Here is a 110,818-nt window from a genome sequence, read left to right as displayed (position 1 = left end):
CATATACCACTAGATATCAGAACAGATACTACACTTTGATCTGTGGGAAATCCCCCACACTGGTTTGCTCTTGGCAGAATGAAAGAAAGACAACAAAAATCACAACAGGCTCACTTTTAAATTTCAACAAAAATTTTATTCAATTAAGATGATCTCACATTGCAAAAAAATGTGCCATCTTTAGCTATCCGCTCGATAGAGCAAGTAACGGTTCATAGATTTCTTCGGTGGTTGCAGGATTTGGATCTCTATATGGTTCAAAGAATTGTTGCAGCTGGTGTTGGAATTTTTTTTTTTGTACCAATAATGGTGCATCCCCCTCGTTTACATTTTATTTTTTATCTGGTTCTTGTATTCGATTTTTTGTATTTCGTATCTTTTTGATTCTTAGTTTCGTACATTTTGAGTTTGTGCGAAACTCCCTTCGAATTTGAAGAAAAGGGAAATGCTAGCTCCGTGATGACGTCAGGAGCCCAGCGCAAGATTCGCCCTCTTTTTTGGTTCCCGCGACGTGGAGATTGGACGTGTTCATTGCCCGCCGCTGACAAGGAATTTTGGCACCTCCTACTAAGAAGAAAACCCGGCAAGAATACCCCGGACATGCGATGCGGCATGCTTCTGAAATCCATCTGTGTGTCTACAGTTTCCACGCAAACATGGAGGGAGAGAAAATTCTAAAAAGGCTTTAAACGAAAAAAAAAGAAAAAGGCACGTGCCTGACTGGCTTTCAATTTGTGAGTACGCTGCTCCTAAAATTTATTTCATAAGCGAGTGTGATTAGGAGATACTATTTTGAATCTTATTATTGTATTCGTTCATGGATACAACATCTTCATTATGAGAACCAGTGTTATTTTTTTCATTATATGTTACTTTGGCATTTTTTAAATTTAATGCCCGCAAAGGGAAAAATTTGCAACTAATTTTATTGTGAATAAAATCTCTTCTTCATTTCAAAGCAAGACCTTTATATTTTATTCTTTCCCCCCCCCCCATTTTATTTCATGCCGTTATTTATTTTTATTTTTTTTCAGGTTAGTTACTTTAGCATCGAATTTATCTGGAAGCAAGATAAATTTCTGACACTGGTCGATGGTTTTGAAGTGATGCCTTCCAAGATGAATTAAGGCAGCCGTCTCTGGCGTTCACAGTAAATTTGCATCCGGACGGTTGACAAGTGGGGAGTAAAACTGTAGACTTCGATAATCGTCTCAGAGAGATGTTAATCTATATATATATAAAGAAAATAATATATAAAAAGGAAATAATAAAGAAAATTCCGTCCAAATGTGCTAATGATGATATATTTCGCCATAAGTGTTTTCAAATGAAGGTAACATTTCACCCCACATCAGGTTAATTAATTATGTTTCAGGCAGACAAAAGGACATGAGGTTCCATGCCTCAAAAATAAGAAGAATGAGTTTCACGTTTCATCCGACCACCGTCTTTCTGAAACTGTAAAAAGGCGCCGACGAACATCGATGGTTAATAACAAGGACAAATCTGATTGGTCCAAACAAAACCATGGCCGGTCAAACAGACCAATGAGATGCCTGCTTATTTCTGCAGAATTTCTAACAGATCTTGCTCCAAATTCACGTCTGACATTTTTTTATTAACATTTCTTGTGTTATTACAATAAAATATTTTATAAAAAGTTCCGTCACCAGCATTGGGTAAGGTTGCAGATGGCCAATGCCCAAATTAGTATGCAGAATGACCTCCCTCAATTGCCTCTCACATAATCCCAGCAGCATAGACAGCTTTAGGTCACAGTCAAGGCTGAGGGATTCCAAGTATTGCATGGGTTTACCCAGAAATATGTAAATCCACTCCCAGTATTCAGCAGACAATTAGCAGAAATGTTTTTACTGTTTCTATCAAAGGCTACGTAACCTGCTGACGCCGCAGAATGAAGTAAAATGGTCACGGTTAGCACACGTATACTACTAGGTAATGCCAAACTCAATTTATCTCCTTTTGAGATGATGACATGGCATCCTGATCTGCCTTTTAAAAAAGGATGCACAGACTCACTCACTCTCTCTCTCTCTCTCTCTCTCTTTCCTATATCCTGCTACAGATAAAACAACCAGGCTCTCTCTCTCTCTCTATTAAGAGTGACGGCTGCTATCACTCTGTGCTCACACACACACACACACAATGACATATATGACTGATATGTAAAAAACGTATGTGGAACAGCATGGTTTGAAAGAACCATAGCCAACTTACCTGTGTAGTGACCAGTTAAATCAAGTCGCTCATCACATAATCAGACGAATCTATTTTTTTTTTTTTTTTTTCTTACACGGTGGTCACCACGTATCAAGGCCCGGAAGCCACTCAGGGATAAGGATTATTGCAAGTACAGTACGTTAGTGTGGAGATTTGATGAAGTGTTTACTTAAGGGGGCGGTTCATTAGGAATTTGTTAACGTTGGACTTGAAGACATCCAAGTTGTAGTCAGGTGGGAAGCAGGCAGATGGAACAGAGTTCCACAGGCGTGCAGTTCTAAGAAAGAAGCTTTGTTCATGGAATCCACGTTTTGATTTAGGCACAGATAAAGAGTGGGGGAAATTTTTCACAGTGGATTCAGCTAGGCAGGTGTTTTTCGTGAAAGATTGGTGAAGGGGGACAAGAGATTAGAGTTCAGACGAGCACCTGCCATGGAAATAACGATAAAACAAGGATAGGCTCGCAATGTCTCTTCTGTGGGAGAGAGGTTGCAGGGTAGAGAAAAGGGCATCTCCCACTAAGCCACGAAGTCTATTTTGTACTCTATCAAGGCAGGATAGGCTGTTTTTAGCAGCTCCTGCCCAGATATGGCAGCAGAATTCCATCCTTGGACGTACTTGGCTTTTATATAGATAGAGAATTGCATCAGTAGTGAGATATCTTCTGGAGCGGTAGAAGGATCCCACCATCTTCCCAGCGACCCTGGCAACAGACTTGATGTACGTGTTCCATTTCAGATCAGGAGTAAAGGTTAAACCCAGAAGCTTGTCAAAACACGGGACCTCTCCCAGATGAGAGCCATCCATCCCAATTGATGCCAGATGGGGATCAGAGCGTTGATGATGTAAGGATAGGAGTTTGGTTTTAGATGCATTAAAGGTAACCAGCCACGTCTTCTCCCACTGAACCACGCGCTCGAGATCAGAGGAGAGAGAATCAGAGAGAACTTTGTCATTTACAGCCTTTGATGTGTTGCCATAGATAGTCGTGTCATCAGCATAGATGTCAACGAATGATTTAAGTATTTGTTTAGGGAGGTCATTGATGTAGATCAGGAAGAGAGTTGGGCCCAGGATTGACCCTTGAGGGACTCCAGCATTAATACTGTAGGCCTCTGATTTTTGTCCATCGACCACTACTCTTATGAGCCTATCGGAGAGAAATGATTTAATGATTGAGAAAACATTTCCAGTTATACCGTAGCTGGAAATCTTGTGAAGTAGACTCTTATGCCATACCTTGTCGAAGGCCTTTGATATGTCAAGAGCAATTGCCCTAGAAAGGAAGCCTTTGTCAAGAGATTCATTAATCCTGTGAGATATAACCGTTAGCACATCTGCGGTAGATCCTGCAGAACGGAAACCATATTGTGTGTCACAGTTTCTGCTGAGGTGGTTGACTATTTCTCTATTTAATATGGATTCCAGCAACTTACTCATAACACACAGGAGACTTATTGGTCTGTACTGAGAGGGAGATGACTTATCACCTGAATTCTTAAATACAGGGCAAACTGATGAGGTTTTCCAGGGAGTCAGAAAGCACTTCTCCCCAAGGCAGCGCTTAAACAGTTTCGTAAGTATGGGAGCAAGTTCTGGTTGAAGCTTTTTTAACACTATAATTGGGATGCCGTCAGGGCCAGTTGCTTTACTGGAATCAAGGTTCTTGATTAGCTTGGAGACCTTATGCATGGATATTTGTATGTTACCTAGCGTGTTCTGTGTTATAGGAGGAAATATGGGGAGTTGAGGTGATGGCCTTCGTCGCATAGGGTAGAATCGGCCAGAATTTATTCATTTCAGAAACAATTTGATTTTGTCATTGTTCACTCACGCAGTTTTGTCAGCGCGTATAATCGTGGTTGTAATGTATTACTCACAAATCTATGGGATTATATTTTTGGCTATTTGCATATGTAGACAGTGAATGGGTTGGAACATTTTAGAAAGCCAAGATAAAAGGGCCGACATGCCAAAAACCAATGTCCAAGATGGGTATATTTGCTGATGATACAATGCTCTATAACATACATGAGGGAAGAACAGATGTACATAAATCTAAAACAATGGCTGAATCGTTAGAAAATGACCACCAGACCGTAGTGGAATGAGGACGAAAATAGAACGTAACATTTAATGCTAGTAAGACTAAGCCGCACTCCTTTAAAAATTACAAGAAGCCTCTCGACATCCATGACTAATAACTTCCTACCTGAAAATTCTTCCTTCAAACTCCTCGACTTAATACTCGCAGGAAATATGAACTGGAACAAATACATTGATGACATTGTGAAGGCTGCTGCAAGGAAAGTGGGCTCCCTTTATCATGCTAGAAAACTACTCACACCTGAGAGTATCATATACCTCTACAAGGCCACTATTCGCGCATGCATGGAGTATTGTTACCACATCTGGGTTGGTGCATCTACCACTAGTCTCTCCCTCTTGAATAGAGTCCAAAAAAATGGTCTTCAATCTAATATATCCCACTTTGTCAACTAGGCTCTAACCCCTGTCCCATCGCCACAATGTTGCATTCCTGTGCCTGTTTTACAATTATTTTAATGGAATGTGCTCTGATGAACTCATTGCCCCCTCGTGGTACATATCCCCAAGAAACCTATTTAGCAACAAAATCACACCCCTTCACTGTTGAGGTGCTTAAATGTCAGAAAGTTTTCTACTCTAATAGCTTCTTCCCTTCCTGCTACCTGCTTCCCAAACTGTACTGATATGCAGAAGTTGAAATGCAACGTAAACTAACATCTTAATCTTTCTTAGGCATGGTCCCGATTAGTAGCTTCTTCCGTCCAAGTGGTAATATGCCTTGTTTGGGGGTGAAAGTGTGTAAAAAAAAACAAAAAAAACAAAGCTATCCAGATAATGTTTCCGCAATTTCCAGACAGCTTTTCGCAGACTTCTTCTCCACGGCTTGAAATTATCACACTGCATCACAGGACATAAAAACTGCATCACTAAGAATGTCAAGTTCAAACTGCAAATGGATAAATTACTCAATCCCTGTACTAAAGAAGCTCATGCAAACAACAAAGAATTAATATTTTTTGCTCACAAAACTTTTACCCTCCTGATATGTGTACCGTAACGAATTCCTCAGTCGAGAAGGATTTCCTCAGTCACAAAAGATTTCCAACCGTACTCTTATAATTACACAAATACTCTTTTTTCACTTGGATAATGATTCTGAACTTTCATCTTATAAAAATTCACATTTCAGTGCATTATTAATGAACTTTAATCTTTTTAATTTTGTGCTCAAACATTCAAGAATGACTCCAACTTGCACATCTCCCATACACAAAAATAAACTATTCCTGGTTAAATAAAATTTATTATTTTAAGTTTTTGAATTTGTTCCTGGGTTGTTGCTATTTAATGATGCTTTTTTTATTTATTTTTCTTTCTTGTTAGGGAAAGGAGTTTCAACCTATGCTCCCATCACTGTTATGAATTCGGAGGCCGGTCAATGCCCCTTCTCCCTCCATCTGCATGCCAGGGCAGTTATACATAATACTTATTGTCTCTCAGAATAATGATCTTCTGGAAGTGATTTATTTCCTCCTGGTCATAATCAGAAATTACCTCTTGTTCGAAAAGTCCTCAAGATTCTATGCTGAATCTCACTTCAAGACTCGATTGGATTTGACTGTTGGGACAGAAGTGAGTAAGAGGGTCCATGTATGCGTTGTCACATTTCAAAATGAAACATAATTTAAAACAATTTAACTGGACCAAAATATTGTATGAAAAGGAAGATAATCACCATCAGCAGGCAATGACTAATCAGCGAAAAGATTCTACCTCACAAAAGGAGACCATTCTTGTCAGGAACAAAAAGGTCTACCCCTGTAGACAGGGTGCTAACTGCAAGGCACCCAACCATCTGATGAGATCAAGTCCAATTGTATCTTTGATCAAAACATTACTGGAACTAAAGTCAAACTTCCAGATACAGAGTAGTTAATCTCCTGAAATTCATATGAAAGAAAATCCAACTGGGGTATGAACATTGACAGATTTAACATTTCTGTCACCAGGATTGGGAAAGGTCGCAGATGGCAAATGCCCGAATCTGTATGCAGAATCACCTCCCTTAATCACCTCTCACATAATCCCAGCAGCATAGACAGCTTTAGGTCACAGTCTAGGCTGAAGGATTCCAAGTATTCCATAGGTTTGCCTAATGAATATGTAAATCCACTCCCAGTATTCAACAGACAATTAACAGAAATGGTTTTGCTGTTTCTACCAGAGGTCACACATACTATGGATGGTCTTATGTGAGACCACAAGGTCAGAAACTACCTAACAGGAAATGTCCTTGTGAACATAAGTGTTTCTAGATCTTGGGGAGTAGATGAGGAGGGGGTCCTAGAAAAACTTTGATCTGGAGCACTTCATATTCTGTCATAAGTGTGTGAAAAAAAATTGTTAGAATTTCTTCTCGCCAACTCTTCTTAAATTCAACTGTAATTTTCAACATCCGTTCTCTCTCTCTCTCTCTACTATCAAAATCTCAATGGCTGTGTTTTCTAATTCGTCCTTTTTATAGTCGCCAGTCCCCCCCCATATGCAAATTAATGCCATATGTATATTAATGAGCTGTCTAAAAAACAAAAGTTTTACTTTTCTCTTTCCTTCCTTAATCCCGTCACCTGATAGGATAGAGAGAGGTGCTGTCACTTGTGTAGGTCACGTTCTATATCACCATCATCATATTCCCACCTGATGTCATCATCACAAATAGGCAGCTCGGTGCAGGCCTCTTTGTTCAGGTGCTCCTGCAAAGAGCAGCAATTTCTTCCAGGGAAAATTATGCCCTAAGACTGTGTCAGGCAGTCTATCATCATCGTTATCATTGGTAGCTTCCAAGGTACTAGTGTCAGAAGCATCATATATTATTATTAACCTTGGCTTTTGACAAGCCACTCATCATATTCGAGCTCCAAGACAAGGATACAAATTTTTTTTTACACAATGATGGATTCCACCAACCATTGGTACATTGGATGGGCTCCACTTTGATTGTTACTTTGCTGAGTTACCGCTGTGGTACTCTTGTCAGTTAATTGACTTTGTTGTTGTTTGACTTAACTAGTATCACATCTACTATTAGCCAATATTCTTTAATCACGTCTATGAACGTGCTGAGTCATCTTCAGAGCAGCATTTTGCTGCCTTGGTGGTTAGTCATGACTTCCCTATCAGGGCACCTGTTATTCATCAGTAAACGCAGGCTGAATCTGTCTTGATATGTAGTACCTTCACCTGCCACTGGAGTGTCAGGTTAACTTCTTTTAACATTGTGTCTAGTTGTGTCAGGTTAATGTGTTGCATATTATTGACTAGGTGCAACCAGCTCGCATCCTCGATGATTGATTCATCGGCCTCTACCACAACTCCAATAGCAAGTGAGCTTGTGTCTACCTAACCTGTAAATTCACTTCACACACCAATCACCTTGTACAGAATCGTCCTGATGAATCCTGTTCAGAATTTCTATCAGGGTACTCCTGAGAGAAGAGTTGTTTGTTTCATCATCTCAGCCAGTTGTAACTTTGTTGGTGTGAAATTGCATACATATTCTGGAGTTCCACAAGATACACTTAAAGAAGGTTTGAAGTTACACTGCTGCATTCAATGTATGTGAATAACACAAGATGAGAAAAGTTGTCTAAATAATCCAAGAGAAGAATCACTTTTCAAGCTGGGGGTGGAGCATCCTATCAGATGCGAGACATGCATCTGTTATCTTATACATTCCAACCTTTTTAAGATTTTAAACATCCCTTTAAGTACAATTTTTTTAATCTCTCTTGCACTTGATTCACCAGGTATATTTGCCAGGTAGTTTTTGAAATTCTTTTTCATCAGTCAAGTTGCTCCTATAATTACTGGAATGATGGAGATCTTCCTAAGATTCCAGTTTCTTTTCATTTCATACATAAGAACTTTGTATTTTGTTATCTTTTCTCTCTCATCTCTGTTTAATCTAGCATCATTTGGTACACTAACTTCTACTAAGGTTGCTTCTTTCTCCTACTAGCCATAGGAATTGCATAGTCATAATGGATGGTGTTTGATTTATTTCTGACTTCTTTCTAGTATGTGTTCCTAGGTTTGCTGCTGCATTCAATATTCAACTTAGTGTTGAATTATGTTAACAAGAAATATATATTTTTATATACTGTTGAGTCAGTTTATATCATTCAATGAATGACCAAAAGCCAACAACTTTCTCTGTCAAGATTGAGCCTCTACCACTAAGATAACTCCAACACAAGATGAAAGTCTCAACTAGCAAAGTTCTATCAGATAAAACAAGCTTGCTATAACACACACACACACACACACACACACACACACACACACACACACATTATCATGTTGAAAATTGAACAGGAAATTGTTTTCTTTTTTAAGTTCTAGTATTTCTGTACAAGAGAAACTATCTGTGTGTTGTTTTACAAATATGCATGAATAAAAAATCATGGTCTTTCCTTGAACAATTATAAGAAACCTTTCCAACCACTGATTGCTATGACTGATAACAACTTTCCTGTAAGTCCAAAATTCTAACTCATTTTACTAACATTCTCAGACAACATAAACTGAAATAAGTATAATATACTGCCAAATCTGCTGCAAAGAATGTTGGTTCCTTCTGCCGGTTTAGAAAACCCATCACACCTGTAAGTATCCTATATCATGATGAAGCTACCATTCATTCATGCCACATCTAGGCTGGGGCACCAACCATTAATTAATCCCTCTTAGACTAAAAGGAATTTCTAACCAAATTGGTTTTGCACTGTTTTCTAAACTTTAGTTCTTATCACAAGTGTTGCATCCCTGTGCTTGTTTTAGAAATTTTCTTGAACTTACTGCACTTGTTCTCTCTCAACAACCTTTGACCCACCCGACTAACAGCAAAATCCCCCCACCCTTTAACATAAAGTTCCCTAGATGTCGAAATATTTTCTATTCTAATAGCTTCTTTTCTTGAAATACTTGTCTTTGAAATTCCTTCCCTGCTCTGTTTCCCTGACTATACCAATGCACAAAAGTTTAAATGTAATGTAAACAAAATCTTGCTGCCCACCTCCTCACTCACTTGTTCATATTATATCATAGTAGCCTCTTCTGCTTTAGTGGCAATATGGCATGCTTGGAGTGAACAAAAGTAAAAAAGAATTTTTTTTACTTCTCTTCATGCTAAACTGTTTGATACTATATTGCTTTTGATAAAGCATACCTAGTTATCTCCCTTCCTCACTAGGTGGCGGAGTGCAAGGCCACCATATTTAATTTATTAATTATCTGTGCTTTTATTTGGAAAGGAAGCTTTTAATAAAACTTTCCTTATGATTTATCAGTTTCTCAGTTTTTATCTTTTATATAACACACATTTTAACAAAAATTTGAATAAAATAAGAAAAATATGACTTGTATTTTATGCATTTTTGGAAGGATTACAATAGTTCATATTTCATTATTATGTTTTCTTTGTAAACAAAAGAAGTAACAAGGTTTATTGTTAATTCACACCTCCTCCATCCAATATGCAAAACAAATGATTTTAAAGATGAGGTTATCCTTTTTAAATGTTCTCTTCAATAGTTGAATCAGTTTCAATGGTTATCTGTTCAGAAACATCCCTGGGTGCTGCCCATCTGTTTGATGGATCCGGATCCTCATCATAAGCATTAGATTCAGACTCATCTACATCTAAAGTTGATTCTTCAGAAACTGTCTGAAAGTTGCCACTTGTCTCTTGAAGCAATATTTCTTCAATTAATGGTTTCTGTGTTGGATTCTTCATTGGGTCATCTTGAATGTCATCAACAACTTTTAATTCCTTACGAAGAAGACTTTTGTTTCGGTGAGAATGTGCAGAATAGCTAGCCATATCAGGTAACTCATCAAGTAGACGTTGAAACTTTTCCCTGGTAGATATCTGTAGGTAACAAAAAAGAAAATATTAGTAAGTCAGTTTTTACAAAGAAAAAATATATTTGCACATAATTTCCATAAGATCATTTACCAACAAGTGAGACAGATTTGTTCAAATTGCCATGCAGGGAGACCCACACAAACAAGAGACACTATGATGAATTAATGAGTGTCCGATATGCGTAAATTTTTTTGATAATAAAGAATCAGTGAAACTAATCAATCGATCTTCATTGATTGATGTTTTATTGCTAACCATTTGTTTTATAAGTTCAGTTTATTGTTATTTAATTAATTGGTGAGACTCATCAACTAGTTTCTGTTTAGAATGTCAAAGTGCAAACAAGATGTGATAAATATATTGTAATAAAACTTGTATGTTTTCAATTTTTAGCATACCATTGTCTCAAGTTCTTTATTAATTTTGACTGGGAGTTATAGACAGTCCAACGCATAAAGTATCAATCTTCAACTTTTGTAGCGTTTAACAATTTTCTAAGTGGACCTAACATTTCTAGTGCTGACTCTGTCTATCAAGATTGAGATATATTGCTGCTCTGTTTCTAGGATGCTACAATGCTGCAGTGATCAAATTTGATTCGCCTAAAATTGGTAATGGACTCATCATAATCATGATATTAATTTCTTTACAAGATATATTTAAAATAAACAGAAATAGTATGAAAAATGTATTATCAAGAATTTGAAATATTTTGTCACAAAAATTAAAAGTACTATTGATGATTTGACAGATAATGAATCGGGATGAAAAGCAAAAAAAAAAAAAAAAAAAAATTGTTGTTCAAGTTAGCAGCAGCAGCAATGGATATTGTAATTATGTGGTTGATGGGCAGAAATCAGAGGCTCACAGTATTAATGCTGGAGTCCCTCTACATCAATGATCTCCCTAAACACATACTTAAATCATTCGTTGACATCTATGCTGATGACACGACCATCTCTGGCAACACATCAAAGGCTGTAAATGACAAGGTTCTCTCTAATTCTCTCTCTTCTGATCTTGAGCGCATGGTACAGTGGGGGAAGAGGTGGCGGGTTACTTTTAATGAATCCAAAACCAAGCTTCTATCTTTACATCGTCAATGCTCTGATCTCCATCTGGCATCAATTGAAATGGATGGCTCTCGTCTTGGGGAGACTCCATGTTTTGACAAGCTTCTGGGTTTGACCTTTACTCCTGATCTGAAATGGAACACGTACATCAGGTCTGTTGTCAAGGACGCTGGGAAAATGGTGGGATCTTTCTACTGCTCCAGAAGATATCTCACTACTGATGCAATTCTCTATCTGTATAAAAGCCAAGTACGTCCAAGGATGGAGTACTGCTGCCACATCTGGGCAGGAGCTGCTAAAAACAGCCTATCCTGCCCTGACAGAGTACAAAATAGACTTCATAGCTTAGTGGGGGATGCCCTTTTCTCTTCCCTGCAGTCTCTCTCCCACAGAAGAGATGTTGTGAGCTTGTCTTTGTTTTATCATTATTTTCATGGCAAGCGTTCGTCTGAGCTCCAATCTCTTGTCCCCCATCGCCAATCTTTCACGAGAGACACCCGTCTGGCTGAAACTACTGTCAATGATTTTCCACACTCTTTATCTGTGCCTAAATCCAAACGTAGATTCCATGAGCAGAACTTCTTTCTCGGAAGTGCACGACTGTGGAATTCTCTTCCATTTGCCTGTTTCCCACCTGACTACAACTTGGATGTCTTCAAGTCCAACATAAACAAATTCCTGACAAACCGCCCTCTTAAGTAAGACACTCTATCAAATCTCCAACACTAATGATTACTACAATACTATCTCATTGATCATTGTACACGCAATAACCCTTATCCCTGAGTGGCCTCTGGGCCTGGATAAGTGGTGACCTCCATGTAAAAAACAAAATGTACTGACTCTTGATTGGATAAATGATAAAATCAGCAGTTTCTTTCAACCAATCCAAATGTAAGAGATATTTACTTCTCAATTTAGCATATAAAAACTCAGATATAGAATTTTTTTCTTTCTTATTCCCAGGACAATAAATGTGTACACAACATTATCCTGCTAAGTTCTATTTGGGGTGAAGGGTCCCTTGACAAACATCAAAAACATGAAAGATTTTTACAAACTACTAAACATCATAATTACAAATACACATATTGCTTACTGAAAGAACATATACAGTTCATACATACACTTTCTCACTGGTAAAACAAGCATGCTAATATACACACACATCACAATACTGTGACAATAAAGAGGAACGCTTACTGGCTAAGAAGGTAATGCAATGCTTCAGAACTGCTTGTCGGAACTGTCCATCCTCTTGAGTAGGAGGGAGCTTCATTGATGAGTTAAAAAAATATTATGTATTTCGTATGGATTAACTTTGTCATTCTTTCTGATATTCCCTTTCTCTCTACAACCTTTATTGAAATTCTTGTTCTGTAATTGGCATTAGCTGCTAACAATGACTTTTATGTGTCAACTAATTTTCCACATGGTCCGAAAATCATAAAAAATGCAAACCTTAACAATTTTGTTTTTCTATAATTTTTTCTACCAAAATGGTCATGCTTAATATTCTATCTTTTACTCTTATTACCATGACAATTTTACTCTTCTATTATTAATTTGTAGTTTGATTAGTTTGGTATGTATTAATTTGCATATCAATGGATTAGCTGTTATAAAAAGGCTGAAGATGAGAAGACAAGAATTGAGTGGTTGGTAGTGAAGAGAACAAGATGAATGTAAAAAGTCGTGTGCATTCTAGCAAGTATTATTTTCTTTTTGATTAGATTGCATAATCATAAGTTGATTCTGCAAAAATTGGAGATCCTTAACAAGAAATAAATGGCATGAGAATTGTTGCAAACAATTGTTAAGAACAGAGTGGTTTCCAGGGGAGATAATCAACTGTGATATTGCTGTAATCACATTATTTGACTCCCCTATGCTTCATATCATCATAAATTCAAAACAAGACTAATTTTTACCAACATCCTCATCATCTTCATCATTTCTTTAACATCTGTTTGACATACTGACATGTTTTAGGCAGCTTTTAAAAATTAACTTCCAAACCAACCTATCTCTGGCTAGGTCTTTATTTATCCCTATTTCTCTAAAGTCCATCTTAATCATTTTCTCCCGTATTTCCCTTGATCTTACCTGTGAACTAAACTTATTTCCTCAACTCTGCTAACCCAAGAATGCTCATTGATTCTTTCAATATGGGCATACCATCAGTGTCTCTTGTTCTAGACACACTCCTTATACTGTACAGATTTAGTCTCCCTCAGAGACTAAGTTCATCTTTAAGATTCACATCGCATAGCCATCATCATTTTCATATCATTTCTCTCCATGCTATACATGTCCTCAACCCTTAATGACCAGGTTTCACTTTCATGCATCATCACACTGTAAATAGATGCCTAATAGACTTTTCCTTTGATTGACCGCAATAATGCTCTGCTGGTTAGTAAGTTGCCTGAACTTACTCCATCTGCTCTAAACTCTTACATGACATTAAGGTAACAAAACTTCTGAACAACTTCAATAGTTTTACCCTCCAAATATACTTTCTCCACATCTAAGTTATCATTCCATTATCTTACACTTCTTGCACAACAATTGATTCTCTTAATAAACATGGTTTTCAAGCTAAACCAACATCCTCTCTGAAACTCTGCTTTTTTTAGCACAAGTTCAAATGCAAAACAAACTTTATTCATAAAATTTCTTACTATCAAATCACATTTGACATTTATGTTAACACGTTTGCATTTGCACATTTTCTTTTGTTTCTGTAACAATTTATGCATTAATATTGTAAGAAGACATAAACAGTTCTTATGATTCATTTTCTTTTCTTTGTTCATATTTGCATGTATTTTCATACCATCTTTAAGTAATGCCTTTTATGTCCTGTTGGTGTTATATTTGTAATAGCAGCTTTTATCCAAAAATGGTAATTGTTATTAACACATGTTTTAATGCATAATTGTCCTTAATTTTCCGACCATGTATGTTATATCTTTGAGGTGATAAAACATGTTAATATTGTTGCCATGTATGTAGAGAATAAAATACTGCTGGCTATATGTGCAACTATTTATAAATGTAGTGTTATATCATAAAAAAAGGGAAGATAGATTAACATGACTGGATTCTAAAGGTTATTTGTTGACATTTCTTTTGATCATAGATTCTATTGTTGTTGTTGCTGTTGTTATGATGATGATGATGGTAACCCTGTTGCTACTGTTACAGCTTCCAGGTGAAAGTTAACAGCAAAACACAACAAATTCTATTAAACATCTAAGATTTATTTTGGTTTAAATTCCATAATTCTAAAGTTATTTCTATCAAGATTTTGTTTTTAAATACTCAATAGTTTTAACTTTCTATTTTTCATCATCATGATTGCATTTGAAATTACTTGTCCTGCATCTTATAATGTTACATATATTAAATATCAAACATGTACTACTTTTACAATTTTTACAAACACAACCAGAAACAATCATTTTCTAACCTTTTGACATGTATTGATTGTAGATGAACAAAGATTATTTGGCTCCATATCATCTTCATCCTACAATACAAAAAACATTCAGTTAAAACACCTTAAATTTACATTTTATAACAAAAACACCAATATAATACATTATTACTGAACAGTTATTGGAATATTAAGAATAGTGGACAGTCAGAGGTAGTTTAATAGAAAATCTTAAGGTTGGCTAAAACATGCAGATATTTAAACGATCTGTGTAGATTATGTTTGAATGAAAAACTAGAAATTTGTACATTCAAAGATGTAAAAAATACTTAACCATAGAAGTGAAATAGTAAACAACTGTAAACACAGAATAACCTTTACTTTGGGATAACTCATAACAAAAAACTAACGCATTTAAATTTAAAAAATTAAAATGAAAAATAAAAAAGCGAATCAATAATCCTAATAAAATCAGCTTACTAAAATTAATTTAAATAAAAATTTCTACAATGCTAATAATTGAAATCAGAAATTTTATATAGTAATGTGTAAAGTAAATAGAAATTACAGTCAGTAAATAAGCTGTAGATCTCTCAAAGGACTGGAAATCATATATTGTTTGTCACAAAATTCTCTATTTAACATGGAGCTTGCTCATGACACATAAAAGACTAATTGGTCTGTACTGAGATGCAGAAGGTTTTCCAAGGTGTTGGGAAGCATTTCTCCATTAGGCATGGATTGAACAGCTTTGTAAGAATGAGTGTTAGTTTTGGTTGCAGGTTTTTGAGTATGATGACTGGAATATTGTCAAGTCTAGTTGCTTTGCTGGCATCAAGGTTCTTGATAAGTTTGGGAACATCACAGGCAGATATGTGGATATTACTCCGATTATTTTTTAGCCTTCAGATGAAATTCAGACGGTAGGTGGCCCTGATTACATAGGGATGAATTTGATGCAAAATTATTGGCAAACAGTTTGGCTTTGTCAAATGTTGATAAAATCACCTCAGTCTTGCTAATGATGGTCGGGACAAAGAATGAAAATCTGTTCTGGACCTTGTTTGTTATTCATCAAAATTTATGGGAACCAAGCCTGTGTTCTTCTACTTTGGACTTGAGAAATTAAGCATATGACTCTCCCACATTTTCCATAATCTTTTTGCAGAGATTGTTCACAGTCCTAAATGCAACTTTAGTTTTAAGACATCTCTTGCATTTAAAACAATTGAAGGTTTTTATGAGCAATAGCACCAGTACATTCAGAGGTGTACCAAGGCTGACTGTTCGGTTTCTGTTGCAATTTCTTGGGGAGTATGTAGCTGTTCATGTCAATGGTTAACGAATCAGTTAAGTCAGATGCTATAGAAAATGCATTCTTTTTAAACATGGATTGTCGGGTAGATTTGATATCCCAGTCAGTCATTGAGTATCAATATATTGTTTGATGGAGAGGGTTATTTGGGGTTTTGTTATACTTTGTTTTTATCTTTATTCAGACAACCGAGTGATCAGAAGATCCTAGCAGAGACTGAACTGAGGATGAGCACAGTTTAGGATATATTGTTTGAAAAAGATCTAAAAGAATTGTCAATCTGTATTATGTTTCAAAAGTAGAAATTACTTTTAAATACTCACATCATCAACTTCATTAAGGTTTTCTGATTGATTATCCTCAACTGAAAAATACAAGAAATCAAGAAAACTTGTAGGCATTAAAAAACTTAGAAATTAGTTCTTAACAATTGTGATCATCAATTTCTGTAATTAATTTCATTAATGTTGTGATCATCATTTTCTGTAATTAATTTCATTAATGTTGCCTAAATGTCTGTTTTAAAAAATTACGAAACATGTTTTGATATTTGCTTTTATAGTAAAGCATTATATGCTACTTATATTAAGTTTAAAATTATATGCTACTTATATTAAGTTTAAAATCAACATAAAATAATGTCAGAAGTTTAGCAAAGATGCTCTTGCACTCTGAGCATCAACCAGCAATTATGGCTGCTGCTGCTGCTTTCAAACGAACATATACAAATTTTTATGAAACTCTTGAGATTTCATATGTTCTGAGGCCAGGCGCAAACGCAGACCCCACAATTTTATTATACCATCCCTATTTAAGTTAAAACATACTTATCAAAGTATTCTTATGTACATCTATATCAGAAACACTTGTAAACTTTTTTTTTTAATTTTTTAATTTTTTATTTCCATACTTTGTGGACCAGGCGTGAACGCAGACCCCACAATTTTAATGAACCACTGTTCTGCTAGATCAAACACTACCCATTCCTGTGTTTCGATACATCTTCTATCATTATATGTAATCAGTTTTTTAAAATAGTCAACCATATAGGAGCCTATTCGTGACCAGACACATACACACACAGACATTCAGCTTTATATATGTAGAGGACAGATGAGGGCAGCCATTTGCTTTGTATATAGATCTTAGCAACGAGCTGTAGGGGACACATTTTCCTACTTTACATTTGCAACATTTTTTTTTTTTAACAAAAATACTTTTTACACTCCGAAGTTCCTCTTTTTGGAAAACTGGATTTTCCCGACATTAAAAATCGATCTTGTATCTAACTCTGGCTTCGTGTTAAGGCAAGTAAAAAGAGACATCCTCTCTGCAATGTTTTTTTTTTATATTTGTTTATTTCCTTTGTTTATTATAAAAAGTGTGTAAATAATACTATGTATTTAATAAAATTTCTTTTATTATACTTGTAAATAAATCTGCACAACAGCTACTTATTTCAATGTTTTGATTAAAATTTGCTTTGTTTGTTCATACATTTTGTTTAATAAAAAAATTTTTTTTATAAAAAAGCTTTTTAATTAAAATTTTTATTTTTATAAATCTCTAAAGTTTACAAAAAGAAATGTTTTGTAAACAAAATCTGTGAACACAAGTGTGTTGTTTATAACTCAACTGGATGCAAAAGAAAAATAAACTGGTGTCAAGCAAAATTTTTCCTTTTGGTAATTTCTAATTCTGGGGTGCCTCAAGTATAATAAACTTTGTTTTGTTGTTGGGATTGGGCTCAAATGAATTTTTCCAACGCGAAGCAAAAAAGTTATTCCTACCTTCTACATTTTGTATTCTCAGCAAAGAACTTTTAAAAGTGTCACATTCTAAGAGGTTTTGAGAAATCCCTGAAATAAGTAAAGTAATAAATTAAATACAAATATGTCTTCATTATAGAGCAAAGAGACATTTTTCTTTTGATTGTTTATGAAGAAAACTTATTTACATCAAATCTCAAGCAGAAAACTAATATATAAAAGTTTGTCTGTCTGTCTGTGTCCATATTTCCCAAAGCGGCACTAGGCATCTCAAATGATTTGATTTTTTATTGACTGTTCTTTTATGAGTCTTTAGCCAGATAAAATAGTTTATGGGTCTTTAGCCGGTTAAAATAGGGGTCAAAAAAGGGGTTACAATTTGAAAAATCGTTATACATTTTGTATGTTTTGATGTTCATCTAACCGTACTTTCAATGGACAACATGTTTCACCTTTGTATATTTTTCCACATTTACATGGGATTTCATATCCACAGTTCTTAGTCATGAGTTTTTTCTGTAGGGGATTGACTCTCACAAGCTGTTTCCTTAGAGTTGAATCACTCCTGAATACTGTCCTGATGTCATATGGATTACATATTCGTTGAAGTTTTTCAGACAAGCCCTTCATATATGGTATACAAACTGTGGTGAGAAACATTTAAAAATATTGGGAAAGAGGTTACTGAATCGGTAGCACCTGGCTAAATCAAGTTGCTCGTCATGTAATCAAAGGAATCTATTCAGCCGGAATTTATTCATTTGAGGAATAATTTGATTTTGTCACTGGTTGCCCACACAATTCTGTCAGTGTGTAGAGATGCAGCTGTAATGTGTCCCTTTTACACACAAATCCATGGGACTATATTTTTACCTTTTCATGTATGTAGACAGTGAATGGGTTGGAACATTCAAAAAATCCCATATATAAGCACTAACATGCCAAAAAACAAACTAGTCTAGACAGTGTTTCCGCAAGTCACCATTGTTGCCACCCATAATTGTCACTCACATTAGACTCCATCTGACGACGTTAAAACCTCAACAAATCTCAGCAACGATTCTATGAATTCTAGACTACTTTTTGCAGGTTCAATCGCCACTGCTCAAAATTATCATGCATGTGGGACTCCATCATACAACATAAAAATCTGCACTAGTAAAAGTGTCATGTTCAAACTGCAAATCGACAAATTACTGAATCCCTGTACTAATGAAGCTCACACAAACAACAAAGAATGAATATTTTTTTTGCTCACAAACTTTTATCCTCCTGGTATTTTTCATTCACAGAGTTTTCTTTATAAAATATGCTGACATTAATAATTTCACCAGTCACTAAAACCTTCTAGCAATACCTTTACAATTATGCGAATAGTTTTTTTTTCCACTTGAATGATGATCCTGAACTTTTGTCTTATTAAAATGCACATTTCTTTGCATTATTAATAGATCTCAATCTTTTTAAATTTCATTCTCATGGGGAGATATTGAACATTCAAGAAGGATTGTGACTTACACATACCTCACACACAAAATAAAACCCTATCTGGTTAAATAACAATTATTATTTTAAATGATTGTATATGTTCCTGAGCCATTACTATTTACCGATTTTTTTTTTGTTTTGTTTTTGTTTTTTTCTTGTTAGAGAAAAGAGTTTTGACCTCTATTCCCGTCACCATCATGAATTTAGAGACTGGTCGATACCTCTCTCTCTTCAAATCTGTTCTGGCTTTCTGCCATATTTTTCCCTGGACAACACTGGAGCACGAGTCCTGTTAGTTCTTTGTAAAATTTAAAATATACATTTCTTATATGAATTATATATTAAACATAATGAAGACAAAACTGATTTCGATAAATAAAGATTTTATTCTATACAACAAATTTTTAGTCAAATTATTTTCAGAAAATAAGTAAATTTTATTTAAAAGAACAATTATTTAGGTAAAATTAATGCAAAACAATTTTTATGTAAGACACTAAAAAGATGGCGTTTTCCTTTTCTGACTTACCTGGATTAAAGATGCTTTGATCATTTGCAGAAGATTCCAAGTTGCTCTTGCTACGTAAATCAATCACATCCATGTCAGAAGCCTCACTCTGATATAAAATAATATTATACACAATTCAATAATACACACGTTACAAGTATTATAAATAAATTAGCAGAAGTTCATACAAACTCCATAGTGCTTTCTACATTAATCTGTATGATTAACTGTTAATAATAATATATCTTTTGAAATTATAAATGTTCTTTATGGTCACTACTGTTAAGAAAAATATGTTTCTTCTACCATAAAAATAAATTGTCATTGTCGGCTAAATATTTTTTTCACATAAAGAAAACAAATGTTTTTTCTATGTTTATTTATTTGAAATTGTTGCAATTTAATACTTTTTAAAACATTAAATAAATATTCTGTCTTATTACGCTACAAGTAATTGTCATCTAAATAATTCTTTTTGCTGTGATTGCATTTTCTCAACATGTGGGGTACCAGCTCATGTGACGATGGGGTGCTCATTCATTGGTTGATTGAGCCCATGCGCAGTTGTATATCAAGATGCATACGAGTATATTGAGAATACTGGTTTATGGGTGAGGAGACCAGCTGCATGTTGTAGAAAATTGATCTGGAGAAAATAAGAGCAGTAGACAATGGATGTCAGATGTTTTCACCTCAACAATAAGACTAAAAAGGGAGAAAAAAGGAAATGGAATTTTGAGACAAGGCTTTTATATGGATGCTCATGTAGTTGATCATTTGATTGTCGTGTGATCTGAAACTTCACAGATTAGGAAAAAATGATTTCCACAGGACAAACGAGGCTGATAAAACTTGAAAATATTTCTTAAGGCTCATTATCCTTCAACAATAGTCATCATGTGAAATACAACAAAATGAATCAACAGTTTTTTAAGTGAACCCATATTCCTAATAATAAAAATAAGTGGCACTAGTGCACTAACCGGAAGTACTTTTTAGTTTTTATTTTCAGAAGAGTTTGAGTAGGGAAAAGGGCCGATAATCCAAATTTTAGAGATATTTTTTTATTGAATAAGTTATCCAAAATTGGACGTAAACGCAATTTACTAGCCATTTTTTATTTTTCTTGAGACCAAAGAAAAATTATTGATTTTTTACAGAGGCACTGATTACTGTATCTTTTAAAAGGTAAAAGTACAGAGTAGTTACAAAACTCTCTCTCCTGCCCGTGTTAAGAATGGGTTTCTAAAAAATAACATTATTTTAGCATGATCGTATTCTGCATAAATACCAAAATATTTAATTTGAAATTTTGTTGCTCAAGCAGTAAATTTTCAAAAATTTAAATTAATTCAATAAATGTTTCAGTAATGTTTTCTGTTATAGTGTTTCCTTACTTCACTGAACTTGTGTTGAATTACCAGAAAAGTTTGGTTTGACAAATGATTAAAATTTGGATTGTCTCCCCCTTTTTTCTCTACTAGGACTCTTCCAAAAATGAAAAAATACTACCGGTTAGTTAAAGTGCACTAATGTCAAATAAATTAATATCATTTTGTATATAATCCTGTTTTAGAACGAATAAAAAATATGGTTGATTAATTCAACAAGGATAAGTTTTAAAATATGAAAAATCTCATTCACAGATTTTCATTATTAGCTTCGTATAGTTTGTAAATGTTAAGGAATAAAACTTTGTGAAATACATTCTCTCACACACACTTACATCTACTTACTTTCTTATGAATAAATATCTTTGGTACTAAAAATTAATATCACTAATTATACTAATTCTTAAAGCAGAACAAGGTCTCAGGTCAACTGGCAAGAAAAGGTCCCAAACAACACTAATTTGGAAAGAGTTGGAAGCACCAGCATGTACATGGAAACAGAAATGCATTCAATAGCTCTGTCATATTGTGCATGTGGTCAATGAGCGATTCTCTAAAAACCTCATCTAGAGAGAATCTGTGCAGGAAAAGTATCTGACTGCCTGACCACAGGTAAAATTCAAGGACATGTGCAAGCAAGTTTGACCATGCAACAACCCTTGAATGGTCAGCGTGAAATCAATTTGGGCAGAAACGTCTCCAAGTTCAAAGACACATTTGGCCTTTTGACGGAGCAAGATGTGCTTTCTGTTTTAATGCTGCACTTCATCTTTTCTATCCTCCGTCAGTGAAGGGGAAGCCTTTGAGATGTCCCAATCCAAAATACCCCTCTTGGGGGAGAGCTGGATTTTCCCCACATTAAAAACCGACTTTGTGTGTAACTCTGTGTTTGTGACAATGAAAATAAATAGAGATACTTGCTCAACAATAAAAGAAAAAAGAAAAAAAAAAAAGGTTACAGGCCAGACAGACTGACCAGCATCAGACTTCATCTGTGCTCTCTGACATAAGTAGAGTAGAACCCCGGGATACAGCATTAAAAATTATTAACAAAATACAGTACAGTATATAATACACATGCATTTAATCAAATAACATTACAAATAACACCATAAGGTAGGGCAAATACCATAACCAGGGACCGGAAAAACATCGTATTCCACATTGTAACCTGAAAAAAACGCATCTCGGGGTTCTACTGTATTATTATTCTCATGTTGGACTGGCCAGCCATGTTCCAAACTGTACCAGAACAAACAATTAGAGTGCAACTCCATAATTGTGCAACTGAAAGACACCTACTTAACTAATTCTCCTGCAATCATCCTGATATATTTTTTAATTACCTTTTTTATTGGCTGCTGTTGTTGAGATTTTATTTCATCCGTTTTTTGTGAAGTTTCAGTTGCAGTAGAACCTTCTTCAGAAATTTTCAGTTCACCTTTTTCTTCTATTTCTTTACCTTCTTCTTCTTCTTCATCATCATTCTCTCCTTTTTCGTCTTCTTTTTCTTTGGTATCCTCTTCTTCTGTTTCTTTAGTATCCTCTTCTTCTTCACCTGTTTCTTCATTATCCTCTTTTTCTTCATCAGCTTCTTTCAGAGTAACAAACTTTTCTCTATCTCTCTTTGTCTCTTTACTTACCCACTCCGTCTTATATGTCTCATACAACCAATCAATACTTTCTTCAATTACAACCTCAACTTTGTCTTCTTCATTTGTTTCGCCTTCATTTTTTGCATCAAGTTCTTTTTGGATTCGTTGTGCTATAGATTTTCTTCTGATTTTGTCAAGAGCTGAAATAACAAGAAGTTTTACTTAATAAGAAAGAGAGAAAATATATATGCATATTTTTCTATTAGTGGAATATTTATTAAAATAAAAAAATGCAATGATATAAAATAAAACGCAATTTTAAAAGTCCTATTAAAAGTATAATTTAATTACAAAATTAAATGAACCATAATGCATTTTTATTTCTTCATAAACAATTCATCTATTTTAATCTTTTTTAAATAGTTGAGAAAAAAATTAATCACTTTGTTAAGTTTCAAAATTTGAAAGGGATTTTTAAAGTATTTAAACTACCAGATCATCTCTGACCTGAAATTCATTTACAAATTTTCATATATTAAAAGACTAAAAGTTTTAGAAGATATTTACATGTTTTTGTTCTTTTTGTTTTTTACGCTAATGAGTTTCCATTAGTCAAGACCAAAAGCCACTGAAGAATAAAGGTTAATGAGATAGATGGATTGTCAGTTGTATGAAAATAACTGGAAATGTTGAATGGAATAACCAACATTTTATTAATTATAATAACCATTTATGACAAATATTTATTAATATTGGATGTTGTAGTCCACAGAGAAGCAGTCACATGGTAATATTTTCCACAGACAGGAAAACTTTAGAAAGAAATTTTTCGAAATTTTGCTCAACTTTAGGCATTTGAAGAAAGAAAAGAACTTTTTTTTCTTTCTTATTGTGGTAGAAAACGAGTTCTTGCTGCAAATGTTTTACAAGAGTTCAGTCGAGCACCTTCGATGGAAATAATAAAGTAGAGAAAGACTATCAATGTTCCTTCTATGAGAAAAGGATCTGTAAAGAGCAGAAGAGATCATCCCTTATGAGATTTCTAAGTAGATTTTTTACTCTGTAGAATAAAAAATGATGCTCTGAGTGGCACTTCTTCAGATATGGCAGCATTAACTCAATTTCAGAACGTATTTGTCTCTTATATAGGAAAAGAATTGAATTAGAAATTAGATATTTTCTCGATGATCCAACCATTTTTCAGTAATCTCAGCAACAGACCTCGTTTTCCATGTCATATCTGGAGTGAAAGTTTGTACTAAGAGTTGATAAAAATATGGGCTTCTTTAATGAGAGGGAGCCATGCATTTGAACTGGGATGAAACAAGGATCTGAGCATTGGTGATGAAATGAGAAATGCTTTATTTTAGAAGTGTTAAAAGTAATAAGTAACTTCTTTCCCCATTGCACCATCTGCTCCAGATGAAAGGACTAAAATTAACAAAAATTTCATTCCCAATGCTGCTTGAAGTCCTGCCATACACAGCTGTGTTGTCTGCATAGATGTCAACTAATGGTCTAAAAATATAACTTGGAAAATCATCAATCACAATTAAGATTCAGAATAGACTCTTGACTTGAACAACTATTTTTTTAGACCAATCAGAGAGAAATGATTTGATGGCTGAAAGGACATTTTCAGATATTCTACAACTATCATGTGTATAAAAGAAATAATTTAAAAAAAAAAATAGAAATTGAAACAATATTATAACAAAATTAGTTGTAGTTATATAACAATTTGGGTTAGTCAATAATAATAAAAAAAAAAACAAAAAAAAACAAGCAAAAATGTTAAGTAAAAAAAAGCTCCCGGATACAGCTGATCTTTTTATAAATTTGATAAAAATGTTCTTTAGAAAAACAGATAATCATTGCACAAAACAATTTGGTTGCAATGGTTAAATTTACCACATACAGATATTTGGTAAATTTAATCATTGCAAACAAATTGTTTTAAGCATACTAAGTTGACCAGGCTCAGCCAGGCGAGTCCATTACAAATATCTCTAGATATATTTAGGAAAATATTGATAACAGTTTTTACTTTACTGTATAATAACTCACTTCTTCAAGTGATTATTTAACTTTTGCGATATTCAACAACTTTCTTCATCCTGTTTTGGTAACAATAATTAATAGGTAGGTGTTTATATCTCCTGTGTTATGTGACAGAGATTTATTAACAAATAAATCCTGACATGCAATTTTATCATTTTTTTTACTTGTTTTTTTTTTTTTTTTACATGAATTTCAAGCTTATGCATCATTGTGATATTTTTTATACGAGAAAATACTGATTACCAACCATCCACACTGGCTTGAATCTTTCTCCGCTCTTTGTCAATCCAAACTTTGCGTTCTGCTGCCTCGGCTTCAATCCCACCAATTGCCCTATAAAATGATAACAATTCATTACACATTTTATAAGAAAATAATATTGTCCGACCAAAGTTATCTCCTATGGATATATATATATTTTCAGTAACAACACAAGAGAGCATGTTTGGTGTGAAAGTTCGAAATTTTATTCTATTCATGTAATGGAAAATTCAAAAGGAAACTCTTCTGTTATTGAACATCTCTGACAGGCTCAAATTACATACATGTCATTACATTTTGTTTTTATCTTAATTGAAATAACAAAGTGATTGGAATATCCCAGTGGAGACAGAACAAAGGATGAGCATAGTTCCAGATAAGTCATAAGAAAAAAGTCTAGGAAACTTGTATATTGTCCGTTAGAGTTCAGCACATGGATGAATTCATGAGCAATCTGTAATAGGTCATAAGCTCCAGAAAAATCATGACAGGACCTCCTCTCATCATCCGTCTTGTTTGAGTGTGCTAGCCATTCAATATTGTGAACATTGAAGTCTCCATAGACGTGAATGTTACCCAGGGATGAACAGACAGAATGTGGTCAGTTTTCTCAGAGATACTCTCACTGATAGTAACTCTGCTGTTGTGGGGTGATAAAAGGCAAATATGAATGCAGTTCTGTGAGTAAGTACTACTCATAAGCACATATATGGCAATTTATGATCTTCTCTGGAGATATCCCTACCACATGGAAGGCCATCCCTAATGTACGCACATATTCCATGCCTATGACGGTCTTAGATGTCAAGTTAAAGTATCCTTTAATCATGAACTCATTTAGGGAAACAATCAGTTCAATGCCAGTTTCACACAGGAACAATAGGTCAAGTTTGGTATCCTGTGATTGGATTTCAACCTCTAGAAGGTTGGTACATAGACCCCATATGTTGGAGAAGGAGATCTGATAGTAGGAGTTTATGTTGGAAGTTGGAATTCTAGGTTTACAATGAGTGATGTTTCTAATAAAGAGAGAAGAAAAAGCTACATACTAGGTTGGCATACTATTGTATTGTTCATTGAAAATTTCATGTTGGAATATGGGGATATGTGTAAGAGGTTGGTAGAGTTGGCTAGAGCAGAGCAGAAAAGGAAAGAAAAGGAGAAAAAGAAATGGGAAATGATTTCTGCTGACCATGAAGAGAAAAGCCATAACAGTTCCCACTAATATGGCACCAAGAGGCCCCACCAGAAGCCACTGCATAGTCCAGAATTCATTCACCAAATGGCAATGCAGCAAGCCAAATACTTTGCACCTGCTGATAGGATGGCTTCCTTGGGGGTTAATCCAAGATTCGGGCCTCTTACTATCAAATGGATAACATCAGCTCAGGTAAAACGTTTACCTCCATCACCCTTATTAGTGACATGGCTATAAGGATAGGAATAGAAAGAGAAAAATAAAGACATTTCAAGTGACTGCTCAGGAAAAAGACTGCTGACCTATTATACATTTTTCCCCTTTGTCAGAAACATCACTTATTTTAAACAAGGACTGAGAGACAAAATAGGAGAAGTGAGAGTTAGGTGCTGCCAAAACATGTCCACAAGTTTTAAATTACGGGCAAAATTAAAATCTATAGATCATAATAACATGAAAATATAATGTAAATTTAGTTGAGTTTTTAATTAAAAAAAAATGAAATGTGGGCTTTTGTTGCGTCTTTCAGTATTGGTAAACCGAACAAAAGGTGACCAAAATGTGTGAAAAACAAAAATTTTCAAAGATTTGGTTGAATTGGATACAAATGAGTGGATTTAAATATGTCCAGAGGTTTACATGAGACCATACTTGGCTGTAAGTTCTTTGATTTTGAATTGTTCCCTGTAGAAACAATTTCTAAATATATAAAAGATGGGTGAGTGTGGAGAAAGAAAGCAATAAAATCAAAGACAAGAAATAAAAATGATTCTTGGTTATTAATACTTTTGAAACCGTTTTGTTCGTTCAATTCATTTTCCTTCCACTGACAAGACACTAATACACAGACTATGCAAAAGTGAAAATTTGCCTGCCAACATAAAAATATAAGTGTATATTTAAAAAATCGATTTGAAAGAAATTTAAAATATTTTTTATGAATCAAAAATTAATCAGTAATATGTTTTATACATTTTGTTTCATATTTCAATTTATTTTAATTTAGTATGTAAGTAGATCTTTTTAGTATATAAAAACTGAATAAAGTATTACTTTTATCTATATATTAATATGATAGCGTGTTATTTTGTGTGTTATGCTTACATTTTTTTCTTCCAAGTGACTGTTGTTTGTTATGATCTTCTATTTTTTGTAATAAATAATTTTACAAGGATTCTTCATAAGTTTTGGTTTTGGTTTTGATTATGACTGATGGCACTCAAGTCATCTACTTTTTTTAAAATAATTTTACTAAGAATTCTTCATAAGTTTTGGTTTCGGTTTTGATTATAGCTGATGCACCCAAGTCATATGGATATATTTTTTTTATTTTTGAAATCACAACTTTATAATATAATATATAAGAATCGATAGAAAATTGACTCTATAATAATATATACGAAATCTGCATAAATTAAAATCTCATATTTAAGCATATTTTAGGACCGGGCTATGCTGGGCATCCCTGCTAGTTTAGATAAATATTTTTGCAGTTTTAACAAAAGAGCTACAATAATATCAGGGTGTCTCCATTTACATTGAACATCTACAAAATGCCAACATTGATATATTACATGCGAAAGAGTCCACTGTGAAATTTCGACAGGTCCCGCTAGTTATTATTGTTGTTGTTGTTGTTGTTGTTGTTGTTGTTGATGATGATGAAAATTGTCATCTACTTCCGCAAACACAAATGAGCTTCTACTTTTGTAAGATGATTACATTTGTACAATCTGAAAACCCCGGCAGGAAGAAAAAAAAATCAATTCTTTTAGAACTTAGAATGGTGCATCAGTTTCACATGTAAATTTAAAGTAAAATGAATGCTCGTTTCTCAGCCATTCTAACGTTTTAGGGCAATTAATAAAATGCATTTGCTATGGGAGAAAAATTTTGAGCATTTTTTTTAGGGAGTGGAGGTAACAACTTTTAAGCGATTTTAAGTTATATGACCTTTCCAGTCGGACTTAGGGTTAGTGGTAAAAAAATTTAAAAAATGAACAGCGTTAAAAATTTAGAATGACTCGGAAATGAGGATCATTTTTCATTGATTTTATGTATGAAACTGATTTACCACTCTAAATTCTAAATTAATTTTTTTGTTTTTTTCTTCTTCCTTCTGAATGTTCACTTTGGAAGGGAGTGATTTAGTTAAGGATGTTGTTTATTAAATGTCATCCTATTTACTTGTCTTCCCATAGAGGCAGTCAAACACAAGGTCTGTTTTTTAATGAGGGCATCCACCTCTCTAAGAATGGACACTCTAGTTTGGAAGAAAAAGAAAAATTACCTCCTTCACTGAATGAGGACAGAAAAGATAAAGTGTAGTATTAAAAAAATTTATTTATATATAATATTATTAATTAATTATTTTTAATTCAGAAAAAATATTTTTTATAAGATGATCAAAAAATTGTTTGTCAATAATAAATTTATTCCATGTAAGATATCCAATCAATATCTATCCTAAAAGTTCATACAAAAAAAACCTCAGTGTCAAAAAAAGATATACATCAAGCAGATCGCATTCTTTGGTGTACAATTGTTTAGAGTCGAATTCTCTGATGACAGATTTGTTGGAATTACCTTTATAGCATCGTTATAAATATAGAAAATTAATTTAGTTACAAGTTTCTTAATGTGTATTGTTTTTTTTGAAAACTTATTAAGAAGATACAGAAAAATTGAACATATACGTTTTTTATGAATTTTGTTCTGGTGCAAAATTATATATATAAAAATCAGATGTAAACAAACTGTTAGGCAACATTTTTAGCATGACTTTGGCACATTTACATTTTAACCTTATTCTTCTTTTTAGGAAGAAATTTGTAGTAAGAAGAGCTCCAAATATCAGAACATTTCTATATAAACAAACTTAAGTCGACACGGTTTGCTAAACTCTTTTGATAGGTGTCTATTATTTTTATGCTGTGGCTGTGTTCTTTCGGGCATCTTTCTTATTGGAATTGGAATCGGAATCAGAAATTATTAGAATCGGAAATTTAGAACAGAATCAGTAATTGTTTTGGAATCATGGCATCACAAGTTCTAATACATAAATAAAAGAGAATAATTGAGATCTTGTTTTAAAGCATGTCAAAAAACTGGTTTGGATGGATACAAGTAATGGACAAATGATGTTATCACTTTGGTCATCAAACTGAAAACGGGAAACGTGAAAGTGGATTTTCGAGTCACACCTTTTATATTTGTAACCACGATGGCTAAATTAACCAATAGGTGACAACCCCATCATTATGTAATCTGGGATGCCACATATTAAGAAAAAGCCGACTCAATAGAATGAATAATTGATTTTCAGGCAAAACAATTATACTTCTTTTTAAGAATGTTGACCAATTAAAAATAATCGAATGCTATGAATCAAGAGTTTTAAAAGAAATAATACTCACCATGCTTCTGCCATGGCCCGGTCTTTAGGGAATACTGGCCTATCATCCAAATACTTTAATGTTGGCTAAAATAAAATTTTATAGTTTTTCAATTTTACAGAATGTTCAGCCTGTTTATTGATTATAATAAACTGGTTTATTCTTTCAAATCATTTTCCAAAGAAAATTATGTTCTCATATTTTATTGTTTTGGTGGGTAAATATTTAATTCGATCTATATTTTTTCAACTTGTTTTATCTGTAGAGTAATCTTTGTATATATTGAAGTGGAACAAGGAAAAAGAAAGGTTTAATTACTAAATTAAAAACATTCCATTTTTCCTCACAAAGTCATGTGTAGATGGGGTAGATTCAAGGAACTTTTGCCATTACTAACCAGCAGTATTATTGTTGACCAAAGTAAGAGTCTATCTGTCATAATGTATGGAAGTGAAACTTGGCCAATGTAGGTTGAAGATTTGCATGCAAAGAAATGATATGAGAATGGTAATGTGAGTGTTAAAGATGGGTTTAGATTAAATCTAGACAGTATAAAGAGATGTGTGTAGCACAGAAACTATTGCTGGCATGTCCATGTTGAAAAACTGTGTGAGAGTTCTTGTGTAGTAGATGTAGTACAATCGAAGTAGCAAAGTAAATTAGAAGGGAAGACCAAGGAAAATATGGGAGGGAGTGATGAGGATGGACTTCAGAGAAGTAAATAAAAACTTGGCTAGAAATAGGTTGGTTTGGAAGTCAATTTCCAGAAGCTTTCAATACAAGCTAGCATGTAAAATGGATGATGATGATGATGATTCAACTTGTTGGAAGCAAAAAGGAAAATTAATAAAAAAGAATACATCTGTTTTTAATTTATTAAAAACAAAACATAGATTTATTAAGTCAATTTGTGTTAAACAGAGTTATTTCCCTTTGTGTGAGATTTTTGGTCTCTTGCGTTATTATTTACTTGATTTCCCACCAGAGCAAAGACACAAGATTGCTTTTTAATGTGGCGAAAACCCAGCTTCCCCAAAAGTGGCACTCTAGATTGGGAACAAAAACAGCTGAATAGCCCTGTCAACATTCATGAAAAAACAGGTGTGCCTCATATAACAGGCAATAAACATATTCTTCACCTTGAAAAGGAGGAGGAGGTAATGCCTAGGAGAATGGTCTCACATACATACATACATACATGATGATTGCAACGTCTTGTCAGACGAGAGCCACTCCCTCAGTCACTAAAAGTCCATGTGCCCGAAGATGACTTTTTAGCCCTGCCAACGACTTGCACACCCTCAAGCAGACATGACACTGAAAACGTTCACTGATTTGTATGAAATTAACAGCAGCAGAACATGTATTATCGTGGGCTTTCATGTGATTTACAAAACCGGCCTTAGACAACAGAGCCCGATCACACACCTTACAGATCCAGAGATCTCCATGGTTGGGCGACAAGGTTTGGCGTTTCCTACATGCTCTCTTAAGCTTCGCTCGGTCTATTTTGGCTGCTTCAAAGTGTTCTGCACCCTATATATCAGTGTCCTCCACTGCTTGCGATCATACGCTAGGGACTCCCAACTGTCAACAGTAATATGAAAGCTCACCAGACTCTCCTTGTGCTGGGGTCTTTTTCCAAGAAAGAGCTCACCATAGAACAACTGTTTTGGGAGTTGATAGTCTTCAAGCCGGATGAGATGACCCGCCCAACGCATCTGGTTCTTAATAACAATGGTAGCAATACTGGTTGTTTTAGCCTTTTTTAAGATATATGTATCAGGGACAAAGCTATACCACTTTAAACCAAGAATGTGTCTAAGGCAGTGCTGATGGAACCTCTCGAGCAATTCTATATGTGACTGGTACAAGGTCCAAGTTTCAGATGCGTCGAGTAGGAATGGTACTACACATGCTTTATATACTGAAATTTTAGTTGTCAAAGTTAGATCACCATCAGACCAGACTCTATCTTGTAACCTTCCAAAAGCATCAGATGCCTTGCTGATTCTCTGTCTTATTTACACATTAAGAGTGCCATCATGTGATAACGCACTTCCAAGGTAGACAAAATTTTTTATGACTTCAAAGTGCTTTCCACAGACAAAGATATCAGGCTCCACATACAGATCATTGGGAGCGGGAGTGTAAATGACTTTAGTTTTCTTAATGCTAACTGTCAGTCCGAAGCAGGTACAAGCATTTGTAAAGAGATCCATCACTAGTTTCATATCTACTGGGGAGTGTGTTACCAGGTCAGCATCAGCATACAACAGTTCCCTAACAAGTCAATCACTAACAAGTGTTTTGGCTTGGAATCTTCTGAGGTTGAACACTTTTCCAGTCATTCGGAATCTAATATAAACACCCATATCACAATCGTGGAAACCATACCAGAGCACAGCAGTCAGATAGAGCGAAAACAATGTTGGTGCAGCTATATCACCCTGCTTCACACCATTATCAATGGGGAATTCTTCCGAAAGCCGACCATTGAAGTTGACGTGACCTTTCATACTACGATGAAGTTGCTTGAATTTGTCTGTAAAAGCAGGTGTACAGCCAAATTTTTCCAGCACTTACCAGAGAGCCTCACGGTTAAGTCCACAAACACCTGGCAAAAAGGCATACTCTGTTCAATACATTTTTCCAAGAGCTGTCTAGCAGAAAACACCATATCCACAGTTCCTTGCCCACCTCTAAAACCAGACTGGGATTCCGGAAGGATATTAGGACATACATACTTTTCCAATTGGTTTAGCAAGAGCTGTGCAAATACCTTTCTAACCACACTCAGCAGCGAGATACCTCGATAATTTCCACAATCAGACCTTGTGCCCTTTCCTTTGTACAACATAACCAAGATGGCATCTACCCAATCTTGGGCAACCGGGTCACCCTACCATACTGACAGTATCAAAGAGTGGACCACACAATGTACATTGACACCACCATGTATCAGCAGCTCAACAGGGATGCCATCCAGCCCAGGGGCTTTGTTCGAGTTTATCCATTTTATGCAGTCAGCTGTTTCCACAAGAGTCGGTTCAACATCAAGTTCCGGACAAAAGGAACATTGAGGGATACTTTCTATTGCAGCAACATCAACATTGGATGGGTTATGAAAAAGATCATGAAATTGTTCATGCCATCGATGCATGATTTCATCTGAGGTTTTCAGCAAGGTTTTCCCGTCCTTCGCCAGGAGTGGTGTAGTTGAAGAGGATTTCGGACCATAAGCCTGATGAAGCAGAGTGTAGAATGTCTTGACATCTCTATGATCGTAGGCAGTCTGTATCTCCCTGGAGAGGTCAGACCACCATTTTTTTTTTTTTTTTTTTGCCGCACACAACACTGAACCTCACTCCACACAGAAGAAAAGTGGGCAGCGAGCACTGACTTGTTCAGAGGTGAAGAGTTGAGGAGTTTCAAATAAGCTTTCCGCTTTCTATCAATTTGAGGCTTAATTTGATTGAAATTATCAGCAAACCAATCTTGATGTCTGGGAACCTTCAATCCAAGAACTTCAACTCCTTTTTGGTATATTGTATCTCTTACTGTCTCCCAATCACAATCTGAGAAATCCAACTGGTTGAAAGCAGATTTCAAGGAACTTCGTATGACTGGATCCTTCAATTTGTAAACATCAATACGTTTAGGCACTTTGACATCATTGAAACGGCTTTTTTTTGTGAACTGTAATTCTCAATTTAGCTCTGACCATTAAATGATCAGTACCACAGTCAGCACCATGCAAAAGTTTCCAAGATCACCACATCTACACAGTATGTAATCAAGCAAATGGCCATGTTTAGATTGGGGATGGAACCAGGTCTCCTTGTTTTTCTGGTGGGAAAAAGTGTTGGTGATAACAAGATTTAGTTCACTGCAGAGATGGAGAAACAGCATACCATTTGAATTGACTCTACCTATGCCATATGAACCCAACGGAGACCAAGTCTCATTATCTGATCCAACCCGTGCATTGAAATCACCAAGAACCACCAAACTCTCAGCAGTTGGCAAACCGGTGATAACAGATCTAAGCATATGATAAAAGGAAGTAATATCGTCTTCAGACGAAGTAAGAGTCGGTGCATAGACAGAAAGAACATTCATGTAACGACCAGCAGCAAGGGGCATTCTCAATGTCACTGCATGGCCATTTATGCCTACTGGCTGTTCGATCTTGTCATTTAAGGAGTTCTTAACTGCAAAACCAACACCAGCCTCACGCCTCTCCTTTCCAGCTCTATGAGACCAGAAGATCATGTAGCCCAACTCATGCTCAACCAGTTGATCCTCACCTGTGAAACGTGTCTCAGAGAGTGCAGCAATGTCTATATTGTATCTTTGCAATTCCTTAGTCAAAATTGCAGTCTTCCATTCTAGTCTTTTACCATTGTCAATAAGTGTTCTCACATTCCAGCAACAGAGCTGGAGTGGGTGTCGTTTAGCATAATATCTTCTGTTCCTGTTAATATGGACAGCCATCACCAATAGGACTTTTTTTTTTTTTTGACAAATGTCTGAGGAAGTATCTGTACAAAAATGTTATTACAGAGATTTAGCTTTGTACGACAGCTAGTCTCTCTCTCGGTTCCAAATGTTGATATCCAGCAACAAGCAAGAGCAAGATAGCCAGCAACAAATCAAACTGCAGACTAGCTTAATGTGGGTACTGGTCTTCCGCTTTATGTTTTTTTAAATCAGAGATTTACTTCTCCTAGAGAGGCTGCCTTCACCATGGCTTTCTGGAGCCGTCTCCACCCCTCATAAAACAAATCCATCGCATGCAACATGTAAAACAAAGCAGTCATGAATCTTGGTGTTTTTTTTTAAATTGAGAGAAGCGTTTAAAAACGGTATGATTCCTCAATGATCATGACGACAGTGATGATATTTACAGTTCAATGAATACACACGATAATAAAAATAAAAACAAATCCAACACATGCAATATGTAAAACAAAGCAGTCATGAATCTCGGTGTTTTTGTTTTGTTTTTGTTTTTTTTAAATTGAGAAAAGTGTTTAGAAACGGTATAATTCCTCAATGATCATGACGACAGTGATGATGTTTACAATTCAATGAATACATACATACATACATACATACATACATGTGTGACGTAATCAATCATTGGGGAGCTTTAGATTCCCCCCCCCACCAGAGGCCCGAGGAGGGCCGAATAACTATGCTAGATAGCTAATCATTCCCGGGTGACGACAGATAACCCGAGGATTTAAAATAGAGAATGCAAATATATATATTTTATTTCATGTCAGAATAGATATTGTTTGAAACCAAAGAAATATATTTTGCAGTTAAAATTGATGACAGGAAACTTGGAGCATAATATTGTCTGGCCTTCGTGAACTCAAAGTCAGATGTCAGTGCTGACATGATGACCTTAAAGTCATGGGAATTAGTATGTCTGTAGATCTCAGATCCCAGATTCGGGAATTGCACACATGCAAAATTCTGGAATTTTCCGATTTCATGGCGAAATCTGATTGGCTATGAAAATTTCCACCCCATCCACATACCTCACTATATATACTACTGTCGCGCAAAAATTAGTCAGTTTCAGAGAGTTTCGAGTTGAGTTTTGAAGCAGTTTCCAAAAGAGTTGTGCGCGAAACTCAAGACTCCTCTTCCTCCTTATCCACCCGTCTGACACTGTCTGTGAAGAGATTTGAGACTTTGGAAAAAACTTACTAAGGACTGTATGATATTTGTAAAATTATTTGTACATAAGTTTGTGAAATTAATTCTGTAGAATAGAATTTCACGAGTCTGTTTTTCTTTCTGCCTGCAGCTTTGATATTCACTTTCAACATACAGGATTCAATGTAACAACCCTCAGAGAAGGACCAGACGATACGAGCCAAGAGTTTCCAGACAAGAAGGGGTCCTAGCCGAGCTTCATCAGTGTGGGGTTACACATATTTATTATATATAATTCTTTCAAAAGATTGTTAAAGTGCTGGTCTTATAACATGTTAAATTTCTTGAGTTACCAGGCTCAGCATTAAAATTACTCACAGGAAGATCAAAATATAAAAGATACATTGGCGTTAGAATCTATTTCTGAAACTAAACAAAGAAAGAAATTACATTTCACACGAAAAAATACTGGTAATATTATAGCAACAAACTTAATTTCATCTACAAACACATGAAATAAGCAATATATGTTAATCCTTGTATCTTGAAGCTTACACAGATACTGTTGCTTCATGCAATGTTTTACTTGTAGCAGTCATCATGCAAGTTCATAAAAAAGGGAGTAACGGTTGTGCTGTGTGTTGTCTATTGGATTGAATGCAGAGCAACCTACTTATGAGAGAATATCTTGCAGTTTCATTTCTTTTGCTGCACGACAAGAATTCGCTTATGCAATTCATTATTTAGCATAAGCGAAGTTTCAGTTTTACAAAAAGAGAAAGAAATTTCCTTTTAAGTGACCCTGCAAACTTGACATGATGATATTGGACCATATCAAGTATTTGGAGAGAGAGAGAGAGAGAGAGAGAGAGAGAGAGAGAGAGAGAGAGAGTGAGGGAGAGAGAGAAAGACATCCTAAATACAAAAGTTCATCATTACAGCTTACTCCTCCATATACATGCACACGAAATAAACACATTAATTTATCATTAATATCATACACATTTTCTGTTGATACTTTGACATTAGCGATGCTGTTTACTACATCTTATAACTCTCTCACACACACACATCTACACACACATTAAATAAACAGATTAATTTATAAGTAATGTCACATAGATATCAGCATTGCTGCTGTTGCTTCCTTCTAAGAATGTACAGAACATCAAACTACATACATAGAACGTACGTATGTAGAATGCAACTGAAATTCATGATACAAATAGAAAAATTATGCTTTAAAAATCAATGGAATGATATTTATTCAAACTAACAGGATCTGTGAAAATTTCACACTTGTATCCTATGTTTGTTGTATATTGCTGTTATGTTTGAAATATTTCCATTCTATAGACATCCAGCACAAAAGCAGACCCTGCAATATTATTGTACCAGTTTTGCTTAAACTGAAGCATAATTACTCTTATTAATATAGTTTAGATTATGGGAGTCTATCTCGAAAACCCTTGTAGGAGTTTGTGACATATTTTTATTTTATGGACATCTAAGCACAAAAACAAATGCCACAATATTATTATGCCATCTTTAAACAATACAGGTACTATAGTTCAAAATATTTATTTGCACAAAATATAAAATAAAATTATATTTTCATATTTGAACAAATTAGGCACAAGGCCAGTCAAAAGTGTGGGGAAAATAAGTTTTGTTAATCAACCTTTTTCATCATGACTAGAAAATGTTTATTCTACTCTTAACTAGAATCATCAATCACCATAATACCACATTTACTCCAAAGGTCATTCTCCTTAAAATTTCTTAATTCATTAAAAAATTTCATTAAGATTAAGAAAGAGTGTTTTAGTTTGAGTTTCACGTTTACACTACAACAACATTGTATGAGATTTCAAAAATTCCTTTTTTTCATTTTTATTGATTGGATAATTCCATCTTTTAAAAAAGTGATGAAAGGTAATAACGTATGTACAAACATGAAATTGCCTTAGCATATTATTATGTACATGTTTTGTTACAGTGCTTAATATTATAAATTTAAAAAAATAAATAACAGAGATGATGCAGTTTTTTAAATTAAGACTCACCTTACAATTCCACAATTTATGCATACGAGAAACACTCGTCAGATGTTCTGTGTGTCGTAATTCAATGCATATTTGAATAAGCATAAAACTAGTAACATTCTTAAGTGCAAAATATGTACCAATTCCATGAATTAATTTGACTTGTCAAGAGCTTGTTTTAAAAATGACATTAGCTAAGAATGCTAATATATATCTGAGAATGGAAAATTGTTTCTGTGGTGTCAGTTTACAAGAATTCTGGTGAAATTTTTTTTCTCAATCAACCTACTCTCTTTTTTTGCCACATATTTTGAGTTCTTAATTCATCATGCACTAGTCCATCACCTCATAGATACTAAACTTCTTTTGGACTCATAGTATGGATTTAGGCAAGCCTGTTCTATTGCAAATATCCTAATTGTAATCTCTGAACATATACAACACGCACTGGATAAGGCAGGAGAAACTTTGGCAGTAGTTCTAGATATAGCAAAGACCTTTGACAAGATATGATGATCTTCTAATGAAAATTAAATCATATGATATTACTAGATGAATACTTGACATAATTAAATCTTTCTTATATAAGAGAAAAAAAAACAGGAAAACAACATGGTATAAATGTGGGTGTGCCTCAGGGGTCGATCCTTGGACCGTTATTATTACTGATAAATGATAAATAAAATATAAATGATAAATGACCTCCCTGATAATATTCTCTCTGAGATGGGTATATTTGCTGATGACAACACACTCTATAACAGATACAAGGGGAAAATGAATGAACACATATCTAAGAAAATGGCTGAAACTTTAGAGGAAGACTTCCAGTCTGTAGTGGCATGGGGACATAAATGGATGGTAACATTCAATGCTGCAAAGACTAAGTTTATTTCCTTTAATAATTGCAAAAAAACATTCTCAACGACTGATAGCCATGGATAATGATACACTACTTGAAAGCTCTTCTGTTAAGCTCTTTAGCTTAACATTCAAAGGGAGCATAAATAAATCAAAAGCATTACCAATGCTGCTGTGAAGAAGGTGGGCTCCCTCTATCATGCTAGAAAATTACTCACGCCTGAGAGTATCCTGTACCTCTACAAGGTCGTCATTCGCTCATGCATGGAGTATTGTTACCACATCTGAACAGGTGCATCTATTACTAGTCTCTCCTGGACAGGGTTCAACCAAGAGTCGTCAACCTAATAGGTCCTGCACTGTAAACTAAACTCCAACCTCTGTCCCATCAATGCAATGTTGCATCCCTGTGTCTATTTTATAAGTATTTTAATGGAAAATGCTAAATGCTCCAACAAATTGCAAGCACTTGTACCTCTTTGATGTAAATACCCCAACTAAACCTGTTTAGTGGCAAAATCCCACTCCTATACTGAGATCCACAGATGCTGGAAAGCCTTTCACTCAAATAGTTTCTTATCTCAAAATGCTAGACTTTGGAATTACCAACCGGCTCCCTGCTTCCCTGACTGAACTGACATACAGAAGTTCAAGTGTTATGTGAATAGAAGTCTTGTTGTTCAACTTCTTGCATAAAATCCTTGCAAATTTGGTCCAAAATAGTAGCTTCTTATATCAAGGTGGCACTGTTCCTTACTTGGGGTGAAAAAGCAGTAAAACAAAAATGATACGATGCAGATGTAAATATCTATCATGTCATTCTCAGATAATTTCTCTCCATGAAATTATATTCAGCTTAATGTCTGTTTTACATGTTGCCATTTAATTGGATAATGGTGGTAGATTAGAAATTCATGTGCGAGATGAACAAGCACAGGAAAGTTTGAACTCTGTTCCGTCTGCCTGCTTCCCTCCGGACTACAACTTGGTTGTCTTCAAGTCCAATGTTAACAAATTCCTAATGAACCGCCCCCTTAAGTAAACATATCAGCAAATCTCCTCACTAACGTAATGTACTTGCAATAACCCTTATCCCTGAGTGGCTTCCGGGCCTTGATAAGTGGTGATCACTGTGTAAAAAAAAAAAAAAAAAAAAAAGTTACCAAACTGATGCATGCTATTTCGTTTCTTTGCTCTTCTTTTTTTTTTTACTTCTTTTACAGCAATCTGGTATCAAACTTTTACATTGAGATGTGATTCGAACGAATGCTAAAAATCAAATGCCTTTAACTGTTACCCTTTTTCTTTCTCTGCTTTGTTGAGATTCGCTCTCTTCGTCACTTCAAAAGCAAGTCGTTTTTTTACAGGAACATGCGAGATGAAAATATTTTCAACCAACAAAAATCATTTCAAACTCCAAAAGTAAGAATCCTGCGTCAGATTAACTTTGAAACTCCTATAAAACAATGGCTTGGTGAACAAGTGAAACTTGCAACGCACCTTAACCCTTTATATCAACAATGTCCATCCTAGAAGAATAGTAACCCCGATGTTCATAGATATGCCATGGAATGGTAACCCTGACATCTAACTTTGAAGACACACCACTATATTGGTAACTCCTCTATGTTCAGTAGTCACACTACATAAATAGTGACCCTGATGTGATATGAACATGCAATCTTCTGATTTGGAGTCAGGAGGTTGCGTAAAATTAATAATCAGTTAATAGATGTGTACCTGTGTTTTTAGTTATTAGATGTGTGTTTTTAGTTGTTAGGTGTTGTAGAATAATGATGCTTTGTTTTTATGTAATGTGAAAAAGACATGTTATATGTTATATAACTACTGTTTATTTATACACATATATATATATATATATATATATATATATATATATATATATATATGAGGGTAGAAGTGTACATATTAATCAACCCATGTCCAAGCATGAAGTGAGTTATATTGTCTATATTCATACGCCAAGTGGTTAAAGATATTGCGCATATGAAAGTAGTTCCACGATATCGCCACAGGTGTGTGCGTGTGTGTTTTTAGTTATTAGGTGTGTTTAGATAAAACGTATAAACAATCATATAAATATCATTTAGGACGACATAGACACAAAATGAACATGATATTTAATCAAACTTATTTGTAATTTTCCAACAAAAAATATAAATAATTTATGAACTTAGAACAAAAATGATTTACTTACAATTGAAACAATTAAATGTTTACGATAGTTTTTAATTTTCTTAATAACAGGATTTCCACCTAAGTACAAAACTCCCTGTGAAATAATAAAACAAACTTAAAAGTCATTAATAAAAAGACATATTTCAATATACAAACGTTAATAAAAAACATATTTCAATATACAAACATTAATAAAAAACATATTTCAATATACAAACATTAATAAAAACACATATTTCAATATACAAACATTAATAAAAAACATATTTCAATATACAAACATTAATAAAAAACATATTTCAATATACAAACATTAATAAAAAACATATTTCAATATAAAAACATTAATAAAAAAACATATTTCAATATACAAACATTAATAAAAAGACATATTTCAATATACAAACATTAATAAAAAGACATATTTCAATATACAAACATTAATAAAAAGACATATTTCAATATACAAACATTAATAAAAAACATATTTCAATATACAAACTTTAATAAAAAACATATTTCAATATACAAACATTAATAAAAAACATATTTCAATATACAAACATTAATAAAAAGACATATTTCAATATACAAACATTAATAAAAAGACATATTTCAATATACAAACATTAATAAAAAAACATATTTCAATATACAAACATTAATAAAAAACATATTTCAATATACAAACATTAATAAAAACACATATTTCAATATACAAACATTAATAAAAAGACATATTTCAATGTACAAACATTAATAAAAAACATATTTCAATATGCAAACATTAATAAAAAAACATATTTCAATATACAAACTTTAATAAAAAACATATTTCAATATACAAACATTAATAAAAAACATATTTCAATATACAAACATTAATAAAAAACATATTTCAATATACAAACATTAATAAAAAACATATTTCAATATACAAACATTAATAAAAAGACATATTTAAATATACAAACATTAATAAAAAACATATTTCAATATACAAACATTAATAAAAAACATATTTCAATATACAAACATTAATAAAAAACATATTTCAATATACAAACATTAATAAAAAACATATTTCAATATACAAACATTAATAAAAAACATATTTCAATATACAAACATTAATAAAAAACATATTTCAATATACAAACATTAATAAAAAACATATTTCAATATACAAACATTAATAAAAAGACATATTTCAATATACAAACATTAATAAAAAACATATTTCAATATACAAACATTAATAAAAAACATATTTCAATATACAAACATTAATAAAAAACATATTTCAATATACAAACATTAATAAAAAACATATTTCAATATACAAACATTAATAAAAAGACATATTTCAATATACAAACATTAATAAAAAAAATATTTCAATATACAAACATTAATAAAAAGGCATATTTCAATATACAAACATTAATAAAAAACATATTTCAATATACAAACATTAATAAAAAACATATTTCAATATACAAACATTAATAAAAAACATATTTCAATATACAAACATTAATAAAAAAGACATATTTCAATATACAAACATTAATAAAAAACATATTTCAATATACAAACATTAATAAAAAACATATTTCAATATACAAACATTAATAAAAAACATATTTCAATATACAAACATTAATAAAAAGACATATTTCAATATACAAACATTAATAAAAAACATATTTCAATATACAAACATTAATAAAAAACATATTTCAATATACAAACATTAATAAAAAGACATATTTCAATATACAAACATTAATAAAAAGACATATTTCAATATACAAACATTAATAAAAAACATATTTCAATATACAAACATTAATAAAAAACATATTTCAATATACAAACATTAATAAAAAGACATATTTCAATATACAAACATTAATAAAAAACATATTTCAATATACAAACATTAATAAACAACATATTTCAATATACAAACATTAATAAAAAACATATTTAAATATACAAACATTAATAAAAAACATATTTCAATATACAAACATTAATAAAAAGACATATTTCAATATACAAACATTAATAAAAAACATATTTCAATATACAAACATTAATAAAAAGACATATTTCAATATACAAACATTAATAAAAAACATATTTCAATATGCAAACATTAATAAAAAACATATTTCAATATACAAACATTAATAAAAAACATATTTCAATATACAAACATTAAAAAACATATTTCAATATACAAACATTAATAAAAAACATATTTCAATATACAAACATTAATAAAAAGACATATTTCAATATACAAACATTAATAAAAAACATATTTCCGTGTACAAACATTAATAAAAAGACATATTTCAATATACAAACATTAATAAAAAACATATTTCAATATACAAACATTAATAAAAAGACATATTTCAATATACAAACATTAATAAAAAACATATTTCAATATACAAACATTAATAAAAAGACATATTTCAATATACAAACATTAATAAAAAACATATTTCAATATACAAACATTAATAAAAAGACATATTTCCGTGTACAAACGTTAATACAAAATATTTCAGTATAAAAACATTAATAAAAAACATATTTCAGTGTACAGATATTGATAAAAAAAAACATAAGCATATATATGAACATGTTTTGAAGCAACTGGACAGGATGAAAACGAAAGGAAAAATGGATGCATGACAAAGTGTTTGAATGTAATAGAATTTGTGTTTTATTAGTAAAACTGAACATTTCTGTTAAATCGACACACCTTTAGTTGCACCTAAGCATTGCTTTCAGATGGTTCTGCTCATTGCTTTGTTTGCAAACTATCTTTTTTATATGTCTGTAATTGTGATATTTGAAATAGTATATTTGATTGATACCAATTTTCTGCCTCGGAAAACTCTTTAGGTTATATTTTTTAGTTGGTGTAAAAGGAAAATATAACTCCTCATCTGAAATTATCATGTTGGTTTCACAGAATTCATCAATTTTAATTAAACACTGATTTAATCAACGCAGGACTTAATACTGAAAATTGGTTCCTTTCTATGCATTTTTCCTCAACATCAGTTTCACATGAAAAATTTGCTTTTACCAGTTGCATTAGTTTTGATTTAGTTGGTAACATATGTGCTGTATTATTCCAATATTGGTGCAACATGATTCCCTATTACACCTCTGTGATCCATAACAAAATGCACAAATGACTTTACTTCTTTTGCTTCATTGAGGTAAATTTCCATATTGTACCTTGGTCCTTGGATAGTTTAAACTTAGAATGAACACGGTTATCTGATTCCAATTTCACAAACAGGAGTGAATCAATTATTTTGATATAAGGATCAGTTACAACAAATGATTTTAGATGCATGAGACTCTATTATTCAAGCCTGGTCTTGCGGACGTAGTTATAAACAAGGGAGCTAAGCATATGTCACTCCCACTTTGCTGTGAACATTACTTTTTAGAAGGAAAAAGAAAGAAAGGAGTGAAGATAGAGGAATAGAGAAGGAAAGGCATTGGATTAACAACTGTTTGCTCTTGTCAAACATACTAAATGATTTGTACTAATTTCTGTATTCAGTAAAAAAAAAAAAAAAATGATTGCTGTCAAATTCTTTTTTTCTATCCATGCTATTGATTTTTCTTAAATGTGAAATGATTTTTAAATGTTTAACAATGATTTCAAGACAATTTGATAAGGTTTTTTTTCTTTTTCTACCTCTCCACAAAATAAAAGATAGTATTAAATGGATTCATATTTGTCTGCATATTTTAGCAATAAGAAATTTTAATGCGTTGAGACAAAGTAGAGTTTTATAACATAACTTATTTCAAATATGATTAAAACTGATTAGCAATTCTCAGACCATTACAACCAATTCATGAAAAATGAAACTGAAAAGTTCACTTGATCTATAGATAAAAATATCAAATCTGCATCTGTTGAAAAAAAAAGTCATGGAAATTGAAAGTTTTCAGTCACACTGTTCTCCAATGCACACACTATAGTTTCATTAGAAACGTTCATCTATTTTCAATTCTAATAATACTTTCTTTTTTATTATTGTAAACAGATCAATAACATGCAATCATTCACACCAATATGACAATACTTTTTATTTTTCAAGTTATGCATATTTTTTTTTTGGGGGGGGGGGTGAAAAAAACAAACATACAAATGTCTCTTTGCTGACGAATTCACTGAATGCAAACACATAAATATACATTTGTAATTAATTCTTATATTAGCTATGATAGCTGAATCATTTGAAGAACTAAAAGTAAGTAGTTCTATCTTAGATTTGTGAATCCTTTTTATTATTCTCATATTTACTGAAATCAAAGATGCATCAGCATAAATTATGTTTTCTTATATTCTAAATTCAATAGCATAAATTGTTTTCTTTATTTTATTTACAATAACGTTCACAAGGAACATGAGTTGGAACAGATACATTGCGAGCATTGCCAAGGCTGCTGCAAAGAAGGTGGGCTCTTTCTACCATGCTAGAAAGCTACTTATGCCTGAAAGTATCCTGTACCTCTATAAGGCCACCATTAGCCCATGTATGGAGTATTGTTGTCACATTTGGGCTACTAGTTTCTCACTCCTGGACAGGGTTCAAAAGAGAGTCGCCAACCTGATAGATCCTGAACTGTCATCTAAGCTTCAGCCTTTGTCCCATCGGTGAAATATTGCATCTCTTTGCCTGTTCTACAAGTATTTTAATGGTGAATGCTCTGACGAACTACAAGCACACATACCCCCTTGATGTAAATACCCCCAACAAACCCGACAAGAAGCTAAATCCCACCCCTTCACAGTAGAAATCCCTAGGTGTAAGAAAGCCTTCTACTCCAATAGTTTCTTCCACAGAACTGCTAGACTTTGGAACTCCCTTCCGGGATTCTGCTTTTCTAACTGTATTGGCATGCAGAAGTTCAAGTGTAATGTGAACAGACATCTTGCTGCCCAACTCCCTTCATAGTTTCCCCTGCAACTTATGTCCCTGATAGTAGCCCCTTACTTCAAAGTGGCACTGTGTGACATGACCATTCCAGGGAACAGTTAAGCTCCCCACAGGGGGGAGGTCAAGACTCCCGAAATACTGGAGAAGCTGGGCAGATATGATTTTTTTTTTATTTTTTAATTATCATTTGTGTGCCCGGGTGACAGCAAAAGACTCTACTGAGAGGAAGGATTGAAATTGGATTTTATTGTTATGAAATCGGCAACAATATCATTTGTTTTTGTAAATTGGACTCCGAAAATGGAATCACTCAGGGTTCAAGACTAAGGATGTTTATAGCTTAAGAGCAATGTGAGCGACCCAGAGGGTTGTGGGGATGACCTTCCAGGGTATGAGAACGTTGCAGATCACCAGATGCACTTGCGGGAGAGAAAACCTCTCCTAGGGTAACGTAATTGGATACAATTGGTCCAGGGAACAACCCTGGTTTCACCTCTCCCCTGAGTATATGAACGGGACACAGTCAAACCAGTTAGTTGAAGCTGAATTTGGAGTCCGAGTTGTTGAGAGTTGAGACAAAACAACTCATCGAATCACCACATGCTTCCCCTCTCTTCCTGCATCATCATCACTGCAATATCGAGAGAAATATATTTATCGACTCAGTGGATGTTGTCAGAATCAACATTGAACTGTAAACAATTGTACATAATTATATATCTGCATATCTTTTCTTGAATTCAATCAGTAGAATAGAGCACTGAGTTGTTTTTTTTTCCTTTGTGTGCATGAAATTGCTTTTCTTCTAGCGTACGACAGATCAACAAAGTGGTGGCATATCAACCCAGTTGTGAAACCAAATTGATTGACGGGTCTTGTCACATTAAGACACCTTGCTGACCTGTAAAGGACGGGTCACAGTGTGCCTTGTTTGGTGTGAAAATTGAATAAAAAAAAATTACTTATGAAAACCATGAATATGTATTTTACTTTATTTAGAAACAAATCAAACATTTTAGTAAATATACAAAGAAATTTCATTGCATGACTTATTGTTATTTCATATTTTATTATTAATAATTTTTTATTTTGTGATATCTCCCACCACCAGAATACATTTCGACTTATTCTTATATAATTTGTTTATTTTAATCTTTGCATAACACTTCACTAAAATACTGATTTACTTTGAAAGAAGTTTGAGGGTATTTTATAAAATTTTTAAAAGCCAGAATAAATAAGTATAAAAATAAACTCCCAGGCAGTGTTGGGTATGGACAGCTAGTATTGTGATAAAAACAGAAGTGATATAAAAAAAAAAATAGTAAAAATACTAACCAACGATGGCATTTTGCTAAAAACTTCTTCTACAATTTGTGGATCTTCTAAATGGTTGTGTGAGAGATCAAGAACACTGATGTTACGGCATTCCACCAAGTGAATGATATCTTCAACTGTGGTCAGTTTGTTATGACTTATCTGTAATGTACTCAAATCAGTCAGAGTAGCTGAAATATTAAAGTATATAGCATTAAGAAATACAACAGACTATGCGACATTTAATGACTAATTTTAGATTCACATTTTATGTCAATAAAAATTAAAAGTTGTAAACAAAATAGATAAAAATCCTGATATTTTGATAATTTATTTGTATTAATGACTTGATTCAGGCTGTTATTTTCATTGCAGTTGTTACTTCTGCCACGGAGGTTGTGTTTTTGGTCAAGTTTGTCATTTTGTGTAAAGCCTAACATCCACATCGCTTGATTATCAACAAACTTGGTCAAAATGTTGCGGGACTAACGTGTGTCGATGTTAATCCCACAAATTCAAAATAATAATAATAAAAGTGATAAGAATCAAGTGTAAAATGGAGTTGAAACAATCAAGCAAAGATGACCGAGACGAACGGATAAATCAAATACAAAATTTATTTTTAAAAAAAATTGTAAATGAATGAAAAGAGAAGATAAAGTTTCTTCTTAATTGAAAGTCTCTTCCTGCGACTGAGGTGATTGAATGAAAAGTTGTAGAAAAGTGAAAGTTCTTGGTTAGAAATAACTAGTCTTTTTACGAAGAATTAAACAATATAAAAAGTCCACCACTTACTTAGTGGAGAGATAGAAAAGGGTAAAAATAAAAAGTCCATTAGGGTAGCAAGCCTGTATCCATGTGGAGGAATTAATTGATGGGCGCGCGTGTGTTTAACGTCCAAACACGGACAGGTCGATGTTTACGCCATGGTGCTCAAAGGTCGACTGCTGTTTAAGTGCAAAAATGCCCTTTTTATACCTCTCCGACCGGCTCCAGAGAACGTTAGCTTCTGCTGATATTTAGGCGTTTTGGAAAATTGTAAAAGAAATTATATTCTAAATTTCCTCATTGGCTGGTTGTGTCATGTGACTTGCTTTCAACTACGTTCGCCAAAAATATGTTCTTTTTACTTTTGTTATTTTGAGCAAAGTGTGTGACCATATTTGAATTTGAGCCGTTGCTGAGAGAATATGTTTTTTCTCAAAATGCGCGGAGAAAAATGGAATGAATAATGTTTCGTTATTTGTGCGCGAGTGTGTGTGTGTGTCTGTGTGTGTGTGTGCACGCGTGCATGAGTGACTGTACAAATACTCCCCCCAGATTGAAAAAAAGATATAAAGCTGTTTTTTTCTTTTTTTTTAATATGTCAAAATATGTTGAAGCTTCCTGTAGGCAAGGAAGGGTGTAAGAAAATGGCCGGCATGGCAAAAACAAGCTACGATGTACGTGCACCGCAACAAAAATATCGATCTTGGTTTAACTTAATACCAATTAAATTAAAAAGAATATCTAGGTGAAAGACAGGCAAATCTGGAGAGAGTAGTATTGGTCCTGGTAAGAAGTTCGACCAGATAGATAGATCAAAATAGATATTACACTTTGCTCCTAGCCAAAAGTAAAAAGAAAAAAGGGTTACTTGTTTAATAAAGTCGATTACCTTCCTTTGTCTCTTAGGAAATTACCTCCCTTGTATTCTAAAATAGTTTCATCTCTTTATGTTAAACAATTCTCTTTTGCTGATCACCAGGCACTTACTTTTGACAAGATGAAAGATGAAAATCTCTCTCTCATCCTTATCTGACTGCTATCTTTCTCTGCCATGCCAAAGGAACTTTTCTTTTTGAATTAACCTTCATTTGAATTGAATGCATTCGGAGATGTGTCAAGTTCAGAGATAAAAGGGATGTTTTCCTTAAGCCAAAAAACACACTCAGTTTTGCAAAGACATTTCTTGTATTACAATTTTATGCATATATCACCATTTATCATTGTCTTGTGTACTATTTTTTGCATGCTTAATTCATACTTATCTATCCAGCAACACACAGCAATCAAATCATTTCTTTTCCAACCAAATCACTTCAGAAGTTGCAAGTTCAATCACCAGTGAAAGAACACTTAAGATAAAACAAAAACTTATAGATATTTAAAAAGTATGGAATATGAAAAAAAAAAAACCCTAAAGGATTTAGTTCAAAATACCAGGTTACACACTATAACAAAATCTATTTGAAAAAGGCCAAAGAGTAAAATGGCTGCCACATGCACGTACAAACCACAATCAAGACAACAGGCTGAATTATTTTAATGATGTAGATAGTACTATTATTGCTATTTTTCGAATAATGCCAGTAATATGCAAAAATTTTACATTTATAATTTTTATCAGTGTCTTATTCATTCTATAACATGAAAACAGATAAACAAAAGAACTAAAAAATAAAACTTTACTTATAAAAATATTTATTTAATGCTAAAAAGTAATACGTACAAAATATACACAATTTGTGGATATATGAAATGTAGATTTATCAAACAATTTTAAAGATCTGAAACAGAATTGGTTTGGATAGTGAGGAGATATCGACACATGATGTTAGCACCTCATCATTCAAATAGAAATGGGGAAAAACAAAAAAGGAACTTCTGGATCACATTTTTTATATTTGTGACCATGTGACTAAAGCACACTTCACTATCATGTGATCTGATGTTCATTAAAAGGAGGACCAAAACATGAGTGAACTTCAAGCCTTGATAAGTGGTGACTCCCTTCTAAAACAAAAAACATTCAATAACAGTTATTTTAAAATAAAATTTATGGAGTGACTGAAACCAAGATGTTATTTTTTTAATGATTTCTTTCATCTTAATGAAATGATAAAAATGCACAAATTAATCAAAAGAATTGATAAAATCCATTCAAGCATTTGTGAAAATGGCCAAACAGATGCATAGTTAGACTAATATTCATTAAATGAAATATTGTTTAAATTTGATTGCAAAAATGAACAAAGACTCACCCAAGTTTTCAATTTTTTCAATCATGTTATTACTCAGATTCAGACAGCATAAAAGTTCTAATGGTTCAAGATTTTCAATTTTGCGAATAAGATTTTGTTGTAAGTAAAGACATTTAAGGTTCTTCTGATTATCAAGGTTTGAAATCCGCAGCAAGCCATTGCATTCCAGCCATAAGCACTTGAGTCCTGTGTATTCTTCCAAGTTTTCTATACAGGAAAATCCTGAAGTAGTGAAATTAAAACAAGATTATATATATATATATAAAGCTGAACGTCTGTGTGTGTGTCTGGTCACGAATAGGCTCCTATATGGTTGACTATTATAGAAAACTGATCACATATAATGATAGAAGATGTATCAAGACACAGGAATGGGTATGTTTGATCTGGCATAATGATGATTCATTAAAATTGTGGGGTCTGCGTACACGCCTGGTCCACAAAGTATGGAAATAAAAAATTTAAAAATCGTTTACAAGTGTTTTTGATATAGATGTATATAATAATACTTTGATGAGTATGTTTTAACTTAAATGGGGATGGTATAATAAAAATGTGAGGTCTGCGTTCGCGCCTGGCCTCCATAGAATGGAAATAGGCACAAACATTAATAAAGACTTTTCATATCTATCTGTGTAAGTATACTTTGATAATTATGTTTCAGTTTGAAGAAATATGGTATAATAAAATTATGGGGTGTTCGTTCGCGCCTGACCTCCATAGAATGTAAATATGTCACAAAGTTTAACAAGGTTTTTTAATATAAATCCACAGAATATTGTGATAAGTGTTTCAGTGTGAACAGGTATGGTATAATAAATTATGGGGTTTATCTATTTTATTTTTACTTTCATGATATTTTGCTTTGGTTTTGATACCCCCAAATTCGAAGCTATCTCTTTACAACCCTTCCTTTTCATAACCTATCATACTTTTATAAATCAGAGTCCATTTTTTGTAGGCTGTTTTTGAACCCAGTCAAGGAGTTCTCAAAGGTCAAATCGTTGAACTTTGACCTCTTAACAGCCAAATTTCTGGCCAAAAACTATCACATAGATTTTTCCAAATCTCAGTATCCTGTATATCAAATTTCGAATCTGTAGACTAAAAATTGACAGAGTTATTGCATAGGGAAATGTACACACACACACACACATTCACTTTTATAAATATATAGATAGGCCATTTTGTGTCATACAATAGATTTTGGTAAGTTCGAGAAAGTTTTTAATTGTATCTGTGGTTTCTCCTATAGCAAATGGAAACGATTTTATTTTTTCAAACAGCTTGAAAGGTAGGCATATTTTTGAAAAGCAAGGTGAGGTTTGCTGCATGATAGTATTTCTTCCAGGTATTCCTGTATTTTTATGGCGGATTAGAATATGTTTGTGAGTAGTTGATCATAGAATATTTGATGCGATGCAGTTTTCACTTTGATTTTCACATGTGTTAGATTATAACCCTGCTTAATACTGTGTTTTGTCTTCAGTGGACAGCAATTACAACTGTCACTTCATGTTCATATCATTTTGTTGTATAAGTAAATGACCTATATTATTTGCCACTTTATTTTAACTATTGTATGATCTTAGATTTGCTAGTTAGTTAGTTGAAAAGTTAAGACTTGTTATTGGCATTTTAATTGCTTCTTTTGCAAATATGTTGAACCTTTGATTTTCTCTAATGCCCAGATAGCTAGGAAGCCGAGTCAGGGCTACCATTCTGCCAGTGTCAAGCAGACAGTGTCAATTTTTCAATAAAAAAAATAGAATGATTTAAGTTTCCTCTCTTAATACTTTTTAGTCTAAATAACAAATCTGAGAAAATTGTGCATTTTGCCTTCTTGATTTTAAGTTAACTGACATGGTGGACAATTCCAACTTTTCTTGAATAATCAATTTGATAGAAAATAATATTTTAAAATTTTTAGTTTCCATTGAGAAGAACTGTTGATTTAAAAGATACAACAATGAAGTTTAAGCAGATCAGTTTGAGAAGTTAGAAAACTAGTCAATGCTGCCTTTACAGTTTGATTAGCTAGCTGTATCTAACTGGTGTTGCCCTGGAGTTTTTTTATTTTCATTTTATTATTTAACTATGCCGTTTTTTTTTTTTTACCAAATTGAGATGTTAAAAATAGGTTTTTCATATTTCTAAGTATCACAAAATAATTATTTCTTTATTTTATTTTTTTTTTTAATAAAATATTAAAACAGCTGACTTGTTTATGAACAAATCAAGATGAATTTGGGTTAGGGTTAGGGTTTCATTTTGTAATTAAATTATTTAAAAAATAGGATTTAAAATATTTTTGGTATCATGCTATTGCATTTTTTATTTGCATGAATATTTGATTAATAGTAAATAAAATAATTCAATGCATAATTATCAAAGATTTCAGATAGCAACTTTTCATCTTTTACAAAAACAAAGGTCTCAGCAGTAGACAATTTTCAAAGGAGACAACATCCTTTTCATTGTATAAATTCAACAAGTTTGTATATTATTTTCATTTCTCCAACCACCACACAAAAGTGATAGAACACTGATGAGTTAAAATATTTGATATTTTATTTCATTATGTTTAGCAATGCAAATGTGAAGAAACTATACTTATTCCCTATGTATGTGGCCCATCAATATTATTGTTGTTAGTCGTGCAGACATGTATCATTGTCGTTTTAACAACAAGTACATGTCACAAAGCAAAAGATGACTGAAAATTATGGGATGACCAAGACATTTAATTTATTAATAGTTAATCTAGAATAAACATTAAAAGACAGTGAAGAGACATGTATTTGCAAAAACTAAACTTGTTCTACTTACTTACTAAAAAAAAAAACTTACCTACCTACTTACTTACTAAAAAAGAAAAAACAATAGAAAAATAGGAATGGTATTCATTTTAAAAAATAAAAAGAAAGCATGTGTATGGAAAAAAACAAAAAAGGTCAATATGTACTGGTTGTCCAACCTCCAAAGGGTGTTTATTCCGAAAGCCGTTCTTAACATGGGGAGGTTGGGGATGTTTATTCCGAAAACCGTTCTTAACATGGGGGAGGGGGCTCATTCCGAAAGGCATTTTCTTATTTTCAACCTCCCCGTAATCAACCAATGCACTTCACCCCACTCACCCACCCCCCAAATTAAATTCCTCAGTTGAAATCCTTGTTGACAATGTATGTAAAAATCTCCATCATTTGAATGAGTCTATTATCATTATTGACCATTTGGTGGCACAAGAATCAAGATCTTACGGTCGAAACGCGACAAGGGAGATAACTCTTTTCTCTCCAAAAGAGAGATAACTCTGCACAGAAACAAATTCTTTCTAAGGGAAATAATTCTGGTTCAGACAGTACAATTCTATTAGTATATTAGTCTTTCAGATATGTTTGTTACAATATTGAAATGACAAACCTTTGTAATGAAGATAGAGCACATCATTGAGTACTGGTGTCATGTACAACTTAAGATCTTTGCAATGCTGGCGAAGAAACTTTTTGGTGAGCCTAAAATAAGGAAGAATAAAAATAAAAAAAAAATGAAACTCAAAAAAATGATTATTAAGATTTAATTCTTAAGAGTTTCTCAAATTAAACAGAAATCCCAAGACAATTGATTCCATAGACTGACTTTATTTTCAGAAAAATATGCATCAGAGAAATATTTCCATTTAAAGAGAAAAATCTCAACAGTGTATGCCATAAACCTGCACGGTAAATTGGATGTTTACTAAATGAGAGCAATAATTAAACATTAATGATATTATTAAGTATAGCAACTTTAAAAAACAAAGAATTAGCATTAATTATTATTTCTCACATCTTTTGGTTATACATCGTCACCGGTGACATGTTGAATTAGGATTATATATATATATATATATATATATATATATATATATATATATATATATATATATATATATAGTGTAACAAAGTGAAAGGACATCATGGAGAATTTTGAAAGTGTGGGATGAGAAAAAAAATTAGATTCTTTTTGCACCAACTTTTGTTATCATATTTCTGTGTCGAAAGTTGCACTGTTGAAACTATTGTTTAGGGTAAAGCTGTCTAATGTTTCAGTTGTGAAGACAGATGGGAAAGACAAACGTCAATTCCATGAGTGAGTTGTTATGGTTTAAAAGAAAGAGTTTATACAGACCAGATCTCTGTTGAAGGCACATTGAGAATAATTGAAGCATGACCTGAGTTACGGCCGATCCAGTTCAGAGAGGGAAGAGCAAATAAATAATAGGAAAAAGTTCAACCCGAGAGATAGGCTTCTGTGAATAAGCAGCCAATGAAATCACTTACTGAATTGGTACTCTTGTGCCACTAAGTAGGATTACCCTGCCTTGATGTTTAAGGTGTGACAATCGCAAATTTATTCGATTGGAATTTTCAGGTTTTCAACAGTTTCAGAAGAATTGATATTAAGTTTGGGAAAACTGTCATTTGTCCTTTTCGTACTGTCAATTAATTTAGCAAGCCAAAGTTGGAGCCCAGAAGTACCCCATAAAGAGCAAAAGACTTTTTGTTACTGTCACTGCAAACTTCATGGAAGTACATATTTTTATTTATTTTAAATAATGTCTGTTTATTTATTTTAAATAATGTTTGTTATTTATGCTAAATAATGTCTGTTTAATTTTTTTTTTTTTTAAATACTTTTCACTTTAAGATGATGAGTCAATCCCCACATGACTCTAAACCATATTTATTCATCAATCAATGCAATATGGGGAAGGTACAGTTAAAAGTCAGCAAAGATGTTTCAAGTAGACCAATCTTCTTCTAGGATGTACAACTTCTTTAGAACTGTCTTCCATTGAATACAGTTAAAAGTCAGCAACACCACATAAACCAAGGCCAGATTCAAAAATGGAAGTAAACTAGTACAAGACTGCATTATTTGGTTGTCGCAAGAGAAAACTGATTTTGGTGTTAAATTTCACAATATTGCATATGGTGGGGGAAATGTAATTATTTTCTATTCTCCAAGTCCCATATTAGCCATAGTATGTTTGTGATATACTAACACTTAATACATGGGGAGGGGGACAAGTATAAAATATTTGAGGACAACAATAACATTTTATATCAAAACCACAACGATGTGAACTCAATAAAAATGAAACATAAATGCCATAACACAGATAAAATGATGTCACATATACAAGTTATATGTGACAAAAAAATGAAGTAGAAATCAGTAAGAAGACTTACTTGCTACATAAGGAACATTAGAGAAGAGAGATCCGTCTAATAAGATCGATCCCAAATAACCATCCTGTGACCTCTCGGGGGTTAATCAAACTCAGTAGGGCCTCTACTAAAAAGGCAAATTATGTCCAGGGGAGATAATTATATCCATATGTGTACATAGTATGTCTCATTATCTAATGAATCCTATACAATTTTTTTTTAATTCTTTTTATTTTTTAACATTCATAGCATTAAATCATCTATATATTAATAGGATGGCATGTGTGTTATTTATTTTGAGTGTCACGCTTACATCTGAGCAACTGTCATTTAATTGTTATGGACTTCCATTTCTTGCAATAAATAATTTTACCAAAAATTCTTTATAAGTTTTGGTTTCGGTTTTGATTATAGCTGATGGCACTCAAGTCATTTATTTTTTTATAAATAATTTTACCAAGAATTCTTTATAAGTTTTGGTTTCGGTTTTGATTATAGCTGATGGCACTCAAGTCATTTATTTTTTTTATAAATAATTTTACCAAGAATTCTTTATAAGTTTCGGTTTCGATTATAGCTGATGACACTCCAGTAATTTTTTGTTTATAAATAATTTTATCGGGAATTCTTCATAAGTTTTGGTTGCTGTTTCAATTATAGATGAAGGAACTTAAGTTATATATATATATATATATATATATATATATATATATATATATATATATATATATATATATATATTTTTCATAAGTTTTGGTTTTGGTTTTGATTCATACTGATGCACCCGAGTTATATGGATATATATACTTTTTTTTTTAAATCGCAACTTTATAATATATAAAAATCGATAGAACATTAAATTTATAATAATATATACAAAATCTTCAAGAATTAAAATATATTTAAGCATACTTTATGACCGGACTATGCCAGGCGTCCCTGCTAGCCTAGATAAATACTTTTGCAGTTTTAACAAAAGAGCTACAATAATATCAGAGCATCTCCATTTATGCTGAACATCTACAGAATGCCAACATCTATATATTACATATGAATGAGTCCTCTTTGGAATTTTTGTCCTGCTAGTGTGATATTATTTTGATATTTAGTTTGCACTTACCTTGGCCAATTGTGTCCATCAACGTCTTTCTCTTCTTCTTCTTTCTCTTTTTTATATTGTTCTGTATCAATTTCCCAAAGTTCTACAAAATAATTTAAAAGTCACAGTTTATACAATTGGTTTAAATTTATATGTCCCAATTATATTCTCTTCAATCTATGATAGTTTCGTATCAGTTTTATTTACATCTGTGATCTCATAATTGATTTTGCTTAATATTTTATTTCTTAAGAAGGAATTGTACTTAAAAGGTTAATTTAAAAATTATTGATTAAAATTTATCTTCATTCCATACTTGTTATGTCAGTAATTTAAATTTTAAAATTATCTTTTGGATTTTTATCATTATTCAATTTTAATTTCTTTTATTTTTCTCTTCAATAACATTCTTGAATTTTTCATGTTGTAAGCGAGATAATTATGTTTGTTAAATTTTTATCAATTTACCAATTTCTCTAAGTTTTAGACATTCATATTTTAATATTTTGACTTTAATATTTATTAATTACCCTCATTTAATTTTAAAATCATAATTCTAACATTAATTTTTTATGCCAATCTCAGTTTAATTTCTCATTTGTTTTTAACTTTATATTTTGATTAAATTTATTTTACTCCATCCAATGAATCAGACACAATATCTTGCGGTTATTTAATTTTAATTTTTTTTTCCATTCTTGTGTTGTTGAAATTACTCGGATGTAATTTTATTATCCATAACGATTGTTAAAACCAAAACTACTTCTATTTCTTCTATTTAGATTATAATTATTTTCTTTTCTATATGCTAAGTTGATTGGTTGGTTGGTTGTTTTTGTTTTCAGGTTATTTAATGCCGAATCCGGTGATTTTAAAGAAAAAAATTTTAATAGAATATATTTGTTTTTTGCAAGTCAGTTTCTATTTAACTCATAGTTGGGACCCTAACAGGTACTACCACTCCCGGTCAGAGTGGACCTGGGAGCAATGGCAATTAAACGGTGGCTCCACACTCCCCAAAGCCCACAAGCTGGGGCCTCACAATCGGATATAGTTTAAGGTCATATCCAGGACCTTCTAAGTTGAAGATCTACAAGTTTATTTATTTATTGCACCATTTTTAAATTTTAATATTAAATTTAAGAATTCTCTTTACACATTTACATTTCACCCTTAATATATTCTGTGAATTTTTCCTTTATAAATTTATTTCAATCAGGTTTTAAGCATGATAATAGGAATTTATTTTTATGAAGACAGCTTTGTATAGTATCTAAAGTTTTGTTTAAGATTTCCTCTTTTAGGTATGCCATGTGGTATGCTTCAAGTAAACACAGGTTGTATCTTTTTGATTCACCACGTTTATACTTTCTACCCTTATCTACTATTGACCATTTTAATTCAAACTCTTTTTTACTTTTATGTAGTTCCCTAACTCAATCACCTAATACAGTTGTGTTCCTCTTTTTATTTTTAATAATTATTTTGTTCTATCCTTATTTCTATCATTATCCACATCCCTGTTTGGTTCATTCTCAGGTCCAATTTTAAATGATGCAACATGGTTTCTGTATTTGTCCTTACAAAAATATCCCTATCCCGGCTAGGTATATCCTCTAACTATTATCCACATTTGTAAACAATTTCAGGAATTAAACAATTTCCTACTAGTGGACATTTGTTAGGTATACTACAGTTAAATTTTCTCCCCAAATTTAGTTCACCTGATTCAATCCTATTATTATTCACTATTTTGATTATTTTACCATTATTAGAACATATTATAGTATTGCTTAGATTGAGAATAAAAGTTTAACTATGTTCTTATTAATTATTTTACTTAATCTATTCTCTGGGGGAAGTTCTTATCAATTATTTTGTAAAATTCTTTAGAGATATTATCTTGAATATGTTCACTAAAAAGCGGATTAAACCAGACTTATTTTTGCGTCTATTTCTCTTATTCTTAATATAATTATCACCATTATATGTTTCTTTTTATTATATAGAACATAAATATATAATATAATCCATATAGAATACAAATATAAATTATAAATCGAATCATCTTAAGTGTATGAAAAAAGCTATTACCCCCAGTATTTCAAAAAGCCAGGTTATCACAAAATGAGAATATATTCAATAAGAATAAGGATCATTATAATGAAGCTTTAATTAAATCAGGATATCATGAAAAAAATCAAATACATAAAAGAGGTGAATAATAAAAAATAGCCGAACAAATGGCACAATATTAAATAACATGGCAATGAAAGGAAGAAGAAATGCTAAGAACAAAAATAAATATAAAAATAAGAAGAAGAATTAAAAGAATGAAATTAAAAATAATGAAGAAGCATATAATGGTAATAATAATATTAAGAATAAGAGAAATAGATAAAAAAAAAAAAGTTAATTATCTCAATCTTAATGTTCTTCATTAAATCGCTTGTATATCCATGACTGAATATATAAAGAAGTTCATTTTAATATTTTTTAAATAGAAAAAGTAGGTTTTTAATATCAATGTCAGTGTGAGAAAAAACTCAACTTTATAGGCGTATAGATATAGCCTCCCCCCCCCGGTTGTACATTTTTGCTAGTCTGAGTAAATAATATGGAGAATGAACGTATGCTACACTAACCGAGAAGGAGGAGGTAATGACTGTGAGAATGATATTATGACAACAGAGTTGATCGTATACTACGTCTTTGCCTAAAAAACAAAAATAGAAGAAGTAATGTCTGGGAGGATCCCACCATAAAATGAGACGGTAATGCCTGTATGTATGGTTTAATGACAACAGAACAGATATTACATTATTCCCTCCCCTAAAAGAGGGTGTAATTCATAAAATAATTGCATCTCGCCCCCCCCCCCACAATAAATAGAAAAGGTAATTCCCAAGAGGATGATCTCATGACAACAGATTCAATATTACAATAACCACCCCCATTAAAAGATAATACAATAATAGATTAAATCAATTTTTTTTTTCATTCATTTAAAATTGCTTAGTCATAAAAACATTATTTTTATGGCTTATTGGCCTTTTGGCAAAGATAAATCAAAGTGTAGTTTCCTGTTCATAGCAATATCAGGCATTTTATTATTAACTAAATTATTACAACTGCTATAAGAAAATATAATAATGCAAATTACAAATATATATGAGAAAATATTCATTTGTTAGAAGCTGTTTATGAAATAAATATACAAATTATACACAAAGTTGATTGTGGCCATTTGCAGATTACTATAAAAACGGTATTATAAAATCTAATATTGTATTATAGAATTGAATAAGCATGAGCTGTTTTGATTTTAATGTAGTTGGAATAAGTGAAAAAAAAATGTCACATTCATTTATTTATTTAAATACAGGGTGACCAAAAAAAAAAAAGCTAAATGGAGGCCATCTAGAACATATGCTGTAGAACGGAGAAAAAAAGGCCAAAGAACCTAGTGTTTTGATGTAATGTTTTGAATATAATAAACTAGTTTTGACCAAAGTTTCATTTCATTCGAACAAAACACTAAGAAAAGGGGCTTAATTAGAGTTGGGGCCCGTTTTTTTGGGGTCACCCTGTATATGGCAATCAGTCATCAAGATGTTATTGTTCATTTTCAGCCTCTAAAAAAAAAGAACAAAAAAAAAAACAAAAGAACAAAAAACAAAACCTGTATGTTATATAAAACAAAAGAGAACGGGATGTTTCAGAATCACTGTTTTAGCTTGGCTGATTCAATGGAGGGACAATTCAGCGTCAACCACACCAGTCACATTTTTATAAAGATTTCATAACTTTTTTTTTTTATTAAGAAAAACGATATGAAAATGTATAATTTTTTTTATTAAGAAAAACGATATGAAAATGTATAATTTTTTTATTAAGAAAAACGATATGAAAATGTATAATTTTTTTATTAAGAAAAACGATATGAAAATGTATAATTTTTTTATTAAGAAAAACGATATGAAAATGTATAATGTTTTTATTAAGAAAAACGATATGAAAATGTATAATTTTTTTATTAAGAAAAACGATATGAAAATGTATAATTTTTTTATTAAGAAAAACGATATGAAAATGTATAATTTTTTTATTAAGAAAAACGATATGAAAATGTATAATTTTTTTATTAAGAAAAACGATATGAAAATGTATAATTTTTTTTATTAAGAAAAACGATATGAAAATGTATAATTTTTTTATTAAGAAAAACGATATGAAAATGTATAATTTTTTTATTAAGAAAAACGATATGAAAATGTATAATTTTTTTATTAAGAAAAACGATATGAAAATGTATAATTTTAAGTGTTTTTAAGAAAAATCATATTTTTGCAAAACTCTTTTTGGTTGATTATTTTCTAATTAATTTTTTAAGGATTAAAAATTTAAAAATATTCTTTAAGGTTTTAATCCTTAAAAAATTAGTTCTTTTCATACATATTCATTTATGTTACCATGCTGAAACAATAACGTTATTTATAAAGCCTTTCTTAACATGAAAGGGGAGGGGGGGTTATAACTATTCTATACTTTCACCTAACAATTTAATAAAAAAAGATATTGTGAAACTTCAATTTAACTTGAAAATACTATTTAAAAATAGCACGGTAACATAAGTGCATAAGCACCATTCTTTTTTTAAATTAAGAAAAACTATGAAAATATAGTCTCAATGTTTGTGTTTGTGTTGTATTTCAAATAAACATGGTTATTTTCATGTTTATTTTTAATCAAAAAAAAAAAGAATATTAAAATATAGTCTCGTTGACGACTGAATGTTGTCTACTTTTGTGTTGTGTTTTAAATAAACACGGTTCAAAGTCTTTAATATTTATATCAATTTATATTTTTAAGGAAAAATTATGCTTTTTGCAAAACTCATTTTGGTTAATTATTTTTATAATTAATTTTTCAAGGATTAAAAATTTAAAAATATTTTAAAGTGTTTTTAAATCAAGAAAAACAATATGAACATATAATCTCGTTGTTGATGCCTGAGTATTGTTTGTTTTGTGTTTTAAATAAACATGGTTAGTTTTAAGTTCTTTTTTTAATCAAATTCAATTTTTTCTTTTAATATTTATTCCATTTTTAGTCAAAGAAAAAATATCTTCGTTTACTGAATTAATTTCAAATATATAAAAAAATTTGACTGTAACGAGAAGCACTAATTTGATTCTGAATCAGCTATGCTGGATCAGCTAAGCTGAAACAGCGATGCCGAAAATGTACCAAACCCAAAGCAAAAACATAAATTCTACTCAGATTTTCATTCTGTGAATTTATATCAGCATTAATTAAAATAACACATGTATTCTTATAATAAATTTTCTGTGGAGAAAATTACCAATGAAACCATTTTATGTTAAACTTTACTTTAAGATGATTAGTACAACAAAGTAAATATGTTTTAAGGCATTTAAGCTAACATGTGTAGTATTAAAGATTGCCCCAATTATCTCCCCTTTATTATAACTTTTTAATTATGAAATGTATTGAACACTGTCTGGGTGAAGGTGATGAATGCTTTTTTTAAATCTTCAAAATAAGTGATAATCCGAGGGAGTTAGTTTAAGAGAATATGATGGATTGGGCAAGATTTCCCAATCAAATTCTTTTGGGAGATTTTTGGTCAGTAGTGCTGTATGAGGACGAGCATTATCATAATGGAAGATGACTCTCTTTCTGTTTTTCAAGTCAACATCGGTGAAAATATTGCACAAAAAATATGAACACTGCTATAATAATCTAAAAGAAATAGTCATGCTGATATATTTAAGTAATAACAACATGTATAAGATTTAAGTAATAACATGTATAAAATTTAAGTAATAACATGTATAAAATTTAAGTAATAACAACATGTATAAAATTTTAGTAATAACATGTATAAAATTTTAGTAATAACAACATGTATAAAATTTAAGTAATAACGTGTATAAAATTTAAGTAATAACAACATGTATAAAATTTAAGTAATAACATGTATAAAATTTAAGTAATAACGTATAAAATTTAAGTAATAACAACATGTATAAAATTTTAGTAATAACATGTATAAAATTTTAGTAATAACAACATGTATAAAATTTAAGTAATAACATGTATAAAATTTAAGTAATAACAACATGTATAAAATTTAAGTAATAACATGTATAAAATTTTAGTAATAACAACATGTATAAAATTTAAGTAATAACATGTATAAAATTTAAGAAATAACAACATGTATAAAATTTAAGTAATAACAACATGTATAAAATTTAAGAAATAACAACATGTATAAAATTTAAGTAATAACATGTATAAAATTTAAGTAATAACATGTATAAAATTTAAGTAATAACATGTATAAAATTTAAGTAATAACATGTATAAAATTTAAGTAATAACATGTATAAAATTTAAGTAATAACAACATGTATAAAATTTAAGTAATAACAACATGTATAAAATTTTAGTAATAACAACATGTATAAAATTTAAGTAATAACAACATGTATAAAATTTAAGTAATAACAACATGTATAAAATTTAAGTAATAACAACATGTATAAAATTTTAGTAATAACAACATGTATAAAATTTAAGTAATAACAACATGTATAAAATTTTAGTAATAACAACATGTATAAAATAAATTACAATCGTTTAAAATGCCTTTTCTACAAACTAGCAAAAGCTTTTACACCAATGTGATATATAGATGTTTGCTTGATGTCATATTTTAACTGTACTGCAAAAATACATTAATAAAACTATAATTTCATTTCTACACTTAATCCTTTTTTCTTTTTAGTTTTCTGATTTATATACTTAAAAAATATATATATAAATATAAACTGTTTGTTCAAAATTTGTGTCAAATCCAAAGTGTTGGCACCCTAGCCATCTACCTAGGTCTTTTAATAATGATGATCACATGACTATGATTATAACCAAAAAAATTACCTTTCATTTCATCACTGTTTTCATATGTGTCTTTCTCACTGTTGGGTTGATTATCTTCTGTTGAGATTTCCTCAATTGGAGGTGGAGTTGCCATTGCTAAAGACATTTTATTTTCTGTAACATATAACATTTTACTGTCAATCAATTGACATAAAATTTTAAAGTATAAACAATTTTATAAAAAATCCTTGTTTGAAAATCAAGCCATATTTTGTATATGTTGCATGTTATCTAAGTTGTTCAGTGCAATTCCTGCATTCTGTTCATTGGTTTAAAAGACATTTTTTATCCTAATAGTGACATGTAACTTTCGATTCTCTTTTTCTTGCGCTCTATCCTTCCCTCTCTCTCTACTTGTTCTTCTTTAAGCTGTACTCTAAGATAATTTTAAAAAACAATGTGAACATACAATTTTAAGACACTAATTAACCTGTGATATTAAAGACAGCCATAATTATCTCCCTTTTGTTATAACTATACTGAAGGAGAAACAAATAAGAGGTGGCAAATTGCTTGCAAGGTAAATATTAGCAAAGCTATGATTAAAAAACAGCACACGTGTCATGGGTCAAAACGAGGTTGAATCAAACGTGAAGTTCTTAGTTTAGAGAAAGAAAGAGAAAAAGATAAGGGAAAAGGAAAGAGAAATACACAGAAAGAAAAAGCTCTTGTTTGCAGTGTACCAGGAATAGATTCCAGTTACAAAAGTTTTTGTTGACAAATTATATATACTTCAAGTTAATATATGAGAAAGAGAGAGAGAGATGCCTGCTTAGTGCCATATTGTAACTGTATTATAGAAATACCTTTAAGTTTATATAGTATCTCTTTCTTTCTCTATACTCAATAACTTTTCTTCTTTGTTTTCTGATTTAGAGTGTAACGGAGTGATATTTTGGCTGTGGGATTTCAATCCCACTGGTTAGAACGAACAAGAGTTCGTACCTACAAAATAAGGGAGAGACAACTCACTACAGACTCATTCCTCGTGAAGACTCGCAAACATACTCTCGACACTACAACCCACAAGCACATAGTCGATACGACAAATTCAACTCAACGACTCGCAAAGAGGCACCATGAACAACTACAACATTATTACAAGAGTCTTCCTAGTTCTCCTAACGTGTAACACAGGACCGTGATTATAACCAAAACAAATTACCTTGTGTACCATCATTTTTTTCACATGTGTTTTTCTCAATGGCAGGTTGAATATCTTCTGTTGGGATTCCTTCATGTGGATGTGTAGTTGGCACTGATACAAACATACTGCTTCCTATAACATGTGAATATTCAATTTTATTCTGATAATAGTTTAATAATTATAATGTAAACACATGTAATTGTTTAATTGATAGCCAAAATAGATTGAATTTGACATGAATAAAGAGTTCTTTTTGAATATTCTAAAATGCTCATTTAAAATTAATTCATTTTTCACAAATGCACTAATTTGACCTCAGGTGACCCCCAAACTTCTGAATATTCTAGTATATATTTTACTATAATATGCCTGGAGCCATACTGAATGTGAATGTGTAAGATTAGACGGTTATCTTATGTACTTTATGTAGGAAATAGAAAAAGAGAGGGTGAAAGCGATAAAAATGCAACACTTCTTTATACAATAGACAATTAAAAAAAGATATACAGCATTAGTTAATCGATGGAATTAAATTAAAAATAATTTATGAATATAACTTTTCATTTGTTGCACACCCAAACTGTTAACACTCTACGAAACTGCCTAGTTATTCTAACAAAAATCACAGAATGTTATCACCAGACAAAATTACCTTGTGACTCATGCTTGCTTTCACATGTATTCTTCTCACTGACAGGCTGAATATTTTCAGTTGGAATTCCCTCAATTGGATGTGGAGTTGTAACTGCTACAGACATTTTGTTTCCTAGAACAGACGAAATTTATGAGTGTACACAATTTTATTTAGAAAATACAAACATATTTTACATAATAAAATGTTGAATGTTATCTGAATTATTCAACATAACATACCACTCAATAAGTCCTGGGCCTAACTAATTTCAGCAAAATTCAACTTCATTCACTGACATAGTTTTCTTCTAAGGTGACACATTTTTCTAACAATTTGAAACCTTTTTGTAGAACGATTTACCTTTGACCTCAAAATACGCCCCGGGTTTTTATATGAATTCTTCATTTGAGCTAAATCTCTTTCCCTGTAGCATTCTTTTGAAATCTACAAGCAGCCAGTAATCATTGGGGGCCAGATCTAGGGAATAAGGTTGATGCGGAAGCATTTTGAAAGTTCAATGCATGTAATTTTTCTTATTGTTGTGATTAGTGGTGGGACGATTCTTAAATTTTTTCTGATTCCGATTATTATTTATATCTGTATGAAAGTTAGCATACCACCTCTTAATGCTTGTTTCTGATAGAGCAGGGTCCGAATTACATTTATTAAGACATTGCCTTACTTGAACAGTATTTTTTTCATCAGAAACCAATTATTTATGAAAACATGAAATTTAGATTTTTTCATTGATTTTTAAATTTGCAACAATAACTTCGCTTATATAACTGTAATTTGTAAATTAATAATCTGATTGGACTTAAAGTTTGACCTGTGTCATTTGAAGGTTAATACTTTATAAAAATCATATAGATTTGTTTTATTATTGGTGTCATCTATGTGTCAAACTCACAACTTTTTGAGTGATGTGTTAAATTACCTCTTTTTATAAATTGTTGTAAATTTGTTAAATTTTTCCTTTTTATAAACATCTGACCGGAACACAAACCTAAAATATTATTTTACATCCTTTCATCTAAATGAGATATATTTATGAAAGTGCTCTTGTGGTTAATGTAATTCCAGAATATATTAAATTATGGGGGTTTATCTTCAAAATCATAGGAGATTTTGACATATATTCCTTTTTATGGAAGTACAAAACACACAAACATCCAACAATCAGAATAACATATACGTATTTACTCTGGGTAATGTAGTTGTGAAGGTCAATATCCAAACTCACACTAAGTTTGTGAAGTTAATTTTAAAGGAAATAATCATGAGTGTAGATCCCACAAATTTACTGTAACTTCTTCATAAAAATGAAATATGTGTATTCTTTTGTACTTTTTAATATAGTTTCAGAAAATATATGAAATCCCTATATATATAATCAATACAATTCAACAAACACATTAACATTATACCACGTCAGACATTATCTACTCCTTCTTTCTTATTGCCTGTGCAATGAAGCACCCTCAACTATGAGTCTTTTAAAGTTTTCATATTTAAGTTTAGACATTGAAATAACTCCTTAGTAATTCTCAGGATTGTATTTTCTGTAAATTACATAGAAAACATGACAAAAAAGAAAATGTAAAATTATAAAATCGTTTAATCTAGAAATTTCATCTGAATTCAAACTTGCACCAAATCAGAGAAAAAAATATGCACTAGCCGAGATTCGAACTTACAAACTCTGTCTCTGCATGTGTAACTCTAAAATCAATGTGACAAGTTCAGAAATTTCATTTCATATAAATCAAACAGTTTTTGTTGTCTTCTTTTTTTTATCCTTTTGATGTCCAAATTTTATCACCAAATTATGATTACAACCTTGTGTTTCATCAGTGCTTTCATATGTATTCTTCTCATTGATAGAATGAATAGCTTCAGTTGGGGTTTCTTCAATTGGATGCAAAGTTGTCACTGTTACAGACATTTTGATTCCTAGAACAAATGAGTTTTTATTTTAAATTTGCATGAATAAAATTTCTAATTCTCGTGCACAAATTTTTTGGAAAGTCCAGACATATTTTGCATAATGTATTGCATGTTGGCAGAATTCTTCAAGATACAATTCTATATTATTATATTCACTTTGAGCAACATGAAACATTGTTGTTTAATACTCTTGGTAACATGGTTTTAGGATGAGAAACACTCGCTTGGCTTTAAACACTATCAATAATTTCCCCCACTCTTTATATGTGCCTAAACCTAAACGTAGATTCCATGAAAAAAAGCTTCTTTCTAAGAACTGCACACTTGCGGAACTCTCTTCCATTTACCTGCTTTCCAACTGACTATAATATGGCCGTCTTCAAGTCCAATGTAAACAAATTCTTGATGAGCCGTTCCCCTTTAGTAGTCCAATTTACCAAATTTACACTTCTAATGATTACTATGATATTGTCCTTTTGACCAATTTAAACTTTTTAACGTTTATCCTCAACATCTAGGCCTTGATAAGTGGTGATCCCTTTGTAATATATATATATATATATATATATATATATATATATATATATATATATATACTAGCTGTACCCGGCCACGCGTTGCTGTGGCTCAGTTTGTTAAAATGGAACACATTCCTCAAGAAAAACTGCATTTTGTTCGTTTATTTACTTTTATTATTTTTTGCAATTTTTTTAATCAATAAAAGTGATTTTTTTCCCCAAAAAAGATTAATTTTTTACCATAAATTGTTAGGTGAAAGTTTTTTTTTCAGGAAAACTTGCACTTTTTTTTTTAAAGAAATTTGGCAGTAAACGTTTCCCTTGGAAAACGGAATTTTTATTATAAAAAGAACAGATGAATGCTTTACATGAACACTGTAAATAGTTATGTGAATGTAGAGAAAAGTTTGATTCTTTTTTTCATGAGAATGTACAAATTATTTGTTTTTTTAACAGATGTTCAGAAAATAAACAGAAAAATATTTCCATCATTAATTATGCAGAAAAATAAATAAAATATTGATTTAGTGTTTCAACATTATGCTTATAAATTATGATAAAACTTGCTGAGTATGCGCTGTTTTACGGTTGTTGTAAAAATGGAACGGAAACTTAAATTTCACTTCGTTTTAATCTTTCTTAATTTTTTAATTGTGCCCCCCCCAAACGAATATAATTAAAACAGTAACATTCAACAATTGTACTTTATGTATATGAAACACAAAATATTAAAAAAAAAAAAAAAAAAAAAAAAAAAAAAAAGTTAATAACGAAAGGGAAATAATTCTATTTCTAAACGAAAACGTCAGTTTGGTATATCTTTTTGTTATTTTTTACATAAGTCCAGCTTACCATTCACATTGGAAATGTTGATATTATCGGTTGTCGGATATGTTTACAACAAATAAACACTCCAATCTAGTAGATGTATCAGAATTTTTGTAGGAATTTTTAACACCCCTATCACGAAACTGCGAATAAAATATAAAAAACTCGTAATTTCTCTTTTAAAAGTGGGTTGTTTATTTTCTTTATGGATTATACTTCCAAAATAAACTATTAAAGTTGTTTTAAAAGTAATACAAATATTTTTTTATTGTTTAAAAAACAGTAATGAATTTTACGAACTCAATATTTTTCAATTTTTAAACTTTAAAAATCTATCAAAAGTTTTCTATTGATTCTATTTTTACGATATTTTCAGGATCAATGTGAAATTTTATGCTCTTTCCAATAAACCGAATATAATATTTTAGACAAACGTTTTTTTTTTAATTCACGCCCCCCCCCCATTTTCAAGTGTCTATTAAAAAGTAAATAATTAATTTACACACCAAAGTTTTATGTATCACAAATTGAAGAGAAAAGGTCAATAAATAATATATTCAAATTTAAAACAAAAAAAGTAGTGTTTTTTTAGAAATTTACCTGTAAAGTTCGAAGTTTAAAACCTTTTTTTTTCTAAATCACGTTGTTTGTTTTTTCTTTTGTTTGTTTTTTTAATGAAACCTTGGTCCTTGCTCCTTTAATTGAAAAAAATTTAGGGCTTGAATTACATTTTTCGAGTAGTTATAAGCTTGGAAAGACAGGGGGGCGAATAATTCACGCCTCCACTTTTGAAATGTCTATTAAAAAGTAAATAATTAATTTACTTACCAAAGTGTTATATATCAGAAATTGAAGAGAAAAGGTCAATAAATAATATATTCAAATTTAAAACAAAAAAAGTAGTGTTTTTAGAAATTTACTTGTAAAGTCCGAAGTTTAAAACCTTTTTTTAAAAAAAAAACACGTTGTTTTTTTTTTTGTTTTTTTTTTAAATGAAACCTTGATCCTTGCTCCTTTAATTGAAAAAAAGATTAGGGCTTGAGTTACATTTTTCGAGGAGTTATAAGCTTGGAAAGACGGGGTGGAATTATTCACTATTTTTCACGAAATTTCTGACACACCTACCAATCTACCCATGTTAGAACGGCTTTCGGAATAGACATCCCTAACCTTGTCAGCATACCTAAAAAGCTATAAAAGTTGTTGTGTCGAATGTGAACGATGAGTTGGATGTAATGTAAAAATGTACCGAATTTAAAAGGGAACGAAATTCAAATTTCCGTTCCATTTTTACAACAACCGTAAAGCAGAGCATTCTATGCAAATTTTACATAACTTACTGTATTAATGCTATTTTTTTTAAGCAAAAAAAAAAAAAATAAATAAATATTTAGGTTTGGCTATAAATTCCTAAACTCATTTCACCCTAAATAATTTAGGTGACTGAAATAGGAATCTAATTGAATCTTTAATTTCCTGATAGTATGTGAGAAATTTATTTTTCTTTGAGTTATATCGAATTCATTAATACGGACTTTAGGGGCTTTTTTCGGAATGTTCCTGTAAAAATTATTTTTTACTGTTACAAATTACGATGCTTTATTTATATAAAAAAAAGCAAAAATAAATTCTTGCGTTTTTTATTTACTACTGAAAACCATAACTTTAGTAAAGGTATTTTTTGTTTAAACAAAATAAAACATTTTCACTAAAAGTAAAAATAATTAGTTCATTATATTCTGCGATCATTATTTGATAAATACTGAAATTTTCATTAAAATTGGTTAATTTCCTGATTTTTAGTGAATTTTTAAGTAAAGGGAAGGGTCAAAATGTTTATACACTTTGAGCGTCAGCATTCATTGTCTGTCCCCACCATTTTTTGATGAATATTTGATAGCAAAGCGACTACGTGTGGTTAATTTAAATCAAATTTCAATCACATGGTTACATTATCAATAATCATGTGATTAAACCCATTGAAAATTTACCGATATTGTAAACACATTATGTTTACATTAAGCCTGTGAGACCAAAATATCCTTTTCTGACATTTAAAAAAAACCGCGAGGTCAGGAGAAAGAAATGTCCAGAAAATCGCTAGATTTTTAACTTTTATCATCTGAAATTTTCAAAAATCGCTAAGTCACCCCCCCCCAAAAAAAACCCTCCATATTTTAACTTCCTACACTAAAAAAATTATAAATATAGTATATTCAATATATAAAATGTTCTGTGTTTTCTCACTATATGTTTCTGGAATTATATTGAAGCGGTTAGCTCCCCAGAAGGCTTACATATTTTATCAGCTAGTTTTACCTGTTTTTTTTCAGAGAGGGTATTTTTTTTTTTTTTTGCAAGAAACAAATCATAAACTCAAACTTTTTATAATAAAAGTTAAATTGAAATATACTGCAAATTAAACATCACAATAATGGCGCAACATATTTTGAAATTAGAAAAATAAATAAAACAAAAAAACTTTGTTTTAGCATGTTAAAAGTATTTAGGTTGGTGGATAATTAAATTCTACTGTATTGGTATAAGTTTTTTTTTATTTTTTGCTGTTGTTTCTTGCTTTTTACAATTTTCGACTAAAATACTTCTAAATTAAGCGGGATTGCTTAGATCGTATTTTAAACTAAACTTCAGAGGTTGGAATACCCCCCCCACCTAAAATGTACTTAGAAAAATCGATTTTATAGCGAGATTTAAGAATGGTTAGCCGAAAAAAAGGTGAAAAACAAAACAAATAATCAATAAATAATTGTTACCAAAGGCAATAAATGCTACTTTTTTTTACTTACATGAATGAGTTTATTTTATGTTTTAAAGTATTTTCAAGCGCTTTTCTTTATTTTTTAATCTAAAATTGCGGGTGTGTGGGTGCGAAATATCTCCAGATTTTCTAGAATTCCCCGCTAGATTGCAAACAAAATCTCCAGATCTAGCAGGAAAACCGCTAAATTGGAAACACTGGTCACGTGACAGGAAGCGATAATAAATAAGTGTCCCTAAATAAAAAAAAACAAATGGCCTATTGGTACAAAGAAAACCACCTATTTATCATAGAAAAATTAAGTATAATGTTATAATTAAAAAGAAATATATAAAAACACACATGGATATAGTAAACATATTATACCAAAACGTGGAAACCATCCGTCCAGTGGTCTTTTAGACTATTAATTGTGAACAAACCAAGAGTTACATTTTTATATATATAGATATATATTTTTTTTACCTAGGCATCACAACTTATCAAGGCCAAGAGGCCACTCGAGGATAAGGGTTACAGAGTGTGGAAATTGGACGATATAGTAACCGTTAGTACTGGAGATTCGGTAAATTTGTAAACTTATATGGAACGGCTCATCAAAAACTTGTTTACGTTAGACTTGAAGACAATCGTATTGTAGTCAGCTGGAAAGCAGAAAAACGGAAGACAATTCTATAGGCATGCACTTCTAAGAAAAAAGCTTTGTTCATGGAATCTACGTTTAGGTTTAGGCACAGATAAAGAGATGGGGAAATTGGTGATAGTGTTTTCTGCTAGACGAGTGTTTCTTGTGAAAGTTTGGTGAGGGGGGACCATAGAATGAAGCTCAGCCGAGCACTTGCCATGAAAATAACGATAAAGCAGAGACAAACTCGCAACATCTCTTCTGTGAGATAGAGGTTGCAGCGAAGAGAAAAGGACATCCCCCACAAGGCTACGAAGTCTATTTTGAACTCTATCAAGGCAGGATAAGTCCTTTCTAGCAGCTCCTGCCCAGATGTGGCAACAGTACTCCATCCTTGGACGTACCTGGCTCTTATATAGATAGAGAATTGCATCAGCAGTGAGATATTTACTGGATCGATAGAAGCATCCCACCATTTTTCCAGCGGCCTTGGCAATGAATTTAATGTATGTGTTCCATTTAAGATCAGGAGTAAAGGTCAAGCCCAGAAGCTTGTCAAAACATGATGCCTCCCCAAGATGAGAGCCATTCATTTCAATTGATGCCAGATGGGGGATCAGAGCATTGATGATGGATGATGTAAAGATAAAAGCTTGGTTTTAGATGCATTAAAAGTAACAAGCCACCTCTTTCCCCATTGTACCACTTGTTCAACATCAGAGGAGAGAGAATCAGAGAGAACTTGATCGTTTACGGTCTTAGATGTGCTACCATAGATGTCTACGAATGATGTAAGGATGTGATTTGGAAGATCATTAATATAGATCAGGAAGAGAGTTGAGCCCAGAATGGACCCCTGAGGGACTCCAGCATTAATACTAAGAGCTTCTGATTTCTGCCCATCAACCACTACTCTTATGAACCTATCAGAGAGAAATGATTTAATAATTGAGAAGACATTTCCAGCTGGAGATCTTGTGAAGTAAACCTTTATGCCATACTCTATCAGAGGTCTTTGATATGTCAAGAGCAATTGCCCTAGAAAGGTAGCTTCCATTGAGAGATTCGCTAATCCTATGAGATATAACTGTAAGAACATCTTCTGTAGATCTAGCAGAACGGAAACCATATTGCGTGTCACTAAGAAGGTTATTTTTGCTAAGATGGTTGATTACTTCTCTATTTAACACAGATTCCAGCAACTTACTCATGATGCACAGGAGACCTATTGGCCTGTACTGTGAGGGAGATGAGCGATCACCTGAATTCTTAAATACGGGGCATACTGATGAGATTTTCCAGGGTGACAGGAAGCAATTCTCTGTTTAAACAGTTTTGTAAGGATGGGCAAAAGTTCTGGTTGAAGTCTTTTGAGTACTATAATTGGAATACCGTCAGGGCCAGTTGCTTTACTGGAATCAAGGGTTTTTATTAGCTTGGCAACATCACGTACATATATTTTTATATCACATAGCATGTTTTCTGATACAGGAGGAAATATTGGAGGTTGTCAGCCTCGGTCGCAAAGGTTAGAATTAGCTGCAAAGTTCTTGACAAAGAGTTTGGCTTTGTCTGATGCTGACAAGATTACCTCAAGTTCATTTATGAGAGTTGGGATAGAGCACACGCTTCTGTTCAGGATTCTGTTTGCTATTTGCCAAAACTGGTGGGAACCAAGCTGCTGCTCAGCTACTTTGGACTTGACAGACTGAGCATATAATTCTCTTGCATTCTTTATTACTTTTTTACAGTGGTTGTTGGCAGTTCTGAAAGCAGCTTTAGTCTCAGTACATCCATTAGCAATGGAAAAAGTGATTTCTATGCACAATGGCAGCAGCATATTCCGGAGAGAACCACAGATGGCTGTTAGGTTTTTGCTGAAACTTTTTCGAGGGTATGAAACGGTCTATACCTACAATTAACCATTCTGTCAGGTCTGATACTATAGAGGACACATCCTTTTTAAACATGGAATGCAGAGGTAGATCTGATATAAATGTATGGAAGCTATCCCAGTCAGCCATAGAGTATTGATATACTGTACGGTGGAGAGGTACATCTGGGGACTTATTACATTTCATTTTTATCTTAACTGATACAACTGAGTGGTCAGAAGATCCAAGTGGAGACAGAACAGAAGCTGAACACAGTTCAGGGCAAGTTGTGAGAAAAAGGTCTAGGAGACTTGCCTACTGGCCGTCAGTATCGTGAACACGGGTGGGTTCGTGAACAATCTGAGTGAGGTCATAAGCAATGGAGAAATCATGACAGAACCTCCTCTCATCATCGGTCTTGTTTGAGTGAGTTAACCATTCCACATTGTGAACATTGAAGTCTCCACAGACATGAATATTAGCTGAAGGATAAGCAGATAGGGCGTGGTCAATTTTCTCAGATATGCTTTTAAAGATAGTAACTCTGCTGTTGTGGGGCGATAGAGAGCAAATATAAATGCAGTAGTTTGAGCAAGTGCAACCCGGAAGCACATATAGGGTAAGTTAGGATCTTCTCTGGAGATGTCCCTACCACATGGAAAGCCATCTTTTATATAGGCACATATTCCATGCCCATGGCGATCTTAGGGGTCAGATTTGGAAGTTAAATTAGAGTATCCTTTAATTATGAACTCATCTAGGGAAATGGTCTGTCCAATGCCAGTTTCACTTAGAAATAATATGTCTGGTTTAGTCACCTGTAATTGGGTTTCAACCTCTGGAAGGTTAGAACGTAGACCCTTGATGTTAGAGAAGGAGACCTAGTAGTGGGGGTTTACGTTAAAAGTTGGAGATCCGGGTTTAATCGTGTATTTTTTATTGAGACTTTTCATGACGGTGTTTTGGGATTTGTGGACTAGGTCGACAGACATGCCTGAAGCAGGACAGAGAGGGTAGTAAGAGAGAAATAGAAATGAAGAAATTCATTTATTTATTTTTGTAGCACATGAAAAGGTAAAGCCGTAACAATTACCCACTAATATGGCATCGAGAGGCCCCACCAGAAGCTACTGCATGGTCCAGAATCCATTCACCAAATGGCAATACAGCAGCCCCAGTACTTTGCACCTGCTGAGAGGACAGCCTCCTTAGTGGTTAATCGAAGGTTTGGGTCCCTGACTATCAGGCAGATAACGTCAGCCCAGATAAAACATTTACCTCCAGCACCCTTACTAGTGACATGGCTACAAGGATGGACATAGAAACAGAAAATTTCCAACATCCCTGGTGGCTGTTCATGCAAAATACTGCCAACCTAGAAAACATCTTTTTTTTCTCCCTTTGTCAGAAAAATCACTCATTAAAAATGAGGAGTGACGGATAAATAAAGAGAAGCGTATTGTCTACTCTCCATTAAAAAAAAAAAAAATTAAGTATTGTACTTGTACATTTGGTGTGTTTAAGAGGGGGTTAGGTGATATATATATATATATATATATATATATATATATATATATATATATATATATATATATACTAGCAGGTCGCCCGGTGTGGCCCGGTCATGAAATATGCATAACTATTATATTTTAATTAATGCAGATTTCTTATTTATTATAAACAAACATACCATAGGTATTAACCGTAATATTGAATTCCTTAAAAGAAATGAAGTAAAAACAAAACAGAAAGAAACTGAGACATGTACATGTGAGTATTATGGTTTTTGTAAAAAAAAAATACTTGAGCTGAGATCGAAATCAAAACCTACAGACTGAGTCAATTAGATCAGCTTGTCACGATCTTTAAAAAGTGTTTTCAAACCTACTTATTCTTAACATAATGAAGCTGTCATCTTCCATGACTGCTCATGCGCAGTCATAAAACAGTTGACAAACAGATAAAAATCTGATGACCCCCCCCCCACACCCTCATATAAATTTTTCAATTTTGACACATAAGCTATTTTTTTTTTCGGATGAAAATCGACTAAAATGTTTTCCACATGTATAAATACAATATATACCAAATTTCAAGTCTGTAGATCAAAAATTCATTGAGTATATCGGTTGAGAAATGTCCTCACACACACGCATTCTCCCTTGTATATATTTATATATACAATATTTATCATGACACTATATATACATATTCCAAGGTCGTACCATTGGTTTCTTTACGCCAAATCAACCATAAGAGGTTGAAAAAAAAGCAGCGTAAGTTCGTCAGTGACAATGAAAAACTGAACCAATGCAAAGTGAACAAACAAGCTAAAAACGTTCAAAGAGCGTTTTAAAAAATATAACTACAAAACCGACACCAACAGATTATGGAAGGAAGAAAGTGTGTCTGTGTGTGTGAGTGTGTGCATATTTATATATGTATATGTATTGATAGTCCTTGAGTCATTTACTATTAGATAAGTTATTAAAAATTACCTTAATTTTTAATTATCTTAAACTTCTCCCTTCACATTTATTCTTTTATATTTAAAAATTTAATAAATTTTAAAATTTAATAATTCTTTTAAAGTTTTATTATTTAATTATTTATTTATTATTTTTACTTAAATTCCCTTAAATTTTATCTTTATCTTTATTTTAATTTTATTCTAAATTAAATTCAAATTAATATATTCATGCTTTTTTCATTATTTGTTGCCGTTAATTGTCGTACGTTTCCTTCAGAGAATTTCCATAACACCCCCCCTCACTAAATATACATATATATACACGCGTGGCCACATATATACACACACACTCCCCCTTTTTCTCTCTCCCTCTCTTACACACACACACACACACACACACACACACACACACTTTCTTCCTTCCATAATCTATTGGCGTCGGTTTTATAGGTCTGTCAGAATTTTTGTAGGAATTTTTGACACCCCTAACATGAAACTGCGAATAAAATATAAAAAACTCGTAATTTCTCTTTTAAAAGTGGGTTGTTTATTTTCTTTATGGATTATACTTCCAAAATAAACTATTAAAGTTGTTTTAAAAGTAATACAAATATTTTTTTATTTTTTAAAAAACAGTAATGAATTTTACGAACTCAATATTTTTCAATTTTTAAACTTTAAAAATCTATCAAAAGTTTTCTATTGATTCTATTTTTACGATATTTTCAGGATCAATGTGAAATTTTATGCTCTTTCCAATAAACCGAATATAATATTTTAGACAAACGTTTTTTTCTTACATTCACGCCCCCCCCATTTTCAAGTGTCTATTAAAAAGTAAATAATTAATTTACACACCAAAGTTTTATATATCACAAATTGAAGAGAAAAGGTCAATAAATAATATATTCAAATTTAAAACAAAAAAGTAGTATTTTTTTAGAAATTTACCTGTAAAGTTCGAAGTTTAAAACCTTTTTTTTTTTAAACCACGTTGTTTGTTTTTTCTTTTGTTTGTTTTTTTAATGAAACCTTGGTCCTTGCTTCTTTAATTGAAAAAAATTTAGGGCTTGAATTACATTTTTCGAGTAGTTATAAGCTTGGAAAGACAGGGGGGCGAATAATTCACGCCTCCACTTTTGAAATGTCTATTAAAAAGTAAATAATTAATTTACTCACCAATGTCAGAAATTGAAGAGAAAAGGTCAATAAATAATATATTCAAATTTAAAACAAAAAAAAAAGTAGTGTTTTTTAGAAATTTACTCGTAAAGTCCGAAGTTTAAAACCTTTTTAAAAACAATCACGTTGTTTGTTTTTTTTTTTTTGTTTTTTGTTTTTTGTTTAAATGAAACCTTGATCCTTGCTCCTTTAATTGAAAAAAAATTAGGGCTTGAGTTACATTTTTCGAGGAGTTATAAGCTTGGAAAGACGAGGTGGAATTATTCACTATTTTTCACGAAATTTCTGACACACCTATCGGTTTTATATATTTTGTTAATTTTAAATTCTGATACTCTAAGTCTTAAACGCTCTTTGAACGTTTTTAGCTTGTTTGTTCATTTTGCATTGTTTCAGTTTTTCATTGTCGCTGACGAACTTTCACTGTTTTTACCAACCTCTTATGGTTGATTTGGCGTAACGAAACCAATGGTATGACCTTGAAATATGCATATATAGTGTCGTAATAAATATTGTATCTTCAGCTCTCACATCCACGATCGAGCACTTTATTGGATATTTTCATCGCCTCCTGACACGCTATATATATATATATATATATATATATATATATATACACGAGGGGTGTGCAATAAGTAATGCCTCTGACCCACTTCCAATTGTCTGATCTAGCTGAAATTTTGCATATGCAATGATTTATATCTCTACGGGTTGTGTGGCAAATTACAGCTCTGAACTAATTGTGGTTTCTGTTTTACAGGTGTTTGAACCGAGTCAGGTGTGAAATGGAGCCTGTTGAATGTCAAGCAGTGATCCAGTTTTTGTATTTGAAAGGACGCACACCACAGTAGATTTTTGATGAAATGAAAGAAACTCATGGTGATAATGCCCCATCATATGACCTCGTAAAAAGCTGGCATCGTGAATTCAAACATGGCCGGAAGTCTGTGGAAACAGCTCCCAGACCTGGTCGCCCCCCCCCCTTCTGCCATTGACGAGGCATCTGTCCGTCAAGTTAAGGCTGCCATTTTGGAAGATCGGCGCATTACTATTTGCCAAATAGCCCAAAATGTCAAGCTTAGTACAGGGTCTGTGGAAACTATCATTCATCACCATTTGCATATGCATAAGGTGTCTGCCAGATGCATTCCCACGTTGCTCACACCATTCCAGAAGCGAGAACGCGTCGAGTGCTTGAGGATGAATTAGGAGATGTACCAAGAAGATGAGTCAAAGTTTTTCAAAAGACTGATTACACAGGATGAAACCTGGGTGCGTCACTATGATCCAGAGACCAAAGTCCAGTCAATGCAGTGGAAGCACTTGGACTCACCACCTCCAAAGAAGGCAAGGGTGCAGCCCTCCGCTGGCAAGGTCATGCTCACAGTCTTCTGGGACCAGGACAGAGTAGTGATGACAGATTTCCTGACAAAGGGTACCACAATTACAGGAGCCTATTATGCTTCACTTTTGAGGAAATTAAGGGAAGCTATCAAAATCAAGAGGTGGGGCAAGATCAGCAAAGGTACCCTCTTCCTGCAGGACAACGCTCCGATCCACAACTCGCATGTCACCGGATCAGAAGCAAGGGCGTGTGGTTATGAAATCCTCTCCCATCCTACCTACTCTTCTGACCTTGCACCCTCTGACTTTCACCTCTTCCCAGCCATGAAGTTGTTTTTGAAAAGAAAGCGTTTTCCAGATGATGCAGCCTCGATTTCTGAAGTCACGTCATGGTTGGAGGACCAACCTGGGGTGTTCTACAAAAACGGTCTCCAGAGCTGCATCAAATGATGGGAGAAATGCATAACTCTGGGTGGTTCCTATGTAGAGAAAGACTAATAACTGTGTCAAGTATCGTTGCTCTGCTGCTATGGGGAATGGGTCAGGGGCATTACTTATTGCACGTCCCTTATACACTTATACACACAATATATACATATATATATATATATATATATGAGAGAGAGAGAGAGAGAGAGAGAGAGAGAAAGAGAGAGGAAGTTTAAAAATTCAAGTGATTGGATAATTATATTTTAAACAATAGGAAAGGGAAATTTATTCCCAACTCACATTTAGGTAAAAATGCACTTACGTATAAATAACTGATTTCCTTCAAAAAGTATCGCGAACAAAAACAAATAAATAATATATATATATATATATATAAGTGACTGTGTGTGTGTGTGAGAGAGAGAGAGAGAGAGAGGGGGTTTATCTCCAAAACACAAAACACTATAAGCAGTTTTTAACAAATTTCATTTTTATAGATATCTTTCCCTAATACAATCCAAACAATACTTTTGTACATCATTTATTCCAAACGAAATATACAAATATTCAAATACTCAAATTAAAGTATGAGTATCAGTCTAAAAGAATTACCTTGCATTGCATCAGCGCTTTCATTGATAGGTTGATTTTTTTTTTCTGTTGAGATTTCCTCAGTTGGATGTGCACTTGTCATGGCAACAGATATTTTGCTTCCTATAACAGATGAGTTTTAAATTTGCATATTTGAAATTTATAAGCATATATAATTTTCTTTTGAAAATCCTGACATATTTAGCATAATATATTGAAAGTTTATCCAAATTACTTGTACTTGTTGTGGTGCCACCCTGGATTGCATCTCATATAAAAGCTGACCAGGCGCTGCAGGCCGTGCTGTTTCTGTTATAAGCATAAGCCATACGTGCTTCCATTGGCCTGTAGAGGCGGGGGGGGGTCAAGGATCACAAAAAAAACTGTGTGTGCTTTTTGTTTGATGGCAGAAATGTCTGGCTTACATAGTGCCAGATGAATCCATCCCAGCATTACAATCTTCAAAGGAAGAAAAATAAAAAAAATAAAAATCATAGATATAGGGATGTTAACTACCCTAGAAAATTAATCCTTTCTTTTTTGTTGTTTTCTTATTTAGATTCTTAAAAAAATAATATATGAATATAAATTGGTTGTTTTCTTATTTAGATTCTTAAAAAAATAATATATGAATATAAATTGTTTGTTTAGAATAACCACACGGAAACTATTGTCACTTGTAGCAACTGCATAGTTCTCCAAATGAGCATAATTGAACTGTGAGCATAACCAAATTACCTTGTGTTCCATCAGCACTTTCATATGTAATCGTCTCACTAACAGGGTGAATAGGTTCAGTTGAGATTCCCTCAATTGAATGTGGAGTTGACATTTTGATTCCTAGAACAAATAAAATTTATTAAAGCAATTTTATTAAGAAAATCCCAAATCCAAATACTTGCCTTGTAACGGCTATCATTCTGGTCAAATTGAGCCAGCTTATTCTTGAGTAAAAACTGCATCCTGAACCATTGCAGTCCAGTTTTGACAATCTTGAACCAGGTTGCAGGAAATGGATAACCAATCCCAATTCTAATGTCAAATACCAACTACTTGTAGGCCCGATAGTACCACCAGGTTGTCCTTAATCATTGTTGTCCAAGTCTTCAATTGGCCACTGACTCGTTTGTGCCAACCAGGCAAAGAGAAGGAAGAGAGAACTTTTCAAATGAGCTCTCCCTCTGGTTAATGAGCTGCATGTCCAAACACCCAAAGACATTGTTGAAGAAGGATGAATGGTAGGAGGCGTAAGTCAAGTCTTCAGCAGAGGGTAGAAATCTGAACACAATCGCCATGGTGGCAGCACAAAATGCTGTGAAGACAGTTGTCAAAGACTTCCAGTTTATGTAAATCCACTATTCTCATAGGTCACATCTTACACCCATAAAGAATGATAGTTCTCACCATTGCCTGATAGATGTGTCCCTTAATGTCCAAGCATATTTCCTGTCAGGACTACAGAGACCAGTTGAAATGGAAGAATGCTGCTACTATTCACCATCCAATATCAGTTGCTGCTTGCCCAGTCAGTGATAGTGGAGTCAGGATAGACAAAGGAATGAATTCCATTTAGTGTGAGTAGCTGCCAGGTCAATCAGCAAGAACATGACCCTTGTTGTGAAAGTATTACTGTGCATCCCTAATCTACAAGTGACAGTCTACACTTGGTTGAGCACAGCTTGCACCTTCTTGCCAGTTGATCCAAGCAGAACAATATCATCTGTGTTTCACCCAACTGTAACTCCTTCATAACCTTAAAGGGCTTCATTAGGGATATAACCGATCACATAGTTTAAAAGAGTGAGGGAAAAGGCACAGCCCTGTCAAACACCTGACCTCACCTCAAATCTGATTTTTCACTAGGCCAGTATGTGGACCCTAATAGACCGATAGTAGCTTTCAACAATCCTATAAAGTTTTGCTGGCATAACATCTGCCTGCATAATTCGCCAGAGTGAGCCTCAGTCAATGAAGTCAAATGCAGCTACAGTCAACAACTGTGGGTTGCTGAAATGGCCAATATTTTATATGTTGCATGTAATCTGATTTCTTTAACATACAATTCCAATATTATTATATCAACTTTCATCAAAATATATCTATCTGATACCTTTGGTAATGTGATCTCAGAATATATATGTTATGTTTATCTATACTGTAGCAGAATTAGCAATAACCGAAATGAGGGGAAATAGAGAGCTTACCTCGAATACGTTTGTTATGTTTCGGCCTGAGCGGGAGAGAGAGTTCTAAGATGGCATCCATGGGTTTTTATTAGCATTTACTCCATGCAATTATCGTAGAATCTGTCTGCTCTCGCGCGATTATGCAAATACATCATTCCCGGCCACTGAAAAGCAGTCAAGCGACGTCCTGCAGATGGTGTGTAGGTGGTTCTGGCGATTGGATTGTGCTTTGTGACAAACCACGTGTCTGCGAGAAGCAAGTTTTTTTTCTTTTTGATTTTTTTCTGCTTCTTTTTTCTCTACAGTTATTACAGACAAGAAAACCCTCTCTTCTAGAGGTGGGCGATACTGACTATTTCTTATCTGTGTTTCTGATTTTTTTTTTTTTGTTTTGTTTTGCCTACTACATTTTGCTTCATCTTATAAGATATATTGCTTTTGCTTCATCTTATATTATATATTGCTTTTGCTTAATCTTATACCATATATTGCTTTTGCTTAATCTTATACCATATATTGCTTTTGCTTCATCTTATACCATATATTGCTTTTGCTTCATCTTATACCATATATTGCTTTTGCTTCATCTTATACCATATATTGCTTTTGCTTCATCTTATACCATATATTGCTTTTGCTTCATCTTATACCATATATTGCTTTTGCTTCATCTTATACCATATATTGCTTTTGCTTCATCTTATACCATATATTGCTTTTGCTTAATCTTATACCATATATTGCTTTTACTTCATCTTATACCATATATTGCTTCTGCTTAATCTTATACCATATATTGCTTTTGCTTAATCTTATATTATATACTGCTTTTGCTTCATCTTATACCATATATTGCTTTTGCTTTATCTTATACCATATATTGCTTTTGCTTAATCTTATACCATATATTGCTTTTGCTTCATCTTATACCATATATTGCTTTTGTTTCATCTTATACCATATATTGCTTTTGCTTCATCTTATACCATATATTGCTTTTGCTTCATCTTATACCATATATTGCTTTTGCTTCATCTTATACCATATATTGCTTTTGCTTCATCTTATACCATATATTGCTTTTGCTTAATCTTATACCATATATTGCTTTTGCTTCATCTTATACCATATATTGCTTTTGCTTCATCTTATACCATATATTGCTTTTGCTTCATCTTATACCATATATTGCTTTTGCTTTATCCTATACCATATATTGCTTTTGCTTCATCTTATACCATATATTGCTTTTGCTTCATCTTATACCATATATTGCTTTTGCTTAATCTTATACCATATATTGCTTTTGCTTCATCTTATACCATATATTGCTTTTGCTTCATCTTATACCATATATTGCTTTTGCTTCATCTTATACCATATATTGCTTTTGCTTCATCTTATACCATATATTGCTTTTGCTTTATCTTATACCATATATTGCTTTTGCTTCATCTTATACCATATATTGCTTTTGCTTCATCTTATACCATATATTGCTTTTGCTTAATCTTATACCATATATTGCTTTTGCTTAATCTTATACCATATATTGCTTTTGCTTAATCTTATACCATATATTGCTTTTGCTTCATCTTATACCATATATTGCTTTTGCTTCATCTTATACCATATATTGCTTTTGCTTAATCTTATACCATATATTGCTTTTGCTTAATCTTATATTACATACTGCTTTTGCTTCATCTTATACCATATATTGCTTTTGCTTCATCTTATACCATATATTGCTTTTGCTTCATCTTATACCATATATTGCTTTTGCTTCATCTTATACCATATATTGCTTTTGCTTCATCTTATACCATATATGTATAAAAGTTTATCTTCAAAACATGCAGGAGTTTTTGACATATTGCATATCTATGGATGTCTGTCACTTAAGCAATCCATAAAATACTTTTGTACCTCATTTGATCCAAATGAAATATACATATTCAAATACTCGGATTAAGGTACAAGTATCACCAGATTATGTGTATAATTCTAAAAAAAAATTACCTTGAGTTTCATCCCTGCCTTCAAACGTATTCGTCTCACTGATAGGTTGAATATTTTCCGATGGGATTTCCTCAGTTGAATGTGAAGTTGTCACTACAACAGACATTTTGTTTCCTATAACAGATGAGTTTTAATGCAAGCTAAGTAGACACAATTTTAATTGGAAAATATCAAATTCAGACAAATATTTTGCATCAAAATATGTTGCTTATGATCCGAATTCTTCAACATACAATAACATCATCAACATTCATTTTAGATGTGCCGATTCATCTTATCAGAGGCATTGTCTACCCAGTATTTTCGTTGCTAAATGCTCCAACTGAATGGATGCATCTTTAAAATATCAGTATTTCAATAAATAGACACCCAAGTTAAATATGCTAGTGAAAAATAAAATAGCTGAAAATTTTTAGAAAATACTTACTTGTGATGCTAAAAATTAGCATTCACCAAAATTTTGGAAGAACAATCAAGTACTTTTATTTTCAATCATAGCCGTACACTCAGTAGAAGCGATATCATTTTTTCCCCAATTTCAAAAGAGGTTTCCAGGGAAATAATTATGTATATATGAAATCCCATGTAAATGTAGGAAACTATACAAAGGTGAGACATATCATCCACTAAAAGTAAAGTTAGAGGAACATCAAAAAGCCATAATATGTGGAAAGATTGCAAAATCGGGTATGGCTGACAATATTTGGAAGGAAAAGGGAAACCATCTACTATTATGGGACAAAGTAAAAATTATAGACAGAGAAGAATGGTAGAGAGTAAGACAATTCAAAGAAACATCACATATGTGAGGCAACAATCTAAGAAGACCTAGTATAGAATTTAACATAATATGGGAACTATTTCAAATAAATAATAAATAATATATAATATATACAGTAATAAATAATAATATATAATATATACAGTAATAAATAAACAATAACAACAATAATATATATATATATATATATATATATATATATATATATATATACAATAATATATATATAATAATATATAGTAATAGTAATTAGTAATAAATATTGATATTTACAACTAGAAATAAAATAGGTTTAAGGCTTCTAGAATTAATACTAGAATTGCCTGCATGGCGCAGTACTTGGAAAAATCAATTTTAAATGATATTCTCCTGAAATTCAATTCTCAGTGTGAGCGACTGAAAAATACAACTGTGAATACAATGGCTGATGGAACAAGAGCATGCTACCCCTGTGAAGTAAATAAAGGGTTCTGTTCGAAATTCCAAAGTTTGACAGAAACATTTGCGAGTTCAACAAGATACACCTGAAAAACCTCAGAGGTTACATCAACCAAAACGTTGTGAAAATAAAACTCAAGATTAGAAAAGTAATCCAATGAATCCAAATAATACAAATTCTTTCTAATCCTTGCAATCATATCCTCCAAATGAATATAACGAAACTGTGATTATAACAGAAGAAAATTACCTTGTGTTCCATCGCCACTTTCATACGTGATCTTCTCACTGGCAGGTTGAATAGGGTCTGGTGAGATTCCATCAAATGGATGTGAAGTTGTCACTTCTAAAGACATTTTGCTTCCTATAAGAAATGAAATTTATAAGTATACACAATTTTATTTTAAAAATCCTGGCATTTTTGTTTTTTACTGTTATTCACCTCAAGCAAGGCATAGTACCACTTGGATGTAAGGGGCTACTATTTGGGACCAGATATACAGGAACACTATATAGGAAGTTGAGCAGCGAGATGTCTGTTCACATTACACTTCTGCAACTTCTGCATATCAGGGCAATCATGGAAGCAAGGAAACAGGAGAAAATTTCAAAATCTAACAGTTCAAGGGAAATAACCTATTAGAGGTGAAGGCTTTCTAGTATCTAGGGATCTCTACACTGTAGAGGTGGAATTTTGCTGCTTGTCAGGTGAGGGTATTTATATTGAGGTGAGGGTATTTATATTGAGGTGAGGGTATTTATATTGAGGGGATACAAGTCCTTTGAGTTCGTCAGAGCACATTCCATTAAAATTCTTATAAAACAAACCCAAAGATGCAACATTTCAATAATAGGACAGGGGTTGGAATTTGGTTGCTAGTGCAGGTTAGAGATTCTTTTTTAGACTTTGTCTAAGAAGGAGAGACTAGCGGTAGATGTACCAGCCCAGATGTGGTAACAATACTCCATACATAATTGAATGGTGACTTTGTAGAGATATAGAATGCTTTCTGGTGTGAGTGATTTTCTAGCACAGTAGAGAGAGAGAGAGAGAGAGAGAGAGAGAGAGAGAGAGAGAGAGAGCCCACCTTCTTCACAGCAACCATGACCAATATCCTCAATGTATTTGTTCCAATTCATGTTGCCTGTGAATGTTAAGCCAAGGAGTTTGAATAAAAAGCTTTCAGATAGCATATTATTAGTCATGCCAATCAGTGATTGAGAAAGTTTCTTGCAATTGTTAAAGAAAAGAAGCTTAGTTTTTATGTAGTAGATTGGCACCCTGCAATGGGAGAAGGGTGAGTATGTAGCTAGTTTAAATTCAGTTTGCATAACTGGTAACAAATAGATTGGATATAAAATAAATCAGTTTTATGTTCTTTGCTCTTTGTGTGAGTCGATTTATATGTAAATTAGCTTAACTCTCGCTTGATCTCGCAGGAAGATCTCTTCTCTGTTACGGGGCTCCCCATCAAGAATGGTTGTGAGAATATCACCAACGTTCGACACTGATGCATCTGTAGCAGGTGGTGATCATAAAATTTAGGTACAGTAATCTCTTGCAAGTTTCATCGGAATGATGAGTGCGAGTGAGCCTGCACTTGTTGATTGTATTGTCTGTGTTGTGCAGATATTTGTTGAGATTTACAGTATGCTGTGGTTGAAGTCAGGTACACAAAGGCTTGCAAAGGAGTCTGCACTGATGTCGATGTGCGTCATTCATGTTGATCGGGTTCCCTATGCGTTGGTTGAATCAACGTCCAGTCATTGAGTTTTTCAATGTGTGTGTCACAGATAACTCGTTTTAAACTTCTTCCATAACATCCAGTCATCAAGTTTTTTTGATGTGCATGGATTTTATGTGCTTAACAACTATCCATTAGGGTCCAGGTTTGTTAAATCGGTTGTCAGAGAAAGTTTGAAAAGGCCTGGAAGGGGTTGTTGATTGGGTTTTGGTGAGAATTTCAATCAATATTTTCTTTGTCACGGCTGCTAGTTGTTAGGCAGTTCCTATTTCCAAGTTCGGGGCCAATATTGCCTTGACTTCGGGAGGCAAACAAAAAGATTTTTTAATAATTGTTGAGTCTCTGGCCAAGGAGCCTGAGAGTTCCTTTAAGTGCCTTAGAAACTCAGTTGGAAGCCTGTCACCCAGGTGTTCATCTTGCATTAGTGCTTGGAATTTTCTCTCCTCTGAAGCAGTGGTTCGTTTTAGCACCTCGGTTTTTAAGTCTTTGTATGTCATTGCTGAAGGTAGGTTAGTTATTATACCCTGAACTGTTTTAGCTAATGGTGCCGGCATGCCACAACACAAAATGCGTACCTGATTATGTGGTGAGACATCGTAAATTTAAAAAAAACACGTCCACTTGTGCAAACCATAATTTTGCATCTTCTGCGAATGGCGGTAGAAATAAAAGACTCATTTTTTTTTTTTTGCAGTGAAAAAAAACAACACACAAAAACAAAATGAACAAAAGAAAATTTTATGACTAAATGAAGAAAAGAAAATTTCATGGACTAGCTGTCCAACAGAAATTTGCACACACAAAAAACTTTTTTTTTCTTTCTCAAAATATAAAATGTCACATTAATAAATAATACTGAAAGAAAAAAATCGCCTTTTTTAGTGTGTGTGTGTGTGTGAGTGTATAAAAAGAAAAGGAAATTTTCAAACATTCTTCCTAGCACAAGAGGACAAAAATTCTTTTGTTCGTCTGTAGTACTTTGTAGTAATTTTTTAATTAAAGGAAAATAATTTTATCAAAACTAAAGCAAAATATTCAATGTATTTTAAATTAAGACTTACAACAACGAATAATCTGTTCGTCTGAAGCAAAAACTTTTTTTTTGTTTGAGCCAGTTGCTCTTTTGTAATTCCAGTAGGATGTTTAAACCTATGTTAGGTCGAATTTGTGTTTTTTTTGTACACGGATAATGTGTTTGTTGAAGAAGGGGTCACCACATTAGCGAGGTCCGTTTGTTGTGGTAGATACGCAGATAGCATGTGTCTTAGCCTTTTAGACGTCAACCGGTTTTATGCTCTTTGCTCTTTGTGTGAGTCGATTTATATGTAATTAGCTTAATTCTAGCTCAATCTCACAGGGAGATCTCTTCTCTGCTAAACATTCAAGAGACATGCTATGGTATATGTGTATACACACCAGAAGACGACACAGCACACATGATTTACATATGCATAAAGATTGTATATAAAAGTTGAGTAATAATTATTGATATGTGTATATATATTCTGTCACATCCACTAGATTATATATGTGCTTGATGTAATGTGTTTAGAGGGCATATATATCATGTTAGCATTTATTTATTTTTTTGCAGACTGTTATCCTCATCTTTATAGTTGTTGTTTCACCACATTTCGACCAACCCATCCTTTGGCCTTCTTTAGGTGATTAACCGCAATGGGATAGGAATGCTGAGTCTCTTAAATATATCCTCAGTAATTACTGCCTTCCATAGTTGTTGTCTCGCCATGTTTTTTGGCCAAGCATTCCTAGCCCATTGTAGTTAATCACCTGAAGAAGGCCAGAGGAATAGTAGGCCAAAACTTGGTGAAACAACAACTATGACTGTTACCATCCCTTTATGGCCTCATTTCACTACAGACTGGAGGTCTCCCTCTAATGTTTCAGTCATTGCCTTAAATATGTATTTATTTGTTTTCCCCTCGTGTCTGTTATAGAACATGGTGTCATCAGCAAATATACCAATCTCAGAGACAATTTTATCAGGGAGGTAATTTATAAATATCAGGAATAATAAAGGTTCAAGAATCGACCCTTGAGGCACACCTGCATTTATATCATGTTGTTTTGACATATGACTATTGAGGACAACCAAGAAGGATTTGATTATATTAAATATATTCGTTCAGTAATACCATATGATTTAATTTTCATGAGAAGACCTTTGTGCTGTCAAAGGTCTTAGATTTACATCATATGTTGTATGTTATGCTAAGTTATTGTAATGATTTTAATCAAAATGAAATATACTTATCCAAATATATCTGTGTAATGTACTTTCAGAATATGTATATGTACGTTTTTGTTTTTTGTTTTTGATATATTTCATTTTTAAAGATGCCAGTCGTTCACACAGACCATACAATACTTTTGCATGCCCAATTTTTTTCAAAATGACATATCCATATCTATGTATCCTAGGTAATATAATTTTAAGAATATATATGGTAATGGAGAAGGTCTATCTTCAAAATCATACTGTTTGTGGATTTTCCTTTTTATGGATGTCTGGTGCAGTCTCCACAATATCATTGTGCAACCTTTGATCAGAATACAATATACTCATCCAGCTACATTGAGTTAAGTAGTTTCAGTATCTATATTGCTAGGGGTGGAGGCTATCTTCAAATCTCTTGCAGGAGTTTGTCACATAGTTACTTTTATGGATGTCCAGCTTAGTGTACTCCTTTTGATCAAAATGAAACATGCATATCTATTTACTCTGGTGAATGTAGTTCCAGATTATACTAGAGTCTATGTGCTTAGATTGCTTGTATAGTGTATATATATATATATATATATATATATATATATATATATATATATATATATATATATATATTTCATGATGTTTTTAGAGATACAAAATTTAAATATTGCAATTAGGAAAGGAAGACTTTTATGATTCATGATTAAAAGTAAATTTGTATATATACAAATATATATATATATATATCTTCTCTCCAAAAGGTGGGAATGAAGGGGAAGCAGGAGAGGAAAGAAAAAAAAATGGGGAGCCAGCTGACCGGTTTCGACCCTCGCTTCTCAAAGCTGTATCGAGGGAATTATTTTAAAATAAAGAATGAAAGCGATTAAAATAGCGTTTTGTTAAATTTACAGGGAAAAAAAAAAAAAAAAAAAAAAGTGGGAAAACGATTTAAATAAAACGGCGTTATGGACGAATACCCTAGAGATTAATCACGTTCAACCCCAGGAGGCATTCCCTTTGCTTGCAAAGAGAAGGTTTCCTGAGTCGAACGTGAATGGTCTCCAAGATCTTAAGATGGTATAATGAATGAGCACGACTAATAACGGTAAAAGAGTCCGTGCTAAAGTTTGCTGCACAAGACGGGTTTTTAAGCAAATGATCAGTAATTGAAGACCCGTATGTGTTAGTAACGACATCAGTTGCCCGGTAGGTTCCATTCCTAATTTTACTGGGTACATGTTGTTGAATTCTTCCATCTAATGTTAATGTCGTTCGACCCAAGTAGTTGGCACCGCAACCACATTTAAAATTGTAAATAACATTACTTTTATGGTGGGGGGGTAAAACGTCTTTTCGAGAAGATGGAAATAAAGTTCTCGTAGAGAAAACAACACGCACATTGGCAGCAAAATAACATCCATGAACTGCTGAACTTATTTGTTTGGCAAATTTCTCACTTACTCTACCTAACCAAGGCAGACGAAGATAAATTGGACATTTGGCTACTATATTCTCTTTCATTCGAGAGAATTCGGCCAATTTCTTTTGAATAGTTGACCTAATCACATCAAGGGGGTACCCATTTTTGGATAAAGTATCCGTAATTCTTTTCAATTCCTCATCTAATTTTGATTTGGAACAAATCATAAGGGCACGATGTGTTAGGGTCCAAATTAGATTTATCTTACGTTTTCTGGGGCAAAATGAATCCCAACGAGTGTACAAACCTGTAAACGTTGGTTTACGGTATATAGATGTTTGGTAACTAGATGGCGTTTTTGTTACCAATACATCAAGGAAGGCTATAGTTGAATTGCTCTCTCCCTCATAGGTGTACTTTAACGCGGGATGCATTCCATTGAGTAAGGAGAAAAAGGTGTTAGCTTCCGTTTGGTTATTAAATAAACAGAATGTGTCATCAACATATCGGAAGTACACCAATGGCTTTATGGGTCCAAATAATAAGCGCTCTTCATGGAACCCCACAAAAAATATTTGCCATGGTCGGTCCAAGTACTGACCCCATGGCAACACCATCTTTTTGCCGGTACATAATATTGTTGAAACTAAATTCCACAGATGTAGTGGCAAGTTTCATAAGTTCAATAAAGATGTGTTCAGGAATAGGAGGCGGTGATATCCGGCCACGATATAGAAAATCTGCACAAATATCTATAGTTTCCAAAACAGGGACACAAGTAAAAAGGTTGCTAATATCATAGGAGCACATAAATCTATTAACAATCTTAGACTTTTTAATAAAATCAGCAAAATAAAATGAATCTTTAAGACAATATTTACTATAATGTTGTAAAACAGGTTGTAAAATGTCAAAGATCCATTTTGAGACCTTGTGTTGCGATGACCCTACCATGGAGAGAATGGGCCTTAATGGGATATCCGCTTTATGGGTTTTAGGGAGACCATATAACCTTGGGCGGATAGATCCAGAGGGTCTTATCTCACTAGATACGTTCTTCGGAAGTACACCATTTTTGACCCACTTGACCAGTTTCTTTTGAAATTTGGTTTCCAAGGAGGCGGTTGAATCATGAGTTGCGACAGGGCCCAATTTTTCAAATTTGTCTTTATCATCTAGTATTATCGACATTTTGTCAACATACTCATGATGGTTCAATATAACCACCCCTGACCCTTTATCTGGTCTAGTAATAACTAATGATGGGTCTTGTCGCAGAGTTTTCATAACAGCCAAATGCTCCTTGCGCCATTTAAACTCAGAATGCGACACTGGTGTACTGGCATAACTGTGAGCAAGGTCATTCAATTTTGCCTTGAGATCCCTAGTTTTAGTTTCAGAGACTGGTGCAAGTCTCTCCGCTTGGGCATTTAGGATTTCAAACTCCGAAAACACCTCTTCTCGTTTGACACCGGGCACCGGAATACAAAAATCCAACCCATGATCAAGTACCATTAATTCTGAAGGTGACAAGTCATGGGAAGATAAATTCAGTACGTTACGTCCAATATTTGGGTTAGTAGTACACCCAAATTTTTTATATATTAAGTGTTGCAATTTGTTATTTGATTTAAGAACTAATTTTTTAATATCTCGTTCTTGTAAAATTGCAACATATCGTGCAAAGCGAACTTTATCAAAACACGAAAGAGTGCTCACAATGTCGTTACTAACACATACGGGTCTTCAATTACTGATCATTTGCTTAAAAACCCGTCTTGTGCAGCAAACTTTAGCACGGACTCTTTTACCATTATTAGTCGTGCTCATTCATTATACCATCTTAAGATCTTGGAGACCATTCACGTTCGACTCAGGAAACCTTCTCTTTGCAAGCAAAGGGAATGCCTCCTGGGGTTGAACGTGATTAATCTCTAGGGTATTCGTCCATAACGCCGTTTTATTTAAATCGTTTTCCCACTTTTTTTTTTCTTTTTTTTCCCCCCTGTAAATTTAATAAAACCCTATTTTAATCGCTTTCATTCTTTATTTTAAAATAATTCCCTCGATACAGCTTTGAGAAGCGAGGGTCGAAACCGGTCAGCTGGCTCCCCATTTTTTTTTCTTTCCTCTCCTGCTTCCCCTTCATTCCCACCTTTTGGAGAGAAGATATATATATATATATTTGTATATATACAAATTTACTTTTAATCATGAATCATAAAAGTCTTCCTTTCCTAATTGCAATATATATATATATATATATATATATATATATATATTATATATGGATCAAGTAAAGATTAGATACCCCGGTTGCAGAAGACAAAGATAGGTGCACATTTCAAGTGACACCGGTTGTTTTACCTTGACATTTCCGTTGGTTGTTTGTAAACACGTCAAATAACAGACATGGTCGTATGTTCACGAGCAAGATTTTTTAAAAATATATTTACAAAACTTTTTAAGATTTAAAAGAAAAAATATTTATTTACAAAACATTTTCTTTAATATTAAATATTTACAAAACTTTTAAGGATTAAAAAAAAAAAACTTTTCTGTTTACGCAAAACTTTTTAATGTAAAAACGAACGTATTTAAACAAAATATATTTAAATAAATGGGTGTCTTTCTGGGTGAGTTCTTTTTATATATTTACAGAACTTTTTAATAAAACTAATAATAATAACAATAATAACAATAATAATAATAATAATAATAATATAAATAAATAAATGGTAAATTTTTACGACGTGCCCCAGCATATTATAAACACTCCAACCTCCCTATATTACGAACAGCTTTCGGAATAACACCCCCAACCTCAAAAGCTGTAACATGGGGAGGTTGAGAGGTGTTTATTCCAAAAGCCGTTCTTAACATGGGGTGGTTGGGAGTGTTTATACTACGCTGGGGCAGGTCGTAAAATTATACCAAATAAATAAATAAACCGACGTTATAACTGAGAATTTCGGATGATGTCAATTAAAAAATACATAATTTAAAAAAATTTTTTATGAAATTATTATAACCAAACTTTTTAATGGTAGAAACAAATATAAAATAACTGACTTGTTCAGACTTTTACGACCAAGATTAATTTTTATGTACTGTGTGTGTGTGTGTGTGTGTGTGTGTGTATCTTTCTTTGTGCGTTTTTAATACAATTCAATATTTATTTAAAGTGCGATGTATGTAGGTGGTCACTGAAAGGAGAAATCCTTCTAGACCGAGGCAATTTTTATGCATAATAAAATCACAAGTATAAACAATCGAGATTTTAAAAAATATATTTTATTCACATATCTGTTATAACTTTTAGTTTTATAAAGATGAAGTGTAGTAGTACAATGTAAGGGTAATCGTTTTGGGGGGGGGGGTTACACAGTGATCACCACTTATCAAGGCCCGGAAGCCACTCAGGGATAAGGGTTATTGCAAGTACATTACGTTAGTGTGGAGATTTGATGAAGTGTTTAATTAAGGGGGCGGTTCATTAGGAATTTGTTAACATTGGACTTGAAGACATCCAAGTTGTAGTCCGGAGGGAAGCAGGCAGACGGAACAGAGTTCCACAGGCGTGCAGCTCCAAGAAAGAAGCTTTGCTCATGGAATCCGCGTTTTGATTTAGACACAGATATAGAGTGGGGGAAATTTTTCACAGTGGATTCAGCTAGACGGGTGTTTTTTGTGAAAGATTGGCGAGGGGGGACCAGAGATTGGAGTTCTGCCATGGAAATAATGATAAAACAAGGATAGGCTCGCAACATCTCCTTTGTGGGAAGAAAGAGAGAGCCTGTTTCCTCCGCTTGACTATAGGTGGCGTTACTGTCTGTCCACCCAGTTACGGAAGCACAAAATGTATATAATGGCACCCTTGAAATAAAAATAAATGTTTTTGTTATGTTTTTTTTTTGTTTTTGCAAACATATTTAAGGTTTTTTTCAAACATATTTAAGTTTTTTTTTTGTTTTTGCAAACATATTTAAGTTTTATTTTTCCAAACATTTACGTTTAGTTGCTTGTTTATTTTCAAAGCAATAACAGCAATAGTTGGTGCATTTTAGGCCAAAAAGCCGGTATTTTCAGACAGCCTGATGTGGTAGCGCCATATCATCTATAGTAGGATTTAAATAGTTTAATCGTTTTGCTATTTCATCTTGTATGACATCATACAAGAACTTCCCAATGTCTTCAAATAGATTTACTGGATTAAGTAATCCCTTTGATATGTCATCACTTTGTGATGTTGTAAAGAATCTTCTTCATCCTCATATTTTAGTAGGTGGTATTGTCCCTTTGTGACGTCATAAATACAAGGACAAACAAGATGATAAGATTGAAAGAGTTTCCGTAGTATATAGATAGGGTTAAGGAAGTTTATCTTCAAAACCCGACGCAAATTTTATGATGCCTTTCCTTTTTGGAATGAATGCAGATTCCAAAATATTATAAGCAACCTCATTGTCCAAACTCTGGTTAACATAGATTCCATATCATATATTCTGAAACTATCTCCAAAACTCTAGGTTAAGTTTGTGACATATTTTCTTTTCATAAATGCCTAGAAAAGATGCAGACATTATGGTATCATTGTACTCACTTTGCTATAAAAGAAACATTCTTATGCAAGTACTTTGTATAATGTAGTTTCAGAACAAAAATCCTAGGAAGGGTTTATGGGGTAAGCTGATTTACACATTTTAAGAATAGAGTTATCCAGAAACAATAAATACAGCTACATCTAAATGTTGTGACAACGATTCATGGCAGTTATGTGTCCTTCTGTAACATACACCTTTTGTTAATTATATTACTGTATTTTTCTAAGTTATTACTGTCCTGCAAGGTCATAACAGGTTTATGATGTTATTTTTTATGGATGTCCAGTGCAAACACTGATCCTAGAATAATGTTTTATTTCCTTTGTTCAAAAATAAATATATACTCAGTACTCTGATTAATGTCACTTCAGTATATTTTTGCTTATGAGGGTTATCTCCAGATCTCCATATATTGTGACATATTATCTTCATATAAACATCCGCATTATAGCAGATGCCATAATATAATTGTCGGTCATCTGGCATCATCTCTTCCTTTCTTAAAGTGGATCGATTTATTGCTGGTGCTATGAAGTTTCCTCACTTGTGATATTATTGTTCATATCTAATGACCCAGTTAGACTTCCCGCAAATTCCTAAACAATCTTATGTGACAATTACTTTCTTTTCAAGTCCCCCTTCTCTTTCTCTCTCTCTTGCATTAATAAACAAAGTTGCTACCGTTCTCAATTGTCAATTTTTCTAGTTTATTCAAGTACTTGATCTTTTAGTTCTATGGTCTTTCCTAGGAGATCAGGAGTCACCACCCACGTCCAACATGTGATTCTATTCAGGTTCTTACTCTTTTACATGCACAAACTGTTGGCATCCTAGACAATCGCCTTGTTCTCTTAATGAGTATTACTGGACCGTATGTATAACCAAACAAAATTACCTTGTGTTCCATCAGTGCTTTTGCAGATATTCTTCTCATCAGCAGGTTGAATAGCTTCAGTTGGGATTTCCTCAATTGGATGTGGAGGTGTAACTGCTACAGACATTTTGCTTCCTGTAACATACGAATTGTTGCTATAAATTGGCATATATGACACAATATTACAAGAATTGCAGAATAAAACTTGCTCTCTTTCTCTATACTATTATTAATTAAACTAAAGAAATAATTTTTCTTCTTTTTTCTGATTTAGATTTTTTTTAAATGATGTGTGTAGTGAAGTTGGTCAATGAATCTGCTTGACTATAAGAGAGAATCTACATAAAACTGTCACTAAGAATAGCAAGAAAGAAGCTTAACAATGATAATCTTTTATTTCATAAGAATGGCAAGCAATAAAATCCCAATTGTTTTCTGAGGATTCCAGTTTTGTCAATACTTAACTGCAATATTTTGCTGTGAGTGTAAAAACTTGGAAGTGAAATGGCAACAAAGAAACGGGAAAAGAAAATGAAATAACAGATTTATTTTCGGTTACAATTTGATGAGAAATGATAACAATCTCCACTATGGTGTGTCCAATAAATGTTGGTTACGGCCAAAAGAATAAAGTTCATGCCAATGAAACAAGAAATTAACAAACAATCATAAAATATTCACACTTTTTATGAAATGCAAGTAGATAATATTGCAAATCAAAAAAAAACTCAGACAAGAACAGATGACTGCAACAGATTAAATTCAATTAAGGTTAATTGAAGGTTTCTGCAATGCATCACACTGATATAAAATAATGTAACAACTATAAATAGGAAATATGTCTTTAAATAATTGTATTGACTTTATACAACAGCAAGAATTAATACAGAAATTCAACCGGTATAAATGTTGGTTTTGTGGACATCAACACAAAATAACAAGGGAAAAATTTGCAGTATTTTGAAAAATTACATAAAAAGGATCATTTTTAAGCAGTATACAAATTCAAATAGAAAAGTAATGACAGTTGAAGAAAACAAAACCAATATGGACGTTTTTTTTCATTAAAAATTAAAAACAAGAATGCAAAAATAATTATCAAAATCATAAGGTATATGAAAAGTCAAAATCAACAACTTCAATTTTTATATGCAAATTTATACTAGTAGTAAGGTCACGCTTAATCCCCCCATCCTATAAAAAACAATTGGAGAATCTATTGAAAACCCAATTTACAAAAGAGCAATTAACAACTTTGCTAATTTTATAGCTTTTTTTTTATATAAAAACTTTAATGTGCTTTGAAAGTTTCTTAAAAATTAAATGATAACTTTGAAGTAATACCTATAATTGGCATAATTTGTAAAAAAGAACCACAGACTTGTTGGAAATGATGTTTTTAACATAAATTTTTATCAAATCAACGATATAAAAATGTAAAACAAAAAACTATGAAACAAAAATTAAAATTAAAAGAAAATGTTACTTCTTTTATTTTGAGGCATTAAAATTATTGATGCATTTGTTGCCATCAGTAGTAGCAAAATGATAAAAATTAGCAGAACAAAACCTTCTCGTACATTTTTCACTTGGGGTGTGGTCATAGTCATGGTCATGATTGCGACATTCACCTTGAGTCTGTTGGATTAGCTCTTTCCAACAAGTTCATCACAACAGGAACACTTGCTGACCAGGTACAGCGATCCAAGGCTGCATCCATTATGGATGCAAGCTATTTGTGGTTCCAGTGATGGATCCCGTAAAGGTGAGGACACAGAATCAGTTCAGCATCCTGCTCCATTGTTCTAAACCAGTGTTTTAGTTGGCCACTGCAACGTTTCTTCCAGCCTAATAGTGGTGCTGAGTTGATTATTTCATGGATGAAGTCATCTTGGTGTCGATGAAGGGTGTGACTGAACTAACAAAGGCATCTGGCAAGGAGAGATCTTTGAAGGGAGTGGGTTTTGCTGCGAGTTTGAACTGTATTGTTTGAGATAAACTGCTGCCAGCAGACATGGAGGATGCAACATAAAGCAGAGATGGTCAAATACCTCTGGTTTGTGTAGGTCACTTACTCATATAGGCAAAGTCTGGCAGCCATAAGGAGAATGGTACAGACAAGGGCCTGGTAGATTCTGACTTTGGTGTTCAACCTTATTTCTTTTGGAGACAAAAGCAAAGTCAACAGAAACCAATCTGAGCATTGCTGATGCAGTTGAGGATGTTCTCTTTCTCTTGGTCTGTTACAGTGATGATGGAGCCAAGGTATTTGAACCAATTGACCTTTTCAAGGGTTTTCATGTCAAGGACAACTGGCTGTTCTTCATTTGGAAGGAGACTTCCCATCAGTATCTTTTATCTTATTGACATTTATCTTCATGCCAATGTTTGAAGTATAAGATTGCATCTCGTCAATAACCAATTGAATGTCAGCAAAGCTTTCACCCAATATGGCGATATCATCAATATCATTTGATATTTGTAGACCATCACTTACACCAAGAAAGTTAACCAGAACGTATGATGTGATCCAATCAATTAAAGGGCATAAGTGAGAGAACGCATCTTTGTTGGACACTAGAGTTAATGTCAAAGACGCATGACTTTTAACCATACACACAGACTTTAGTACAAGTGGAGAGACAGCAGGCTTTAATTAGGGCAAGCACTTTGGGAGCACACCATCGGCATGCATGTCCTTCCAAAATGCTCCACGGTCAACTGATTCAAATGCAGTGGAAAAGTCAATGAAGCAAACGATAACCTTTTGCCGGTAATTCCGGAAATGCTCAAGTATTCTTTGGAGAGTAAAAATCTGGTTAGTATGTCCTCAGCCTAGGCAAAATCTACATTGGTTTGGTCTTGTCCATGTCTCTCTTTGTTTACGGAAGCATTTCAACAGGATAGTAGCAAAGATTTTTGCACTGATATCAATAAAGCTGATACTATGATTACTGCAACAGCGTTCATCACTTTTCTTGTAAAAGGGAAGCAAAATGGAATTGCTCTAGTCTTGAGGGAATTTTTTGGTTTCCCAGACATAGGTAAAATTTGATGGAGAATTGGAACCAATGTCTGACGATTTCAGATGAAAGACCATCTTCTCTTGTTGCCTTATTATTTTTCAATTTTTGATGGCACCAGAATTTCATCAGTGGTGGTGGGGGGGGTGATGATGGAGTCATAAACTGCAGAAGGAACAATTGGAATCTGAGGGATTCAACTGGAATGGTTAAGCAATGAGGTGAACTCGAACATTGGAGGCGCTCATCAAGATTTGTGATAGGCTCAAATTGTTGATTGAAGATAATTTTGCTGGTGCCTCTGAATGGTTTCATGGTCAATCAAAGAATATTGTATAGTTTTCTTGTATCACCTACTGACGAGGCTTGCTTTATGTTTTGAGCAATTTTCTACCAGTAAATGTTGTGATCAGCTCTTGCAGAGCAGGTGGTTTCACAATGCAATTGGCAGAAGTCGTCAGAGTTTAAACATTGAGCATGTTTTGTTAAGTTTGCAAACTGAATTGTGCAGCCTACTATCAAATCTTTCACATGTCTTATGTGTTGCTTCATCAACATTGCTTTTGAAGGATTGCCACAGGTCCTCAACAGGAGAATATCACTTTTTACAATTGATTTTTCCAAGTACTCTAATGACTACATCACAGGTCAATTGTAAAAAGTCATATTCTCCTGAAAGCTGAAGGTTCAATCCTCAGTGTGGGCGATCAAAAAATACAATTGCAAATTAGTTAGGACCTCTATCCAATCATGGTTGACGGAACAACAGCAAGCATGCTGCCCCCATGAAGTAAATAAAGGATTCCGCTCAAAATTCCATCCAAATTCCTGAGTTCGACGGAAATATTCCTAACTTCAACAAGATACACCTGAAGAAGATCGGCGGTTACATTGACTGAAACGTTGTGAAAATCACACTCCAGATGAGAACAGTAGTACGATGAATCCAAATAATACGAATAACCAATCTTCATCTCAAAAATTCAGAAACGTCATATAAATTCTTTGTTTAGAATTGGTGTCAAATAGAAATGTTAGGAAAACTTGACAACTTCCAAGTTCTTCTAACAACTATCAACAGATGATGTGTATAATCAAACAAAATTACCTTGTATTCCATCACCGCTTTCACATGTATTCTTCTCACTGACAGGCTGAATATTTTCAGTTGGAATTCCCTCAATTGGATGTGGAGTTGTAACTGCTACAGACATTTTGCTTCCTAGAACATATGAAATTTATGAGTGTAAACATGGCCTACTATAATAATATGTATAGTAGACCATGGTGTACACAATTTTATTTGGAAAATACAAACATATTTTACATAATAAAATGTTGCATATAATCTGAGTTGTTCAACACAGAATTCCAGCATCCAGTTTATTAGTTTAAAAGACATTGTTTTGGGATACAGCAATTCATCTTTTTAATAGGCTTTGTTCTTCCAGTATTTTCATCACTAAATTCCACGATTAAATGGATGCATTTTTCAAATATCTGTCTTGTTAATTTCAGATTTAACTCCTCCCCCTCCTCTTGATATTTCTTGATGATTAAAGATGTTTAGTTCAGCCATCATTAAATTCCTTCAATCTCTTCACCTAGTATCTTCTTCTGACCTATCTTCTAATATCGTTTTTACTTATCTTAGGCAATTTATTTAAATTGGTTACACAATGACCCAACTTTTCAATTTCTTCCATCTTTCCATTAGATCTGCTTTCTTACCTGTTATTAGTGTCATATAAACTAGTACTATCAGTTTCGTGGTCAAGCTCTCAGCAATTTAACTGGTAACCCTATTGTCTGGCGAGGTGAGTGTAACACAGCAACATTAATAACAAGAGTTGTCAAAGAATGGATGAGCACAGTTGAAGATAATAATCATCAATAAAAATTATGATGCGCTGTAGAAAGTGAACCATCATAATGATGGTTCACTTTCTACAGCATCATAATTTTTATTTTCCACTACTTTATCCTTTAGTCCTAACATTCCATGAGTAATATTTCTATTAAAGAGAAAAGAATTGCTGTTCTCTCGATCTTGGCTTGATTGTTCTTTTGAGTAAATAGTAGGTGGAAATGTTGTGTTGTTTTTTGGGGTTTTTTTTTTTTTTTTTTTTTTTGCTATGTCACTAATATTAGTGCTAAATAATTCAAAGGCATTAATCATGGAGTAACACCTAAAGAGTCTGTCCTATTAGCAGGTGTATAATACCAAGGCTGCTGTATTGCCAATTTGTGAATGGAGTTCGGATCTAGCAGTAGTTTCCAGAGGAGCTTCTTGATGCCATGTTAGTAAGAATTGCTATATTTTTTCTTCCTTCAATGACTTTTAAAGTTTATTTACTCATTCTCTTCATGATCTGCTTTCAACTCTTCTACTGACGTGTTCCACATATTTCTATAATGACAGGTTCACAAAAAAATTAAGTTCTTAACTCTTGCTTGCATCCCTACTACCAAGTTTCCTGTACCAATATTACGAATCTGTATTCCAACTTTCCAGAGGTTAAAATCCATCCACATAAGATCAAACATGTGAAACTGGCAATGTTGGATGGATTTCTGTTGATTGACAAGATTTCACATTATTCTAACATGACTTCTAAATATGATCGATCTACAAGATCGCCATGGTTATAGAATTTATGCTCACATTAACGATAGTTTTCCAATGTGATCTCAAATCTCTTTACATGTTTCTGTGTTGTTCTTATTCACAAAAGATATTTTATCAATGAAATTATTGTGATTGAGTGAAACTCTAAAAAAAATTGACAAAATCCTGTTTCTTTATTGTTCTGCTTCCATTCATATCTGCGTTGATTTTAATGTTCACAATGTAAAATGCCTAATCTGTTCCAACAAAACAAAGGATCTAATAAATTTATTCGCGTGCCTGATACTAACATTTTTCAATTCTTCTTGATCTTTTTCGATCAACTTTCCCAGAACAATGCACACTTACTGTTCTATCTCTTCTGTGATCTTCTAATTACTTAATTGTCTCCATTAATATCAATTCTAAGTTCAGGGAGCCATTTGATATCCCTTTGCAAAATATACCAACACTCAAAGGCTGTTTGTGACAGCTTTAGGTATTTCATCTCTGAAATTCCTTTGAGTTTTACTTTCAGAAAGAATATGTAGCAGTAGTCGTAGCTATAACAACTTCAGAATAATGATGTCTAAATATTTTGATATTCGCTTGATTTAAATGCTTGGTACTGATTGAATCAAAATGCACAAATTCGATTGATTGCTTATATCAGAGTTTAGCCAATCAAAAACAATCTCCCTGAGAAGTAGGCATCTGTTTCTAAATCCTATATAAAGAATCACATTCATGCTTTACATAGTCCACCAAGAAGGCCACGTTGCCTAATGATTTATTGTTACTCTGAACTCTACCAACGCTACTACTTGGTATGTAAACTAATGTTGTCATTAATCTCTTGTTACAGATATCAGCACAGAAACTAAACGTCTTAAGATGATGGCAATTCAACACATGGAATTATTTCCTGATATAAACATGAACTCTATCAGTCTAATGAACTTTCTACTCTAACCTGAGTATGTAAGGACATAACAGTGATTCATAATAAATTTTTCTTGTCTGAACTTTCGAACTTTTGATAAACTTTCTTTGTCAAGACATATGAATATTTTACTTTATCTTTACTAATCCATTTTTACGATGTGTTGAATGAAAATATGAAATAAAGTTGATAAAAATATGTTAGAAGGAAATTTGCAATTGAATTAACTTTTGATCAAATTGACTTATTTCTATATGTCCCTATGCTATTGTTCACAGAAACCACAAATTCAATTGCTATTCAACTAGAACATTTTTTTTAATCCTAATACAAATACTATTGTCTATCTCTATTTATGAAATCATCTCATTAGATATTGTGTGCCTGTGTGTGAAATAACTTTTTAATCATTAGTTTTAAAAGATGTATTAAAAATGACTCATAAATTAAGCTTCACATTCCAGAAGATGGTGTGGCATTAAGGTAAGGATTAAACTAGTTCACAACAAATTTATGGTCTAAGTTTTTTGTTATCTGATTAAAGACAATCTTGATGTGCTGAATCCAAAAGTAACATTGGATTTTGCCTTTTTAGGTCAATTTTCTGTAATAAGCCACTCATTTGTTGTTGACATGTTTTTACATATATGGATATTTTTTATTTATATGAAACAATTTTATTTTGAAACAAATAAACTCTAAAGGTTTGTTTGTACCTATTCATGACTTACTATCTTTATTTAAGATATAAATAAAACGGCTTTAACCAGAAGAATTTGGCAAAGAAGAAGCCCTTTTAAATAGTATATTTTGTTACATCAGTGAAAAATACACGATTGTTCATGATAGGAAACCAGTGAAAAGTTTTATAAAATGTGCTTATTATGCATAATTTGGTATTAAGAAGTGATGAGGATTAAGCTTGGGTATCATACATGGTATGTAAGGTATGCACCGAGTATATATGTCAATAGATCAAAGGCAAGTAGAGTTGCCTGCAGTTTGAAATTCTTATGGTTTGGAAAGAGTTGAAAAATCATGACACTTAGTGCTACTTTTATAATATTGATCTAATTAGAATCAACAGCATAAAATGTCTTGATCTTGAGTCAGCATGTCTTTCTGTGATGAAATTTCAGTTCCTGTCTAAAAACTTTTCTGACATTAATGACGAAGATTCCTATAGTGGTCAAGAAAATGAAAAAAATAAAAAAGTGATTAACAATGATAGTCCACCCCCAAAAAGATGAGCCAAATGATCTTATTCACAATCTCATCTTGTCAAAGTCCAGATTGAAGAAGAAAAAAAACTATTCTTTGACACAAGAGACATCTAAGATTATTTCTGTTTTTTCTTTGAAGAGAAAGACTTTATGTCCTGTATAACTGTTGTTCAGTTTCTGCACAAGATTGGAGACTGTTCATCGACAACAACAACCGATTGCTGAAATGTGTTCTGTTGCACAACATGTTTGCCTTCATATACGTTGTTGTTCATATATGTTGTTGTTCATATACGTTGTTGTTCATTCGACAACATTGCATGGGAAAATAGTATGAAGTAATGAAATATGTACCAACAAAAATTTGTTGTGATCAACATGGATGACTTATTTGTGTTGATATTGTGAAAATGGTGAATTCAGCAGTCTGACTTCACCTCATAGCCATGTTTTCTGTGCATACTGGAGAGTAGGGACACTGCTCAGCATTAGGCAAAGAAATACTGGGCTGCGTGAGAATTGTTGCCTTGCAGATTAGACATTTCACTAAAACTCTGAACAAGAATGGTAACTACATCACTTACTCATGCAAAGCATTTCTAAGTGTAACAATAAAGAAGTTAAAAACTGGCATCTTTGATGATTCTCAAATATGAAAACTCATCACAGATTCTGAGTTCGGAAATTAAATGAACAAAAGAAGATTAGATGTATGGAAGGTTTTTGTTCCGGTCTGTAAAAATTTCTTATATGGATTAGTTTCTTGAAAAGCTGGGATTGATAAGCAATGAAAGAGATGGAGATCAGACACCAGGGATGTTGGGATGATGGCATATCACTGTGGAACTCTCAAGAGAGATCTCCTTTTTGGTGAGCATTCTATGAGTTATGATAAACAGAAATTTGTTGCAAGGGTTGATGTTGATAATTGGTCTTACAACAAAGAAAGGAGATACAGACATCAATAATAGAAACAAGAAAAATGAACGCATGTATGCAGCAAAATATAAAAAGGTGGTATTGATTTCAAACAAATAAATATGTGACCGTTAAGAAGAGTTCATAATTCAGCGAGTTAATATGAACAGTGATGGAACATTTAGAAACAAGTGGCCGTAGTTGTTGCCATGATAATAATTGTGATCGCAATCATTGTTAACACGCTGTAGAAGTAGGGGGTAAATTTGCTGCTATTGACTGTCATCATCCTAATGAACATGCAGTTTCATCCAGTAGGGATTCAAGAGAGAAACATTGTTTCTGGATTTCTTAATGGCACATCAACGGTAAGCTCTGTCGACCAAGCAGGAAATACGGACCTCAGGCCAGCTTCACTTAGAAAAGGACAAACTTCAGGTGACACCATTTTAACCTTTACCTTGGTATGTTTGAGCGGTTTTCGTGACCAAGAGAGCCATTTTTATATATTTACACAATTTTAATTACTCTTTGGGTTGATATTTTTATTAAAAAATAAATAAAAATTTCTTGAAACTATTTTAACCAAAATATTTTTATTATGTTTTGAACAAATATCACATTTAAAATTGTTGTAAGTGAATTGCGGATTTTCGTATTCAAGATTTATTTTTTTTATGCATAGTTCTTTTTTATTATGTATAGTTCTTTTTTTATGTATAGTTCTTTTTTTATGTATAGTTCTTTTTTTTCTGTATTTAATATAAATCAATATTTACTTAGTTATTCTTCAAAACATTAACTTTAGCAGCAATACAAGTAAAACTTTTAAATTTTCGAGTGGATTTTCGTGGCACAGAGTGCATTTATATATTTACAAAATGTTTTAATTTTCGGGCGGATTTTTGCAAATTGATATTTTTATTAAAAATATATAATAATAAAAACGAGTTCTATTATTTAGTTGCGACCAAGATTGATTTTTTTTATGGCGATTGCATTTATTTACAAATTTTTTGCCTTTGTTTTACTTTGGCATCCCTGTTGTTCTGCGAGACTGTGAACATGGCGGTGTATGCGAAAAAATCAGATGTCTGATATTTTCTTGGATGTCTATTAAGCAACTGTACCCTTTTGTGTTTGTCCATATTGATGAGTGTATAGCTTTTCTAACACCTTTCTCTTTTACCCACCCTTTCATTTACATGTTAATGAAGATGAACCAATAAATTTGCTTTGAATATTAGAAATGGACTTCATCATCATATATTTTGATACTTATGCAGAATAGGAAATGCGTTAGCATATTCCATGCAGAAGGTGTCAAAACACTTAGTCAATGAAAATCGCATCAGCCGACAATTGGCAAATGTGATAACAAAAAAATATTGTAGAAAACTGAATAAATTCTTAAAAATTGTCTAAAGTCATCAACATGAATCTAGTAAAGTTGGGACAGATGCTGAGTCACTGGCAGAAAATATTGAATTTTGTCAAAAATGGAAACATCTGCAAACAAAACACTAACCCTAATAGAAGTACAACTTAACCCTAAAAAACAATCATTAAAAAAAAAAAATTGCCATAAAAAATAGTTATTCATGAAACATACCATACAATTATTGCTTTTTCTTTCTTGATTTGAATTTTTTCTTTTAAGTTTCTTAAAATGTTTCATCGTTTTTTTCTTTCGTAACAATAAAAATAATATTTTTTTCATTGAAAAATTTGGTCAGTGTTTTTTCAGAATAAAAAAGGAAACAAATTTTTGTGCAGCACCTTCTGGCAGTTTATGTAATTTGGCCCAAAATATGCAGACGATGATGCGGCCCTTATCCTGCATAAGTATGCATATTTCCATATCTTTACTTCAGTACAAATTCAGTATCAATATCTGGTAACACCATATCCCATCATCTGCCAGTTTATCTAAGCAGTCGGAAGATATCAAAGCAATTATCCTATCGGCTGGCAGAAGACACTAAATTTCAGTGAAAAGCATGAAATTCATTAAACCAAGAAAACATTTTTAGTTCCCCGACAAAAGGAGGGTAGACCTGTAAATTCATCATTGTCCGTTCGTCTGTCTGCACTTTTCTCAATAACTATGCCTTGGAATTTTTTGAAATTTTGCACAAACATTAAACATGATATGAGTAAAAAAGGAAAAAACAAAATGGATTTTCCGGGAAAACTCCGGTTGCCTCTAGGAGTGCCTTTCGGGTTAAAATTGCTAAAATTGACACTTTCGTGTTAATAAAAAAAAATTGATGCCTTGGATTTCTATAAAACTTTCTGAAAAGTTGTAACTGATTTCTATATAATTTTGTTTGTCTATACTTTGCGATAACTCTTGGGTGTGCCCCAGGGGTTCTTATACGGTTAATAAAAACACTCGATTTTTGGGACTATTTTACTATATTTGTCCAAAAATTTTCTGTGTATGTCTATTTAGCAGTTTTGCATGGTGCTGAACTCAAATTTAAATCTGTTAAGGCTTTGGGGAATTTTGGGGTTAAATAGGGGGGGGGCAAATGATGGACTTAGTCATTTCTTTTTTTGCATGGTGCAGAACTTAAATTTACATATGTTAAGGCCTAAAACTGGACCGTCTGTTCATTTTCACCAGAATTTGATGTCTTCTGGGTACTTTTGGGGGTAAATTGGAGGGGGGGGCAATGCTGAACTTAGTCATTTTTTATGCCTCGTTCACTGTGCAGTCAACATAACATTTCCGTCTTGCTTCATGTTAACAAAGCTATTCTTAACAGGGAAGGACACCAAATTTTGAATTAATCGTCTGGCAGTTTTTGTGTTGGCTATTTTCTGGTTGCTTATGTAACCTGCCAGAAGATGCCGCCATGAAATTGATAATGATTAGGTTGTAAACTGGATAAATACCTTCACTTGAAGACTTTTGGTCAACCACAAATTTTCTTATTTTATTTCTTCAGTGACACTGTACCAACTTTCGTTAACCTACACTCACCATTGTAGCTACCATAAATAATGTTCGCTATTGTTTATAAAGAGTTTTGTTTTCCTTTCATTTGTTATAAAAATATTATAGGTGTTTGTTTGGGTCCTTATGCAGAATACAGACTGTGCTGAAATAATAACATTATCATTTAGAAACGTATTCTTAACATGGAGAAGGGGTCGTGTTTAACTATTCTGTGCTTTCGCTTTTTTTATTATCTTTTGTTTAAGTTAATAAACTTAAACAAAAGATAATAAAAAAATAAAAAATAAAAATAAAACGTAGTAGGAAGCAGTTCTTTTTCCAAATACAGTTGGACCCCAGGATGCGGTGGGTGGCCCTAGGAGATGGCTTTTCAGGTTACGATATAGAATACGATGTTTACCGTCCCCTAGTTACGGTATTTGACCCGCCTTATGGTGTTGTGTATTGTACTTTGTTTTGTTACTAATTTTTAATGCAGGAGTTCTACTGTAGAAGAAAAAGTAAGCGATATTCTTTATCCGAAAATAGGTATAAATCAGAAATCTACGAACATAAACTGGAGAAGGAATCGAGTTTTCCAAATGTTTGCTTGCACAATTTATTGTCTATATATCTTATTTTATAATTTGTCGGCGAACTCAGAATAACTATTCTACATTCGCACAAAAAAAAAAGCATAAATAAAAAAGAAATCCTCCAAATAGACAGGATCGCAACATTCCTACTTCCACAGCTTAATACTTAATCCAAAGAAACTATGAAGAAAAGTATTGTATTTGATTGTGCGTTCAACTCGAAACTTACAAAAATTACAGATGATACAGAAGAGGGGGGGGAGGAACTACGTAAACAAAATTCTCAAATAAACGACATATATTGTTTTTGTTTGTTTATCGGTCAGCAATTTTCTAAAGGTTAATAGAAGAAGCGGACGATCTTTAATTCATATTTTCAATATTTAAAAATTGTGAATTAATTCGAGTTAGAAATTACTTTCTTTCATTTGTTAAAGACTTCAAAAATAGTATGAATGCTTACGCCATAAAAGCATCGTCATTAACTCACCCGTGCGCCGTGCGGTGCCTCTTCAACTTTCGTAGTTTAAAGTAGCGTCATAGCAACAAAGCCGTTGTTAGGGAAAGTGAGTATAAAATGAGGAATATGTTTCGTTGTCGAAACGCAATTATATACATTTATAAAAACAAACTTTATAATACAGATAAACGACTTGCCATTTTAAACCATTTTTGCCATAAATGCTCTGATTGTCACAAGACAATTTAGATTACTTTCCCTAAAAAACAATAAAAAAAACAGGTAGTTTATATTACTGTTTACTTGTTATAACGTTTCGGATTTCGCCTTGGCCTTTAATTCCGTGTGTATTTATATTTACTGCATTCACGCAATCAACGCTAACTTTTTGAATGTTGTAAGTTATTTAAATTAAAATTATTTAAAAAAAAAAAAAAAAAAATCAACTACAGAGAATTAAAGAATTTATTTTTCGCTGCTTTTAAACTTTCTCGGTTTCTTTTGGGGGGGGCCTGAACGCGCCCCCCCCCATCATTTTCCGGTATTCTGCAGTTGGTATTTTTTACGACCTAAACAACCCCCCGCCAACCTCCCTGTGTTAAAAACGGCTATCGAAATAAACACCCTCAACCTCGAAAACTATACTACATACTAAAGCTTCTTAGCCTTCGGGCCGGGATTAAAGTATCTGCCGGGCCGGGATCATTGTAGTATCTGTTCCGGCAGATACTACAAGCAAAGACCATTTGTGGAGGAAACCCTTCCCTTGATACCAATTGTCACTATCCAGCCAGCTCCCCTACTCCCCGGGGAGTTGGTCCCCATTTCCCCTTCACTCCTCGCATTAAAAATCGGCATTGTGCCTAATTTGCTCAGTGGAGGAGCAAATAAATACCCTACATACTAAAACAATGTTTTAAAAACATACTATAAAAGGGTTTGTTTTACTGTACACATAGATTCGAAAACGTTGTCAAAAAACAAATATATAACAAATAAATGTTATCAAAGGCAAGATAAGTTACTTTTCTACCCAACTGGATAATTTTTTTAGTGTTTTTATTTAATGTAACATGTTTATTCAGTTCGACAAACATACAGTGTTTACCGATGTTTTGGAAAATTCAAAATGGCGCCGAAGTCCGAACTCTCTGCTGAACACGGTATTTTGGGAAAATGAGTTAAAAAACGTGTTTTTCTGCTGTAAAATAAAAACTACTCGATCAAATTAAATGCATTTTTTTCAGGAGAGCTCCAGTCCAAACCAGATATGTACAATATAACCTTTTTTCGATATTTTCATTTTTTAATATCTTGACTCGTTTACAAGTAAAAAAAGAAAATCAACGCGGCCTTGTTTTTAAAAACAAGTTACTAGTTTTCATTTTCGATTTTCCAAAATGTTATTTATTTATTTATTTATTGGTGGGTGGGGGGCATCTTGGAACAAGCCATATTTGTTTCGGACTTGGAACAAGAGAATTAGTTTGGAAAGCTTGTGGGAAATGTGGCTCGGCAGGATAACCAATTTGCAATCTGATCTGTCAACATTAAAGATCATGATTGCACCTATTTACAATGCCTCCCCACGGGACAGAGTTAGACACCAGGGTCGTTTTTTAACGTGGAGAAAGGGTACAAAAATAAAAATTGTCTCAGTCGTGAAGGATTTCTCCTCCACCGAAAGAGAACAAGAAATAGAAGTGCAGCATCTGAAGAACAGATGGTATTTATTTGCTCCCCCACCGAGCAAATTAGGCACGAGGCCGATTTTTAATGTGAGGAGTGAAGGGGAAATGGGGACCAACTCCCCGGGGAGTAGGGGAGCTGGATAGTGACAATTGGTATGAAGGGTTGCCCCTACATTGACCAAGGTCTTATATGTGGGATTGCCCCCACATATGGTCTTTGCTTGCAGTATCTGCCGGAACAGATGGTATTTATTTGCTCCCCCACCGAGCAAATTAGGCACAAGGCCGATTTTTAATGTGAGGAGTGAAGGGGAAATGGGGACCAACTCCCCGGGGAGTAGGGGAGCTGGATAGTGACAATTGGTATGAAGGGTTGCCCCTACATTGACCAAGGTCTTATATGTGGGGTCGCCCCCACATATCGTCTTTGCTTGCAGTATCTGCCGGAACAGATGGTATTTATTTGCTCCCCCACCGAGCAAATTAGGCACAAGGCCGATTTTTAATGTGAGGAGTGAAGGGGAAATGGGGACCAACTCCCCGGGGAGTAGGGGAGCTGGATAGTGACAATTGGTATGAAGGGTTGCCCCTACATTGACCAAGGTCTTATATGTGGGGTCGCCCCCACATATGGTCTTT

At 32.8% G+C, this 110,818-nt stretch overlaps 1 protein-coding gene across 10 annotated transcripts; it reads right to left on the bottom strand.

Moving 5' to 3' along the window:
• Positions 1–9,693: 9,693 nt before the first annotated feature.
• LOC145256414 (uncharacterized) lies at positions 9,694–108,636 on the bottom strand. Of its 10 annotated transcripts, none has more exons than XM_080115284.1 (23): positions 108,519–108,636; positions 99,905–100,018; positions 95,795–95,908; positions 85,151–85,264; positions 83,682–83,795; positions 80,212–80,313; positions 79,495–79,596; positions 64,905–65,018; positions 64,271–64,384; positions 63,106–63,219; positions 56,158–56,239; positions 53,248–53,339; positions 49,825–50,046; positions 46,823–46,992; positions 40,510–40,584; positions 29,734–29,798; positions 25,106–25,191; positions 22,549–22,997; positions 19,833–19,920; positions 17,837–17,905; positions 16,370–16,410; positions 14,765–14,824; positions 9,694–10,219 (listed from the first exon to the last, which is right to left on the bottom strand). In XM_080115284.1, exons 2-23 carry the CDS (start codon positions 100,008–100,010, stop codon positions 9,863–9,865), a joined length of 2,850 nt encoding a protein of 949 aa, XP_079971410.1. In that variant the 5' UTR covers positions 100,011–100,018; positions 108,519–108,636; the 3' UTR covers positions 9,694–9,862. The 10 variants fall into 10 exon arrangements, with proteins under 10 accessions (XP_079971410.1, XP_079971408.1, XP_079971409.1 ...); XM_080115282.1 differs by having other exon boundaries at positions 108,492–108,567; XM_080115283.1 differs by having other exon boundaries at positions 83,682–83,774; positions 108,492–108,567.
• Between the last annotated feature and the right edge of the window lie 2,182 nt (positions 108,637–110,818).

This window comes from Euprymna scolopes, chromosome 32 (genome assembly GCF_053919585.1).
Source record: "Euprymna scolopes isolate OS-2025 chromosome 32, ASM5391958v1, whole genome shotgun sequence".
Lineage (NCBI taxonomy): Eukaryota > Metazoa > Mollusca > Cephalopoda > Sepiida > Sepiolidae > Euprymna > Euprymna scolopes.
Note: the sequence above shows the minus strand (reverse complement) of the source record. Positions and strands in the feature narration are given on the sequence as shown.

What these genes read in the sequence shown, in the direction of transcription:
- LOC145256414 (XM_080115282.1), bottom strand. An exon ending in AAGCACTGATGGAACACAAG is followed by an intron (nt 85,265 to 95,794) that starts GTAATTTTGTTT and finishes CATTTCTTATAG; the next exon opens with GAAGCAAAATGTCTTTAGAA. An exon ending in GCTCTATCTTCATTACAAAG is followed by an intron (nt 50,047 to 53,247) that starts GTTTGTCATTTC and finishes TCACTACTTCAG; the next exon opens with GATTTTCCTGTATAGAAAAC.